General features: G+C 43.7%; 6 protein-coding genes and 1 long non-coding RNA gene across 12 annotated transcripts in view; 3 read left to right on the top strand and 4 right to left on the bottom strand.

Annotated features, from left to right (window-relative positions):
• The first annotated feature begins 9,867 nt into the window (after nt 1–9,867).
• Nucleotides 9,868–25,644, top strand: LOC139568750 (aftiphilin-like). Of its 2 annotated transcripts, XM_071390801.1 has the most exons (10): nt 9,868–10,034; nt 12,010–13,879; nt 14,606–14,769; nt 15,250–15,379; nt 15,713–15,769; nt 16,091–16,222; nt 19,765–19,825; nt 20,651–20,734; nt 21,490–21,613; nt 23,848–25,644. In XM_071390801.1, exons 2-10 carry the CDS (start codon nt 12,047–12,049, stop codon nt 23,999–24,001), a joined length of 2,739 nt encoding a protein of 912 aa, XP_071246902.1. In that variant the 5' UTR covers nt 9,868–10,034; nt 12,010–12,046; the 3' UTR covers nt 24,002–25,644. The 2 variants fall into 2 exon arrangements, with proteins under 2 accessions (XP_071246902.1, XP_071246903.1); XM_071390802.1 differs by lacking the exon at nt 20,651–20,734.
• A 1,342-nt stretch (nt 25,645–26,986) lies between these two features.
• Nucleotides 26,987–36,788, bottom strand: LOC139568751 (SERTA domain-containing protein 2-like). 2 transcript variants are annotated; one of them, XR_011673655.1, is made up of 3 exons: nt 36,167–36,729; nt 28,379–29,508; nt 26,987–27,426 (listed from the first exon to the last, which is right to left on the bottom strand). XR_011673655.1 is itself a non-coding variant. In XM_071390803.1 (2 exons), the coding sequence occupies exon 2, from the start codon at nt 29,502–29,504 to the stop codon at nt 28,434–28,436; it is 1,071 nt and encodes a 356-aa protein (XP_071246904.1). In that variant the 5' UTR covers nt 29,505–29,508; nt 36,167–36,788; the 3' UTR covers nt 26,987–28,433. The 2 variants fall into 2 exon arrangements, 1 of the variants encoding a protein (XP_071246904.1); XM_071390803.1 differs by having other exon boundaries at nt 26,987–29,508; nt 36,167–36,788.
• A 9,015-nt stretch (nt 36,789–45,803) lies between these two features.
• LOC139568752 (ras-related protein ORAB-1-like) lies at nt 45,804–49,159 on the bottom strand. Its single transcript, XM_071390804.1, has 6 exons — nt 48,934–49,159; nt 48,169–48,241; nt 47,939–48,034; nt 47,733–47,828; nt 47,406–47,537; nt 45,804–47,208 (listed from the first exon to the last, which is right to left on the bottom strand). The coding sequence occupies exons 1-6, from the start codon at nt 48,945–48,947 to the stop codon at nt 47,011–47,013; spliced, it is 609 nt and encodes a 202-aa protein (XP_071246905.1). The 5' UTR covers nt 48,948–49,159; the 3' UTR covers nt 45,804–47,010.
• Nucleotides 49,160–54,456: 5,297 nt separating this feature from the next.
• Nucleotides 54,457–71,894, top strand: LOC139568753 (actin-related protein 2-A-like). Its single transcript, XM_071390806.1, has 9 exons — nt 54,457–54,615; nt 56,737–56,847; nt 61,217–61,432; nt 62,250–62,322; nt 63,098–63,234; nt 63,700–63,849; nt 65,234–65,379; nt 69,441–69,573; nt 70,188–71,894. The coding sequence occupies exons 1-9, from the start codon at nt 54,568–54,570 to the stop codon at nt 70,356–70,358; spliced, it is 1,185 nt and encodes a 394-aa protein (XP_071246907.1). The 5' UTR covers nt 54,457–54,567; the 3' UTR covers nt 70,359–71,894.
• Nucleotides 71,895–84,372: 12,478 nt separating this feature from the next.
• On the bottom strand, nt 84,373–115,068 carry LOC139568754 (sprouty-related, EVH1 domain-containing protein 2-like). 2 transcript variants are annotated; one of them, XM_071390808.1, is made up of 6 exons: nt 114,625–115,068; nt 96,854–97,031; nt 96,331–96,499; nt 96,025–96,089; nt 89,599–89,763; nt 84,373–89,298 (listed from the first exon to the last, which is right to left on the bottom strand). In XM_071390808.1, exons 1-6 carry the CDS (start codon nt 114,690–114,692, stop codon nt 88,582–88,584), a joined length of 1,362 nt encoding a protein of 453 aa, XP_071246909.1. In that variant the 5' UTR covers nt 114,693–115,068; the 3' UTR covers nt 84,373–88,581. The 2 variants fall into 2 exon arrangements, with proteins under 2 accessions (XP_071246909.1, XP_071246908.1); XM_071390807.1 differs by having other exon boundaries at nt 96,277–96,499.
• Nucleotides 115,069–119,572: 4,504 nt separating this feature from the next.
• On the bottom strand, nt 119,573–121,094 carry LOC139551722 (uncharacterized). Its single transcript, XR_011670309.1, has 2 exons — nt 121,009–121,094; nt 119,573–120,617 (listed from the first exon to the last, which is right to left on the bottom strand). It is a non-coding gene; the product is annotated as an uncharacterized lncRNA (long non-coding RNA).
• A 10,247-nt stretch (nt 121,095–131,341) lies between these two features.
• Nucleotides 131,342–144,179, top strand: part of LOC139568755 (homeobox protein Meis1-like) — a 37,492-nt gene continuing 24,654 nt past the window's right edge. For 2 of the 3 annotated variants that reach the window (XM_071390810.1, XM_071390811.1), the window contains exons 1-8: nt 131,664–131,812; nt 133,163–133,383; nt 134,281–134,422; nt 134,637–134,687; nt 135,049–135,099; nt 135,653–135,799; nt 138,033–138,144; nt 142,533–142,684. In XM_071390810.1, coding sequence (XP_071246911.1) covers nt 131,801–131,812; nt 133,163–133,383; nt 134,281–134,422; nt 134,637–134,687; nt 135,049–135,099; nt 135,653–135,799; nt 138,033–138,144; nt 142,533–142,684 — 888 coding nt within the window. In that variant the 5' untranslated portion in view covers nt 131,664–131,800. Of the gene's footprint in view, nt 131,813–133,162; nt 133,384–134,280; nt 134,423–134,636; nt 134,688–135,048; nt 135,100–135,652; nt 135,800–138,032; nt 138,145–142,532; nt 142,685–144,179 lie in introns of all 3 variants that reach the window. The other variant, XM_071390809.1, reaches the window with a different exon arrangement.

Below are 144,179 nucleotides of genomic sequence, written 5' to 3' on the forward strand. Positions count from 1 at the left end.
GGGTGGTTTATGTTCTCCGTTTTGTGCATTAAATAGCACTACCACTGAACTCTCTGCTTCCTGCGCCTGACTTCGCACCCACTACACTCAGATCGTTACAGTGAGTCCCAAAATGTCTTGTATGCTGCTGCATAAATGATGTAACATGCAAGGGAGATATGTATACTGTAGCTAAGAAAGTAATACTAAGTGTATGTTGTGTAGTAAGCTGTTAGTAGCCCATGTGCCTCACCCTAATAATTTGGTCTATTTTCACCAACGCAGTATTGTAAACACATCGTTCGTAGCCTGGTGTGTGCTTGTTTGACAACTTTGACAGTGCTACTGATAGTAGTGGTGGTGCTTGGCTTGCACATGCAAATTCAGCACACACAACATTCTATAATAGAATTGTATTATTTGACGTGTCAAATTAAAAGCTTATATAACGCGTCAAATAGTGTTATTTGACGTGTATCTTTTCTGACACGCAAAGACCCAAACGGCCTTCAATGTGCCTCAACCTAATAATTTTGTCAATTTTCACCTCTTATTTACACCTATTGTGCTAACTTGATGGTGCACATGTTGCCTATAACCTGTTTTAGAGAAATGTAATCATCAACTATTGTAAGAGCTTTCATTGTCTGTTTATATGCCCCCTTTATTTATTCTACAGTTCTGACTTGTTGTATAGGGAGTACACTGTTAGAACAGCCCATGTTCTGAATTCTGTCACTGTATATTTGAAAGTACTGATAGTTACAAATAGTTATATTGACCTGGTCCGTCGTCGCTCGTTCATTAATGTCTTAATCGAAATTACGGATTGCCTCTTTTCCGCTTGTCTTTCCTTTATTCCATAGTTTGTACATCTCAATTGTCAGTAGAAACCACATTTGTTTAAGCAAGTCAGCCATATCAGCTACAGTGCCTTGCAAAAGTATTCATCCCTCTTGACGTTTTTCCTATTTTGTTGCATTACAACCTGTAATTTAAATAGATTTTTATTTGAATTTCATGTAATGGACATACACAAAATAGTCCAAATTGGTGAAGTGAAATGAAAAAAAAAACATGGAAAAGTGGTGTGTCACGTTCTGACCATAGTTCTTGTGTGTTTTGCTTGTTTTAGTGTTGGTCAGGACGTGAGCTGGGTGGGCATTCTATGTTGTGTGTCTAGTTTGTCTGTTTCTATGTTTGGCCTAATATGGTTCTCAATCAGAGGCAGGTGTTTTGTGTTGTCTCTGATTGGGAATCATATATAGGTGGCTTGTTTTGTGTTGGTGTTTGTGGGTGGTTGTTTCCTGTCTTTGTGTTTTCTCTGCACCAGCTAGGACTGTATCGGTTTGCCACATTTGTTATTTTGTATTTGTTAAGTGTTCACTGTTTATCGTTTTATTAAACATGTTGAGCACTGGCTACGCTGCGTGTTGGTCTGATCCCTGTTCCACCCTCTCTTCTCGTGAAGAGAGGGAAGGCTGCCGTTACAGAACCACCCACCAATCTCGGACCAAGCAGCGTAGCAGCGGGCAGCAGCGGCAGCAGCAGCAGCGGTACCAGGAGGAATGGACTTGGGAAGAGGTGTTGGACAGAAAGGGTTGCTACACATGGGAGGAGATCCTGGCTGGTAAGGATCGCCTTCCATGGGAACAGGTGGAGGCAGCTAGGAGAGCGGAAGCAGCCGCGAAGGGGAACCAGTGTTATGAGGGAACACGGCTGGCAAGGAAGCCCGAGAAGAAACCCCAAAAATGTCTTGGGGGGGGCTAAAGGGGAGTGTGGCAAAGTCAGGTAGGAGACCTGCGCCAACTTCCCGGGCTTGCCGTGGAGAGCGAGAGTACGGAGAGACACCGTGTTGTGCTGAAAGGCGCACGGTGTCTCCTGTACGTGTGTATAGCCCGGTGCGGTACATCCCAGCTCCACGTTTCGGCCGGGCTAGAGTGGGCATCGAGCCAGGTGCCATGAAGCCGGCTCAACATATCTGGTCTCCAGTACGTCTCCTCGGGCCGGTGTACATGGCACCAGCCTTACGCATGGTGTCCCCGGTTTGCCAGCACAGCCCAGTGCGGGCTATTCCACCTCGCCCCACTGGCCTGGCTACGGGGAGCATTAAACCAGGTAAGGTTGGGCAGGCTCTGTGCTTAAGAGCTCCTGTACGCCTTCACGGTCCGGTATATCCGGCGCCACCTCCTCGCCCCAGCCCAGTAACACCAGTGCCTACACCACGCACCAGGCTTCCTGTGCGTCTCCAGAACTCTGTTCCTCCTCCACGCACTCTCCCTGTGGTGCGTGTCTCCAGCCCGGTACCACCAGTTCCGGCACCACGCACCAAGCTTACTGTGCGTATCCAGAGCCCTGTACGCACTGTTCCTTCTCCCCGCACTCGCCCTGAGGTGCGTGCCCTCAGCCCGGTACCACCAGTGCCGGTACCACGCACCAGGTGTATAGTGCGCCTCAAGAGTCCAGTGTGCCCTGTTCCTGCTCCCCCCACTAGCCTTGAGGTGCGTGTCTACAAACCGGTACCACCAGTTCCGGCAACACACACCAGGCCTACTGTGCGCCTCGGCAGGTCTGAGCTGCCTGCCTGCCCAGCGCCATCTGAGCTGCCTGCCTGCCCAGCGCCATCTGAGCTGTCTGCCTGCCCAGCGCCATCTGAGCCATCCGTCTGCCCAGCGCCATCTGAGCCATCCGTCTGCCCAGCGCCTTCTGAGCCGCCCGTCTGTCCCGAGCCGTTAGAGCCGCCCGTCTGTCCCGAGCCGTTAGAGCCGCCCGTCAGTCAGGAGCCGCTAGAGCCGTCCGTCAGTCAGGAGCCGCTAGAGCCGTCCGTCAGTCAGGAGCTGCCAGAGCCGCCAGCCAGTCAGGAGCCGCCAGAGTCGCCAGCCAGTCAGGAGCCGCCAGAGTCGCCAGCCAGTCAGGAGCCGCCAGAGCTGCCAGCCAGTCAGGAGCCGCCAGAGCCGCCAGCCAGTCAGGAGCCGCCAGAGCCGCCAGCCAGTCATGAGCTGCACTCCAGTCATGAGCTGCCCTCCAGTCATGAGCTGCCACTCAGTCCGGAGCTGCCACTCAGTCCGGAGCTGCCACTCAGTCCGGAGCTGCCACTCAGTCCGGAGCTGCCATTCGTCCGGAGCTACCTCTCTGTCCTGAGCTACCTCTCTGTCCTGAGCTACCTCTCTGTCCTAAGCTACCTCTCGGTTCGGAGCTGTCTCCTCAGTCTGATGGCGCCCTTTGTGAGGGTTCCTAGGTCGGCGGCGAGGGTCGCCACTCAAAGGACGCTAAGGAGGGGGACAAAGACAATGGTGGAGTGGTGTCCTCGTCCAGCGCCGGAGCCGCCACCGCGGACAGATGCCCACCCAGACCCTCCCTTAGAGTTTTAGGGGGTGCGTTCGGAGTCCGCACCTCAGGAGGGGGGTACTGTCACGTTCTGACCATAGTTCTTGTGTGTTTTGCTTGTTTTAGTGTTGGTCAGGACGTGAGCTGGGTGGGCATTCTATGTTGTGTGTCTAGTTTGTCTGTTTCTATGTTTGGCCTAATATGGTTCTCAATCAGAGGCAGGTGTTTTGTGTTGTCTCTGATTGGGAATCATATATAGGTGGCTTGTTTTGTGTTGGGGTTTGTGGGTGGTTGTTTCCTGTCTTTGTGTTTTCTCTGCACCAGCTAGGACTGTATCGGTTTGCCACATTTGTTATTTTGTATTTGTTAAGTGTTCACTGTTTATCGTTTTATTTATTATATATTTATGTTGAGCACTGGCTACGCTGCGTGTTGGTCTGATCCCTGTTCCACCCTCTCTTCTCGTGAAGAGAGGGAAGGCTGCCGTTACAGAACCACCCACCAATCTCGGACCAAGCAGCGTAGCAGCGGGCAGCAGCGGCAGCAGCAGCAGCGGTACCAGGAGGAATGGACTTGGGAAGAGGTGTTGGACAGAAAGGGTTGCTACACATGGGAGGAGATCCTGGCTGGTAAGGATCGCCTTCCATGGGAACAGGTGGAGGCAGCTAGGAGAGCGGAAGCAGCCGCGAAGGGGAACCAGTGTTATGAGGGAACACGGCTGGCAAGGAAGCCCGAGAAGAAACCCCAAAAATGTCTTGGGGGGGGGCTAAAGGGGAGTGTGGCGAAGTCAGGTAGGAGACCTGCGCCAACTTCCCGGGCTTGCCGTGGAGAGCGAGAGTACGGAGAGACACCGTGTTGTGCTGAAAGGCGCACGGTGTCTCCTGTACGTGTGTATAGCCCGGTGCGGTACATCCCAGCTCCACGTTTCGGCCGGGCTAGAGTGGGCATCGAGCCAGGTGCCATGAAGCCGGCTCAACATATCTGGTCTCCAGTACGTCTCCTCGGGCCGGTGTACATGGCACCAGCCTTACGCATGGTGTCCCCGGTTTGCCAGCACAGCCCAGTGCGGGCTATTCCACCTCGCCCCACTGGCCTGGCTACGGGGAGCATTAAACCAGGTAAGGTTGGGCAGGCTCTGTGCTTAAGAGCTCCTGTACGCCTTCACGGTCCGGTATATCCGGCGCCACCTCCTCGCCCCAGCCCAGTAACACCAGTGCCTACACCACGCACCAGGCTTCCTGTGCGTCTCCAGAACTCTGTTCCTCCTCCACGCACTCTCCCTGTGGTGCGTGTCTCCAGCCCGGTACCACCAGTTCCGGCACCACGCACCAAGCTTACTGTGCGTATCCAGAGCCCTGTACGCACTGTTCCTTCTCCCCGCACTCGCCCTGAGGTGCGTGCCCTCAGCCCGGTACCACCAGTGCCGGTACCACGCACCAGGTGTATAGTGCGCCTCAAGAGTCCAGTGTGCCCTGTTCCTGCTCCCCCCACTAGCCTTGAGGTGCGTGTCTACAAACCGGTACCACCAGTTCCGGCAACACGCACCAGGCCTACTGTGCGCCTCGGCAGGTCTGAGCTGCCTGCCTGCCCAGCGCCATCTGAGCTGCCTGCCTGCCCAGCGCCATCTGAGCTGTCTGCCTGCCCAGCGCCATCTGAGCCATCCGTCTGCCCAGCGCCATCTGAGCCATCCGTCTGCCCAGCGCCTTCTGAGCCGCCCGTCTGTCCCGAGCCGTTAGAGCCGCCCGTCTGTCCCGAGCCGTTAGAGCCGCCCGTCAGTCAGGAGCCGCTAGAGCCGTCCGTCAGTCAGGAGCCGCTAGAGCCGTCCGTCAGTCAGGAGCCGCCAGAGCCGCCAGCCAGTCAGGAGCCGCCAGAGTCGCCAGCCAGTCAGGAGCCGCCAGAGTCGCCAGCCAGTCAGGAGCCGCCAGAGCTGCCAGCCAGTCAGGAGCCGCCAGAGCCGCCAGCCAGTCAGGAGCCGCCAGAGCCGCCAGCCAGTCATGAGCTGCCCTCCAGTCATGAGCTGCCCTCCAGTCATGAGCTGCCACTCAGTCCGGAGCTGCCACTCAGTCCGGAGCTGCCACTCAGTCCGGAGCTGCCACTCAGTCCGGAGCTGCCATTCGTCCGGAGCTACCTCTCTGTCCTGAGCTACCTCTCTGTCCTGAGCTACCTCTCTGTCCTAAGCTACCTCTCGGTTCGGAGCTGTCTCCTCAGTCTGATGGCGCCCTTTGTGAGGGTTCCTAGGTCGGCGGCGAGGGTCGCCACTCAAAGGACGCTAAGGAGGGGGACAAAGACAATGGTGGAGTGGTGTCCTCGTCCAGCGCCGGAGCCGCCACCGCGGACAGATGCCCACCCAGACCCTCCCTTAGAGTTTTAGGGGGTGCGTTCGGAGTCCGCACCTCAGGAGGGGGGTACTGTCACGTTCTGACCATAGTTCTTGTGTGTTTTGCTTGTTTTAGTGTTGGTCAGGACGTGAGCTGGGTGGGCATTCTATGTTGTGTGTCTAGTTTGTCTGTTTCTATGTTTGGCCTAATATGGTTCTCAATCAGAGGCAGGTGTTTTGTGTTGTCTCTGATTGGGAATCATATATAGGTGGCTTGTTTTGTGTTGGGGTTTGTGGGTGGTTGTTTCCTGTCTTTGTGTTTTCTCTGCACCAGCTAGGACTGTATCGGTTTGCCACATTTGTTATTTTGTATTTGTTAAGTGTTCACTGTTTATCGTTTTATTTATTATATATTTATGTTGAGCACTGGCTACGCTGCGTGTTGGTCTGATCCCTGTTCCACCCTCTCTTCTCGTGAAGAGAGGGAAGGCTGCCGTTCCATGGTGAGTGCATATTTATCCACCCCCTTTTCTATGAAGCCCCTAAATAAGATCTGGTGCAACCAATTACCTTCAGAAGTGACATAATTAGTTAAATAAAGTCCACCTGTGTGTAATCTAAGTGTCACATGATCTGTCACATGATCTCAGTATATATACACCTGTTCTGAAAGGCCCCATAGTCTGCAACGCCACTAAGCAAGGGGCACCACCAAGCAAGCGGCACCATGAAGTCCAAGGAGCTCTCCAAACAGGTCAGGGACAAAGTTGTGGAGGAGTACAGATAAGGGTTGGGTTATAAAAAAATATAAAAAACTTTGAACATCCCACAGAGCACCATTAAATCCATTATTAAAAAATTGAAAGAATATGGCACCACAACAAACCTGCCAAGAGAGGGCCGCCCACCAAAACTCACGGACCAGGCAAGGAGGGCATTAATCAGAGGGGCAACAAAGAGACCAAAGATAACCCTGAAGGGGCTGCAAAGCGTCACAGCGGAGATTGGAGTATCTGTCCATAGGACCACTTTAAGCCATACACTCCACAGAGCTGGGCTTTACGGAAGAGTGGCCAGAAAAAAAGCCATTGTTTAAAGAAAAAAATAAGCAAACATGTTTGGTGTACGCCAAAAGGCATGTGGGAGACTCCCCAAACATATGGAAGAAGGTACTCATGTCAGATGAGACTCAAATTGAGCTTTTTGGCCATCAAGGAAAACGCTATGTCTGGAGCAAACCCAGCACCTCTCATTACCCCGAGAACACCATCCCCACAGTGAAGTATGGTGGTGGCAGCATCATGCTGTGGGGATGTTTTCCATCGGCAGAGACTGGGAAACTGGTCAGAATTGAAGGAATGATGGATGGTGCAAAATACAGGGAAATTCTCGAGGGAAACCTGTTTCAGTCTTCCAGAGATTTGAGACTTGGACAGAGGTTCACCTTCCAGCAGGACAATGACCCTAAGCATAATGCTAAAGCAACACTCGAGTGGTTTAAGGGGAAACATTTAAATGTCTTGGAATGGCCTAGTCAAAGCCCATACCTCAATCCAATTGAGAATCTGTGGTATGACTTAAAGATTGCTGTACACCGGTGGAACCCATCCAACTTGAAGGAGCTGGAGCAGTTTTGCCTTGAAGAATGGGCAAAAATCCCAGTGGCTAGATGTGCCAAGCTTATAGAGACATATCCCAAGAGGCTTGCAGCTGTAATTGCTGCAAAAGGTGGCTCTACAAAGTATTGACTTTGGGGGGGTGAATAGTTATGCACGCTCAAGTTCTGTTTTTTTGTCTTCTTGTTTGTTTCACAATAAAAAATATTTTGCATCTTCAAAGTGGTAGGCATGTTGTGTAAATCAAATGATACAAACCACCAAAAAATCTATTTTAATTCAAGGTTGTAAGGCAACAAAATTGGAAAAATGACAAGGGGGTGAATACTTTCACAAGCCACTGTATGTTTTTTTTTAAAGGCAGCAAATGAGGCTGAATGAACTGTTTGGCTGCCAGACAAGGCTCTGCTGAACGCCAGGTGTAGCAGTGGTAATGTGTTGGGACAGCTTTATGTGGGCACCGTTTGTCACCGTTATAGTGCAATTAGTGTATCATTTAGTGTTGTGTTCTGTTCTGTTGTTATGGCTTTGCTGCTATGCATCCCAGATTTTGGGGGGTTTTCCCCACCAAGATTTACATGCTAAAATCGGCACTGCTTATCAGATACAAGTTAGCTCAGCTACAAATAATATTTATTATCTTGATGTACCTTAGAAAAAACCTGCTCTAGGTTGTATTGGAATTCCATTGCCATGTGGAGTGGGAAAATGCCACCGAAGTTGGGAGGATGGAAGTGTCAATGTCCACTTTGTACAATGTTAGTAAGTATCGTAGATGTAAACAATTAAACAAATTAAATAAGACTTAGACTACCTTTTCTAAGACACTTACCTTGGCTACCCAGCTTTGACATCAGTCTGGCCTGTGGGTGTGGCACAGTGGAGGAGGCTCCTCCCACTGACGTGGCACTGGAGCTCTGTGCCAAGTTCGAGGACTGCCAGTTCCTACGCAAGGCCTGTGTTTCAGGCACCTGGGGCGACGCTGAGAAGCCTATCCCTACTTCCCCTTCATCGAGGATCAACCTTTCCAGGTATGTGGAGGATCTTCATTTCTTTTCAGTGGCTCATCTTTGTACTCCACCCTCTAGTAGTGCCACTGAATCCTGCAATTTATAGCAGAGGGTTATGATTATAATATACAGTAGGTTCTAATGTGGTTATAGCATAAAGTTAGGTTTACATAAGAATAAACAGAAACATTTAATATTGTTTCATAGGATTAAGCACGTTTTGAGAACACTGAAATCAAGTGTCAGGTGTCGTTCAGGTTCAAGAAGGTAACACATTATTTAATACTCACAATACAACAATATGGCTGAACTTCCTCCCCTCTCGTTGTTTCTTCCCCAGATCGAGATCCATTGTGAACTACTGCGTTTCTTAGCCTCTTTGAGCCTTAGCTGACAAAATTGATTGCACAGCAATGTTCTGTCTTCTGATTTTCTATACATTTTTTCCTACCTATTTCTGTTAGTTGTGATTTATTTTTTGTTTCATGGTATTGAGTGCTGTTGGTTTGAGATGGTCATGAAAAATAAAAGGCTTCCAGTATCATGTTTTAGGGAAGACCTAGATGCAGACAGTGTTGAAGTAACACAAGTTTATTACTAGAACAGGGGGCAGGCAAAACGAAAGGTCAACCAGAGGTCAGTAATCCAGATTAGAGTCCAAAAGGTACCGAATGGCAGGCAGTCTCAGGGTAGGCAGAGGTCAAATAATCCAGTGTGGTAGGACAAGGAACAGGATGGCAGGACAAGGAACAGGGCAGGCAGAATGGTCAAAACCATGATCCAGACAGGCACAAGGGGAAACCACTGGATGGGAATGGCATTTAAATAAAGGACATAGTGTGACCTTTATTTGATAACATTTTGATTATATATTGGTTAATTAATATTGATTAATTTATAACTACAACAGACTACATATTTCAGTATGATTGGAAATTAATAATTGAATGGTTATGAAGTAGTTAATAATTATGTGGAGTATTATGTTTACACGGTGACCTTTCAGTTCTGCAATAATTAAATTAAGTTTCTTTTGAATCATGGCATATTACAATAAATTCATGAACTATGCTAGTAGATTATATTGCAGGGGCACAGGTTATTATTAAAGAGTAGAATGGTGATTTTCTATTCCCTCGCCTTGATGCTTGACAATGTCTGTGTATGTTGAGAAGCTCTTTCAGTGGCCTATACATTTTCAATTAAAATATTTGAATCAGGAGTCATGTGTCATAGATTAATCAGTTGACTTGGGAAATTTGGATTGTGGATTGTTTCAAATTAAAATGATTGAGGATTATTATAGACCTAAAGAGAACTATGCAGTACAGTATCTTTTCGTTGCTCAGTTGACCAGCTGCTTGAATGGGAGACCAAGTGATGGCTCACTCTTCTAACTGACCTAAAATAAGCCCCCAATTTACTTGAGTCATTTTCTATTAAGGTAACTTTACGTTTACTCGAGTATGGCAATTGGGTACTTTTTCCACCATTAACTACTACTCAGTATTACTAGAGCCAGTGCAGATGGATTTTGGATGCAGACTATTCTCCGCTTGTTCATGTACTCTAGTATGCTCTGCTTCCGAAGCAGTGGAAAAACCAAAAGCTCTTGTTGCATGCTGGGTAATATTCGGAGAGAGAAGGGGCCAAAGTAGGATCATCATAACCGGCTGACTCAACGTAGTTTTCTTAGTCAGAGCGAAACCACTTTGCTGTCTTGTTTTAAGTCTGACAAGTGTCCACTTCATCTGAACCATGGGAATGAATGGTCAAGATCTTAAGGTATGCCGAAATGTTTATTGGTACACTGCCAACCAACCCGGATACGATGAGACTAGCTAAAGCAAGCAAGCTAGCGAGAGACGGGAGGACAACTTGATAGATAGCTAGCTAACAGTTAACGTTAGCTACAAATGTCAGTGTATTAGCAAACTAGCTAGCATCATAACTACCTACCTACCTAGTTAGTTACTTTGTCACTTCTGTCCTCATATCGAATCAATGTAGAAAACATATTTTCATAATAATTTAGCCTATTGCTAGTTAGCTATCCATTCGCATAGGCTACCAGGTTGTTGTTATTAGCTTGCTAGCTACGCCATTTGTGCTGGCAAGTGGTAGCTAACTACACAGGCTACGTATCTTGGCCAACTAGCTAACAGTCAGCTAGCTAGCTATCCCCCTGCCCTCCCCAGCTGATCGAGAGTACGGTGTATGCCAGCCATGGCCTGTTTTCCGTTCTAGCCTAAGCCTGGATGGCACGTATGGTAATTTAGCTGTTAGTATAATCAAAATGATTTATTCAGCTAGCTAGTTAACTATCTGGTTAACGTGAGCTATTTGGCTAGCAACTACGTTAACTTGCTTCCAGTTGCTAGCTAGTTACCTATCTTTGCTCGGCTACAATTGAGCTAAATAGCTAGGTTGTGGGTAGTCGGCAACAAATTATCATAGGAAGGGTTTCGTGTTTTCTTTGTTTTGGTTACCCAGAGGTTTCTAGATAGTGGTCTGTCATCACCTGTCAGTTTTAGGTTTGTTGACAGTCTAATTTGGTGAGTGAATAACTAGCTGGACAAGACATGGGGTTGGAGGACACCTGTTTCTGATGTGTCAATTAGTTAACAATGTTGTATTATAAACAGATTCATGTTGCATTATGAATGTTTATGATACAACATATTATAACACATACCATATCATGCAATCATAGAGCCCATAATAAAGCAATAGGCAGTGTTATTTGTTGTGAATAGCTATCATATCAGATAATTTGTCTTTAATGCCATCTTGCTTTCATACACAGTATCAGAAGCCACTTCAAGTAGCCTAGAGATTTAACAATGTTTCAAATACCTTCCAAGGTTTCATGTCAAGGCTTACTAGGCCTAAGATATCTAGTCAAGGCCTCATGGGCATGAATTCTCTATTCTGAAACGTGTCCAAATTTGTGTCAGGTTTTGACTCAGAACTGTACTTTCGGCGCTCTAGTCTGGATGTGAGTAAAGCACAATGTAGGCTTAAGAGTGCATTGTGCAAGTTCAGCCTTGAGCATCCAAAAATAACATCAATATTTCTATGCCCTATGTCTGGTTTAGTGATGAATTCAAAAATGTCAAGGAAATGGATCACAGCTGGACAAAGAAATGGATCACACCTGGAGGCACAAAATGCCTAGGCCTATGCTCTAAATCTAATTTTTCAAAAGGAGGCATTCTACATATCTTGACGGGCCTATGTCAATATACAAATACTACACACACAAAACCCTTAGGTCAATGCAAACACAAATTGGGTACAACGTTCATTGGTTGAAGTAATTAGGCCAGTTTAGATAAACACAACAAATATTTGTACTGATAAAATAAATTGTAGCTCATTTTCAGTTCTCATTTGCTACTATTTAGGTAGGTCATAAGAAATGAGTGCTCAACATTGCCTTTCGGCCCTTTTCTACATCACAACACCACTTCGCCATTATCACTTAATTACTGTCAATTTGAAAACAATCTGTCCACTTTTAGCCTGGAGAGCTTTGGTAATTTAATTTGGGTTTAAGGCTGAAGCAACACACCAGACAAAGAAAACAGCCTAGACTCCCCCAGAGACCGTTTCTAGGTCTGTAGGCTAACACTGTCGTTTTGTAAATTCTGACCTTTTAGCCTTCAGAAATGTGTTTTTAAGGGGGAAATAGTGTAATTTCTAGCATTTATATGCCCTTTATTGTTTGGTCACACTGACTAGTGTCTTTACCCTCTAGGTGTAACCTCGAGGCGTAGTGTGACTGCTTTAGGACCATGGAGCCGGACGTGATCCGCATGTACTCCTCCTCCCCACCCCCAATGGAGGACGGAGCTGAGGAAGAGGATGACGAGTTTGGGGACTTTGGGGGCTTCTCTGGAGTTCCGACCAGCACCAGCTTCAATGAGTTTGACACCCCAGCGACCTTCAACCAGACCCCAGCCTTGGCTGCCACTTCACCACCTGGACTCCTCAACAATGGAGGGGTGGTTGGGTTGTCAAACCTCAGTTCAGGTCCCGTGGGAAGGGGTCCCGTGGTCAAGCGCTCCAACTCCAAGTCAAATGGTGTTGTGCCAGGAGGCTGCCAGTACGACAGTCCTTTGGAGAGAACTGTGAATGTGGAGGAGTTAAAAAAGCTTGCTGACCACACTCGAGCCAATAATTATTCTACCTCCCTGGACATATCTGGGAGGGGTCAGACTGACAACATAGACAAGCCTGTCGACTGCAATGGTGGGGTCCCGGAAGTTCTGACCAACGGTTTTGCGACTTTTGAAATAGAGGGAATCCCATCTTTGCAGAATTCGATCTGCTCTAAAAAGAAAGGAACCACCACAGAGTGTGCAGACGACTGCCCTCCCAGCAGCCCCGAGGACGACTTTGCGGATTTCTCTGCTTTTCCTAATGCAGATGTTGAAGGACACTCCAGCGAGGTGACAAACCGCACCAGCGAGAACTTGGACAATCACAACCGGGATGAACGGCTGGCAGAGGAACCCTGTCAGCAGCAGAAGCACTCTAATGTAGAGCAGGGAATCAGGTCAGGGGACGTCGTCAGGGACACTCCCATTACAACTGGATCCAACGACATCGCTGGCTCTGATTCTCTATCGCAACTTGCTGAGGCTCGGGACACTGACGAAGGCTTGAGCAATGGGGACGGGGGCTTTCAAAGAGACACTGCTAACTCTGAGCAAAGGAACGTAGAGCCGGACTTTGCACACAAGCACTCTGCTACTGAGGTGGTTGTTAGTGAGGATTCTGCCCCAGAGTTGGTTTGTGGCGAGGATTCTGCCTCCAAGGCACTTTATGTTGACAAACCGGTTGCCCAGAACGGTGTGTATTTGGAGCAGTCGGAAGAGGAGGCGGAAGAAGAGAAAGCAGGTGTCAGTGAAAACAGGGTTTTGCCCGATACAGACGATGAAGATGGGAATGGCGAGCAAGCAGACGAGAAGCCTGGGTCCGGAAACGAAACAGAAACGGAGACTGAAACGTCTTTCGGCCGACCGCTGTCCACGGATGCCCTTGAGGAGTACGGCGACATCAGCACGACGAGCTCTGTGCCCTCGCCGCTGCTCCAAGAGGAGACGGCCACACCTGCCGACCACAGCCAACTGCTGGAGGACGATGACGGGGAAGACTTTGATGACTTTGGAGACTTCGGGGACGTGGGCTCTTTTAGCGGACAGGGCTTTGCTGACTTTGACCAGCCAGAGTTGCAACGAGAGGAACAACCTGCACCTCTCACACAGGAACTAGTGGACGACGTCAAAGACTTTGGTGAATTTGACGCCCCCAACAGCCACATTGGTGGTGGGAAGGCAATTGAGAATGAAGATGGGGGGAAGTTTGCGGATTTTCCCGGCAGCAACAGTTTTGCTGACTTTAGCTCAGCTCCTGTTGGTGCGGACCCTGATGCAGATGCTGGTTGGAATGCCTTTGATGAGCCTGTACAGGGTCAAGGGGAGGGCAATTCCTGGGCTGCGTTTGGAGAGGAGCCGACCGTCAATGCTCCTTTGGAAACGGCTGAAGACGAGTGGCAGGAGAGTGAACCTGTAGCAGCCCGTCCATCCAGCAGCCATCAGATCAGTAGAAGAGACAGTCAGCCTGTAAGTTTTTCTGTGCGAGTTTGACCACTTAGGGTTTGAACTCGGTTCTCCTGCGCACCACAATAACATATTACGCCTCTGAGCTAAAGGCAAGAGAACTCATCACGCAAGTTTGTTTCTGAACCACCTCTGTAGCATTCAGAAATGTAGCATACTTGACAGGAAAGTAGTGGTGTTTTAAAAACCCCTCTTACAGTAATCGAAGGTGCCCAATTGAATGTAGTTGTATTGTACTATCCAGGAAAAGTATGCTCAATGACACTTTTAGGGAAATTCTGACACTCTCATGACGTTTATCACTAGAGTAGTAGAGAGCCGTACACCTGCCCTCCCTTAGGAATGTGACCAGGCAGGGAATTCCACCTTTTCAAGTACATACCATTTATCAATGCCCCTCCTTGTCCTTGCTATTGGAGTCAAGCGCTACAATTTATTAAAGATTTGAAATGTGTTGATTGAATCACTTCAGTGTCAGTCATTGTTGGACATAATAGAATATAGCTTTATTGTCTATCGAAACAGATATTAATATCTGAGCTGTCTATTGTATTGTGCATCCCCTGTCCAGCAATGCAGGCTAACTGCCAGCTGCCACACGTGAAAACAGAAGACTTATTCAACCCGTGTCTTATTCAACAATATTGATTGTTATTACTTGTTTGTTATATCACTGGACCAGTGTCTTATTCAACAATGTTGGTCGTTATCATGTGTTTGTTATACCAGGCGGCGCTGTGCAGTCGGCTGGAGAAGCTTTTTCTGGACATTTTCCCCGACGCACCTGCTCTGCAGGTGAGGGTGGAGGTGGTCCCCCTCAAAACCCTGCTGGAGCCTCCTGTGAGGTTACAGCAGGAAGAGCATGAAATGATGAGCGGTATGCCAGACAATGGGTGAGAGAAACACCCCCCTTTTTAATATGGGCTGGGACGATACCAGTATTGCAATATGTTTTCCGTGGCAAAAATTAAAACACGAAGCAGGCCAAACTCCTTGATCCATAACCTGCTGTATGTAAAATATTTTGTGGTATATTTTGGAAAATAAACAAATGTGACTGGATGACGACATAATGACGTTTGTTTCCAGCATTAGGGCTGTTTTCCTAAAGCAATTAAACCGCCTCGTGTTTTGTTTCCTTGCCATGATACTAACGAGTATCGGGATGCTAGTATCGTCTCGACCCTAATATCCCATAACTACACACAATCTCATCAATACACAGAAAGACTCTGGTCTGCTCTATCTTTTTTTATACAACAGAAATATACTGTTACTGTGTCTGTATACTATGCAGTCAAGAATATTTGCGTACTACTATGGCGTATTTCTTTTGAACGTTCCTGCTTTGTCATCGGTGTCCGTTGCTACAGGGCCGAGGGGGACGTGTTGTGGAGGCAACTGCTGGACATCCACGAGGCGTTTGGCCTGCGGCACCAGTGGGGCGGCTCGCACAGCAACAAGACATTACTCTGTTTCCTGGGCATCGACATTAGGAACATTGTGAGTTCTGCCGCCAGTCAGCAGTCATCACATTGTCCGTATCCCAAATGGCACCCTATTCCCTATATAGTGCACTACTTTTGACCAGAGCACATAGTGATATAGGGAATAGGGTGCCATTTGGGACATGTCATTCCCCCCCTTTCTGTGACCTTGTCCTTTTTTATTAATGGCTCTGTGGGGGGGGAAAAACACGAACCGTGATTGTATTTCAGATGTATTGCGAGAATGTTTTAACTTTTCGTCTGTCAAATGGAAAAAGGTTGTTTGTAAGACTATTTGCATCAGAGAGAGGAGGAATGATTGTGAAATGTGTTCTGTGTTTCCCCATAGCTTTTCACAGGTCAGAAGAAGCAGCCAGTGATAGTTCCCATGTATGCTGCCAGCCTGGTGAGTTAACTATACGCTGCAAGGATGTATTCATCTCCCCCTTCAAACCACCCACTCGCTCCCTCAATTGTTTTTGCCCTTCTCGAGGAAACGGACCAAGAGACAAATTAACTCAGTGATTATAAAAATCAAAATAATTCTGGTGACATTTTTGTCAACTGGTTGCAAAATGTTTTTTACTGACACGTCCTACAAATGTATGGTTACAACATTCCGGGAACCTTCCCAAAATTCCCAGGTTTTAACCAGAATTGTTCAACCCTATACACATACCAGTATTTTAGTACGTTTAGGATGTAACCCTGCCTCTCTGTTACCTAGGGCATGCTGGAACCCACCAAAGAGCCAGTAAAACCCATATCAGCGGCAGAGATGATCACGTCCATAGCACAACAAGCACCTCCAGTGGCCCCAGCAGAGATCATAAGCACTAGTCCACCAGACACAGCCCAGGTTGGACTCCTACATTGAATCACTATGGTCCTTTTGGGGCACAATGTTTGTAATTTAGTTATTTTATGTTTTGTGATTTTTTTTCTTCTTCTCAGGCCTTAGGTGCATTTCTTCTCATCAGTAGTCGTATGAGTATATACCAGGGCTCTCCAACCCTGATCATGGAGAGCTACCATCCTGTAGGTTTTCAACCCTAATCTAGCACACCTGATTCTAAATAATTAGTTGGTTGATCAGCAGAACCAGGTTAGTTACAACGGGGGTTGGAGCGAAAACCTAGAGGAGGGTTGCTCTCCAGGAACAGGGTTGGAGACCCCTGGTGGTATATACTGTATTGCAGAGGAGGCTGGTGGGAGGAGCTATATGAGAACGGGCTCATTGTAATGACTGGAATGGCATAAATGGATCAGTGTCAATCCACATGTTTGACTCTGTTCCCTTTATTCCATTCCAGCCTTTACAATGAGCCCGTCCTCCTATAGCTCCTCCCACTAGCCTCCACTGCTGTATTGGCTGTAAGGCCAATTGTCACAACTGTATACAATGAATATATAGAGTTTATATGTGTTCTACAGTAATTGGTCTAATGTAGAACCTGAGGTGCTTTTCAAACAAGTTGGATAAATTATTTGGCTCGATCAGGTATTCCCAAACTTGGGTACGTGCAATGCCGTCGGGGGTACGCCAAATAAAAATGTGATACATTTTTTTTAATTTTTATTCTTCACATTTTCAAACAGTACATTTATATTTTCCAACGGAGCTATACATTTGGGTGAGTTTTTTTCTTCTTCGCCCGAGTAGCCTCGTTTCACTGCCAAAAATAAAATTAAACCATCTAGTGTTCAGCGAAATAACAACACAATGTCAAATACAGGTAGCCTAGTCAAATAATTAACATCCAATCACATTAATCGTTACTCTCTCACGAGAAACCTTCACTCTTGCACAGACATTTAGAAACTGAACATGAGAATTTGAAAAATAAGCCACGGGAGTTTTTTGAGTGAGAATAAAGACGACTTTCGAGTAGTAAGACATGTATTAAAGCAACAGATATCATTAATAAGAAGGGGCTAGAAGCATCTTATATGGTGAGCTACCGAGTGGCTAGGACAGGCAAGCCCTATTGTGGAGGACTTCATTCTTCCTGCTGCCGCGGATATGGTTGGGACAATAGGCCAAAAAAACTATACAGCCAATGCCTTCAAATGACACTGTTTCACGACGCATCAGTTACATGGCAGGAGATATTTTGAAACAATTACTGCGTCACATACAAGCCAGTGAATTAAATGCGTTACAGCTGGATGAGTCAAAAGACGTGGCGGGCCTGGCACAGCTCCTGGTATATGTCCGTTACGTTTATGGGGGGGTCAATTAAGGAAGACAGCCTCTTCTGGAAACCAGGACAACATGAGAGGATATTTTTTAAGTACTGGACAGCTTTGTGACATCAAATGGACTTCGGTGGTCAAGATGTGTTGGTATCTGTACTGATGGTGCAAAAGCCATGACAGGGAGACATAGTGGAGTGGTAACGCGCATGCAAGCAGTTGCTCCCGACACCACTTGGGTACACTGCAGCATCCACCGAGAGGCTCTTGCTGCAAAAGGAATGCCTGACAGCTTGAAAGACGTTTTGGACAGTACAGTGAAAATGGTTAACTTTGTTAAAGCAAGGCCCCTGAACTTGTGTATTTTCTACATTTTGCAATGATATGGGCAGCGACCATGTAACGCTTTTATAACGTACAGAAGTGCGCTGGTTATCAAGGGGCAAAGTATAGACTCGTTTTTAAAAATTGAGAGACGAGCTTAAAGTTTTATCGACTGACCATAATTTTCACTTGTCTGACCGCTTGCATGATGACAAGTTTCTCACACGACTGGCCTATCTGGGTGATGTTTTTTCTCACCTGAATGGTCTGAATCTAGGATTACAGGGACCCTCCGCAACTATATTCAATATGCGGGACAAAATTGAGGCTATGATTAAGAAGTTGGAGCTCTTTTCTGTCTGCATTAACAAGGACAACACACAGGTCTTTCCATGATTGTTTGTGTGCAAATGAACTCAAGCTTACGGACAATGTCAAATGTGATATAGTGCACCTGAGTGCGCAATTACGCAGGTACTTTCCCCGAAACGGACGACACAAACAACTGGATTGGTTATCCCTTTCATGCCCTGCTTCCAGTCCACTTACCGATATCTGAACAAGAGGGCTTCATCGAAATTGCAACAAGCGGTTCTGTGAAAATTGAATTGAATCAGAAGCCACTGCCAGATTTCTGGCTTGGGCTGGGCTCAAAGTATCCTGCCTTGGCAAATTGCACTGTGATGTCCCTTGCAACCATGTACCTACGTGAGAGTGGATTCTTGGCCCTCACTTGCATGAAAACTAAATACAGGCACAGACTGTGTGTGGAAAATGATTTAAGACTGAGACTCTCTCCAATACAACATTGCAGAGTTATGTGCGTCCTTTCAAGCACACCCTTTATTTTTAACCTGTGGTGAGTTATTCACCATTTTTGATGAACAAACAAGGTTTTCTATGTAAGATGGCTAAATAAAGAGCAAAATTATTGATTATTATTATATTATTATTTGTGCCCTGGTTCTATAAGAGCTCTTTGTCACTTCCCACAAGCCGGGTTGTGACACAAAAACACTCATTCTTATGTTTAATAAATGTATCGTATAGTGTGTTTGGGGCAGGCTTACAATGATGGCAAAAAAACATTTGAGAGTGTGCTGACCCTGGTGCTAGAGGGGGTACGCAGCTGGAGGTTGAATGTTTTGAAGGGGTACGGGATTATAAAAAGTTTGGGAACCACCGGGCTAGAGAATGCTAAGGTTGAGTTCCTGCCTCACAAGATGCGCAGGCATTGCATCAACCAATGGTAGCGTGCCACGTCATCAACTGTGCAGCCGGGCATCGGATGGCTCTGTCATATGGGTTGCGTTCCCCTTCTCAGACGTTACATGCATCAGCCAATGGTTGGGAGCCACATCTTCGACTGTGTCATCGACTGACAGATTGCTATAACATATGATGTTGGTTAGCTGATACATAAAACACCTATCCAGGCAATGTAATATTTGGCAAGCGTCAGCAACGCCTTGGCAGAGAAACGTGCCCATGAAGTGGTAAGCTGATTTGTTAAATACCTATCCAGGCGTTGTAAGATATGGCATCGGTCCGCAATGTAGTCTGGTAGGAACTCGACCTTAGACTGCAGAGTTGTTGTAAGGGTAGAAGCCAGTGGAGGCTGCTGAGGGGAGGACGGCTCATAATAATGACTGGAACAGAGTGAATTTCCATTCAAGTCAAGTGTTTGATGTATTTGATACCGTTCCACTGATTCCTCGAGCCCGTCCTCCCCAATTAAGTTGCCACTAACCTCCTGGGATAGAAGCAGACCATTAGCAGGCTTCCTGACCACCTGCATAGGCGAATCACCTGTTGGCAAAGCTGTTCACTTTTACTGAGTGTCACCACCCTCTTCTGAGCTTGTTTGTTCCTCCTCACCAGGAAGTGCTCCCGCCCGTCCAGTTTGACTGGAGCAGCAGTGGCCTTACTAACCCCCTGGACGGTAGGTCCCTCCCCCAAACCACCTGCTAAGATAATGAACCATTGTCCCCATTGGCTCAATCCAGAGCTAGCCTATTCCTTTTTTCCCACCACTCCATCTGTTTTGTCCAAACACACAAGCAGCCTAGACCTGTTTTTGCCTGCTGTCTTCCATTGGACAACATCATTTTATGTTTACCTCATCAACCATTGGTCATTACATGTTATAGTTCTACACAGAGTTACGTGAATTTTGTTTTAAAGACTATAATATGAGATTACAGACAATTCTTATCTACATGCTCCCAAGTTTTTGTGTATTTCATTGCCATATTGGACCATTTCTGATTTCAGTTGTCATATCCAGATGCATAAAATATATTTATCTCATCAAATCTTCTCCTTATGCCTTTTGTTGTTAGCAACAAATCATTAAGCTAAATGGCTAAATAATTTGTTCTGCACGGTTCATGCTACAAAGCCATGATGGCAATTCATGCTTCAAAATGTCAATGCAGATTTTTCATTAACCTGTAGATAGAATCTCACAGTATTTTCTCATTAACACAGCTATGTCAGTTAGCTTGCCTTGGTTCATGTTCATTAGGCATCAAATGGAATAAAACGGAGGGACTACCTGGATTTAAGAAACTCCTGGAGTTTCAGTTGCAAAATGTTTTCAAACCTTTCGTGCCTACTGAACACGACCCCTGTGCTCTTTCTTTGTAACTAATAATAATGACCAGCTCAGCTGCATGTCTTTTAAGTGCGTCTCTTTCCTGACTTCTTCTCTGTGTTATAACCCACTGCCGCCTCGGTCTACCTGTCCGCTATGTTGAATGTCAAGCGAGCGGAGGCTCGTCTCTGCTCAACCTCGATTTCTTTGGGCCCGTGGAGGACTCTGGCCCTAGCAGCTCCACCTCCATCCCAGGTCAGCACAGGAAACTCCAACCCCCTGACTGCCAGATTCTTTTTTTTCATGAATTTGTCTGAATCCCAAATTGACCGTTTGCCTCTACACCCTATGCAGAGACCGGAGAGGATTGGATAGGGGTAAAACAATACAGTGATAATTCCACCTATCTGATCGTAAGGCAAGGTTGACCTACTATCATATATGGCTTACACCGATTTAATCCTCATGGATCTTCAAAGGTACACAGGGTGTAGAGGTCTAGGAGTCCATTTGGGATAAGGCCTTATTCTTTCCCCGATTCCTCGTGTCCTCTTACCTCTCTGTCAAAATGCACTGGGGGAGGTCAGAGAGGAGGAAGCTTGGATCTTCTCCAATGAGTTTTGGGAAAGAGGCGAGAACTGAAGGATGATTATTAAAGAGCCTCTGCCATACTCACAGTTTTCTCTTCTACTATTTGTTTTAGATTTCTTCTGGTCTTTGCTTAGACACTGACCTCACTAAATCAAGGTCTTATTTTTCCTGTGTGTTAATATTACCAACTGAATCAAACCTTGAATCAGAATATCTACCAAAATATTTGGGAATTGGCTACACTGAAGTTTAATAAAGTGCACTCCTCCCTTGTTCTGAGTGGAATAGTAGACTGTGTATGTGTCTCAACTAGCTCCCTATTCCCTATATAGTGTACTACTTTTGACCAAAGTAGGGCACTATATAGGGGATAAGCTGCCATTTGGGACATATCCAATATAATGTGTTTGTGTGGTTAGGTGTGGACCCGGAGCTGTATGAGCTAACCACCGCTAAACTGGACCCCAGTGGCTCTGGGACCCGTGTGGCTGATGCCTTTGCCCGCCTTATGTCTACTATGGAGAAGACCAGCACCTCTACCAGGTTGGTCTATTACTGCACCTCAAAAATCTTTCAGGGGGAAGGTTCTTGAAAGGAACCCCCCCCCCCCCCCTAAAAAAGAAAGAATCTACTTTCATAAATCATATCTTGAAATTCATAACATACTAACTGCCTCTGTGGCGCACATTTTTAAGCAAGCTACTTACAGTGCCTCCTAAAGACATGATTGACATAGGGAAAAGAGTGTGGGCTATCAGCTGATCGTTGATGATTGGTGTAAATCTGCTAGTTAGGTAGCTCAATTATTATTGTACTCATTGTGATTTAACTTCATTACTCTTAATAACTTCATAATAAAGCCTAATATTCATAATCTTCTAACTCATGATAAATGGCTGGCTGGCTAGTGGCTTGTGTGGATATTTTAGTATATGGTGCTTAGTTAGAATCTAGACTACCTGTGTTCATTGCTTAAAGTGAGTGTGGGGGGGGTGGTACCAGAGCACATTATATATTTTTTTTAACCTTTTTTATGTTAAAGTATTGCCTGCGCATCATTGCATTTACGTAGTGGCATAGAGCAGAGGCGCTTACAGAAGTTGCACACATGGGGACCATTTTTAGTAGACTAGGGTCTGGGAGATGTTGTGCCTTTTTTTATAAACACATTTCATGCAATTCTACATCATTTTACATGGCTGGTGGCAAAATCTTTTTTAATACCGCACAAATTATTGAATTGACAGGCTACTAAACTAGACATCAGAGATCAATAAAAATGACCTTGTCTTGAATCCATCAATAGCTTAGGCCTAGGTGAGTGGAGACACATTTGTACAATATGAGGAGGAAATTATAGTCCTAAAACGGGGTGACGAACTTGACGACGTCACGACGACTTGGGGCGGTGGGTTCAAAAACTACAAAACTAAATAAAAGGGCAATTGGCGAGTGGGGAGTGAAAAGGGGGGCAGGTGCTCAGGCACACAGGTAGACCGCTATCTGCGCACATGCCTGGGTGCATGACTAAGTCGCTTTGGATCAAAACGTCTGCTAAATAGCATATATTATAAATGGCACCCTCTTCCCTTTATAGTGCACTACCTTTGACCAAAAGTAGTGCATTATAAAGGGAATAGGGTGCCATTTGGGATGTGGTCAGAGTCAATTGCACCTCTTGGAGATGAGAATAGCAAAACAATACAAATCTAACACAACCAACATCTCAGTCCCAAACATTAAATCAAGTTTTATTTGTCACATGCGCCGAATACAACTGGTGTAGACTACAGTGAAATGCTTGCTCACGAGCCATTCCCAACAATGCAGAGTTAAAAAACTGAAGTAGTAAAATGCACAGTAGATTGGATATGTATACAGGGAGTACCAGATCAGTGTGCAGTAATTGGGTAAGCAATGATGCTATAAAGAGGATAACGTTCATATATTTGCCGTAAGTCAGAGCTAATATTTTTAAGTCAAAAGTTAGTTAAATGGTGAACAGACACAAACAACCCTATTTTTTTATAGACATGCAGGGCTGGAATGACTTTATTTGAACCACATTTTAGTGGGGACCCTTTTGAAATTGTGGTCTACTAGATGGAGACATTACATTTAATTTAAATGTACCCTTTTATTTAACTAGGCAAGTCAGTTGAGAACAAATTCTTATTTACAATGCCGGCCAAACCCGGACGACCCTGGGTCAATTGTGCACCGCCCAATCACGGCCGGATGTGATACAGCCTGGATTCGAACCAGGGACTGTAGTGACGCCTCTTGCACTGAGATGCAGTGCCTTAGACCGCTGCGCCACTCGGGAGCCCTAAAAATAGTCCACCCCAGATGGGACTCGAAACCACAATCCCTGGCTTAGGAGGCCAGTGCCTTATCCATTAGGCCACTGGGACACGTGCATAAGCATGCAGACAGGATGCATACGAGGGCGAGACAAACACATCTGTATTAGCAGCCAGAGAGAGCTTGCTACATCTTGGCTTTGTCAATTCTCTTTCCTTGATTCCTCGTGTCCCCCTTTTCTCCCCTCTGACCTTCTCCAATGCGTCTTGAGAAGGTGAGGAAAGACACATGAGAAAGAGGCGAAGCCCATTAGAATCTGACTGTGGCTCATTCATTTGGTGAAGGGGGAAGGATGAGGGAATGCACCTTGGTCAAACGTAATGCACCACAAAGGGAATATGGTGCTATTTGGGATACATTGTGTGTGTTCTCCAATAAAAATGGTGTCTCCCTCCTTCTCTCTGATTCTGCAGAAAGCCCCGGAAAGAGGAGAACCTAAGTGAGGAGACGTTGAAGGTGATTGCAGGGCTACCAGACCTGTCTTTCATGCAGGCCAAGGTGCTGATGTTCCCCACCACGCTGACGCCCTTGCGCTGCTCCTCTGACCCTGACCCCACACTCGACTGATCCACCCCAACTCCATCAATGCCCTCCTCTTCTCCTCCTTATCACCGTCTGTCATTCTATCACTATATCATGAAGTTATCCTTTTTGCTTCCATGCCATCATCCCTTTTTGTCATCTTCTCCCTTTTTATTTGTTATTTTCAGTTTTAATCTTTTTAATCAAGTGAAGCATTTACCGATTTGTCCTTGTGAATGGAGAATGTTTAGTCAGACCTGGACTAGGCTAAGCCTGTAAAGCGAAGCTTTGTCAATAGCAGAGCAAGAGAACATATTAAAGCAGTTTAACTTCTAGATCAAGGTCCTTGAAGAGAGGCCGCTTGTTTATGATAGGAGAATCAATGTGTACATAATCAGGGACGAATTGTGTTGGTTTCCGAAGGTGGCTTTTTACGTTTCTCATTGTGGCGGGCGTGTGTCAATGTTTGTCTTTGTGAGGAAATGAAACACTGGTTGAACCTCTTCAAAGCGAGGCTTGAATAAAGTGAAGTGGGATATACACTGAGTGTAGAAACCATTAGGAACACTTTCCTAATATTGAGTTGCACCTCCTTTTGCCCTCAGAACAGCCTCAATTCGTCGGGGTATGGACTCTACAAGGTGTCGAAAGCGTTCCACAGGGATGCTGGCCCATGTTGACTCCAATGCATCCCACAGTTGTCAAGTTGACTGGCACCCATATCCACAATCCATGTCTCAATTGTCTCCAGGCTTAAAAATCCTTCTTTAACATTTCATCTACACTGATGGAAGTGGATTTAACAAGTGACATCAATAAGGAATCATAGCTTTCACCTGGTCAGTCTGTCATCGAAAGAGCAGGCAGTCCTAATGTTTTGTTCACTCAGTGTATGACTACGTATGTGTGTGTGTGTGACTTGAAACCACACTGCCTGCAAAATCCAGCTGAATGTTTTTTCCCCTGTTGTGTTAATGGCCTTAGTATTTTTGTTTTGTCCTTTACATAAGGCCTAGATTTGATTAACTTGATTTCTTAACCCATGGCTAAAAATGCGCTGTTAATGTATGCTCATTCGTTAAGCGATTTAACTGGAGCCAGTTTTTCTTATGTCTCCCATTGATGCCGTCAAACAGCCATGAAAATGGCAGTATGTCACAGACGACTGCGTTTTGTGTTGAATTCTATTCTTAGAACTGTATTCTGTTTTGGGGACGGGTGGTAAAAAGAGGGGGAATCATGGTTTAAACCACTGACAGTTAGTCATTCATATAATTTCAATCGTTATATCAGTATAGCTGGTCTGAGTGAAGGTCAGCCTACATTACAAGGGAATAAGGGACCAATTTCTGCTTCCATGTGTCTGGTTATACACTATTATGAAGTTATTTTTCTTTTGTTTAGTTTTGCTGACATTCTCTACCAATTTTTTGTTGTTATACCACTGTCAACCTGTTCCCAGGAGGATTTTGCACATTGTAAAGATAAAATGGATGTAATCATAGTTCACTGTGGCTTTAGACTGTGTACTATGGACTGTAAAATGTATGGGGGAAATTCCTATGGAAAAAATAACTTGAAGAGCCTGTGAAATGGTTAACATGCATGTCCGGGTTCTTTTCAGACTTTAAGTGTGTAAATTTACTTTTAGTGTACACAAGAAATTAAAATAATTTAAGAGAAAAGTGCTCAGTGGTCCTTCATGTGCCATTACTTCTCCCAACAAGGAATGAATGAATTCATATTCATACAAACTTGTCTTGTGCATTTTATATTTATTAATTCCCTAAAACTAATCTATTAAGTGGGCCTCATTTAAAACCAGGCCTAGAGAAACAATTTTCATATACTGTTTTAATTCATAGCCATTGGGCTTGGTCACAGTAGTTCTGAAAGGGAAAGTATGGGTAGCAGTGTGGTCTTACAACGAGGACACGACACACTGGACTTGGGGCCAGGACTCCAGCCAGCTTGTTTTCGACGTAGTTAGCCAGACTACTGAAAATCCAATGCTTGGTATGTCTAGGTGTCCAAGGACTGCCCAAAATAGTCAACCTGTGTACAGAAGATGTAAGAGTAAGCATAGACAGGTGTATAGGTATGTACCTTGAGGCAGGCAGCTTAGTTTCTGAACTTTGACCGGCAATGCTGACCACCTGGGGTGATGGCAAGTATATTAAAGAAATCAAAAAGGTCTGTCAAAAGGGACTTGGGTCCCACATCGGTTCAATCCGGTTTGATGTGCAGGAGCAGACCAAACGACCAGGTCCAACCCTCTCACCTCCTCAAATGGGTTTTGAAAAGGACAGGAGTCAAGGGCCTTTGCTCAATTCCTGTTTCTTCTCTCTCCTCCTTTTGACCTTTTTCAAAAGTAATGAGGTAGCGAGGAGAGGGAATGTCGACAGAAATGTGCTTGTTTGAAATGAGATGGTCCTTCACTCACGTGTCATTATATTGATAAAACAATAGCATAGTTTTTAAACGTGCATGATTTTCTACTCCAACAATCAACAGCTGATTCAAAGGGGTTGTGGGATACACTGAAATCACACTCATCGAACCACTACACCACATCGGTTTCCGGGTCACAGAGGACAGACTTTTGCCCAAATGAGAAAACCCTAAAGGAAATGCAATTGAGATTCTCCCATGGCAACCAGAAGTCTTGAACCAGAGTGCAGACTAGCCAGGCCCTTTATCAACTCCAAAACAGGAAATTACCTCAGAGTACCTTTGATTGTCAGGTTATACTAAAGGGAAACCAGACTGTGGCATACCAGCACAGGCCACTAGTAGTCATGGGCACATTTTAGAGCAAAGGTATTCAACTCTTATCTTACGAGGTCAGGAGCCTGCTGGTTCTGTTCTACCTGATAATTAATTATACACACCTGGTGTCCCAGATCTAAGTCAGTCCCTAATTAGAGGGGAACAATGAAAAAAAAACAGCGGAACTGGATATGAGGTCCATTGTTGAGTTTGAGGGTTATAGAGAGTATTAGTTCAAATGGAACACATGAACAGGCTGAGCATTGTTGACATTTCATTTATTGTATAAAATAAATCTACAAAAGTATAACTGCATTAAAGTCATATGCACATTTATACATAAAAATAATCAGATATTTCAGACCAATTAATACATATTGCATAGAACAAGGCACAAGATTCAAGGTCAGTGTTAAAATACAGCCGTTCTTGAAAACAGGTCAACTTAAAAATCGGCGAGATGACTGGAAATGACCACATTTGCTTCCATTTAAAAAAAAATAAGAATAATAAACAATAATGCAAAGAATAGTAAGCAGCATAAAAAAAATTGCCACTGACTGACGAGAAATGCTTTGTTTTAAAGGCTTTGGATTACTAAAGTCATCACTGACAAAGTTGTTGGCTAACTGCTTCCCGACTGATCGATTGCCAAACACCAGAGACATAGCCCACCACACTGACTACCGGCATTCACTTCCCTGAAAAACAAAACAAAGGGTAAAATATATTACACAGCATTTCACACATTACTAGCAGAATTTGACTGCATGTTCTGTACAACCCAAATGTTAGTGTCATGTTTGAATAAATATGTGTACACCAGAAATTAATAATAAATAACTTCATAATCACTTAGTACAAATGATTTTCAAAATGTCTTGATGTCTGCAATTGTGTTTGAACTGTGAACTAAAGACCTTGCAAGGTTACCCTTGTATATTTCACTTGATATCCTTTTGAGTCAGATCAGTTGAGAAAATTCAAAAAACATGCCATACAGGAAAAGGAAACGTAGTCCATCTACAAATAGCGAGTTGAAAGCTCACACACAGCAGTATGATAAATTCAACTAACAAATTATGAATAATACATTAAAATATAGAAGGAAAAAAAAGAAACTTGGATGAGAGCTATGAAAAATTCGATAACATTGATAAGCTGTCCATATACAAAATATTGTTAAAGTACCCTCAATTTGGACGCATCAGTGTATACCCATGGTGCTGTATGCAAAAGATATATAATCTTTGCATTCGGAGAAGAGAAAAAAAATGTATGGCTGTGTTGACAAAAAAATAAAAAGCTATATTTGTAAGTCGCTCTGGATAAGAGCGTCTGCTAAATGACTTAAATGTAAAATGTAAATGTCTATAGAAATCAAGGAACAGAGTAATAGTACAGACAAAGGCACTCAAATAAATGCATTCCATACAGTATATTCAACATTTTGTTTCCATTTTGGAAAGGCGAGCACAACGCATGCACAGTGTAGTTAAAATGTCTCTGGTGAAGTCTCTCTTACAATTTCCGGACATTGAAAAATATACATATTTTTAACATTTCGCCGCCTACGGCACTTTTTATCCGGTTTGTCGTGTTCATTAGGGCGCACCGTAGCAAAACGCATTTCTTATTGGACAAGCAACTTGCCGTTTCATTCAGTTTTCTTCCTTTTTGTGCCTATTGAACACGACCCCGATGTCAGTCAAGACCCCACCAGGACTTCCATAATGTGGTCGAGCTCAGCCAGGTCCATTTTGAAGGGCTGGTTTTGGGCCAGAGGGGGAGAGCCCACCCCTCCCCCGCTGTAACTGGACAGAGTCTTAACCAGGTCGTCCGCAGTGACCACGGGGGTCGTTTTGGACACCCCCAAGTTCGGCGGTATTGAAGAGGCGCCGCAGGGGAGGTTAAAGTCATACATGGACGTGTCGATGTCTGTGAATAGAATGTCGTCCAGGGCAAAGTCAGTGAGGAAGCCCCCGGAGGGCGGCGATATGTCTGCGGGGGCGCTGGGAGGGTCTGCCAACACAGTTTTTGCAGCCTGGCTATCGTCCAGCAAGAGCGACTCCTTGTCCTTCGGGCTATATGTCCTCCCTTCCTCTTTCATGTCCATCCCTGCTGGTAGAGAGGGTGGGGGCTGGGGTGAAGGTGGAGGAGACAAAGGTAGGGAGGAGGTAGTAGAGGTTGTCACTGCGATGGGGCACAGCTCCTCGATCTCCTCCAAAGCTGAGGAGAAGCTGTCCTTGGCAGGAGGTGGGGGAGGCTCTGACAGTCTCAGCGAGACAGGGTGGTGACCCAGGGGGTGGGGTGAGGACGGCGGCAAGGCGAAGAACAGTGGCGGGTCGTCGTCCAGGAGCAAGGCCGGGGTCAAACCAGAGTCCAGCGACGACAGTGGCGAGAGGGGCGGGGAGAGGACGCCGCCGAACGCAGATGTCGGAGCTTCGTGGTAGCCCTCGTCCTCGGTGATGTGCGGTGCCGGCGGCGGGACGGCGAAGAAGTGTGCGCGCAGACCCGCACCGCCTTCCTCTTTGAACTCGTGGTGGATGCGGCGGATGACGTTGTTGATGAGCACGCGGCGCTGCAGGGCTGGCTCGGTGGCGGGCGTCCGCGGCGGCCCATACAGCTTCATCAGGGAGATGTTTAGCACCGTCTGGCGCTGCAGCGTGTAGTTAACCCTTGAGTGGCTGCCCGCGGCTCCGGCCGCTGATGTGAGGAGCGCCTTTCCCTCCTCCAGGCCGTCCTCATCCAGTTTGCGCTTCACGCCGTTACCCAACATATATCTGTGGGAGAGACCAGAAACAAGGTGTCAGGAGAAAAATATATATGGTTGCTTTTACTTCATGTGTGAAAGAGTGAGTAGTAGTCAGTGAGACACAGCTATGTGAAAGAATGACTGCTGGGAGACATACCACATCAAAACGAAGTGAGATGTCAGTTACAGTCACACTTGTATGTGTATGCGATATGAGTGTTTAAAATTAACAAACATCTGTTAGATGGAAAACCCCTCGTTCACAGTTTTATCAGCAATATAACAAGTGGAAAAACATCAGCTTCTCACTCAAACTACAATACGAGCTTCCTGGAAGCAGAGGGGCTTCCTCGCAAACAGTGACAAGAAATGAAACGAGCAAGCAGCGAACACACGCTCAGCGTCAGTGTATGGGGGGGGCAGGAGTTTTTTTTTGTGTCAGCTGACCAGCTAGCATGTGAGGCAGCGTCAGCTGACTAGGTGGGTGGCAGCAAGCTCTGACAAAGTGGAAGATTCACAAATGGCACCCCATTCCTTTTATAGTGCACTACTTTTGACCAGCTCTATGGGCCCTAGTCAAAAGTACTACACTAAATAGGGAGCCATTTGGAAACACAAGCAAGTTCCCAACTGAACCACCTGACTCAATCAGAATACGGTGCTAACAGACGTGTCAGCACAGGAAACTGACTTCCTGCCCGGACACAGCATAGAAAACAGTCAGAGATGGACCTGCTGTTTTATCGATTTACGCTCAAAATGGTCACATTTGGGCTTTAAAAAATAAATAAATATATATATATATATAAAAAGAAAATAGTATATATATATATATACTGAGTTTAAATCCATTTGGCTGAGGTGTATGTAAACTTCCGACTTCAACTGTGTGTGTGTGTATATATATATATACACAGTGGGGAGAACAAGTATTTGATACACTGCCGATTTTGCAGGTTTTCCTACTTACAAAGCATGTAGAGGTTTGTAATTTTTATCATAGGTACACTACAACTGTGAGACGGAATCTAAAACAAAAATCCAGAAAATCACATTGTATGATTTTTAAGTAATTAATATGATAAATATGATCTTTGTCCCCTTGTGCTGATTTATTTAGATTTTCCCATGATGTCAAGCAGAGGCACTGAGTTCGAAGGTAGGCCTTTAACAAGAAATTTGTGGAGTGGTTGAAAAACTAGTTTTAATGACTCCAACCTAAGTGTATGTAAACTTCTGACTTCAATTGTATATACATACACAGATTCTTGGCAAAGGAGAAATGGTCAGGGATATTTTTATTTCCGCTCATGAAACATGGGACCAAGACTTTACATGTTGCTTGCGTTTTATATTTTTGTTGTATGTAAGTAAGAGGGAGATCTATATATATATACATGCATACTGAACAAAAATATAAAACACAACATGTAAAAAGTATTGGTCATATCCAATGTTTACTTTTTTATTTTATTTGGGGCTATGGCAGTCAATTGATAATTTGTCTGACAATGAATCTTCTCCCCACCACCTCATCTCCGCTGTCACATCCAACCTGGACCGACATTTGATTTTCATCCAGACGAGAGCGCTGATGGTGCTTTCAAGACAACTGGGAACTCTTAGAAATATGGAGGCAAAATCATGACATCAGTGATCTTCAGGTCGGACAGTCGGAGCTCTAGAAAGAGGCCCGAGTTCCCGAGCTGGTATTCTGAGACGGATGACCGTTTTTTTTTGTTCCCCCTCGCTCTCCAATAATAATAGTTCTCTCTGAATCCGCTGATCTGTAGAATGTTTTTGTATTTCCCCAGCATGCTTGTGTTCAGTTTCCCAAATATGTCTGTTACAAAAGGCAAGGAGACACTCTTTTCATTACACAGAAAGTCAACCAAGTCTGTTTTCTTTTACATCCATTGTGAATGACAACAGTTCCCCTCTCAATGCGAAAAAAAATCTTTCCAACACTCCCCCTCAATAGTCCCAAGCCTCAATGTGAAATAGAACGTGGTCATACTCTGAACTCATATCTCCACAGTTTTGTGAACAGGCGTGTGCGCAGTGAATGTGGTTTGATGTACTTTACAATTAACCTGCTGCAGTACATCTCTGAGTTCTGTGCTCAGCTCTTCTGCCCGCCAGTTGCTCTCGATGTATCATACAATGCGTCCATATGGCAGAGGCCTGCCCGCCATAGATGGAGCCCCCATCTGTGCAACAGCATATCATTCAATCCCACGGAACCTGTTTTTCGTCAATATAGCCACGCAGCACACTTAACACGCCCTGTGACGTTTCATGCTCGGGAATCATGAGACAGAACAATATGTCCTTATGAATGACATCCCACTACATGTATAGCGAACAAAAAAGTAAATGCATGGTCATCTCAGCCCTCACACACCGTTTTCACCATATCAATTGCGGCCGGTAATATCAAAGTCTGCAGTAGTGTGTGGTTTCATAGCGTAGCGTGCAACGACTAAGTGCGGCGCTCTCTGGTTGAATTTGAACTTTTTAAATTTAAATAATTTTCCCATTTAGATTTTTAAAAGGTAAACTACATTACAATGATTGAGATAAAGACAACATATTTTTTATTTTTTTTAGAATGATGATTTCTTTTCAGGATTTGGGAAATTCTCCCACGGCCCCATTTTCATACCAGGGACCCCTAGTTTGGGAACCGGCGCACTAGAATGCCCCCCAAACTGTCACCTAAGATGGAGCACACCTCTCCTGCAGTGCATTGTCTCACCGGTACGTGTAATACTACCCCGCTACATAAACTACTGCACACAGCCTGCGAGAGACTCGCCCCTTTCAGTCCGTTGTGTAACGTGTGCTACCTTGATGAAAGCCAGAGGAAAAGAGATTCACTATCCCATTTCCAAACCGTGTTCTTGTAGAGAACATTGCTGTGTGTGAGTGAGTGAATGAGTGAGAGAGAGAGAGAGAGTGAATGAGTGAGAGAGAGGGTTTGTGTGTGAGAAAGAGAGAGGGTTTGTGTGTGTCAGCTTTGCTTAGAGCCACACACGCCAACTTGGACTCTGAACACTGAGCACACCAAACCCCCCCCAAGGGCCCACACAAGGAGGGAAGTGCATGCGCGTGGCTGGGGATAGCTCCACACTCGCCTGTTACCATGACGAATACAGTCAGCAGGGAATCCAGGGAGAGAGAGGGAGGAGGTATGGATGAGGTAGGGAGGAGTGACAAGCAAGGGAGGAAAGAAAGAACCAAAATGTTTCTCCACTCAGGCTGCCATCACTATTGCAGCTGGTGCTGCTGCTTGGATATGAAGTGGAGGTGAGAGAGCAACTTGTGTGTGTGTGCAGTGCACACATGGGGTGCATCCAAAATGGCCCCTTATTCACTAGTGCACTACTTTGATGTAGCTAGGCTACATTTTGTAGTTGTTCCCTCGCTGCAAATACTATGCCTCCACATACCTCCCCCACTCAGTAAAATTATTCATCAGCCCCCTATTCCACCCCTGCTCCGCTCACTTATTCCTTTCACACGTGGGGCCCTTCGACGCTGCCATCTGCTGACACTGTCTGAAGACGGTTGAGAGATGCAGAGAGAGAGAGAGAGACAGAGAATAGAGAAGATTTCGGGGATTTCGGCTGACCGGGAAAAAGAGGGGTGACAAAGAAAAAGACAGAGGAAAAGGAAGGTGAAAGGGAGAGTTGAGAGAGAAGGAAAAAAAAGAGCAGCAATATAGAAATAGGAACACACCTTCCGTTGACAAAAACAACACAAAAGTGTCCAATTACAACAGCATTCCAGCCACACAGAAGGCTTTCTTTCACTCCATACTCGCAGCAGGCTTACAGCGATGGCACTCAGATTACACTCAGATTGGGACGAGGCAATGTCCACCCCTCGAGCACATGACCACTTCAAACTCATGTCCCAACATGAACTTCTTGGTTCTCCCAAGAGCTCTGTGTTCCGATACACCATGGTCGTATTCATTAGTGCACACCGTAGCACAACGTGCTTTAACTGGAGAGAAAAAATATATATTAAAAACAGCAGTTTCTTATTGGACAAGTTCAAGCAGTCCCTCCCCGTTTGCTTCCGAGTGAATACGACCCAGAATCCGTCCACATGTTATTGATAATTATTCAGTAATGTTATTTCAGTGTGTAGTTCCACAAAGTGCCAGGGATTTGTAGAGCCCCATCTGAGACACGGTCAAAATGTCATTGGATTTTACTTTTTTTTTTTTAGGGTGGTAGCAGGCAGCTGCATGCCTCACATACTCAGCAGGCATCGTCATCTTGAGGAGGGTCTCGGTTGTACACCGATTTCTAATACAAAGTCTGCTGTGCACACTTAGGCTGGAAGAGCAATTCCAGATCCTGCACCTTTCTCAATGGCACACAGTGCAGCCTGCACCGGAGATTGCAACCCTCATTCATCAACAAGCCTAATCATTCTATTTCCCACACTATTTCTTTAGAAAGTTCTGTCAGACTTCCAAGTCCTTCAAGAATGCAGTAGAAGTTAAACATTCGTATTTGGAATGCAAGCATTTTCGGCATTTTCAAATTTGCCCAAAACGTTCCTGGAAGATAATAATTTTATGCCAGGTTGAAAGACAAGGTTCACTATTGGGCTCTGGTCATGCGAGAAACCACACTCAGAAGCCAGGCTGGCCTGGCATTAGGATTGTTTGCCTAGGTTTCTCCAGCAGGCAAGTGGATGCTTGTAGCACTGCTTTACTGGGCTTGTTTGGAAGAGACTCCAACTGCGTCTGAAACGGCACCCTATATAGTGCACTACTCTAGACTAGAGCCTTGGTCAAAATAATCTGACTATACAGGGGATAGGGTGCCATTTTGGACGGACCTAAGCTTGTTTGGAAGAGACGCAAAGTTACGGAGAGTTATTTTGATTGATCACCAAGAGGGGGATTTCAGAGCCAATTTGCTGAAATATTTAGGTGAACTTCAGCCCTCCTGCTCGCACAGCAGAAGAAAAAGAAAAAGAGGAACGAATAGTGTTTACTGGAAACCAGAGCAGACAGAGTCAAGGAAGCAAAGGTGGACTTTAGTCACGGAGATGGAATGCAGAGTCTAGTAGTAGTGTGGACTGTGTGCCTACTGCAAATCTGTGCAGATTCCTTGTGGTTGATCGTTGCATGTTCGTAGCCCTTTGGTGGATTTCTTACTATTCTTTTCCCTATTTTATTAATGCCTCACTCCAATTCTTTGGTGTTTCTATGGGCAATTCATGCACATGTTGTTAAAATCTTTATCATTATTAAATCAAATTGAGGAAATGTTGCATTCGGCCTCAGAGTTGAACTACGCCACAATCATTTACAATGCATGCAACGGAACTCTACACAAAAGAGAAAACATCCATATTTCCCTGTGCAAATATGAATGTCACTCTGCCCTGCAGTTGAAATGCAAATAACACTTTGCACTGTTAGGTTCCTACAAGGCAGCAGTCAGAACTAGCCCTTTTTGCCACCCACATCTCTGAACCAGCGCTAAACTATTTGGAAATCTGAACAGCAGTAGTTAAAAGCTTTACAAAACAGTCAAACAAAAGCAGAGGGCTGTATCAGATTAATTCAGAGGCCCCATTCCCCCAGTCAAGTCTGTAAGTATGGCGTACTCATTAACTTTTAGCCTAAACAGTTTGAAAAGGCATGTAATGCCTTCTATTTTCTAAACTACTCGTTTCCAGGAACTATGGTTCATCATATTCCTGTAAAAGGTGACAATGAGTCACTCAAACAACAACTACAATGTGATGACCAAATCAATATCTGATGAGTCACAACAAAGCTACGGGCAAGTCTCAAATGTAAAAATATGCAACACTACATAACGCTCCTGTACTTACAAAGTAGCAATTGTACTGGGACCCACATGAACCGCAACGTTTTCAGTGAACAAAATTATATTGGTGTGAAGTTCCTCCTCCCACTCCCTCAACGAGTTACATGCCACCAAAAAGTGGTTTTGTAGCCAAGGCCCTATGATCACTGTTGGTATGACATGGCTCTAGCATTTGAAACGAAACTAAGTGGGTGTCACTTGCTCTTTCAAATGTCAGAAAAACATTATTCAGACATTCCCACTACTGGAGCACTAAGACTGCGGGAAATCGTACGGATGACTAGTCTACTAACAACGATTTTATTTATTGATACATCTTATAAATTGAATGGTTTTGGTTCTCTGTAATGCCAAAACGCATGTTTGATCAATTCACTGTATGAACTGTCACTGACGTATTACTGTAGCTGTCACAACAGCTGACCTTGACCTCCAAAGGCATACGCCACAGATAGCCTATGGCTGTGATGGGGGCGCCATAGCCTACTCACCGCCACCTGCCACAAAGTACTCAGTCGGCTCTTCACTGACCTGGCGACTTAAAAACAATATTACGTTCTGGTTTCAAACATTAGGGCCTCTTTCCACATGCAACATAACAGACAAGAAGCTAAATGTATCAAAAAAGCCACTCAGATCGAGGTGTTTTCTCTCTCGACTCAAAACACAGCGACAAAATGCTTTAAAAAAAAAGAAGAGAATGACAACAGGTAAATAACGGCTAATAATTCATTTATACGTAAATTAACGCGTAATTATTCCATGTTGAAGCGTGTTTAAATAATCCTAACATTGGTGAAAGCAACGCAGTCATAAACTTACCACATGTAGTTCCAGCAAGGGTTTCAAATCCTGCATCGGGGTCAAATTGAAGCCAAGAACAGAGGATCTACAACGAGGAACACCAGACATCGAACTCTTCGCGGTCTATACTTTCATTTCCCCGCCGCGGTTCTCCAAAATAGCCGTGGAGCTCCACACAATGGCGAGCAGTCGAGGAGACTGATGAGTCTAGTCACAGACAACTATCGTTCACTGAACAGCAGGACAGGCACTGCCGGAGCTCTCTTTTTTTCTGCCGATAGACCGACAACTACACTGGCTAGGAATGACGTAAAATGAAATTACGCTCTGAACTGACAGTGTTGACTGGTACGGTGGCACACGCCTCACCCCCATGTAGCTTGGGAAGCCACTAGTGGGCGCTATAGATCTCCACTATCGTCTGGGCTTAATGTGCCCAGCCGGTAATACACTAGTGTCCCCCGGCGAACGGTTTGTACTTAAAACATTCGCTATTCAGGCTGCAAAGGCTTCGATTTCCTCCTTAACTCGATTTAATGTCAAGGCTACAAAAACGGGGAAAATATGCGTACTTTCTTTTTGAAACACCATTTCCCACCACCATGCTAAAGTGGCTAAATCACGTTCAGCCAATCAGGTTGAAGCAGTCTGTTTTTTCCACCCCTAACCTAACATAGCAGCGTAAAAGAAACAAGGATAGTTTCAAAATAAAAGTTGTGCTTAATGAACATAGTTTTAAATGACGTATTAGATTTGTTGGCATGAACTCGTTTACAGAACATTATTCCGTTTATGAAGTGAAATTATAAAGTTACAATTTGATTGAGTAGAATGTATTTTTATACACAGATGCAATGTGCAATTAACGTAATGATAGTTTTGTTTACAGGTTTATTAAATGATATGTTCATAAATGTGTGCAATCTGAAAAAGTGAAATTAAAAATGAAAAAATAAAACATTGGATCCGAATGCTCTTACGAATCACTATATAATATGTTCATAAATTTGTGCAATTTGAAAAGTGTAATTAATAATGAAAAAATTAAACAAATTGGACCCGAATGCTCTCTCTATGCCTGAGGACACCCTGGCCTGATGATTCCTCCTGGCTTTGCCTGGCGTGCCCTGGACTGATCCCTGACTACTATGACACTTACCACCACACCCACATACCTAACTAACTAACTTAATTGCATATTGCATCGGTGGTAAAACATATGTATTCTACTCTAAATCTCGTTTTAACTTTATAATTTCACTTCAAAAATGTTTAACATTTTGTATTAAAACTGTGAACAATTCTGTAAACGAGTTCATGCCAAGAAATCCAATACATGTAATTTAAAACTGTTTGTTCAGTGGGTACAACTTTTATTTCAAAACTATCAGACCAGGGCTGCAGTCCAAACACTATATTTTTACCCCCTCAGCCATCGCGGTAGCCACTTCCCTTGGGGAATCCACGTCGAAACCGGATGCAGGTCCAATTCACTAACGACGTTGCCCACTCGGCCATCGATTTAGCTCGACGTAGCAAGTGAAGAACTTTGATCACTTGAAAAAAAAACTGACTGCTGCAACCTGATTAGTTGAATGCGATATCCAGTGTTGCCAACTCCTCAGTAAGGAAAGTAGCTATTGGCTGTCCTAAAAGTCGCTAAATGGCGTCATCACCGAATTTGCATAATTGGCCATGTGCATGTAATTGTGATGTACACTTTAGGAGAGAGGAATAACGTCGTGGGAGTGACAAAAAGTGAGTGAAAAACACGATAAATATGTTTAGAACTACAAATTAACTTTCTTCTGTCGATTCTTTTTTTTTTTTTTTATATGTCACAATTCCAACCCTCCTCCTTTATCCGGGCTTGGGACCAGCAAAAGAGACACTCTGGCAGAGTTACTTAGTTTAAAAAATATATATATATATTTTTTTTCTTAATTTGGTTTGGTTTTTAACCTTATGGCCCACTTAGGAGCCTACAACAAGTCACAGTAAAACATGAACATTTTTAACCATAACATTTATTTAAAAAAAATTGTATACAATCAACATTAACAATCTAAATTGACCAAAAAGAGACAATAGAAAAAACTGTCAATGGCAAAGTGAGAAAATTATGGTAACTAGTCTGGCCCTAATTCAGGTTAATTTATTTTTATGTAAGCCAGGGCGGGATCAGCCAGTGGCGGCTTCCCGCATGCGCGATTCATTTGCAGTCTGGATGCGGAGGGGTGAACATCTCCTGCTCTGACTGCAGCGAGTACTGGGCCACCTGTGAGTGCTTTGGTACCGGGGTGGGGCCCACAACAGCACCCGCTGCTCATTAAGAGTAAGAACGATACGTGCTTTCACGTCAGTCTCAAAGTCTCCAATAACACCAGAAAAAGTTGCTAGATTTGTCGCTAGTCGCTTTTTTGAAAATGTGTCGCTAGAGGGGTCTGCATAAATCAAATCAAATGTATTTATATAGCCCTTCTTACATCAGCTGATATGTCAAAGTGCTGTACAGAAACCCAGCCTAAAACCCCAAACAGCAAGCAATGCAGGTGTAGAAGCACGAAAACTCCCTAGAAAGGCCAAAACCTAGGAAGAAACCTAGAGAGGAACCAGGCTATGAGGGGTGGCCAGTCCTCTTCTGGCTGTGCCGGGTGGAGATTATAACAGAACATGGCCAAGATGTTCATAAATGACCAGCATGGTCAAATAATAATCACAGTAGTTGTCGAGGGTGCAGCAAGTCAGCACCTCAGGAGTAAATGTCAGTTGGCTTTTCGTAGCCGATCATTGAGAGTATCTCTACCGCTCCTGCTGTCTCTAGAGAGTTGAAAACAGCAGGTCTGGGACAGGTAGCACGTCCGGTGAACAGGTCAGGTTTCCATAGCCGCAGGCAGAACAGTTGAAACTGGAGCAGCAGCACGGCCAGGTGGACTGGGGACAGCAAGGAGTCATCATGCCAGGTAGTCCTGAGGCATGGTCCTAGGGCTCAGGTCCTCTGAGAGAAAGAGAGAATTAGAGAGAGCATACTTAAATTCACACAGGACACCGGATAAGACAGGAGAAATACTCCAGATATAACAGACTGACCCTAGCCCCCCGACACATAAACTACTGCAGCATAAATACTGGAGGCTGAGACAGGAGGGGTCTGCATAAAGTCGCTTTTTTGAAAATGTGTCGCTAGAGGGGTCTGCATAAATCAAATCAAATGTATTTATATAGCTCTTCTTACATCAGCTGATATGTCAAAGTGCTGTACAGAAACACAGCCTAAAACCCCAAACAGCAAGCAATGCAGGTGTAGAAGCACGAAAACTCCCTAGAAAGGCCAAAACCTAGGAAGAAACCTAGAGAGGAACCAGGCTATGAGGGGTGGCTAATCCTCTTCTAGCTGTGCCGGGTGGAGATTATAACAGAACATGGCCAAGATGTTCATAAATGACCAGCATGGTCAAATAATAATCACAGTAGTTGTCGAGGGTGCAGCAAGTCAGCACCTCAGGAGTAAATGTCAGTTGGCTTTTCGTAGCCGATCATTGAGAGTATCTCTACCGCTCCTGCTGTCTCTAGAGAGTTGAAAACAGCAGGTCTGGGACAGGTAGCACGTCCGGTGAACAGGTCAGGTTTCCATAGCCGCAGGCAGAACAGTTGAAACTGGAGCAGCAGCACGGCCAGGTGGACTGGTGACAGCAAGGAGTCATCATGCCAGGTAGTCCTGAGGCATGGTCCTAGGGCTCAGGTCCTCTGAGAGAAAGAGAGAATTAGAGAGAGCATACTTAAATTCACACAGGACACCGGATAAGACAGGAGAAATACTCCAGATATAACAGACTGACCCTAGCCCCCCGACACATAAACTACTGCAGCATAAATACTGGAGGCTGAGACAGGAGGGGTCAGGAGACACTGTGGCCCCATCCGATGATACCCCCGGACAGGGCCAAACAGGCAGGATATAACCCCACCCACTTTGCCAAAGCACAGCCCCCACACCACTAGAGGGATATCTTCAACCACCAACTTACCATCCTGAGACAAGGCCGAGTATAGCCCACAAAGATCTCCGCCACGGCACAACCCAAGGGGGGGCGCCAACCCAGACAGGAAGACCACGAATACTCGATAAATATAGAGACAAAGTCGCTAAGTTGGCAACACTGGCATTTAGCCACTCTTGCATGGTTGTGGAAAATTGAAGAAAGTATGCACATTTTCAAAAATGTTCCCGCCTTCTAGCCATTAAATCAAGTTAAGGAGGAAATCGAAGCTTTTGCAGCCAGAATGGAGAAGGTTTTTAGTACGAATCTGTCACGAGGGGACACGAGTGTATTACCGGCTTGGCACATTAAGCCCAGACTATAACAGAGATCCATAGCGCCAACTAGCATCTGCCCAGGCTACCCCATGCACAGACCAGACATACATAATAGCCTAAAATAAAACAAACATCTATAATGTTGGATTTTGCTACGCTAGTGTAAATATCCTAAGCTAGCCTATAGAACAAAACCCATTTTGTGTGTAGGCTGCTTTCAGGCAGAATAATAATGATAACATGTAATTGAGAGAAATAGTCATAGCTTATTCTTGGGAGCATTCTCTTCTCAAGTAGTCTTGCTGTGAGTGAGCAACCACAACTATGTAAGGCATCCAAGCTATTCAACGTTAGACATCTTGGAATTAGCCAGTGATATATTGTAATGCATTATTTTTATGTTTGCTGGGGAAATTAAATGTGTTGACAATGATCACTCGTACATCGTAGATCTAACGTACATCACAAAGTGTGTTACTTTTACGTCAAAGTGTAATTTGTTCCATTATAATGCTTAGAAATCAAACCAGCAACTTTTTCTGAAACTCTCAAAATTGTTTTTAGCCAATTGCCATCTGTCACTCTGGCAACAGCTTCTCCATTGACAACTGGAGACACATTTCAACTAGTCAAACAGGTTAGAACTATGCTGCAGCAGAGAGCTTCAAAGACAAACCCATGGCCACACACGTCCAAAACACTTAGTCAGATAATAGAGCATAAGCAAACTGCAGAAATAATCATTTTTCTCAAGGGATTTATCAAATGCTCATATGCCCAAAATGGACGTGGGTCGTTATGCGGCTATGCACACACCTGTGTATCTGTTTGTGTGCAGACACTCATTTAGGAAAGAATGATGTGAGCGCCATACTACTCCATTCTCTGGCATCTGTTCAATAATGTGGTGGTTATCCCCGAGTTAGGCAGAGCATGACATAATTGCAACCAGATGGCAAGAATAAAAACCGGAGGACTCTCCAACACAAGCAGCTGATTCTCTTCAAATTAATGCAGGAGCTGAAGATATGGCATTCCCATCTGTGACCAGTGGAACCCGTTATGAACTTTGGACTGGTTAAAAGTTACATTTAACACCTCAGTGTAAATCAGCACAAAAGCCAAGGTTAAAAGTTAAGGCCAGAAACACAGTACATGAGTACTAACTAAGGGAAGTCAAGTGAATGTAGTACAATTTAAATAAAGAAAATGACAATGGCCATTAGGGCCCTGAAAGCGATGGCAATGCCACAGCTGGTAAACAGTCGTGACAGAAGGGCAGCAGTAGTCCGGGCTAGGGGTATTTCTGTCCCTACTAGGGGCAAGAGAGGGGGGCCTGGGTTGCCAGTTGTGAGCGGAACGAGCGCTGCTCTCCTATTTTGGGCTTGGCACCAGTTGAGACAGGGCTGCAGGGCTCCTGCGGTCATCATGGTTTCTCTCCCCTCTCACGTTTCACCCGACCGTCCACCCACAGACAGATGGACCTGAGACTGTACAGAGAACTGCCTTATAACTTCAACCCCAACCCCAATCATAGCCCATGCAGGAAAATAACATATCGTTACACATCACTCGTAATTACACGTGGAAACGAAATGAAGCTGAATGAAAGACGCAGCCCTGAGGGATGCCTACCTTTTGACACGCCAATAGATTAGCAGTGGTCTAATCACAACAACCGTGATGGTACTGGAGCAGAGTGGAGAGGCATGGTGAGAGACTGAGACCTCTACTCTGAGAATTATGTTTCTTGTAAGCAACTGGAAGCAATTTTAGGACAGGTTAGAGAACGGAAGAGGGTTGAGAAGTTGCTACATCTGTCAAACAAGACACCCATATTTCATGGAACTGCCAAAGAAATACACCAAAGGTGGTGTCAATTAAGGCTCCTATTTTCTGCATTCATCCTCCAGATTTAGTTTTGCGTCAACGTTTGGCAGATCCTGGGTCAGTTCTTTTGGGCCTCTTACTTACAACATAGACTCTCTGGAGCCGGTTCCGCCACATAGAAAAGCGTACGACTGGCACCCGGGCACTATTTTCAAACAGACCCCCCTCCATAAACGAACTGCCAAGGTTGCCAATTAGCTCCCGAAACCTCATCCCACCCATCTCTTCCTGCTCCTGCTCTGAGAGAGAACACTGAGGGAGGGCCGTCAGGCTGGGATCAGGAAATTAACGGCTGCAGTTTATTTAAGGTTGGCTCCTCTGCCGCAGGCATCCATCCATCACTGTATTTTTCTTTCTGTTTTTTTGTCTTGCCTGGCAAGGAACTACTAGGAGCTACTTCAGAGTGATACAGTATCGCCATTGGCTTTATTGAGAGTAGCTAAGAGAGAGGGGGGGTAGGTCTCGCATGAAAGGATTAAAAGCCAAAGAAAGTCTAGCGTAACGGAGGCCTTCAATTTAAAGTGTGGCCTGGCTGGAATGAGCGTGTAGATGTTGAGGGGGAAAAGAGAGACATGTCTTTGATTATTTAGCACTCACTGTGAGGTAAATGAAATGGTGAGGTAGTTGACATATTTGATGAATCACACCCCCAAATGCTTTCACTGGAGCTCACTGTACATGCATGCATGAACAAGAGGGTCGGGCACTGACATACTGTAACTAAAGCTAATAGGCAGCTCAAGTCATACACTCATTTCATCACTGCTGCAAATTGCAAGATGCCCTTGTGGCAACTCACTTCCTGGAGATATGCTTCTGACCAAAGCAGCTTTAAACTCCATGAAAAGAGACATGTATGGTTAAGTCAGATAGTGTCGCTTGAATAGTCAGGAATGAGTCCTCTTCGCTTATGGGCTGTGTAAATACTCAAGGGGAGTGTATACATATGTAGGTTATGTAAAAACTCAAGTCAACAGAATTTTTGTTAATCCTATAGCCGGTGACTAGAAACCAGGCATCTTTTGTTTGCTCATCTTGCCCTGGCTCCCTCAAAAAATAGTGTCAATGAAGTTTAAAATAGGCTGCCTTGTAAAATAAACACGCACCACTTACGTTTAGTCTACAGTGAATACAAGGAGGCTGAGTAGCAATAAAAGAATGAGTGTTAGAGGCAAAATCCTTCAAAGGCATGTAGTTGTACTGTTTACTCACAGCACTATAGCAGTGACCAAAAGTCAACCGCTTGAGAACAGAATGCAAAACAACTTAGTTCCAATTCTAACAGACAGAAACAGTCACTACCGGTAGTCTAATTCACTGAGCTGTCCATGCAGACTTGTATTGTATGTCAGTCGTTTCAGGCTGCTGCTAACTCTGATTCATCCGAAGAGAATCAACTCTGTGCTCTGCTGCACACTTAGCCATTGTTCAGAAGGGCGCCAGGCATACAAATGAGACTCGTCTGGCCAGTAGGGCAGCATGCTGTTCAGTGCTAACTGGCTAGCTGACACACAGTCCACAACACCTCTCACTCCATTTGATGATGTTACACTACAGTGTGGCCAAAGCCTGTCTCAAGTGCACACCTGCCGTCTAGGCATGAGGGAAAGAACCAAGATTGACATAATGGAGGCTTGATTCTCCATATCCTATCCACAAATCTAGCTCCCACCTTTTTGCTGTGGGTATTGTCTTGAGTGAACTTCACACATGGGCTAACTAGCTCCCTCCCTATCCTCCCCCACCCCCCTTTCTCTCCCTCTGTATTTTACCTACAGGGCTTCTTCTGTAGATCGGGGGAAAGGCTGCGGCCCCTCTACAGCTGTCACAGATGCTTTCCCCCTTCCATTGCCCGGCAACCAAGAACAAATAAAGCCGGCAAACAGCCCACCCCTCCTCCCTCTTGCGCCATCAACTCTAAACCCCTCCTCGGCGCCGTTGCTGCTGCTCCCCATCCCAACCCCCACTCACTCCCTCTGAACCTCACAGCAAAACATCTAGCCCTTTGTCCACGCTGACCGGCTGAATGTAGGTTTTGTTTTCACTTAAAAGCAAATTGGGGTTATGCCTAGGAAAAATAGAAGACTCCAGTTCAACAGCTAAACAAGAGGCTGGCTTCACACTGCCTTTTACTATACTCCGTTGACATAATTACAGGGGTCCGCTAGAGAGGAGGAGGGGGGAAGGGAGCATGCCAAGCAGTTAAGAGTGTGCCCTTTCTTCTGCCTGGGGCCTGTGTGTGAGAGAGGCCGGCCAGGGCACATTTACAGCGGCGGGCACCATGCCACCGCAACGCTGATGAGAGGGTCAGATGTTAATCAAGTGGGCACACAATGGGTACCAATCACGGGATGATCTGGTGGGTGCTCTACCTTGGGTATGATACCAATTCTATGACAAGGTTTGTGTGAAAGAATAGATTAAGGGTATCGATCACAGCCACAAAACAATGCCTTTGTCATGGACGTCAACATCAACTCAGGTAACCGTTCAACATAGAACGCCATGGAAAAGCCAATGTAATTCACGACAGCTGTTGGGGATGTGTAATCTAATTACTATTCGAATGAGGCCCCATTCAAAGTCATTGATTTGAAATTGCCCTTAACTCAGATTTCAAGAAGTTCCAACTACTGGGAGACAGACAGTACAGCTGCAGAGATGAACTAAGCCACCTAATGCTGCCCTCCACTGGTACAGACCTGTACCAGATTCAGTGTTTCAGTTGTCTTACTGGGTCCCTATGCATCTACGAACAGGATTATTGTCTTAACTCAATTAGCCACGAAATCCCTAGTTTGTTTTTCTGGAAGCTGTACATTCCGTACATTTTCCCCCACGTGGGCCAGCCCCCTAGCATTCGCATTCAACCAATGAGCTTCAACCCCTCACCATTTGAGTGACAGCTAGCAAGAGACATCATGAACACACAGCAGAGCGAGAGTAACGACGTGGTGCACAGATCTGCACATATGTTACGTAGTACACAATTTTAACGGAACACTTTTGGCCTGTGAGCGCTACTTTCAAAACTACTGGCTAAAAAGTATTTAAAAGTACCAGAGAATCCCATTTACTGTAATGTACACTTGTTGCTGGACAGACTCAAAAGTAAAAAGTGTTTTGGCCCCGGCGGGCACAAAAAGGTGGTTGAGCCGGGTAAGAGAGGAAAAGTCTAAACGTGATCCTTGGGTTGTCCAACTGACATCACCCCATTGAAGGTGAATTTTAAAGGTGAAGTTTAGGTGAGGGTTATGGTAGGGGTTAGGGTATGGACGTCTCAAGTTCAGCACTACAGCACCCTTTACTGGAGACAATGGAAGCTGGGCCAAAGATCATACCGTTCAGCTTATGAAACAAGAGCACAAAAAGTCTGCCGCATTTCAGTGTGAAATGTACATGCTGAACAGGTGTAACTATCAGGAAATAATTCCAACAAGACAAAGGTTTATTAAAGAATCTCCTTCATTGTTTAATAGTAGACATTGTGCCACAAAAATGTCAAGTCCTCAGCCACAAATCACATGCCAAAATTAAAATGTTCAGCTACTTTTCATGATGTCCTATATATTGCACTTGCTTCTCTACAGGTTTAGCTAATCGGTTCTTACATATATGTATAAATATATACAGTTGGTAGAATTAGTTCAGCGTTTGGTGAAACTTTGTTGTGCTGTCGGTTGAGAGACTGGCGGAGGAAAAACAATGACACTTTCAATGTAGCACGTGTCCATGTGGCATTATGTATGTCAGCAGAACAATTACTCTCTGTACAGGAATGTTAACTAATGCTAGTATCATACAAAATACATTAGACTAAACCCAAATAAGAGATAAGCGCTTGGGCATTCAACCATTATGGGCATACAAAAGGTCTCTAGGGCTGGAAGGACATGCCAACAACGCAGTGTGCCAAAAGCATATCATATATACATCCTGCCATAAAGACGCAGGCACATTATTTGAGGCAACATTATGAAGTTGGACCACGTGACACTGAATGATATTTCCTCTAAATAATTTGGGTTGATTACAGTGAGCAGACGTGCTAAGTCATGAGTGCATTCCAGATGCATTGTGGGTAAAGTAATTAGTTCTGCCAACATGTATAATGCTCTTTAAAACATGTGCTTCATTGGGAGTGCTTCCTAAATCATTTCTGAGGAGATCAGGCCAAAGTCATGCTGATATCCACAGTAAAATAAGGAGAACATAACCATCGTAGAAAAATGTATTATTAACTAGCAGACCTGGAGTAAAGAGTTGGGCAAGGTTTATTCATATTCCTCTCATTCATAATTATCACCTTGCGCCTTGTTTAAAAATGTCTGGATAAGTTGCCACATCTTATTTTGTATAGGTATGTTTTGGTAATACGTAAAAATATCCCACATTATGTTAGTGTGTTCCTGTGGGTGTGGATGGGCTTACCATCCTATTGCGGACCTTGTCAGGGGTGGGGGGGGACATATTTCTGGTATTGCAACTGCACACACAATCCATGCCACTCAGCCTTCCCCCTCTGTCACTCTCGCCCTCTCTCTCCCCCTGTTTCTCTTTCTTTCTCTCCTTTATCTATCCCTGTGGAGCATGGTAACTTTTGAGATTGGTAGGTAGGGGTCTGGGTGGATGGCGTTTGGGGGGCTGATGGGCCTCAGCAGCAGCCTCCAGAGGAGGTCTTGACTGGCGTGCTCTGGATCTTGACGTTGGACTTGTCCGAACCTCCGGCTGTGGCCCCAGGGCCCATTCTCTTCTTGATTTCAGCTGCCATGGTCATGAAGGCCTGCTCCACGTTGGTGGCACTCTTGGCGCTGGCTTCCAAGAAGGGGATCCCTAAATTGTCAGCAAACTCCTGAGGGAGGAAGAGAAAAAGACAGGGGACATAAGAGAGAGAGAGGCAACAGTAAGGTGGGAGTAGGGGAGAGGCATATACACACAAGAAAGAAGCAAAGAGACGAGAAAAGAGTGGGACACAGAACAGGAGAGAGAGAAGATTAAACATAAAAATATTTTTTTAAATTCCCATTCTGTAACCAGGTAGAGCGTTACCTTGGCCGTTGTGTAGTCCACCAGTTTCTTTGTCGTCAGGTCACATTTGTTGCCTACTAACAGCTTGTTCACGTTTTCACTGGCATAACGGTCAATCTCCTGTAGCCACTGTTTCACGTTATTGAAGGATTCCTGGGGTGTGACAGGAGAGGAGACAACTGTTGATAACTCAACAACCGATGCAATAGACAGCATAACCAGATACACTGAAACTTTGTTAACTTACACAGGCTTGAGAACAAGGCTATCTGCTATGTAAACTTGTTATAAAGAGAGTGAAAAATAGAAAGTGAAAAAATTGAAAAAGCGAATGAGGGATGGATTTACCTGGTCTGTGACGTCGTACACTACAATAATGCCATGCGCTCCTCTGTAGTAACTGGATGTAATTGTCCGGAACCGTTCCTGTCCAGCTGTGTCCCACTGGGGCCCAAATGAGAGCAAAGTCAGACCCAACATCATATACAAATCACAATGTTCCACTTCTGCCATTCTTGTGACTCAATCAAGTCATGTCAGCCATAGGTACTCACAATCTGAAGTTTTATGGTCTTTCCATCTAATTCTATGGTCCTAATTTTGAAGTCCACTCCAATAGTGCTAATATAGCTCTCTGTGTATGTGTCGTCCTGAAGAGAAAATAAGAAAAACAGAAAATCTCTATGGGTGTTCAAAGTACAGTAAAGTTCCTGGGACATCAAACTATTATCTCTCAAAATATCAACATGGCAAAAACACACCTAGACAGAGGAAAGTTACTTACTGCAAATCGGAGGAGGAGGCAAGACTTTCCAACGCCAGAGTCGCCAATCAGAAGCAGCTTGAATAAATAATCACTGAAAGGAGAGTAGACATTTCACAGGATAAATAAATGTCAATTAATTCAATTTGTGATGGAGATATTACTATATACTATTCATTATTTGTTGAAAGTCAAAAACAACAAGGCAACAAAATTGTCACAGTAGCTAGTTCTGGCTACTTTCGTGACAAGAGCCAGTCAATCAATAAATGCATTTGTATCACACAGCAATCAAAGTAGCCTTGAATAGAATTAAACACATAACTAACTAGACATAACTATATTATTGGGCAATTATGGTTAAATTGGTCAGCTGACTTTTTACACATGTTCATATTTGAAAAAGTCAACAAAGTAGATCACGTTTTAACTAGTTAATGTAACTAACGACGTTACTTAACTGGCCAGCTGTGATGGTAGCTAGCTAAATTAGCTACCAGCTGATATTAGCTAGCCTATGTATGGGTAGTTAGCTAGCATTCATGCTAGCTGGAGTTTGAACGTAACTAGGAAGATAAAAACAGGCCCTAACACGCCTATTAATAGTCAATATAAAACATGTCTAGAGTGGAGTTGATACAGAACATACCTTATGTCATCGATTTCATATTTGTAAAGAAGACAAAACAAGTATCTTAAACTAGCTAACAGTTAGCCAGGTAGCGGACGAACGTTAGCTAGCATAAAAAAAACAGGCTGTCATCATTAACCAACAGTGTTACTTACTATTCGGGATTCATCGTTGACTAAGCACGGTAACGTTAAGCAGTTATTCTTTAAAAGATTGCTATCCTTTGTCGTGGAAAATGTGTGTAATATAATCCAGCAACAATTTTTTCAGAACTGCACTGGCTAGCTAACTACTCGAAGCCGAGATAATCGAATCAAATATGGCTGCCCTCCTGACCAGGAAATGCCAACCAAACCTATGGGGCTACTGGAAGTTGTAGTCAAATCGTATTAGGCCTACATTATTTATCATCCATCATTTATTTTTTCATTATTTCCACTCCATGCATTATCATGGGATAAAGAGAGGTCCACACATCTGTCCGATTGTTAAGGGATGCAGAAGAGAGGTAGCCCAACACAGGGCCCGTATTCTTATTGGCAGACTCAACAGCCTTGGTTTCTCAAATGACTGCTTCGCCTTGTTCACCAACTACTTCTCAGATAGAGTTCAGTGTGTCAAATCAGAACGCCTGTTGTCCGGACCTCTGGCAGTTTCTATGGGGGTACCACAGGGTTAAATTCTCAGGCCGACTCTTTTCTCTTGTATATATCAATGATGTCGCTCTTGCTGCGGGTGATTCCTTGATACACCTCTACGCAGACGACATCCTTCTGTATACATCTGGCCCTTCTTTGGACACTGTTAAAAAAAACTCCAAACGAGCTTCAATGCCATACAACACTCCTTCTGTGGCCTCCAACTGCTCTTAAACACTAGTAAAACTAAATGCATGCTTTTCAACCGATCGCTGCCCGCACCCGCCCGCCCGACTAGCATCACTACTCTGGACGGTTCTGACTTAGAATATGTGGACGACTACAAATACCTAGGTGTCTGGCTAGACTGTAAACTCTCCTTCCAGACTCATATTAAACATCTCCAATCCAAAATTAAATCTAGAATCGGCCTCCTATTTCGCAACAGAACCTCCTTCACTCACGCTGCCAAACATACCCTCGTAAAACTGACCATCCTGCCGATCCTCGACCTCGCGATGTCATTTACAAAATAGCCTCCAACACTCTACTCAGAAAATTGGATGCAGTCTATCAGAGTGCCATCCGTTTTGTCACCAAAGCCCCATATACTACCCATCACTGCGACCTGTACGCTCTCGTCGTCTGGTCCTCGCTACATATTCGTCGTCAGACCCACTTGCTCCAGGTCATCTATAAGTCTTTGCTAGGTAAAGCCCCACCTTATCTCAGCTCCCTGGTCACCATAACAACACCCACCCGTAGCACACACTCCAGCAGGTATATCTCACTGGTCATCTTTGAGGATGACCAGTGAGCTATACCAATGACTGGAACGAATTGCAAAAATCGCTGAGGTTGGAGACTTATATCTCCCTCACTAACATTAAGCATCAGCTATCTGAGCAGATTACCGATCGCTGCAGCTGTACACAGCCCATCTGTACATAGCCCATCCAACTACCTACCTCATCCCCATATTGTTTTTATTTACTTTTTTGCTCTTTTGCTCACACCAATATTTCTACTTGCACATCGTCATCTGCGCATCTATCACTCCAGTGTTAATTTGCTAAATTGTAATTACTTCGCTACTATGGCCTATTTATCGCCTTACCTCCCTTACACTATTTGCCCACACTGTATATAGACTTTTTCTATTGTGTTATTGACTGTACGTTTGTTTATTCCATGTGTAACTCTGTGTTGTTGTTTGTGTCGCTTTGCTTTATCTTGGCCAGGTCGCAGTTGTAAATGAGAACTTGTTCTCAACTGGCCTACCTGGTTAAATAAAGGTGGGGGGAAAAATACTGAATCATGAGAGGAATATACAGTTGACGGAACTCACTGACGGATGGCTGTATCACACAGGAGGTTGGTATCACCTTAATTGGGGAGGACGGGCATGTGGTAATGGCTGGAGCGGAATTGGTGGAATGGTATCAAATACATGGTTTGCTGCCATTCCATTCGCTCCGTTCCAGCCATTATTATGAGCCGTCCTCCCCTCAGCAGCCTCACCTGATGTACTGTACCATGCATTTTGTTCTTCATGCTGGTGGTACCTTATTGGCTCAGCCAGTTTCTTCTTGATTGCTGTAAGGTCTAAGGTCAAGGATAAAGAGCATCTGTACAGTGCATCAGTGATGGTTTAATTCCCATGCTTCAAAGCACAGCCAGTGGTGCTAGGAAAAGTAAACACAGGGATAGCTTCAGATTAACAGCCAGGTAGAACTATAACTTTTATTTCGCCTATTGTGTGGCTGGGTGCATTCTGTAAAGGAATTGTCTAACATGCATCTATGTGGTTGCTACATCAGTTTAACTTCCTCTCTTATGTGTGCTATTGATGGATCTGAGGAATTGATTAGCCATTAGTCACGGAAATCATAGACCTAGGGCAGCAACAGCACTAGATCTGTGATTAATGACAGATTATTTTGGTCATTTTGAAAATGAAAAAATAATAATGTTCAGGGGAGGGTCCTCTTCAGACAGACAACTCTCCCAACAAATCATGAGGTAGACATAGAATGTTTGCAGGAAAAACCTTTGCAGTGTTTTTAGAGAAGGTAATTGATGCAACCTAGCCAATTGCGAAATGCAGTATTCAAAAATAACCCCTTGCTAGCCAGTATTTTGTGTCCGGGAGATGTTTATGCGAGGGCAATAAGCGGGTAAAGCAGTGAAAGCCGGATGTCCCAACTCCGCCCTTTCCTCTATGCTGGCTAGGCTACTCAACTGTAACTTTGGTTAGCTTTCAATAAATTGGCTAAATGGTCAACGGAGTTACCTCTTCATATGAACAAGACCATTTGTATTGCATGCTGCATATTTCAAGTGAACTCGAAAACTGATATTTATCTTATATTAGTCTTTGGGGGCTAATGTTAGTTATTCTTAACACACTAGCTAAGAGTTTAAGATGGGGGGATAAAAAATATATATAAATATTATTTGACGAAACATTGAATTTGGCCTGCTCATACATGGAAAAACAGAAAAAAATAAAATAAATATAAAGGAAGTTTGACTGTGTTGGTGTGTGTGGACCATGATAGATCCTTAGTGATGTGGACACAGAGGAACGTGAAGCTCTCGACCCGCTCCACTACAGCCCGTCGGTGAATGGGGGCGTGCTCAGTCCCAGAGTCCTTAGCTTAGTGATGAGCTTGGAGGGCACTATGGTGTTGAACGCTGAGCTGTAGTCAATGAACAGCATTCTCACATAGGTGTTCCACTTGTCCAGGTCGGAGAGGGTAGTGTGGAGTGCAATAGAGATTGCGTCATCTGTGGATCTGTCGAGGCGGTATGCCATTTGGAGTGGGTCGAGAGTTTCTGGGATGATGGTGTTGATGTGAGCCATGACCAGCCTTTCAAAGCATTTCATGGCTACAGATGCGAGTGCTACGGGGCGATAGTCATTTAGACAGTTTACCTTCGCGTTCTTTGGCATAGGGACTATGGTGGTCTGCTTGACACATGTAGGTATTACAGACTGGGTCAGGGAAAGGTTGAAAATGGTCAGCGCATGGTCTGAGTACGCGTCCTGGTAATCCATCTGGCCCTGTGGCCTTGTGAATGTTAACCTGTTTAAAGGTCTTACTCACATCGGCTATGGAGAGCGTGATCACACAGTCGTGCGGAACAGCTGGTGCTCTCATGCTTGGTTAAGTGTTGCTTGCCTCGCAGAAAGCATAGAAAGCATTTAACTCATCTGGTAGGCTTGCATCCCTGGGCAGCTCACGGCTGGGTCTCCCTTTGTAATCCGTGATAGTTTGCAAGCCCTGCCACATCTGACAAGTGTCAGAGCCGGCTTAGTAGGATTCAATCTTTTTCCTGTATTGACACTTTGCTTGTTTCATGGTTCATCTAAGATTTCTTACTTCTTATAAGTGTCCGGATTAGTGTCCAGCTCCTTGAAAGCAGCAGCTCTAGCCTTTAGCTCAGTCCAAATGTTGCCTGTAATCCATGGCTCCTGGTTTGGATATGTACGTCGTATTGTCATTGTGGGGACGACGTTGGTTGATGCACTTATTAATGAAGCCGGTGACCGATGTAGTAAACTCCTCAATGCCATCGGATGAATTCCGAACATATTCCAGTCTGTGCTAGCAAAACAGTCCTGTTCCATAGCATACGCTTCATCAGAACCCTTCCGTATTGAGCAAGTCACTGGTACTTTCTGTTTCAGGAGGATAGAGTTATGGTTAGATTGGCCAAATGGAGGGTGAGAGAGAGCTTTGTATGCATTTCTGTGTGGAGTAAAGGTGATCTAGAGTTTTTTTGCCTCTAGCTGCGCAGGTGACATGGTGAAATTAGGTAAAAACGGATTTCAGTTTTCCTGCATTCAAATCACCTGCCTCTGGATGGGCATTTTCTTGTTTGCTTATTGCCCTATACAGCTCGTCCAGTGCAGTCTTAGTGCCAGCATCGGTTTGTGGTGGTAAATAGACAGCCATGAAAAATATGGATAAACTCTCTTGGTAAATAGTATGGTCTACAGCTTATCATGAGGTATTCTAACTCTTTAATATAAGAGATTGCGCACCAGCTGTAGTTAACAAAGAGACACACACCTTCCCCTTGGGTTTACCAGATGCTACCGTTCTGTCCTGCTGATGCGTAGAAGAACCAGCCAGATATATATTGTCCTTGTTTTGCCACGACCCCCGAGAAACAGGATATTACAGTTCTTCAGGTCCCATTGATAGGTTAGTCTCGAACGGAGCTCGTCCAGTTTGTTCTCCAGTGATTGTGCATTCGCCAATATAATGGAGGGTAGAGGCGGTTTATGTACTCGCTGACAGATTTTTGTCAGGGTGCCTGCACGTTGGTCTCTCTTGCTCTGTTTTTTTCTTTTACAAGTCTCTGGGATTAGTGCCTGGTTCGGTTGAGCAGTATGTCCTGCGTCTCTGACTCGTTGAAGTAGAAATCTTCATCCAAATCGAGGTTAGTGATTGCTGTTCTGATGTCCAGAAGCTCGTTTCAGTCATAAGAAACGATGGCGGAAACATTATGATCAATGAAAAAACAACAACACTAAATAGCAGAATTGGTCAGGAGCCCATAAAACGGCAGCTATCCATTGCAGCGCCATTCTCGGGTCCCTCATGACCCGGTTGGACATGACTCCAACAGTGTCACCAGGACGGATCAGCTAATGAAGTTGGCCACTAGAGGCCTCTATCATTTTCTATGGTTGAAATATACTTATTCTGAGAAAATGTGCAAGAATTGAAGGTGCCAACAAATTTTACAGTAATCATTAGAATATTTCATTGTCATATAAAAAAACAAACAGATGCTCTTCCCTCGACTTAGATCGATCAACTTCACTGTTTTCGGCGTTGGCCCACCAGGCCACCACCTAAATGCATTGATAAAGCTTGCATTATGGATATTTCGAAATTCTGATTGACACAACACCGTCAATCAGGGGGATTGTCGAATAGAAACGTATATGGAAAGGCGTTGCCATACGTAATTGGCTGAATTTCTTAGCTATCTCTACCCTGATAGGTGTGTGTGTAATATGGGCATGTGTCACACATTCCGGAAAAAGCCCTTTGCTAGAGCCGGGGTGGTGTTTTCCGCCTTGCCGAAGAAAGTTGTGCCAGGGAGGGTTGCTGGTTTCTGTATTCCGAAAAAATGGACAGCCAGGGAAGGAAAGTGGTGGTTTGCGACAATGGGACCGGGGTAAGTTTACAAACAGACCGTGTTCTATCGTCAAATTATGAGGGTTCCGGCTTTTGTGCTGTGCAATTTGGCAGAGGAGATGAGATGGGGAGGAACAGGAAGTAGCTCGCTTCATTGCTAGCTTGTGTAGCCACGGTCTGTCAGTTTGTCAATTAGTTATGCATTCATTGAGGTTGGTGCATCTGTCAATTAGAGGTGGCAAGGTTCACACCGGTCGGTGGAATGTTTAGAGTACCGATTGTTGACTAGAATTCGTGAATCAGTGGGAGTAGCCATAAATAGTGTTATCGCTGCTGTCGGCTGCTCGTGCTGACATTGCGAACTCGAATCGTCTAGAGCTAGTTAGGTTGCTGGCCAGCAAACTCAATAGCTAGCCTTCAAATGTACAAATCGCAGTTTTATTGTTTTATAGCATGCTCCAGAGATCACTTAAATCTCGTGTTCTGCCACATTTAACTATATCAAATATGTATTCATCAGACATCATTACCCTACATTTCCACCCCTTGCTTCAATTTGATAACTCAAACTAACGAGAGCTCTCTGTAAGAACTTGCCAGCGTCATTGTTAATTGCAACGAATTGGGCAAGGAAAATACGTGATCTATTGCGTTTTATTCAGTAACTCCACATTTTTAGATACTGTTTGGTGTTCACAAAGAATGAAGATCCAGCATCTGTAGCCCAGCCCTCACCGAAACCTCTTTGAACTTGTAGCAAGTATTTTACACTGCTACATTGTTGCGTAATTGGATGAGGATTTGCGCATATGGTTTTACTAAACCAGGCACCAACAAACAAGTATCACAATCAAAGTATTGTTACCAACTGTTGAACAAGTTAACCAACTTAACTTGTCTCGAGCAGTAGATAATGCGCATGCCTCATTCTTGTACAGTGAGGAAGTCAGAAACCATTCTTCCATGTAAGGCGTTATCAGATCAATTGCAACTCTCTTGTAAAATATGTTTTGTAAACACCAGTCATCTGGTTGAAATTGACAAATTACAATTAATTTATGCTGTTTTCACTATTTTACCTTAGTATTTATCCAGACTATTCTTTCATCTGTCTTTTTAAAATATTTTTTTGGGCCGTGTTCCATTCAGTGGTTAGCTGACTTGTCTCTCTCCAGCTACCTACCGCAAAGAAACTATGCTGCTTACAGCGTTTGTTCACACTGCGAATAAAACAGCCTGATAGCTATTCATAGCTTGGAGAGTGTAAATGGGACACGCTGTACACTGTAGCCTACCGTCTGTCTTTATTCTTGTCTTTGAGTTACCCCTTCCTGTCTGAGCTGATGATGTCATGTCTACTTGAATATGCATGTCATACACTTATTTTATTCTTCTTACCGGAAGGTTGAGAATGAGGTCATTTATGTAATGTAACGTAGGTGAAAGAAGGAAGATTATGTCATTAATCATTATGTAGGCCTAAAGAAAGCCCAAAGGATTTTTAAACATACATGGAGAAGTGCTTGTATTGATTCACGCGCTAGGCTATTCCTTGAAGCAAACGCCTAGTACAACCTAACAGGTTTGAATGAAATTCCCTGCGTAGGTTCCCTACGTAACTTCCTAAGTATGCTGCAGGTCAGGCAAGTCAGGTAGTGATTGTGGGAGGATAACACTACCAATACTGTAACTTTCTCTGTAACCCCTCTGAGAGTGTTCACAAACAAAGCAGGGTGGAGTTGCTGGTGCTGGTCTTTTGTCAGTTTTGCATTTCCCTCACTAATGGTTAGGATTTGGGGAGGGCAAGCTGATCCTGAATCTGTACCTAGGGGCAACTCAAACGGCACCATGTGACTCAGAGAAAGTAGAGAAGGCTCTAACTTCTGGCTAATGGACAAGACAAGTGAAGTGCATTACTGCATTATCGATTGGGCTAAGTTATGTCAGCGTTATTGGACTAAAAGGTTTTATTTTAATGTAGTCTGTGCTAAATGCTTTGATCTGATTTCTAGTATTTGGCTATAGGCTTATTATTGATCTCGATTAATTTTTTTGTCATTCTGTGTGCTATGAAAATGTATTTATGTCCTATGTTATTTACCAACTTGCAAAAAATGATGTTTGTCACTGACCCTGCCTTTGTCTCTCCCTTTAATCCTAGTTTGTGAAGTGCGGCTATGCAGGCTCCAACTTCCCAGAGCACATTTTCCCTGCGTTGGTTGGCAGGCCAATCATTCGCTCCACAGCTAAAGTGGGAAACATTGAGATCAAGGTAACCTCACTCGTTTACTCCACAGAAGTGTTTAAATGATATCTAGACAAAAATATGTATTCATTAGTATTTACTCAAGAAAGTAGTAATAACCTGTTTTTGAAGGGGGTCATATAAACATTGCATTATTTTTTTAACAGGTAACATACTGTGAATTCTGTTTGAAATTGGTTTTAGAATGTGTGTTGAGTGTAATACAGAATTCATTGTAAAATGGGTCCTGTTTTGTCACACATACAGTCACTGATAAATCCACTATAATTGAGAATTTCAATAAGCATTTTTCTACGGCTGGCCATGCTTTCCACCTGGCTACCCCTACCCCGATCAACAGTCCTCCACCCCCCACAGCAACTTGCCCAAGCCTCCCCCTTTTTTCCTTCACCCAAATCCAGATAGCTGATGTTCTGAAAGAGCTGCAAAATCTGGACTCCTACAAATCAGCCGGGCTAGACAATCTGGACCCTCTCTTTCTAAAATTATCTGCCAAAATTGTTGCAACCCCAATTACTAGCATGTTCAACCTCTCTTTCGTATCGTCTGAGATTCCCACAGATTGGAAAGCTGCCGAGACACTCTAGACCCAAACTGCTACAGACCTATATCTATTCTAACCTGCCTTTCTAAGGTCTTCGAAAGCCAAGTTAACAAACAGATTACCGACCATTTCGAATCCCGCTGTACCTTCTCCGCTATGCAATCTGGTTTCAGAGCTGGTCATGGGTGCACCTCAGCCACGCTCAAGGTCCTAAACGATATAATAACCGCCATCGATAAGAGACATTTACTGTGCAGCCGTATTCATTGACAGAGTCGAAAGCCTTAGCCAGGTCGATCACAACATTCTTATTGGCAGACTCAACAGCTTTGGTTTCTCAAATGATTGCCTCGTCTGGTTCACCAACTACTTTTCTGATAGAGTTCAGTGTGTCAAATTGGAGGGCCTGTTGTCCGGACCTCTGGCAGTCTCTATGGGGGTGCCACAGGGTTCAATTCTCGGCCCGACTCTCTTCTCTGTATACATCAATGATGTTGCTCTTGCTGCTGGCGATTCATTCAATGCACCTACGCAGACGACACCATTCTGTATACCTCTGGCCCTTCTTTGGACACTGTGTTAACTACCCTCCAGACGAGCTTCAATGCCATACAACTCTCCTTCCGTGGCCTCCAACTGCTCTTAAATGCAAGTAAAACTAAATGCATGCTCTTCAACCGATCACTGCCCGCACGTCCAGCATCACTACTCTGGACGGTTCTGACTTAGAATATGTGGACAACTACAAATACCTAGGTGTCTGGTTAGACTGTAAACTCTCCTTCCAGACTCACATTAAACATCTTCAATCCAAAATTAAATCTAGAATCAGCTTCCTATTTCGCAACAAAGCATCCTTCACTCATGCTGCCAAACATACCCTCGTAAAACTGACCATCCTACCGATCCTCGACTTCGGAGATGTCATTTACAAAATACACTCTATTCAACAAATTGGATGCAGTCTATCACAGTGCCATCCGTTTTGTCACCAAAGCCCTATATACCACCCACCACTGCGACCTGTATGCTCTCGTTGGCTGGCCCTCGCTTCATACTCGTTGCCAAACCCACTGGCTCCAGGTCATCTACAAGTCTCTGCTAGGTAAAGCACCACCTTATCTCAGCTCCCTGGTCACCATAGCAGCACCCACCCGTAGCACGCGCTCCAGCAGGTATATTTCACTGGTCACCCCCAAAGCCAGTTCTTCCTTTCCTTCCAGTTCACTGCTGCCAATGACTGGATTGAATTTCAAAAATCATTGAAGCTGGAGACTCATATCTCCCTCACTAGGTTTAAGCACCAGCTGTCAGAGCAGCTCACAGATCACTGCACCTGCACATAGCCCATCTGTAAATAGCCCATCTATCTACCTACCTCATCCCCATACTGTATTTATTTATTTATCTTGCTCCTTTGCACCCCAGTATCTCTACTTGCACATTCATCTTCTGCACATTCTACCATTCCAGTGTTTAATTGCTACATTGTAATTACTTCGCCACCATGGCCTATTTATTGCCTTACCTCCCTTATCCTACCTCATTTGCACATGCTGTATATAGACTTTTCTACTGTATTATTGATTATTGATTGTATGTTTGTTTATTCCATGTGTAACTCTGTTGTATGTGTCGAATTGCTTTATCTTGGCCAGGACGCAGTTGCAAATGAGAACTTGTTCTCAGCTAGCCTACCTGGTTAAGTAAAGGTGAAATAACAAAAATGTGTACCTGTCATCTGGGGAAAGGGGATACCTAGTCAGTTGCACAATTTGAAGAGGTGTGGGGGGCTGCCTTAATCGACGTCATCGGTGAGGTTAACTGCCTTGCTCAAGGGCCGAACTGCAGTTTTATTTTTTTATACCTCAGGGATTCGAACCAGCGACCTTTTTGTTACTGGCCCAACACTCTTAACCGCTAGGCTAACTACTTCGTAGCCCACATGACTGACATTTGTCTTTTTTGTGGAGATTTGGGGAAGTTCTGAAATGGCTGCAATGCCTTGTGGAGCAGACTATGGTTCTAAGTTTTTCAGAACATGTAGACCTACCTGGAGAATGGTGCACATTTCTTGATTTACACTACTTTATGTTAGGTTACATTTTGCTTATTCCCTCCACTGTGAACCTGTTGCCGCAATTTTCCTGACACACATCCTGGACAAGGAAGCTATTTCAATGGAGATTCTTAATTGACCATGCTTTAGTCCAGGACTAGCCTTAATCTGTGTTTGGGGAATCCAGCCCTTTGAGTTTAGTTTCTCACAGTATTTGTGAGTTTAAAAAAAAGTATTTCCTCCATTTAGTGTCCTCCGGATATCCAACACACTGGTCCCCGATATTTACCATGGCTGGTTAAGTCCCAAATAGCACCCTATTCCCCTACATTGTACACTACTTTTAACCCTATGGGCCCTGATCAAAAGTGGTGCACTGCATAGGGAATATGGTGTCATTTGGGACGCTGGCCATGATTTGTTGATTTGGCCTAGATGTCGCACCTTGTCTTGCTATCAGGGCGTTACACATGAACATTTCCTCTTGATAACATTGCAGCGTTATGAGAGGATGGGTGGGCGTAGGCCACGGTTTTTGTAGGACACGCACTGATTCACCTCTGACCTTGGCTCCTCTGACCTCTCTCTCTTCTCTCGATCTTCTGACCCTCTGCTTCATCCCTCTCTTCCTCCCACCTCTCCTCCTTCTCTCCTGTTGAGGTAGGATAACAGAAAGATGGTAAGTGTGTATGTTTGCAGTTTCATGGGTCCCTGCAATCTGCTCGGACAGTGAAATGGCTGCGCTCGTCATCTCTCCGACAAGAGTGGTCCTTTTTTCTATCTGTCAGTTGTTTGGCATCGCTTCCTCATTCCCCCCTTACTACTCCTTCCCTGGTTTTCTGTGATGAAATGGATGTTTCGGCTAACCTTACAAACTGTATTACCCCTTGTTTAATTATTTTTTTGTAAAAATGTTAAATACAGTGGTCTGAACACACTGACAGACATTGCAGAAGGAAACTGTGATATCAATAGTAGAGATATCATCAGATACGTTTTGGAGGGGAAATCATGAGAAGGGGAACATGTCTGCTCTAGCGTCTCGTGTTAAAATAAACTTGCAAGCCGCCTCCTCATAGCATAAAAAAAAAAAAAAAGACCACATTGAGCATTAGTTTGCCCGTGCAGTTCTCTGCCAATATGAGTGACCTGTTTGTTTGGCGGTAGACAGTCAGGCCTATTCTGAGTTTGCCTATACTATAGGTTCTAGACATTTTCAATAGGATCTGCATGCCAATTAACCAGATGGTTTCCCGCTCTACTAACAGTGTGCTCTGACTGTATGGCTGGAATCTCTATCTAATGTTGCCTTCTCTACCGCCTGCTCTCTGGAGCAGGGCTGAACGTATCGTCAGCTCACTAAAAGCAGCGTGCCCGCAGAATGACTAGATGTTGACTACAACTACAATAAGTGATGTTTGACTTGTTTATTGTGGCATGCAAATGTCCTTTTTTTGGGGAAGTTCTTTACGTTTGTGCTGTAGAGTGTTTTACGATGGTGGATGTCCTTTTGTGACATTGTTACCTTCGTACCCAGAGCTATCCAGCATTATTTTTGTTGTTTTATAACTGTGGTCAGTCGGCACTGACGGTCGGTTTGTTGCTGTGGTACGTCAATGTCTTGGGTGGAGGTCACTGCATCGTTTCTATGCAGTGATATTCAGTGGCTACTGCACTATTGGGGTTCCTGAAAGGGCGGGTTCACTTTAAAAAGTCACGCCCTGGTTTTAGCACAAGTCTGAAACTCTGCTCTTTATCCCCTCCCTCCCTAGGACCTGATGGTGGGGGATGAGGCGAGCGAGCTGCGCTCCATGCTGGAGGTGAACTACCCCATGGAGAACGGCATCGTGAGGAACTGGGACGACATGAAGCACCTGTGGGACTACACCTTTGGTCCCGAGAAGCTCAACGTCGACTCGCGCAACTGCAAGATCCTGCTCACCGAGCCGCCCATGAACCCAACCAAGAACCGCGAGAAGATCATTGAGGTGCGTATACATTTTTTTTTTTTTAAGTGTTTATTTTTGTTAACCCACGACTACTAAATCCGTTGTCAGAGGACGATTTCATTAACATGCTTTAGTTTTTGAAAGTGTGTATTCTGGAGTGTACCCGGGAACGGCTGGAGGAGATTTCCTGTAAGGCCTTTTATACGGTTCCATTGTAGATCTTAAATGAATCATCAGTCATAACAGTGATGCTCTGTGCTGAGGAGGCAGTAGCACTCCCGCTACGGAGGTTCATCTTGGAGTTGCAACTTGCCAGTCATTGTGACTAAGGCAGCAGCGCTGCCTGGCAGACCTGGGTTCGGCAAGTATTTGAACTCTTTCAAACACTTTTATAGTTTGATTGAGCCTGTCTGGAGTTTCACATGGGTGGACATTGCACTTTTGGTACTAATCCATTGTTTCCATTGTGCCAGGCAAGGTCAATCAACCACGGCTAAAGTATCTGAAAGATTTGAAATGGTATTTGAACCTAGGTCTGCTGCCTGGCGACAGCTCCTCAGTGGGAGTCTGTCAGAGCCACTGTTATTGAGTCAGGCTGTCCTCTGTGGGGTGGCCAGTCATGCATAAGTGCTTTGAGGGTAAGTTCTTTTCACCCTTTCCAAATGGAGGTTTATGAACATGGAGGTCTATTCCTTGTGAGTGGAAGTTGAGGTTAGATTTGTTGTGGTTTTCCTAGCAGTGCAAAATGCAAAAACAAAGATAATTTGTATTAGCAAGATGCTAAGTTGCTGTTGAACTTTATGCAGTAACTACATATTCCAGTGACATACTCTCGCACTCCCTACCTCTTTCCTAGGTGATGTTTGAGACGTACCAGTTCTCTGGGGTTTACATAGCCATCCAAGCTGTGCTCACACTCTATGCTCAAGGTAGGTTCTTTAAAGCAAAATGAGGCAACTAGAAGGAAGGTAGGACACCCAAAACCAGTGAAGAGCACTGGGTACCTGAGATTTCACTCCAACGAATTGCAAGTTGAAGTACCTTTCAGAACACATGGAGGAATGTAGGAGGTTATACCCGGTAATTAGCTTTTGCTACGTTTCTACCATGGTAGCAACAATTATTTGGGGCTTAAACTTTATTTTCCGGTACAGAAAGTACCAGATATTTACTTTATATTTTAAAATGTTTATTAGTTAGTAGTTACACAAACCCATTGATGCCCCATCATTTTTCTACAGTAGTAAATACCTAGTTTCATAAAATAAAGTGCTTCCATTTGTGCTGTACTGCTTGTTTGTAACATCGGTCTTTCTCTGGAAAAAATAAACACAGCTGTGGAATGAGGGATGAAACACAGGCTGTGCTAATGTGTGACCCTTTCAGTAGCAGGACGAGAGTTGAATATGCAGTAGCGCGCCACGTTGAGTATGTAGCTGTGTACTTTGTTCTATACTAGACTGTCATTTGTAGGACGTAGGCCTTTCATTGGCCCGTGCATTTTTTTTTATATTGAACCAATGTAATTCTGACGGAAAACTCGTTGACACCAAGAAATCGGTAATAACAATTAATAAAAAGCTTTCCGTTTCAAACGAGTAATGACAGAAATGGTCTATAATGTTGATATGGGCTTTGGGAAACGGTGGATGTGTTTTCTCACTGGCCCTAATCTGTTGGCACTGCTGTGTTTTTTTTTTTTAGGTCTCCTGACTGGCGTGGTGGTGGACTCTGGTGATGGCGTCACCCACATCTGCCCCGTGTACGAAGGCTTCTCCCTGCCCCACCTGACCCGACGCCTGGACATTGCAGGACGGGACATCACGCGCTACCTCATCAAGGTACACCCTCGTTCCCCACGCGTGACTCGGGCCGTCTTAGAATGTCCTGTCCAGAAACAACTCCTAGCCCCTAGGCATGTGTACATGTGAGAAGACTGAATAAGGCATTATGATGGATATTGCACCTTGCCCATTAGTGCTTCCACCATATATATTTATAACTATCTAGCCTAATTCTATGAAATCTACACGAGCCTAGGGGGAACTAACTAGGGGTTGATTGCTGGACAGGGCCTTGGATAACCTTATTTCCTTCATGAGTATGTCTGACTTGCTAGTGGAAAGCAGTCGACTCTAAACCACACCTGTTCATTATTTCGTGTTAAGATTTGTGATTAGGAAAGGTGACTATTTTAAAGAGTATTTGGAGTCTTTTTCAATTAGTTTCGCAGTCCTTTACAACTATGAGATCTCTGCAAACCAACCAAACGCATGCCTTACCTCTGACCTTTATCCATCATCCAGTTGCTGTTGCTGAGGGGCTACGCCTTCAACCACTCGGCGGACTTTGAGACGGTGCGCATGATGAAGGAGAAGCTGTGCTACGTGGGCTACAACATCGAGCAGGAGCAGAAGCTGGCGCTGGAGACCACCGTGCTGGTTGAGTCCTACACGGTCAGTAACATAGTCCTACACGGTCATCATCCTGGTCGAGTCCTACACTTTCATTTCTTATTGTACAACTGTTTCGAAGTATTTTCTGTTTTTGGCCATTCTGAGCCCAACCCTGATTTGTCATCTAAACAGCACACCAGATCAGCGTTGGGACTAGTTACTTAAAGTCATATTACTAGTTACATTTAACAAAAGTAATGCTTTATGTTATAATATTACCGCCAGTACATAGAGATGTATAGAAGGCACATTTGTCACTAGACAGAAAAGCCTAGAGGCTTCCCCATCACAGAAGTGATCAATGGAAAATATCAGAGTTGCACCCTCTATATATTTCTATGGACAGCAGCTGCCATGACATTTCTCCAAACAGCCTTTCTCTGCTCGCTCGAGAATTAAATGAAACAATTTGAGATCGGATCATGGGAAACGCGCCCGGTAGAGGGATGATTCTGAAAGTAACGCACACGTTGTGTGACAGTGTAACTGTAATAATATTACCCAATTTGAAAAAGCTACTAGTTACTTATAAAAGTAATCTGATTATGTAATGCATTACTTTTTTAATAACGCATTTCCCCCAACACTGCACCAAATTGTACTTATTAAAGTCTTGCATGGTAAGGGTAACACCATCCTACACCAAGAATAATAGGATTCATCTGTATTTGAGGCCTGGCTATATGGTAACACTGCCTCCTTGTGGACATAATGTATCATGCAGATGATCAGGTTATAATTTTTGAGCATTAGAAGCCATATTTAGTGTGGGAGGAGTTCTTGAACCAAGCTCTGGATACCCCCAGGTTACTTAGTCAAGTCAACCACGTGCCGAAAACCACGTGCCGCGAGTCCCTGTGATGTAAAGAGGGAGTGGATGGAATTTTTTATGTGTGGCGGGCGGCGGCGCACCTCCTTGTTTCCCTGCCCAAATCCTGGAGAGAGAAGGAGAGGCGGAGGACAGAGGATGGAACAAAAGCACTACTGTAGTGTTGAAGAAATGACCCCCCCCCCCATCCATGGGCGTGACATCATTTCCTGTACGACCCAGACTCCCACGCCACGTGCTGACCTGGTGTCTGTTTCCTCCTCTGGACTCCAGACTGGAGCCGTCAATGGGCCCTTTATGCTCCCTCCCACATAATGTTCCACCACGCTCTGTAAAAGGCCTACTGTATGTCAGCCGGCTCCATCTGACCAGAGGGAGAGCGACTCTTACTTAAACGTTGCCAGTTCCAAACATTGTCTATTGTCCATCTCTAGCCTAGCATTGCCTTCAGATTTCCCTAGCGGTGTTCTAGCAGAAGAAAGCCATCAGTCCTGTCTTAATGTCAATGAAATGCTTTCCGATGTGTGAATGTTGTTCCCCTTTCTGTGTCCCCAGCTCCCCGACGGCAGGATGATCAAGGTGGGAGGGGAGCGGTTCGAAGCCCCTGAGGCTCTGTTCCAGCCCCACCTCATCAACGTGGAGGGAGTCGGGGTGGCAGAGCTCCTCTTCAACACCATCAATGCAGCAGACATCGACACCAGGTAACTCCACGACCGACTCCCCCCTACTTACTAGTGACCTAGTAATTTCCAACCCTCGTTCACTTTGCCATTTCATTAGTTAACATTCTAGTCATTGAGTGGATTTTATAGAAACAACAAATGTCGGTACATATAAATGTCTTATATCGGCTGAAAGCTTGAATTCTTGTTAAAATAACTGCACTGTCCAATTTACAGTAGCTTTCGAAAAAATGCCATGCTATTGTTTGAGAGCTCCTAACAACAATTTTTTTTCCCCACCGCGATAGGTTTGATAAATTCACCTCTGAAGGTGAAATGTGTACTTACATTCTGAAATCTTGCTCTGATTTATCATCCAACATGAAGTGTCGTTTTGTTTGATAAAATCCTTTTTCATATCCTAAAAAGGTCCATATAGTATGCACAATCGATTTTGTATTTCCACTTGTTGAATTTGCAAAGAAAGGAATCTGTGAAAATGTCACCCTAAACGTTGTTTCAACAAGTCAAATCACATTTGTATCTATTCCTCAGAGATCCTAGAAGGTAACAAGACTTCACTATTTCATTAGGGGTGTAGTATATCCTATAGGACACCATATTTGGTCAGAGAGTGACGCCTTCATGGCGCGCCGATGACGCGGGTGGCCATCATTTGAACGACTATCTTTGTCAAATAAGCACCAATCGGAGTCAAACATAGCTAGCTAGAAACCCCCGTAAAGCCCAGCTCATTGGTTATCTGGAAACCATGTATATGTCGTAAAATGTAGCTACTAACCTTGTACGACAGCATGCCTTTTTATTTTGGACAAAAATTATAAGGATATTCAGAGTTATGAAAACTGTTTTTTGCAAATGTTGAACTTATAATCTGGCTATTAGTACTTGGTAAGCTAAATCAAAGTCCAAGTATACAGATTTGACGATATTCTTGCAGAAAAATGGAATATGAATGCAAATGTCTCCTTCACGATTTGCCCAAATGGGCCTGGGGACTTCACACTAAAAGTCTTGTAGGTCAGTCATTCTTCAAGTAATCCATCTGAAACTTTGCACGTACACTCCTGCCATCTTGTGGACACTATCGGAATTACAACCAGAGTGATGGCTAGAACTATGACCTTTCTCTTGCATTTCAAAGATGGTGGTAGAAAAATACAGTTTTTTTCCCTCTTTAGTATTTTCTTATACCAGATCTATTGTGTTATTCTCCTACATTCAATTCACATTTCCACAAACTTCAAAGTGTTTCCTTTCAAATGGTACCAAGAATATGCATATCCTTGCATCAGGGCCTGAGCTACAGGCAGTTAGATTTGTCATGTAGGTGAAAATTGAAAATAAAAAGGATATCCCTAAGAAGAATAAAAAATAAAAAAACGACAGCGAGTGACTAGCACCCATTGCTAAAAATTCCCTATTCCCTCAACCCTTGCTCTCGTTACGTGACACATGTATGCGTCTCATGCACGTGACCAATAAGGCCTGCCCTATAGCATATCATAATCGCATCAATAAATTGGTTCTAACAAACTCTGAAACGTGACAGCAAAATGGATGCAGAGGACATGACAAATAAACTCGAAACAGTGGAATGTTTGCTGGTTGCTCAGGAGGTAAAGGGGAAGTTGGATATGTGGAATAAATTTGACTAGTTGTGGAAAATACTGGAGATCAAGAAAAATAAGTTAAGGAGGAAGTGCTGGGTGCATATGATGTGTGCCAAACAGGTACTGTTAGGTTATAATTGTTCTAACCGTTTGGAACAATATAAACAACACTAAATAAATTATAAGCGGACCAGAGATGCTGTTGTAACATTTTTAATTGTAAAGCCTTTATTACAGCAAAGACTAAACAGTAGCATTCATTCATTAATGCAATTCCCAAATGGAACGGTTTAGGCCTATTTATCTTTATGCTAATTATTCAATATTCGCTTTATTGTATTTTAACTAAAATGCTTGATTGCTTTTCAAATCCTGAATGACTTGTATGCTGTGTGATGACATGAACTAATAAATGATTGATTGATACGGTAGCCTATATAAGTATTGAAATATAAACCTAAGTAAGTTATGGTATTAAGACGAAACAGGATGTGCTCTTTGGCCTACAGCTCGATGATGGCTATACAAGTCTGCTATAGTAAGCCTACTTATGATAATGACATATTATTATGATGTTCATAATAAAAAAGAACAATAAGGGGATCAAGGAAAATGGAGGGTTATAAATCTACTATTTTCTGACAATTTGGGAAGGTGTAAACGACACTAAATTTAAAAAGTGTAAGGCCTTTACAGCATAGCAAAGATTTGAAATTGTTTATTAACATGGTTGTGTGAGGCTTGGTACTCACGGAATCAGTAGGCTATTAAACAAACACTCAAACAGGCAACAGAAGTAGAATCTGTGTTTCTGTAGATATACAGTTCCAGTCAAAAGTTTGGAAACACCTACTCATTCAAGGGTTTTTCTTTATTTTGACTATTTTCTACATTGTAGAATAATAGTGAAGACATCAAAACAATGAAATAACACATATGGAACCAAAAAAGTGTTAAACAAATCCAAATATATTTTAGGTTCTTCAAAGTAGCCACCATCATTACTTTTAGACATGAAGGTCAGTCAATCCCGGAAAATGTCAAGAACTTTGAACATTTCTTCAAGTGCAGTCGCAAAAACCATCAAGCGCTATGATGAAACTGGCTCTCATGAGGACCACCACAGGAAAGGAAGACCCAGAGTTACCTCTGCTGCAGAGGATAAGTTCATTAGAGTTACCAGTCTTTGAAGCATTTATTTGGGCTGCAATTTCTGAGTTCAAGTAACAGACACATTTCAACAAACGGTTCAGAGGAGACTTTGTGAATCAGACCTTCATGGTCGAATTGCTGCAAAGAAACCACTACGAAGAAGAGACTTGCTTGGGCCAAAACACCAGCAATGGACATTAGACCAGTGGAAATCTGTCCTGATGTGATGGAGTGCTGCATCAGATGACCTGGTCTCCACAATCACCCGACCTCAACCCAATTGAGATGGTTTGGAATGAGTTGGACTGCAGAGTGAAGGAAAAGCAGCCAAAAAGTGCTCAGCATATGTGGGAACTCTTTCAAGACTGTTGGAAAAGCATTCCTCGTGAAGCTTGAGAGAATGCAAGGAGTGTGCAAAGCTGTCATCAAGGCAAAGGGTGGCTACTTTGAAGAATATCAAAAATATATTTTGATTTGATTAACACTTTTATTTATTTTTTTGGTTACTACATGATTCCATATGTGTTATTTCATAGTTTTGATGTCTTCTCTATTATTCTACAACATAGAAAATAGTCACACACAAAAAAAAACCTTTGAGTAGGTGTCCAAACTTTTGACTGGTACTGTATATGGATGATGTATAAAGCCAGACACATTTAACAGTTAGGTTGTTGATCATAGACCAAATTAAGTTGGTTTCCTCTCTCCTCACTTTTCTTAGACAATTAATGCAAGGGCTGTTTTCTTGTCTCCTAACTCCGCTGCTGCCTCCACCGCATTGTTCTAAACACCAATATGCTGGTCAACTTTGCTTTGACACACATAGCATCATGGTCTAGGAAAAGGCGTCAATTCAACAGCGCACTGATGTTTCAGAACAGCAGACAGTGACCACTATCCAACGAGAGAGCGCATTTGTTATAAAATTGTATTTTTATTAGTGTTGCACCATTGTTCTTATGTAATACACAATTTCAGTAATGCATGTCTAAGACAGTTTTTTTTGCTACTGCTCAACTAAAGAAATCTCAGTTGACTGGTCGATTGGCTGTTGGTCGACTAAATGGGGTCAGTCCTAGATTATCAATGTTTCTCCATATTGTCATTTTTTTTGTCTAATATTCTATACATCCCCTTTTTCTCTTCTGTAAACATCCTCACTTTCTCTCTTCAGGGCTGAATTCTACAAACACATTGTGGCAAAATGTTATCTTTTTCCTCCATGTCGCCATTTGTATTCACCTTAAGTTATTCCTCTTCCTTCGTCCAGGTCTTCACTCCTCCCTAAACGTCTTCTCCTTCTCTCCACAGGTCTGAGTTCTACAAACACATAGTGCTGTCAGGGGGCTCCACCATGTACCCCGGCCTTCCCTCTCGACTGGAGCGTGAGCTCAAGCAGCTCTACCTGGAGCGCGTGCTGAAGGGAGACGTGGATAAGCTCTCGGTGAGGGCACACACACAACGCCATTTATATCTTCGAAGTAGCATGCTTTAAGTACATGTCATATTTTATTGTTGCTGTTTTTTAAGTGCGGGTTTTACTGTCCAATGTTTGACTTTTAACAGATGGACAACTACTAACAGACATTTAACGATCCATTTTCTCACTGCAGTCATTTGATCAGCCACCAGGAGGCGGTGTTGCCCTAAATTGAATTAGTGTACACAACACAAGCAATGTGCTTCTTCAACACAGAGTGAACTATCTTTGTCATGGGACCATGTTTAAATCATGCGCTCGACAACTAAATTAAAATATAATGTCTCATTGTTCCTCACTCATTCCTTTACACACTGATTGCTCAATTTGGCAACAATATCCGTTTCAGCATTTTCAATGCCAGGCCTGCTGGTTCAGTTCATGTAATTATTAGACGATTTCACACCTATTTTTAGTTAAGGTTGTTAAGACAGACATTTTCCCTCCCACTCTTCTCTCTCTCTGCCCCTTTCCCTTTCCTTATTTCTCCTCTTCCCCCTATTCTTATGCTTTCCCTTCTCACACTCTTCCCTTCTCCTTATCTTCTATTCTGTCTCTCCTTTCCTGCTCGTGTGCAGAAATTCAAGATCCGGATCGAGGACCCCCCTCGGCGCAAGCACATGGTGTTCCTGGGCGGGGCCGTGCTGGCCGACATCATGAAGGACAAGGACAACTTCTGGCTGACGAGGGAGGAGTACCAGGAGAAGGGGATACGTGTCCTGGAGAAGCTGGGGGTCACCGTCAGATAAACCCCCCCCCCCCAAGATGCACATGTCTGGGCTAAGTCTGAAATGGCACCCTATTCCCTTAATGCACTACTTTTGACCACACCCCATAGGGTAGTGCACTATCTAGGGAATAGGGTGCCATTTGGGATGTAGCCTTGGTCTTGTCTCACGTCCTCCACTTGATATCCATCTACAGCTCACTTCTTCTCGACCCGATCATCTGTTTTTTACCACCCCCTGTCCCAGATTCGCTCGCTCACTCTCCAAGGGCATGTTGTGACAGACGGTTGGGGAGGTGGGAGGAGATGGAAGAGGTGCTGACAACACGTCTCCTGGGAATAGTTTCAATCATGTTGCCCAACTTATTCGTTCAAAACACGATCCCAATGATCATCAAGATGAAGTCAATTATTATTATTATTAGGGATTCATTTATAGAGGCGGTGTCGGATTCTCCTGTGTTGTGGGCACAGGGTACACAAGGGGTCTCCATCAAAGGCAAGCTTCTTTTTTTAAATCCACCCTTCTGCCCATCTTTGTCTTTTGTCCAGTCTTAATCAGCAGGTGATTTCTTGCTCCTCTTGAGGAGGTTGTGTTAACGTTGGGGGGAGGTCAGGGGGTGATGGAGGATTAGAGTGCAGGTGGTTTTTGGGGCATGTTTCTCCTTCTCACAGGGTCCACCTGCCCACTTGTCTGAATCCCATATGTAGTCTGTTGCCATTGTGTCGTAAGAGGGATGTGATGATGACAAAAAGAAAAGGTTGGCCTTCCCTCACGATAAAAAAAAAAAGAAGGCATTTCATTCCACTGATGGCTAAATATTTGCCATGTATTCAATTCCACTGAGGACAGCTCAGCCTTTTCTTTGAAGTCGTGTTTTGTGTTCACATTCATTTTGCTGATGCGCTTTCTTTTTGGAGGAGAAGAGGTTTTGCCTTTCGTTTTGTCAGACGGACAAATAACGTCTTTATTTTTTTGCAGTGCATTACTCCCGTGTTTTTTTTCGTAACGAGTGAGGATGTGTCATCCTCATCATGGCTGTTGGACACACGAGTCATTCGGTTTTTAAGGTCTGGGTTACATTTTGCCCTCAACAGCAGGTCTAGGATCTCTATCCTTAGCCATTGTGAGCTAAACAATGCATCAGACCTAGGACCAGTTGTTAAGGGCATACTGAACCGTAACCTGCGTAGAGGGGCAGTCATTCTGAGACCAGTAGGAGCTCTCCCTAGTCTCCGCTCCAGTGAAGATTCATTTTTTTTTTTTAGGTCAGGGGTTATTGGGGGTGGGGATTTGTTAGGGGTGTTGAACATTTGTAATATTAATAAGAATTTGGGTGTCAGTAGACATGGAGACCACATAAAAGCTGGTATTTAAGGTTTTCCTTTTTTGGTTTTCATATGTATTGGAGGCACTTACACAATATATGTGTATCATTTTCTTTTTTATCCAAACAGTCATCCAGTGCCAAGTGCAGTTATTGTATCTGTTTTTCTTTTCTTCATAGCATAACTGCCTACCGCTGATTTTTAAATAAAGCAAAGTGATTTATAAATACCTGGTGGTGCTCTGTCTTTGAGATGTACCAAGTGGCTCACCATAAATACTTGTGACATTATCGTCGTTGTCGGCAGTGATCCTAAATAAGACCGACTTGGAAGGCAGATGAATTCATCTGCCTCAAAAGAATGAGTTGCTACATTCACGTGTACGGATGCATGGGCATGCTGTGTAACTAAGTGGTCATATTTAGAATGAAGGCTGCAGAGAACAAGAATGCGAGTGGCTTCTTTGTGAGTCTATGTCAATGTTATTTGTCACATGCTTCGTAAACAACCGGTGTAGGCTAACAGTGACATGGTTACAGGTCCTTCCCACCAATGAAGAGAAAGAAAATAGTAAAACAAGTCATAATAAATACACATGAGTAACAACGTGGCTATATGTGCTGGGGCACGAGGTAATTCAGGTAGATATGTACATATAACTTGGAATAAAGTGACAGATAAACAGTAGCAACAGCATATGTGATGAGACAAAGTTCAAAAAGGGTCAATGCAGATAGTCTGGATAATTATTTGGTCAACTATTTAGCAGTCTTATGGCTTGGAGGTAGAAGCTGTTCAGGGTCCTGTTGGTTCCAGTTTTTAGAGCCTTCTGACACTGCCTGGTATAGAGGTCCTGGATGGCAGGGAGCTCGTCCCTAGTGATGTACTGGGCTGTACGCACTACCCTCTAGTGCCTTGTGGTCAGATGCCAAGCAGTTGCCATACCAAGCGGTGATGCAGCCAGTCAAGATGTTCTCAATGGTGCAGCTGTATAACGTTTTGAGGATCTGAGGGCTCAAATCTTTTCAGCCTCCTGAGTGGGAAGAGGTGTTGTCGTGCCCTCTTCACGACTGTGTTGGTGTGTGTGTGGACCACGACAAGCCTTTCAAATCATTTCATGGCTACAGATGAGACTGCTACGGGGCGATAGTCGTTTAGACAGGTTACCTTGGTGTTCTTGGGCACAGGGACTATGGTGGTCTACTTGAAACATGTTGGTATTACAGACAGTCAGGGAGAGGTTGAAAATGTGCAGTGAAGCCACTTGCCAGCTGGTCAGCGCATGCTCTTGAGTACGCGTCATGGCAATCCGTCTGGCCTTGTGAATGTTAACCTGTTTTAAGGTCTTACTCACATCCACTATGGAGAGTGTGATCACGCAGTCGTCCAGGAAAGCTGGGGCTCTTATGCATGGTTCAGTGTTGCTTGCCTCGACGCGAGCATATAAGGCATTTAGCTCATCGGGTAGGCTCGCGTCACTGGGCAGATCGCTGAGTTTCCCTTTGTCATCCGTGATAGTTTGCAAGCCCTGCCATGTAGGATTCGAGTAGGATTCGATCTTAGTCATATATTGATGCTTTGCCTGTTTGCTGGTTCGTCGGAGGGTGTAGCAGGATTTCTCATAAGCTTGCGGACTAGTCTCCAGGTCCAGCCTTTAGCTCAGTGCGGATGTTGTCCATAATACATGGCTTCTGGTTGGGATATTTGCGTACGATCACTGGGTACGACGTCGTCGATGCACCTATTAATGAAGCTGGTGACTGATGTGGTAAACTCCTCAATGCCATCTGATGAACACCTGAACACATTCCAATCTGTGCTAGCAAAACTGTCCTGAATCAGGAGGATAGAGTTATGGTCAGATTTGCCAAATCAAGGGCGAGGGAGAGCTTTGTATGCGTTTCTATGTGTGGAGTAAAGGTGGTCTAGAGGGTTTTCTTTCCCTCTAGTTGCACATGACATGCTGGTAGAAAGTACAGTGCCTTCAGAAAGTATTCATACCCCTTATTCCACATTTTCTTGTTACAGCCTGAATTCAAAAATGGATTAAACAGATGTTTTTCACCAATCTACACACAATACACCATAATGCCAAAGAATTATTATTAGAAAAGAAATCTTTGTGCAAATGTATTAAATGAAAAGCATAAATATTAATTTACATAAGTATTCACACCTCTGAGTCAATACATTAGAATCACCCTTAGCAGCGATTACAGCTGTGAGTCTTTCTGGGTAAGTATCTAAGAGCTTTGCACACTTGGATTGTACAAAATGTGACCATTATTCTTTAAAAAATTCTTCAAGCATTGTGAAGTTGGTTGTTGATCATTGTTAGACAGCCATTTTAAAGTCTTGCCATAGATTTTCAGTCCAATTTAAGTCAAAATGGTAACTAGGCCGCTCAAGAACAGTTAATGTTGTTTTGGCAAGCAACTCGTGTATACACTGTGTACAAAACATTAGGAACACCTCTCCATGACAGACTGACCAGTTGAAAGCGATGATCCCTTATTGATGTCACCTGTTAAATCCACTTCAATCAGCATAGATGGATGGGAGGAGACAGGCTAAAGAAGGATTTTTAAACCTTGAGACATGGATTGTGTGTGTGCCATTCAGAGGGTAAATGGGCAAGACCAAAGATTTTCGTGCCGCTGAAAGGGTATGGTAGTAGGTGCCAGGCGCACCGGTTTGAGTGTGTCAAGAACTGCAACGCTGCTGGATTTTTCACACTCAAAGAGTTTCCCGTGTGTATCAAGAATGGTGCACCACCCAAAGGACATCCAGCCAACTTGACGCAACTGTGGGAAGTGTTGGAGTCAACATGGGCCAGCATCCCTGTGGAACGCTTTCAACATCTTGTAGTCCATGCCCCGACGAATTGAGGCTGTTCTGAGGGCAAAAGGGGGTGTAACTCAATATTAGGAAGGTTTTCCTAATGTTTTGTACATGTTGTATTTGGCCTTGTTTTAGGTTATCCTTCTGAAAGATAAGGTTGTCTCCCAGTATCTGTTGGAGAGCAGAGTGAACCAGGTTTTCCTCTAGAATTTTGCCTGTTGAGCTCTATTCCACCTCAAGCATACCAATAACATGATGCAGCCACCCCCATGCTTGAAAATATGAAGTGGTACTCAATGATGTTGTGTTGGATTTGCTGCAAACGTAACGTATTCAGGAAATGAAGTTAATTTCTTTGCCACATTTTTTGCAGTTTTACTTGTGCCTTTTTGCAAACAGGATACATGTTTTGGAATATTTTTTGTTCCTTTTTACTGTCATTTAGGTTAATATTGAGGAGTAACTATGTTGTTGATCCATCCTCAGTTTTCTATCACAGCCATTAAACTCTGTAACTGTTTTAAAGTCACCATTGGCCTCATGGTGAAATCCCTGAGCGGTTTCCTTCATCTGCGGCAACTGAGTTAGGAAGGACGCCTGTATCTTAGTAGTGACTGGCTGTATTGATACACCATCCAAAGTGTAATAACTTCACTATGCTCAAAGGGATAATCAATGTCTGTTTAAAAAAATATGTTTAATCTACCAATAGGTGCCCTTCTTTGCAAGGCATTGGAAAACCCTGGTCTATGTGTTTGTAATTCACTGCTCGACTGAGGGACCTTACAAATAATTGCATGTGTGGGGAACAGTGACGAGGTAGTCATTCAAAAATCATGTTAAACACTTATCGCACACAGTGAGTCCATGCAACTTATGTGACTTATTAAGCACATTTTTACTGCTGAACTTATTTAGGCTTGCCATAACAAAGGGGTTGAGTACTTATTGACTCGAGACATTTCAGCTTTTTATTTGTAAATATTTCTAAAAACATAATTCCACTTTGACATTATGGGGTATTGTGTGTAGGCCAGTAACACAAAATCTCAATTTAGTCAAGGGGTGTACTTTCTGAAGGCAATCGAGGTAATACGTATGTATGAAAGTGAAAGTATATAGGATGAAAGTATATAGGAGAGGGAGATTCTGCTAAGATATTTGGGGGTGTGTCGGGGTCTGTAGGTTGAGGAAAACAGTCCTTTGGAGGGGCACTGTTGCAGAACCAAACCGTTCTGCCGCTCTCTTTTGATGTGGCACTGTTGCCGTGGCACTACACAAGGAATTCCCACCCAAGGTCTCCAAGACGATGGCCTTCGCAAACAAGACTGACTCCACTGGCAGTTCGGCATGGAACCGTCCCACCTCACCTCAGATCCTTTCTCATGGTTGGTGGCAATAGCATCACGCTAAAACCCACAGGACGTTTACCTGTCGGTTTGGACAAGAGAGTGGTTCTTATCTCCAAATCAGAGAGATGATAAGAGCACCAAAGAGAAAAGACAGCCAGGACAAGCTGAAGCCAAGGGGTGTGGCACAGGGTTAGCGGAGGACCCTTTGAACTCTGTGAGGGTCTCTGGAAACCGCAGGGAGGTTAGAAGGGGGAGGCTTGGGGGGGCTGACTGTTCTCAGAAGCTGGATGGAAGGACATGCATGGCATCACTCTTAATCTACCAGCCCCTTTTTATTTATTTTGCATGGCATCACATTTGAAAGGGTGAGGCTCATTTAATTATTTTCAGGAGGGAGAATTTGCTAAATTCCTCTGGAGGGGGTGATCATGCCCCCCGCACCCAAAACACACCTTTCCCACCATGCTCCACTACTTGAATTCCACTTAGGGAACACTTTGTCAGGGATTAACAGAGGCCCAAAAATCCCCTCTGAACCCAAAATGATTCTTTAATCCTTAGAGCATTTGCCTCATGGGCTCAAGCCAACCAACCAGGCTTGAAAATGGCACTTAGTAAGAAAACCACATACTAAATCCCACAACAAAGATTATTTGGATAATTGTAATTCTGAGAAAAACCAGATTGCCTGACTTCTCATATATGCCTCTTGGTACAGATTGTTGTTTTCTAACACAAAGGGGAGAAACTAAAAAAGGGTTTGCATGCCTTTTAAACAATGTAGCAAGTAAGCAACAAGTTCAGTGAGTATAAGGGGGTTTGGACCAAGATGTAGCATGTCCAAAAGAAGGAGGAGCAGTTAAGATTGCAACTGCAGTTATACTGAAACAAAATATAAACACAACATGCAACAATTTCAAAGAGTTTACTGAGTTACAGTTCATATAAGGAAATCAGACAATTTAAATAAATTCATTAGGCCCTAATCTATGGATTTCACATGACTGGTAATACAGATATGCATCTGTTGGCCACAGATACTTATATTTTTTTTAAGTAGGGGCGTGGATCAGAATTTGCCTCATGCAGCACAACAAATCTACTTCACATTGAGTTGATCAGGCTGTTGATTGCGGCCTGTGGAATGTTGTCCCACTCCTCTTCAATGGCTGTGCAAAGATGCTGGATATCGGCAGGAACTGGAACATGCTGTCGTACACTTCAATCCAGAGCATCCCAAACATGCTCAATGGGTGACATGTCTAGTGAGTATGCAGGACATGGAATGCCTGGGCCATTTTCAGCTTCCAGGAATTGTGTTCAGAGGCTTGTGACATGGGGCCGTGCCTTATCATGCTGAAACATAAGGTGATGGCGGATGATGAATGGCACGACAATGGGCCTCAAGATCTCGTCACAGTGTCCCTATGCATTCAAATTGCCATTGATAAAATGCAATTGTATTCCTTGTCGGTAGCTTATGCCTGCCCATATCATAACCCCACCACCACCATGGGGAACTCTGTTCACAACGTTGACATCAGCAAACCACTCGCCCACACGATGCCATATACGCGGTCTGCCTTCTGCCCCCTACAGTTGAGGGATTCATCCGTGAAGCGCTCACTTCTCCAGCGTGCCAGTAGCCATCGAAGGTGAGCATTTGCCCACAAGTCGGTTATGACGCCAAACTGCAGTCAGATCAAGACTTTGGTGAAGATGACGAGCATGCAGATGAGCTTCCCTGAGATGTTTTTTCCCCCCTGACAATTTGTTCAGAAATTATTTGGTTGTGCAAACCCACAATTTCATCAGCTGTCCGGGTGGCTGGTCTCAGACGATCCCACAGGTGAAGAAGCCGGATGTGGAGGTCCTTGGCTGGTGGTGTTTACGGTTGTGACGCTGGTTGGACGTAATGCCAAATTCTCTAAAATGACGTTGGAGGCGGCTTATGGTAGGAAAATGTACATGACATTCTCTGGCAACAGCTCTGGTGGACATTCCTGCAGTCAGCATACCAATTGCACGCTCCCTCAAAACTTGAGACAGCTGTGGCATTGTGTTGTGTGACAAAACGTTTTAGTGGCCTTTTATTGTCCCCAGCACAAGGTTCACCTGTGTAATGATCATGCTGTTTAATCAGCTTCTTGATATGCCACACCTGTCAGGTGGATGGATTATCTTAGCAAAGCAGAATTTTCACTAACAGGGATATAAACAAATTTGTGCAAAAAAAATGTGAACTAAGGTTTTTGCGCTTATTGAAATTTTCTGGGATATTTTATTTCAGCTCAAGCAACATGGAACCAACCCATTACATTCATATTTTTGTTCAGTGTAGTTACAGTAGCTCTCTTCCAGGATAGGAGAGGATGGAGAGAGCCATCTTCCTCCTCTCGCTTTCCTGAGCAAACAACTAATGGCCACTAATACCAGAAATCATAGAGGTGAATAGGCAATTAGCAAAAAAAGGAAGCTTATAAAAAGTTAATGCTGTAAGGAGCCTGATGGGGAGTTAACCAGGAACCCACTGTGTGTTAATTTCGGTCCAAGAAAATCTACACATGGCTCCGTTTGAGATACGAGGGAGGCAGCTCGAGGGGAGGGTTGGGGGACAAGAGGGGTATCGTGTTCACATTTGTTTCAGATTTCATCCATGTAAACAAAGGGAGGCAGGCAGACACGCTGGGGCCTATTTAAATTAGGCCCAGACTAACATCCCGTCAGAAGCTGCTGCCTCACGCCCCGCGCATGCTAGGCCATCAGCATATTCTGCCTCGCTATGGCTTTGATGAGATCACTCAGTGCTCTTGTGGCGGGGGTAAAACTAGTTCTTTAGTTTTTTGTTGTAATTTTCCCCCTGTTTATTACAGTGGATGAGAGGCTTCTTGGTGTGTGTGTGTGTGTGTGTGTGTGTGTGTGTGTGTGTGTGTGTGTGTGTGTGTGTGTGTGTGTGTGTGTGTGTGTGTGTGTGTGTGTGTGTGTGTGTGTGTGTGTGTGTGTGTGTGTGTGTGTGTGTGTGTGTGTGTGTGTGTGTGTGTGTGTGTGCAATGCTCTCTCTTTTGCTTTTGTTTCAGCCCTGTTGGAGTCTACACAGTTCATGTACAGCACTGACGGAGAATAAGTAGACCAGTACAATCTCTCAAAAAGGCCCGGGGGGCTTGTTGGCAGATTTGACGACAATTTGGTAAGCATTTGGGTTTATCTAGATCCAGACTACAGCTTCCCCCATTGGCTGTTGGTGTAGTGTGCATACACAGCCTGTACAACTCAACTAGCTCCAGCTGTATGAAAATGACCACCAAGGCCATTCTGGCAGTGGAACATTAATTTGTAACTAGGGTGGAACATTCAAGTAACTGAGGTGAGTGGGGGCAGGGTTCAGATGGAATAAAGTTAACAGTTAAAGTCCACTTCCTTCCTCCTACCGGCCCAAAGCGAAGCAGTGGGAACTGAAGCCTTTCTGTGCCTCTGAGTAACCCCAAATGTGGCCGGAACGGCAGACAAACTCTCGATACAAGCGTCCACAAAAATAAACACTGGTCGTATTATTTTCACTCCACTTTTCCTGTTGGTTTGATTCAGCACTAGCTACACCCAGTCGCGCCAACAGACACACACCAGGGTTTGGTCTTTTCGGAAATAACGCTGTGTCCATGTTGGCCACATGAGTTGAACTGGCATGGGGCACGTATATAGAAAACACAGGTTTAGACTGGGAGATCGGCAGCTTGTACAAAAAACAGGCATCCAATTCCGCCTGATTTGTGTGTGTTGGCCTTGCTTGGACTGGCCAATGCAAATAGCCTCGATCCTATATTTTGTGTCCACTGCACACATGTTGTTACTTGGTTTGTGGAGCATGTATGGGTATTGTTGAACAAATTGGGGAACGACTACTATGTGTGGAAGTGACTACATTTTCTGAATACTAAACTCAGTAAAAAACGTCCCTTTTTCAGGACCCTGTCTTTCAAAGATAATTCGTAAAAATCCAAATAACTTCACAGATCTTCATTGTAAAGGGTTTAAACATTGTTTCCCATGCTTGTTCAATGAACCATAAACAATTAATGAACATGCACCTGTGGAACGGTCGTTAAGACACTAACAGCTTACAGACGGTAGGCAATTAAGGTCACAGTTATCAAAACTCAAGACACTAAAGAGGCCTTTCTACTGACTCTGAAAAACACCAAAAGAAAGATGCCCAGGGTCCCTGCTCATCTGCGTTAACGTGCCTTAGACATGCTGCAAGGAGGCATGAGGACTGCCGATGTGGCCAGGGAAATAAATTGCAATGTCCGTACTGTGAGATGCCTAAGACAGCGCTACAAGGAGACAGGACGGACAGCTGATCGTCCTCGCAGTGGCAGACCACGTGTAACAAACACCTGCACAGGATTGGTACATCCGAACATCACACCTGCGGGACAGGTACAGGATGGCAACAACAACTGCCCGAGTTACACCAGGAATGCACAATCCCTCCATCAGTGCTCAGACTGTCCGCAATAGACAGAGAGTCTGGACTGAGGGCTTGTAGGCCTGTTGTAAGGCAGGTCCTCACCAGACATCACCGGCAACAACGTCGCCTATGGGCACAAAACCCAATGTCGCTGGACCAGACAGGACTGGCAAAAAGTGCTCTTCACTGACGGGTGGCGGTTTTGTCTCACCAGGGGTGTTGGTCTGATTCGCGTTTATTGTTAAAGGAATTACACCGAGGCCTGTTCTCTGGAGCGGGATCGATTTGGAGGTGGAGGATCCATCATGGTCTGGAGCGGTGTGTCACAGCATCATCGGACTGAGCTTGTTGTCATTGCAGGAAATCTCAACGCTGTGCATTACAGGGAAGACATCCTCCTCCATCATGTGGTACCCTTCCTGCAGGCTCATCTTGACATGACCCTCCAGCATGACAATGCCACCATCCATACTGCTCATTCTGTACGTGATTTCCTGCAAGACAGGAATGTCAGTGTTCTGCTGTGGCCAGCGAAGAGCCCGGAACTTTATCCCATTGAGCACGTCTGGGACCTGTTGGATCGGAGGGTGAGGGCTGGGCCATTCCCCCCAGAAATGTCCAGGAACTTGCAGGTGCCTTGGTGGAAGAGTGGGGTAACATCTCACAGCAAGAACTGGCAAATCTGGTGCAGTCCATGAGGAGATGATGCACTGCAGTACTTAATGCAGCTGGTGGCCACACCAGACACTGACTGTTACTTTTGATTTTGACCCCCACTTTGTTCAGGGACACATTATTCCGTTTCTGTTAGTCACATGTCTGTGGAACTTGTTCAGTTTATGTCTCAGTTGTTAAATCTTGTTATGTTCATACAAATATTTACACATGTTAAGTTTGCTGAAAATAAACACCGTTTTTTTTTGCTGAGTTTACTAGGCTCACCTGAGAATAATTTTCATTGAATCCTTTCAGATCCTAATCAAGCACCCTGAAACCTCCTGCTTGCACACAATGATTGAACTAACTCATCATAGATCAGTCTTCATAACTGGGAGAAGCCATTTATACAGGTATAGCGATATGCACGGTATAGGCTTTATTGTTCAGAGAGAAGCCAAATGTCAATAACAAGCGCTCCTGAAAGGACTAAATAGAGAACCACTTCTTTTGGAGTTCACTCTCCCTGGCTGTCAATGACTTTTACTGCCAGATAGCTGGAGATGATAAACAAAAAAGGCGCTTGTGGAGACAATGCCACCGCGCCCGTCGCTTTCCTCCGACTCTACCCCACCCCATGGCCCCTGAGCAGTGTGGGAAAGCACCTCCCTCTACTCTGTCCATCGGAGGATGGAGAGGCTGCCTCTCTCTCTGTTGTGATATGTGCACAATAACATCCTGATAAATGTCCTGCAATGTTCCCACCGGTGAGGAAATGGTACACAAACAAAGCCCTGAAGTTCTCTGGCTAAGCACGGGATGGGACTGGAGCCAGGGGTGCGGCGACAAGCACACTACTGTTGGGAGGATGGGTCAGTGGGAAATGGACAGCGAGTTTCTATCCCTAATCCTGCAGCAGTAGGTAGTCCTGTATAGATGTTCTAGAACATTGCTACGAGGGGGTGCACGGCTAAAGCATGCATCGTCCATGTAAAAGTAGGCCAACTGGACAGATGCGGACTGCCAAGAGGGTGTCCAACTGTACCGTGATGGTAAACAGGAGCATCACTTTAACGACGGATGCCACAGTTTAACCATGTTTTATAAAGGTTGTGGGGGGGGGGGGTTATCATGGAGGGAGCTGGTGGTGGATGGTGTACGCAGCGCTTAGTGTTGACCTAAGACCCCATGGATTCTTGGCCATCGGTCGCAGGCTGAGGCTTTACACACATTCACACAGAACAGGTTCAATGGCTATGGTTCAATCGGCTATGAAAAGGCCAACTGACATTTACTCCTGAGGTGCTGACCTGTTGCACCCTCTACAACCACTGTGATTATTATTATTTGACCCTGCTGGTCATCTATGTACATTTTAACATCTTGGCAATGTTCTGTTATAATCTCCACCCGGTACAGCCAGAAGAGGACTGGCCACCCCTCATAGCCTGGTTCCTCTCTAGGTTTCTTCCTAGTTCCGGCCTTTCTAGGGAGTTTTTCCTAGCCACCGTGCTTCTATACCTGCAGTGTTTATTTGAGGTTTTAGGCTCGGTTTCTGTACATCAGCTTATGTAAGAAGGGCTTTATAAATACATTTGATTGATTGATGGCGATTGGAGACACACTATATGACATACCGTGCCACGGTTGAGGTCTTGTGTCCAGTTTCACATGGCGAGCGCTGGTCAACATGCAGGAGACACTGGTCTGTTTACCAAGGCCTAGCAGGACAGAATTAGAGCCTGACACCACTCGTCTGGGGTCATATGATGGACGACATCGTTGGTTCTCACCTGTCTCTGTTGTGAACTCCTAGGCTCAGGTCAGGGTGGTAAAAATGTGTGTGGTGTATTGTATCGTGGCGCCCATCTTGGACTGGGTTATTTAGAAATGTTTGAGTGACACTAATGCATTTGCAATAATTATTAGGCATATCTAGTGCTATGATACTTAGAGCAACAACCAGGTAGTGGACTACAATAAGTTCCGTGATAAGTCTCACTCTCAACCCTATGAAATAGCCTACTATTCCTCAGAAAAAGCTAGCCTAACTTGACTTTTCAAAATGTCTCCTGTTTTCCCCTCTAAAATAAAAAACTATTTTTTTTTGACTGAATGGCTATAGCTGATGTGTGCCGAGCTAGCTAGCTACCAATGCGCAGCACACATTTTGCCAAATGTGTGCTGTTATTCTTGACGCCCACTCAAAGCTAGCTTGCTAGTCAACTTGTTAGCAGTCACACCGACAAACCTTCATGACACTCACCTCAAAGAATAATGGTGATGTTGTCCAGTTGAGTCAGAGACCGCTTACAGTGTTGTTAATTGGCAGACATTTTAGTGTTTGTGTTATAAACCATTTATTTTAAGCCTATATTAATTGCTAGTCATCTAAGCTTACCGGTATACTTGCTTGCATGGGCTTGCGCACACCTTGACAAAAAAAACAAACAGAAACAACCATATGCTCAAGTGCTGAAAACCTCTCTGCGGGGAACCAAGTTAAAGGCCTACTCCTTCCCATTCCATCATCATACTGTAACATGTTGTATTTCAAAACACGTTAATCTGTGTTTTAGGATGAGGTTAACATAAATCTATAAAACTATTTTAAGGGGGCAGGCTATGACATCACAGTGCACAAGCCTTAAATATGAAAGGCGAAGATGGCAACAGCATTTTAAGTGTTGTTTTTTCTCTCTTTCAAACCCTGATTCAAAAGAGGGGAAGAAAAAAAGTGACCTCATTAGAATAAAGTATGCCTTAAATGGTTTGCACATGTTGAAGTTTGATACTATTTGCAGTCGCCGAGTTCCGTAGCCGGCCAGGGCCTTCAGGGACCTTTTTCCCCTCTCGCTCTCTGACTGTCTTCCATATGCATTTCCAGAGACCCACAGAGCAAAACATTGTGTACTCTAGATTCTTTTAGAGACTTGCGGAGCATGGTACAGCTCTGTGAATCTGTCTAGCGCCCAACGCGTATATTTCCGTCTTGACAGACAAGAGGGAAAAGAATACTCTGGAGCAAAGACAGGATCTGACTGCTGCAGTCATTCCTTCCTTTATGATACACACACATACGATAGAGATGTGTGTTTTAATCGAGAACATGCGTATACTCAAACAAACACTCACACACCCCCTCAGGCCATGTATGGATTACCGTGTTGCATCAGGATGGGACAGTGCCGAGTAGCATGAGGTCGATCAGCAGCCCCCCTCAGCAATGCTCCTAAAAGACCGATGCAACACAGGGAAGTGCTGGGCTACAAGCTATGTATGTGGGATAAATGTACAGGCTGTATGAGTTGCCACTAACATGGTTAAATCTCTCGAAACCACATCTCTGTAAAATACAGTGGAAATGAACACACGCACACACGGAAAAGTACTTACTATCCAGGCCATGCTTCTGTTAGTTTCCATATGATGTATTGGCATTTATACAGATGTTAATTTCTCTTTTCTCATTTTTTCTTTTTAAAAGCAAAGAGTCGTGATGATCATATTGGAAACAATACAAAAATAGAACTTAAAATGTACATCATACACTTGATATATATATATATATATATCTATATATATCATATATATTTTAGCTTTTTTTTTTACAGAGGTAAAAACTTAGATTGTAAAAAAAAAACAGAAAACAATCGATTTAACTGTTTCTTTAAACATAAACAAATACTAAGTATACATGAGATAGATGAAGAGGATGCTTCAGGCACTTTCCTTTAATAGTTAAATGTGTGCAGGAATTAGACACCGCACCAAAACAGACAAACTGCTTTTGGTTAACTTTTCTTTTACCACAGATAGAAAAATAAAACTAGGATCTTCTCTACAATGAATTGCAACAGTATTGCAAAGCTGACAAACAGGGACACACAGCAGAAAAAGGGAAGGAAGAAAGGCGGCGAGAGAAAAAGAGAAAGACATGGACACAACGACAGCTTTCGTACAGAACCCGCAACGCCATGATGCCATCGCCCATTTAACTCCAGACATTGCTCGGAACTCGAATGGTTATGACGATTAGTTAATGTATGATTGCGATAGATAGCATAAGATGTATTTTCTGCCACGTTGATGCGACTCGAGACCGGGTACTTCACAGCAATTTGCGCATATTGTTCATAAGGTTTTTCTGATTAGTGTTGTGCTTTCTACAGGGAAAAATCAAACAATGTTTCTCCCACGAGGTGAGGTTACAGGGTGGTTTGAATTTCTTGTTAACAAACTATAGTTTTGGCAAGTTGGTTAGAACATCTACCTTGTGCATGACACAAGTCATTTTCCCAACAATTGTTTACAAACAGATTTCACTTATAATTCACTATCACAATTCCAGTGGGTCAGAAGTTTACATACACTCAATTAGTATTTGGTAGCATTGTCTTTAAATTGTTTAACTTGGGTCAAACGTTTTGGGTAGCCTTCCACAAGGTTCCCACAATAAGTTGGGTGATTCCTCCTGAATTTTCTATAGGCTTGAGGTCTGGGCTTTGTGATGGCCCCTCTAATACCTTGACTTTGTTGTCCTTAAGCCATTTTGCCACAACTTTGGGAGTATGCTTGGGGTCATTGTTCATTTGGAAGACCCATTTGCGACCAAGCTTTAACTTCCTGACTGATGTCTTGAGATGTTGCTTCGATATATCCACACTTTTCCTCCCTCATGATGCCATCTATTTTGTGAAGTGCACCAGTCCCTCCTGCAGCAAAGCACCCCCACAACATGATGCTGCCACCCTGTGCTTCACGGTTGGGATGGTGCTCTTTGGCCTGCAAGCATCCCCCTTTTTCCTCCAAACATAACGATGGTCATTATGGCCAAACAGTTCTATTTTGTTTCATCAGACCAGAGGACATTTCTCCAAAAAGTACGATCTTTGTCCCCATGTGCAGTTGCAAACCGTAGTCTTGCATTTTTATGGCGGTTTTGGAGTAGTGGCTTCTTCCTTGCTGAGCGGCCTTTCAGATGTCGTCGATATAGAACTTGTTTTACTGTGGATATAGATACTTTTGTACCTGTTTCCTCCAGCATCTTCACAAGGTCCTTTGCTGTTGTTTTGGGATTGATTTGCACTTTTCGCACGTTCATCTCTAGGAGACAGAACGTGTCTCCTTCCTGAGTGGTATGACGGCTGCGTGGTCCCATGGTGTTTATAGTTGCGTACTATTGTTTGTACAGATGAATGTGGTACCTTCAGGCGTTTGGAAATTGCTCCCAAGGATGAACCAGACTTGTGGTCTACAATATTTTTTTTCCTGAGGTCTTGGCTGATTTCTTTTGATTTTCCCATGATGTCAAGCAAAGAGGCACTGAGTTTGAAGTTAGGCCTTGAAATACATCCACAGGTACACCTCCAATTGACTCAAATGATGTCAATTAGCCCATCAGAATTTTCTAAAGCCATGACATAATTTTCTGGAATTTTCCAAGCTGTTTAAAGGCACAGTCAACTTAGTGTATGTAAACTTCTGACCCACTGGAATTGTGATACAGTGAATAAGTGAAATAATCTGTCTGTAAACAATTGTTGGGAAATTACTTGTGTCATGCACAAAGTAGATGTCCTAACCGACTTGCCAAAACTATAGTTGTTAACAAGAAATTAGTGGAGTGGTTGAAAAACGAGTTTTAATGACTCCAACATAAGTGTATGTAAACTTCCGACTTCAACTGTACATATGTTGATGTATATGCATGCTGTAGCGTCCATTTTATTTGTGTATATATTTTGACACCATCTGCCTGACTGATGTGATTGGCTGACAGACAGCCTCCTCCCTTGCCCTTGGCTGTAATGTAATACTGAGTAAAAGACCAGGGAGAGGGAGTTATTGGACTACAGAAGAATAGATTAAACACGTCTCCAACTCTGGTCTTGGACAGCTACTGGGTGTGCAGCCTTTCGTTCCAGCCCTGCAGTAACGCACCTGTATCAGCTAATCATGGTATAGACTGAAGAACACGATTAGGTGATTAGTTGAATGAGGTGTGCTAGCAGGTCCCTTCATTGGAGAACCCACAATCTTATACCCTTGTGGGGAAAGATGAACGACCAGATCAAAACTGTGTGTCTTTCTCTCGAGCTAAAGTTTAGCAAAACTCTATAGATAGCGATTCCCTGACAGTTAGCCTCGTTGAGTATCCTTTTGAAAGGCAAAAGAAAGCACCAATGACACTAGTGTGGACAACGACATCATCCATCTCAAAAGGTGACAAAAAACCCTCCTCTTCCCCTCTTGGCTGTGTTTAGTTTACAAATGGGACCGTTCCTTTCCTCTTAACCCCCTAGGCTGGTGTCTAAATTTAGCAAGGCAAATAAATAACTATATCAAAAGATTATCATCAAACATCAACTGAATAAAAAGTCACCTAAGGCTCGAGTTCTCCTCCACAGTAATAAACAGTTGATTGAGGATTATTACCTTTAAAAAAAAGGACTAATTTAGATACTCTATATAAATGCTGCAGCTTATTTTGTCATTTTGGCTTTTAGTTGAAGTCACAACAATAGCAATCTGGGATACATTGTTACCCATTCCATTTTCCAGACTTTTGCACATAGGAAGTCACACAGACACACAACAACAACCCTACAGATTAAGTGTCTAAAGCAGAGTTTCCCCATCCAATAGTCAAGTACCCCTGACCCATTTTAGATTTTGTTCTGGGTCGAATCCACAATACATTTAGTCTAATTTGACTAAGCAGTAGAATGGTACTTTCAGTTTTTTTCCCCTGGTGTGTCTCCACTGACATTCATTGATATTAGGTTTAATTTGATTTAAAAAAAATCTTTATAGTCAGGGGTAGCCTGGCCCCAGGTCTAATTGATCTGGGAACAGGCTAGGTCAGGAGTAGTCAAGGTGCAGAATGAGGAAACACTGGTTAAACGTTTGCCTTTTGTTTCATTGGCTGGGAGGGGCAGACATGATCACAGTTGGGCTGCATCCCACATGGCACTGTATTACCTATATATTGCACTACATTAGACAAGGGCCCATGGGGCTATGATCAAAAGTAGTGCACTTTATAAGGAATAAGGTACCATTTAGGACACACCCTTGATTTAAGTGCCTCTGCTTTACAGGCGGGAACCAGCTTGATCTGTGATTGGTGGTGAGCCATGCGAGGGGAACACAAAGTGAGAGCCCCCCTCAAAAAACAACGCTCACACTGACCTCACACAAAACACTGATAAAAATAAAAATATTCAAGCCTTTAAAACACATGAGTGTAAAAATATAAAGTACCTGTTTATATATATTTATATATGAATATTAATTGTTTTAGTCTTTGTAATGCAAGGACGTGGAAGCCGTAGGCAGGGTACCCCTATAAAAAATAAAATAAAAAATAAAAAACATTAGGAAACTTATTTTTTCTCTTTCTTTCCACCGAGAGAAATTTCCATTTAGAAAAGAATCGGGACAAGCCAATTGTTTTCCCATCTGGAATTTGGCCGAGAGACACAACAGCGAAAACAAAAACTCAAAACAAAAGAATAGCGGGGCCACCCTCTTCCGGTCCAGTCCCTTCCATGGTTCTCTGTTCTACTCTCCACTCTCTCTCTCCCTCCTGGCCCTCAGCCCACGGCTTTGTGCTTGCCCCCGCAGCAGTGGCAGGCCACCCCGCAGCGGTAGCAGGCGCGCAGGGGGGCATAGCAGCACATGCAGGGGGCCAGCAGCGACAGCCCAACCAGGGCCAGCCAGCGCAGGCAGAAGCGCTCGTCGCTGGTGTCGCACGAGCACGGGTCCGAGTAGTCGCCCTCCGGGTCCGACATGCAGTGGTAGAGCAGGCTGTCCGCGCACCACATGAAGCTGACCCGGTGGATGCACGTCTGGATTGGGTCCGGCGCCTCCTGGCACCGCCCGCGCCTGTTCTCCTCGTGGTTGAACATGTCCCGGCAGTAGACGCAGCGCGAGCGCTCGCCGTCTTCCTTCCGCCGCTTGCCCTTGAGCTGGAGGGTGCGAGGCTGGGCTGTGACCACCGCCCTGTGTCCCCCGATAAGGCCGCCCCCACCAAGTCGGTCCACGCAGCCTATCTTGGGGTCTCTTGCATGCTGGTGGGGATCAAGGCCCAGGGGGTAAGGGTAGGTGTAGTCGTGCTTGGGCGGCTCGCTCTTGGCGAAGTGCACGTAGGCGTCGGCGTCCTCGGGGTGCTGGATGAGCTTGTCGCGCGTGGCGGTGGCGTGCCGGTAGTCCTCGTACCCAGTCAGCCAGGTCCGCTCGCGAGGGTTGATGCGCACGATCTCCTCCTCCTCCACCTGGAAGCTGACGTGGCGTGGGAACATGGGAACCGACTGCAGAGATGAAGGAGAGCAAAAAAAGATGAGAACTACACAGACCAGTCTATAAAACTAACATGGGGCATCTAAACATGTCTTCCAACAAGCAGGTAACTTCCAGGACCAACTTGAAATACATCATCACACTAGCAAAATAGTTTATGCTTCAAGAACACTCATTCCCTCTATCCCTCCCACCTACCCATTGTAGTAAAGAATATAGCCGCAACCCCCTAGCTCCAACACATATAATTTTTTTTAACGATCAAAGTTTTGGTGACCCACATTCGCCACTGTCATCCCCCAGCCACCCACCTGATCCAGGAAGTAGTGGTCCGAGGGTCGGTGCTGGTCGTAGAAGTGGCCCAGGATGCAGTGGTGGCGGCGCGGCTCGCAGAAGCTGGGCGGGGCCAGGGTCTGCAGCTGCAGGGGCTCCTTCTTCTGGGAGTGGGAGGAGTTGGACGAGCTGTCGGTGGCATTCTGAGACAAGACCAAAGCAAACACGAGTCAGGGCAGGGTCCTGTTCATTAGGGCACGCAACAGACGTTTTGCATTTCTGATTGGACAGCTTTAGATAGCCCCTCCCATTTGCCCATGTTCTTCCGCTTGATGTCTAATGAACACGACCCACGACTACACAAGGAATATCCGACCAAGCTTCACAATAGAAAACATCACTGCTTTCTGGAACATTGTGTTTGGCTACGCTTAGCGATGTAATGAACGATACCACAAATTTTGGAGATGGTGAGATAACGACACCCTCGATTGGGCACGAGAACCCGTGCGGGAAGCAGACTCCCATCGGCCCTTTACACAGAGACCAACAAACCGATCTGCACATGGCACGTGCTCAGTTGCTAAGGTAAAAGTGTGCCATGGCTCAGTCTAAATCTCTCTACTTCTGTATGCAATTAAACAACAACCCCCCCACGCCTCCCCCAAAAAATGATGCCTTCAAGAACAAAAGAGTGGTAAAAATTGTTCTGAAGACTCCCTTTTTTTATATTGAGGGTAGGTTAAATTAATTCCAGCTAGGAGATTACAGCCCCTTTAGCATCGAGTAAGACCAGAAGTGTGGTCGATTGCGTCACCAGTTGAGGCCGGCGCGGGGCACCTCTCATGTGGGGGGCGTGCTTTTGAGCTAACTCGGTTCCCTCGTTCGCCTCACCGCAACACTGCGTGCCAGAGGACCACTCGGCTGCGGTAATCAGACGAGAGGGAATCCGAGAGGTAATCAGGCCACGGCATATGATCTCAAAATGAGAGCGCCACCTCTCTCGTCCACTCTCATTCACTTTGGACGGTTTCTGGTTTCTTAATCCCAGGTTTATAGGACAGACAGACTCTCTTGCTTATAGAGGGCTTCGGCGAGCCCGGCCAAAGCTAAAAAGTGGTATCCCTTCCTCGGGCGATGCCAAGAGCTTGGTTAAGGTTGAGAAAAGTTCTTTAGGAGGCGAACCGGGGCCCGTCTGATGGAGATGATTACAAACACAGACCCTGTTCAGATATTTACTCCGACAGCGGGGCTTTCTCGAGGGGAAAAAAATAATAGAGGGAGAAAGAAATGCTCTAGAGCACTAATAGCGCAAGACCTTTGGAATGTAAAAGGGCTAAATTGCCCATGTTCATCACAAAAGCCACGGAAGTCCACCAGGCGTGTTGCTTGGGGGGGGGGGGGATGTGAGAGGTGTGTGGCGCAGCGTCTGATTTCAAAGGCATACCTCTGCCTTGTTTGAAGATTTTCATCATCTCTTGGTTTGGGCGTGAATGGAGGTGAATAAAGACTGGAGATTAAGGCAAGGGGCTGCATCTGGTGGGGGGCAGGAGCCCTTTGATGTAATTACAGAGTAACAAACGCACAAGCCAGCTTCTAGCCACTGTGCCCTAGAGCACAGGAAAAGCCAAATGGTAGGAGCTGTGTGTTGTGCTAAGTGTGATTACTGTGGGGCCGGTTGGGGGATGTGTGCGACAGGGTCTAATTGTGAGTGTGTTTGTGTGTGTGCGCATATGTAAGGGATATATTTGTAAGTGTGTGTGCATGTGTGTTCCTGTGCTTGGAATGATTTTTGTGGTTGGGGAGGGGTGTATTTGTGGCTGAGCTAATTATCAATTTAGCCTCCAGACCAGACACAGGAATGGAACTCGCGGCAGCTGGCGATTCTAAAACTACCCTCGGCCTCATCGACACTACAGAGTGGACAGTCTACTCACCAGCAGCCCATTCAAAAAGACCCTGATGTCCAAAAGGGTAGGACTACACACACACACACACACACAGTGTGAGGCGTTTGAGCCTCCTGCACCCTTGTTAAACATCCCCCCACAAGCCCCAAAGGGAGACATTCCAACAGTCTGTCCAAATCTCACCAGTCACACCAGACCTTCCAAAAAGAGGAGGAAGTATTGCATCATCCCAGGGAGTGTCTTATTTACTCTTGACTAATATTGTTCTAGCGCCTGGGGGGGGGGGGTAAAGGTCATTTGTCATTGTCCTCTCTCCTCCATCTGTGCCCGGACTTCAGTTCCCTCAGGCTTTTCAAAAAAGACAGATCCTATCTAATACAATGTGACCTTCCCCCTCCTTCAGGCTAGCTCTCTGGGCCACAGGGGAATGAGGCTAGATTCCAAGATAAAATAAAATAAACAGGGGGGGGGGGGGGGGGGCCTGCAACCGAGGCGGATTGAAGCGTTCCCTTGCGCGGACCTGCTTTTTCTAAGTAGGGCCAGCTATGTAAACAGGGAGGCAGTGACGGATTACTGACGGGCCCTCTTCCCTCCGACTGGACATCCTGTGGAAACGACACGCTAGGCCCTTTTCCGCTTTGATGCCATCGGAAGGGAGAAGGAGGCAAAAAAGGAAGAGAAAGAGGGGAAGCGAGTGTAAGGACCTGGACTTCCCATCACTATCAGATTTAGCACAAAGGTTAGGTACACCAGACAAGAGGAAAGCAAATGAGTTACAATGGACGGATTCATTAGCCCAGTATCATCAGGCTGCTATTATTAATGTTGAGTGGATAAAGTTGTGTAGTAGTGAAGGCCCATCTCAGTTTATTTTAGTAGTAGTGTAGTACTTAACCATTTCTTAGTTGTGTTCTTTAGTAGCGGCTTTTCTCTTGAGCTTGGTAGTCTTGTCAGCATCATGTTTAGTTATGTGTTAGCATGTCTGCTAGCGTAAAGGGACACTGCGAGATTTCTAGATTTAGGTCATTTTTCTAAAGCAGGGAAATAGATCTTCCAACTGCTCCAACACGTATAGTCTTACAAAGCTAAACATAGTAAATGTGTTCCTTTGACTGATCTTCTATCCACGTCGTTCTCTTTCCCGTTGTCACAAAGATCTATAGCGATCGCAAAGTTGTATCGGTCTCAATGGCGCTCACAGACACCACAATGGTAATCATACAATGTTCTGATATCTATACATCTCTATGTGACAACGGGACAGAGAAGTGGATAGAATCACGTTTCTTATGATTATCAGTAAAATAACCAAATGTATAAAATATTGTTTACAGCTTTTTGTAAGACTAAATGACCAACCACCCAGCTTTGGTTCAGTTCTAAAGTCTATTTCCATGCTTTTGAGAGGAGCTGGCTACTGTAATGGGACACTTCCAGGAATGGCGAAGGTGTATAAAAGATCCATGCACTTACCACAAATGCCTTGTTTACCAAGTTTGCTCTGTGTTAGGCCTACTCTTTTTTTGTATCGTCATAAGCACAGTATACATGATCCCAATTTAAGCTCCAAGACACTGGCAATATCAAAAACTTGAAAAAGTTCCGTGCTGATATATTGACACATTGAACCATGTTGCGCACCGTAGTTTAAAAGCTCCGTGGACAGTGTTAAAACCATGACGTCATATCTGAATTCCGACATCTTTATGCACCTTCGACTTTGCCCTAAACTAGCGATATGCTTACGTCAATCATCTCCAAACTGCACGCAGCGACTTTGGGTAAGTAGAAAAACCTAAATCTCAAAATGTCAGTGTCCCTTTAAGTGTTAGTGTGTCTGCTTGATAAATAAGTAACATATTAGCATGTCCGCTAGGCTAGCTAACAGTGTGTAGTCAGAGTACAGTGGTAGTAAAGGGTTAGCATGTCTGCTAGGATAGCTAACTGTGTGTAGGTTGGGTACATTACAGTGGGTCAGGCAGCAGCAGCGGTTGGGATGGAGGCTGCCAGGCAGAGGCCTCCACTGCAGATGCAACACTATGACTCATGTACAATCTCCCTCGCTCTCTCCTCCCTGGAAATTAGGCCTATTCAAAACCCTGTGATATAACAGCAACACACACTGCAGTTATAGCTGTGCAGAAATGTATGCCTTACTGGACTGATGCTACTGATGCCTTGTGTGAGGTTTTCATGTTATCCATGCCAGGAACGGAACTGGCATTCAGGGCAATGATCTGATGAACTATCAGAGGTGGCCAGATTCTAGCTAGCTCTGGGTAGGGATGGGTATTTGAAATGTTTTGACTGTTCGAGTATTCGCATGATTTATTTTCGAGTACTTGTATGGAAACAAAAATCTATTTTTAAGAACACAATGCACGGGGAAAACTGTTTTGTGCATTTATCTACAGTGCATTCGGAAAGTATTCAGACCCCTTCACTTTTTCTACATTTTGTTACGCTACAGCCTTATTCTAAAATTGATTCAATTACTTTTTCTCCCCTCATCAATCTACAATAACCCATAATGACAAAGCAAGACAACGCAGGAGTGGCTTCGGGACAAGTCTCCGAATGTCCTTGAGTGGCCCAGCCAGAGCCTGGACTTGAACCCGATCGAACATCTCTGGAGAGACCTGAAAATAGCTGTGCAGAGACGCTTCCCATCCAACCTGACAGAGCTTGAGAGGATCTGCAGAGAAGAATGGGACAAACTCCCCAAATACAGGTGTGCCATGCTTGTAGCGTCATACCCAAGACTCAAGGCTGTAATTGCTGCCAAAAGGTGCTTCAACAAAGTACTGAGTAAAAGGACTGAATTACTTATGTAAATTATCAGTTTTTTTATTTTTAATAAATTAGCAAAAGTGTCTAAAAACCAGTTTTTGCTTTGTCATTATGGGGTATTGTGTGTAGATTGATAAGGGGGAAAAAAACATTTTAATCCATTTTAGAATAAGGCTGTAACGTAACAAAATGTGGAAAAACTCAAGGGGTCTGAATACTTTCTGAACGCACTGTGTTATTAGATTCTGTAAGTACTTTATGTGCCCATCTCACTGATATCAAAGTGTTAGAGATACACAAGTTGTTTTTGAAATAGGTCACTGAAATTATTTCTACGGCCACCACGCGTCTTGCGCGTAATGGACATACGGGCGGGTATTCCAACAATCTTTTTTATAGACAAGTCCGTTAAGAACAAATTGTTATTTACAACGACGGCCTACCCCGGACAAACCCTAACGATGATGGTCCAATTGTGCGCCACCCTGGGACTCCCAATCACAGTCGGTTGTGATACAGCCTGGAATCGAACCAGGGTCTGTAGGTGACGCCTCTAGCACTGATATGCAGTGCCTTAGACCACTGCGCCACTCGGGAGCCCTTAAAGAGATCTTAAATAGATGGAAGTGGCCCATCTTGTCTAATGTGTCAAAGCTGGTAGCTTGGGAACCTGAACTATGCTAGCCACATGCCGTTTCACAGCTTCTGCACTCGAGTAAATTAGCATGTTTAATCATCTCGAGCATTCGCAACGAAGTTATTTAGATGTTTGCTTCGGTGCACAATTGCTGGCTAACAAAAACATCCATCTGCAGAAATCCACAACGGAGGCAAGTCAAAACACAGCTGAAGGAAGCATCAGTGTGCACACATGCACAGTAACTCCCTCTTCCAAGAGGGCTGGCCAAAAACCCCCAGCTCTCTCCAGACTGTTCAACATATGAGTGAGTGAGAGAGAGAGAGAGAGAGAGAGAGAGAGAGAGAGAGAGAGAGAGAGAGAGAGAGAGAGAGAGAGAGAGAGAGAGAGAGAGAGAGAGAGAGAGAGAGAGAGAGAGAGAGAGAGAGAGAGAGAGAGAGGGAGAGAGAGAGAGAGAGAGAGAGAGAGAGAGAGAGAGAGAGGAACACAAGGCGTTCCCTTCTCTCAGTCCTCCCCTTCTTCCCCCCTCCCCTCCCATGGTGTTAAATCACAGAGGCAGTTTGCTAGGAAGCAGCTGCTAATGACAGTTTTAGAGGAGGGGGGGTGGGGGGCAGGAAGAGACCTCGCGACCCCCGCCTGCTGCACCTCATCTCCTGTGACGGCGACAAACCAAAATGTCAAGCGGCAGAGGAGTCTGGTCAAAACACTACAGGACACCTACCCCCCCCCCCACCAGCCGCCTGTTACTATCACACTAGCCATCTCCTGCTTAAAAACAAAGGGCCATCTCTTCCCGAAATGGGCCAAACAAAAATAACTGCCTTCCCCGCTTTTGGGGGAAATCTTCACACGTACTTCAAAAAAGAAAAAAGACTATAAGTGAAGGCGAGAGAGAAGTCTGACCAAGCACAGACTAGGGGTGATCTTGCAGACGGAAACAATACGGAGTCCAACATGCAAGTGGACAGCCATGACCATAGATGGGAAACATACCATCTAGTCTCCGTTGAGTTTTGGGTGGGACTAAAATCCTGACCCTAACCAAAAAAAGACAAACTTGGATTCTCTCAAGTGTTCATAATGTCCCTGAACGTGCTGGTGTTTAAAACTACAAGAGAGGAACTCACAGTGAAAACATCATCGTCGCCCAACTCGGCCTCGTTCTGGATGGTCGAAGAGGAGGTGGTAGATCCTGGAAAACAAAGATGGCAGAACGAGCCAAGAGTGAGTAACCTGCAAAGCTTCAGCTGGACTTCCACATCCCCGTATAGCATCAAACATCTTCCTTTTCTTACTATGATGATCTGAACGCATTTGATAAGTTAAACCAACACGGTGGTTACCAATCCACCTATCAGTGGCTATAAAAGGACGTATACCGTTCAAGAGCATTGAGATACAGCCCTCATAGTCTTCGCCTTCCCCTCCCGTACCTTCCGTCAGGTCCTCCATGGCTTTCCTGACCCCACGGTCGAAGGCGCGTGCGTCGGCCGGGCTCTGGAACGTCAAACCACACTTCTTGTTGTCCACTTTCCAGTGGTGAAATGTGGGCGTGGCCTTGGTGTACACCAGATCCTTCTTCAGGAAGCATTCCAGAATCACCTGGGAGGAGGCACACGTTTGAATGGACTATAAACCAAACCATGCTCCGAACAAAGTATGATCTACCTGAATTATCTATAAAAGGAACAGAAAGAGCAACAGAGAAAAAAAGCTGAGGACCGATATCTGACAAACACATTTGGGTGACATGAACGTTCCCGAAAAACGTTAATTGGTGACAATTAAGGATTTGTGAATGCATTCTAAATGTGTGCGACAGAATCGGCCCTCGTCTGCCCTGGACGGGATTCGATCCCACGTTACCAACGGCACTTCTTTTACTTCGGAAGCTAGTGAGCTAATTGTTACTGTAACAATTCAGGATTTGGGTCTGAGTGCTAGCTGGGTCTTCACCTGTTTGTCTTTGAGGCGCTCGCCGTGGATGAGGAAGCTGCTTCGGTCCAGCAGCTCGGCCGACAGCACCTTGCACACGCCCACACGGCTGAGGCACCCACCGTCCTGGGCCAGCCAGCCGCCACTCGAGTCGTCCCGGGTCATGACCACCGCTTTGACGCGCACAATGTAGCTGTCGCTGTATGGTTGCGAGAGGGAGAAAGTTTGGGGTCGGTCAGTTAAGCATGGGAAAGAGGGACAGTGGAATTGTAGAGCAGGTGCTCACACATACACACGCAACCGTTCAAAAGTTTGGGGTCACTTAGAAATGTCCTTGTTTATGAAAGAAAAGCAACGAAAAAAAGTGGCCAGTAAAATAACATCAAATTGATCTGAAATACAGTGTAGACATTGTTAATGTTGTAAATGACTATTGTAGCTGGAAACGGCTGATTTTTTTATGGACTATCTACATAGGCGTACGGAGGCCCATTATCAGCAACCATCACTCCTGTGTTCCAGTGGCACGCTGTGTTAGCTAATCCAAGTTTATCATTTTAAAAAGGCTAATTGATCATTTGAAAAACCTTTTGCAATTATGTTAGCACAGCTGAAAACTGTTGTTCTGATTAAAGAAGCAATAAAACTGGCCTGTAGATATTGTAGATATTCCATTAAAAAATAATCTGCCTTTTCCAGCTAGTCATTTACAACATTAACAATGTTGACACTGTATTTCTGATCAATTTGATGTTATTTTACTGGCCACTTTTTTCCGTTGCTTTTCTTTCAAAACAAGGACATTTCTAAGTGACCCCAAACTTTTGAACAGTAGTGTGTGTACACACACACAGTTGAAGTTGTAAGTTTACATACACTTAGGTTGGAGTCATTAAAACTTGTTTTTCAACCACTCCACTAATTTCTTGTTAACAAACTATAGTTTTGGCAAGTCGGTTAGGACATCTACTTTGTACATGACACACGTCATTGTTTACAGACAGATTATTTCACTTCTAATTCACTGTATCACAATTCCAGATGGCCAGAAGTTTACATACACTAAGTTGACTGTGCCTTTTTAAACAGCTTGGAAAATTCCAGAAAATTATGTCATGGCTTTAGAAGCTTCTGATGGGCTAATTGACATCATTTGAGTCAATTGGAGGTGTACCTGTGGATGTATTTCAAGGCCTACCTTCAAACTCAGTGCCTCTCTACTTGACATCATGGGAAAATCAAAAGAAATCAGCCAAGACCTTAGAAAGAAAATGGTAGACTTCCACAAGTCTGGTTCATCCTTGGGAGCAATTTCCAAATGCCTGAAGGTACCACATTCATCTGTACAAACAATAGTACGCAAGTATAAACACCATGGGACCATGCAACTGTCATACCGCTCAGGAAGGAGACGCGTTCTGTCTCCTAGAGATGAATGTACTTTGGTGCGAAAAGTGCAAATCAATCCCAGAACAGCAGCAAAGGACCTTGTGAAGATGCTGGAGGAAACAGGTACAAAAGTATCTATATCCACAGTAAAACGGCAGGTAGCCTAGTGGTTGGAGCATTGGACTTGGAACCGAAAGGTTGCAAGATCGAATCCCCAAGCTGACAAGGTAAAAATATGTTGTTCTGCCCCTAAACAAGGCAGTTAACCCACTAGGCCGTCATTGAAAATAAGAATTTGTTCTTAACTGACTTGCCTAGTCAAAGGTAAATAAATAAATAAATAAAAAACGAGTCCTATATCGACATAACCGGAAAGGCCGCTCAGCAAGAAGTCACTGCTCCAAAACCGCCATAAAAAAAGCCAGACTACGGTGTGCAACTGCACATGGGGACAAAGATCGGACTTTTTGGAGAAATGTTCTCTGGTCTGATGAAACCCTTTGGCCATTATGTTAGGAGGAAAAAGGGGGAGACTTGCAAGCCGGAGAACACCATCCCAACCGTGAAGCATGGGGGTGGCAGCATCATGTTGTGGGGGTGCTTTGCTGCAGGAGGGACTGGTGCACTTCACAAAATAGATGGCTTCATGATGAGTAAAATTATGTGGATATATTGAAGCAACATCTCAAGACATCAGTCAGGAAGTTAAAGCTTGGTCACAAATGGTTCTTCCAAATGGACAATGACCCCAAGCATACTTCCAAAGTTGTGGCAAAATGACTTAAGGACAACAAAGTCAAGGTATTGGAGTGGCCATTACAAAGTCCTGAATCCTCAATCCTATAGAAAATTTGTGGGCTGAACTGAAAAAGCGTGTGCGAGCAAGGAGGACTACAAACCTGACTCAGTTACACCAGTTCTGCCGGGAGGAATGGGTCAGAATTCACCCAACTTATAGTGGGAAGCTTGTGGAAGGCTACCCAAAACATTTGACCGAAGTTAAACAATTTAAAGACAATGCTACCAAATACTAATTGAGTGTATGTAAACTTCTGACCCACTGGGAATGTGATGAAAGAAATAAAAGCTTAAATCATTCTCTCTACTATTATTCTGACATTTCACATTCTTAAAATAAAGTGGTAATCCTAACTGACCTAAAACAGGGAATTTTTTTAGAGGATTAAATGTCAGGAATTGTGAAAAACTGAGTTTAAATGTATTTGGCTAAGGTGTATGTAAACTTCCGACTTCAACTATACATACATACACACAGTACCAGTCAAAGGTTTGGACACACCTACACATTCAAGGGTTTTTCTTTATTTTGACTATTTTCTACATCAAAAATATGAAATAACACATATGGAATCATGCAGTAACCCCCCCAAAAAGTGTTATACAAATCTAAATATATTTTAGATTCTTTAAAGTAGCCACCCTTTGCCTTGATGACAGCTTTGCACACTCTTGGTATTCTCTCAACCAGCTTCATGAGAAATGCTTTTCCTTCACTCTGCGGTCCAACTCATCCCAAACCATCTCAATTGGGTTGAGGTCGGGTGATTGTGGAGGCCAGGTCATCTGATGCAGCACTCCATCACTCTCCTTCTTGGTCAAATAGCCCGTACGCAGCCTGGAGATGTGTTATACACTGAATATACTACACTGAAAAAAAATATAAACGCAACATGTAAAGTGTTGGTCCCATGTTTCATGAGCTGAAATAAAAGATGCTAGAAATGTTTGTTACGCACAAAAAGCTTATTTCTCTCAAATGTTGTGCACAAATGGGTTTACATCCCTGTTAGTGAGCATTATCCTTTGCCAAGATAATCCATCCACCTGACAAGTGTGGCATATGAAGTTGATTAAACAGCATGATCATTACACAGGTGGACCTTGTGCTGGGGGAAATAAAATACCACTAAAATGTGCAGTTTTGTCACACAACAATACCACAGATGTCTCAAGCTGAGAGAGCGTGCAATTGGCAGGAATGTCCACCAAAGCTGGTAGAGAATTGAATATTAATTTCCCTACCATAAGCCAACGTTGTTTTAGAAAATTTGGCAGTACGTCCAACCGGCCTCACAACCACAGACCATGTGTAACCAAGCCAGCCCAGGACCTCCACACTCGGCTTCTTCCCCTGCGGGATCATTTGTGTCCAGCCACCCGGACAGCTGATGAAACTGAGGAGTATTTATGTCTGTAATAAAGCCCTTTGTGGGGAAAAAACTAATTCTGACAGGCCTGGTGCCCAAGTGGGTGGGCCTATGCCCTCCCATGGCTGTGCCCCTGCCCATTAATGTGAAATCCATAGATTAGGGCCTAATTTATTTATTTCAATTCACTAATTTCCTTATATGAACTGTAACTCACTAAAACCGTTGCAATTGTTGCATGTTGCATTTATATTTTTGAACAAAAATATAAATACAACAATTTCAAAGAATTTACTGAGTTGCAGTTCATATAAAGAAATCAGTCAACTGAAATAAATTCATTAGGCCCTAATCTATGGATTTCACATGACTGGGAATACAGATATGCATCTGTTGGACAACAGATACTGTACCTTAGAAAAAAGCAGGGGTGTGGATCAGAAAACCAGTTAGTATTTGGTGTGACCACTATTTGCCTCACGCAGCGCGACACATCTCCTTCGCACAGAGTTGATCAGGCTGTTGTGGCCTGTGGAATGTGGTCCCGCTCCTCTTCAATGGCTGTGTGAAGTTGCTGAATATTGGCGGGAACTGGAACACGCTGTCGTACGCGTCGATCCAGAGCATCCCAAACATGCTCAATGGGTGACATGTCTGGTGACTATGCAGGACATGGAATAACTGGGACATTTTTAGCTTCCAGGACTTGTGTACAGATCCTTGCAACATGGGGCCGTGGATTATCACCCTGAAACATGAGGTGACGAGGTCACAATCGTGGACCTGCTTTGCAGTGCAAACACAACAAAACAAAACTACTGATACAAATGAAACCTACATATTTGCATACGGCCATAGGACGAAACCCCTTTTTGTGAACAAAAACCCCCCCCGAGAATTATGAGTCACGCGTACATCTGCGCTGTGAAATTAGTCCGCGAACGTACTCTGCATCACCCCCTCACCTTCTGCCATATTTGAACAGACACAAACCGGCACCAATTAAAACACAGCTATTAAGAAGAACTTCCATTAGCAGTGGTATGGCTTTCCATGCCATAGTATTTCAAATGATATCGTCAAGCTGCTGAAAAAGGGTACCAAATATCAGCTATTCAAGCAGCTGCCCCCGAAACCAGATATGAAGAATGCAGATTTACAAAAAGGTAATGACCGTCTAAATCTCCATTGTTCTTCAACCTGTCACTTCCCTAATCTCACCCTCACACTACTCCTCATGCACATTTACATGTGTCTTTCTAGTCATCAGGGCCTCTCAAAGGGATACTGAGGCAAGTCTAGTCCTGTAAGAATCAGCGTTGCTATACCACGGGTACAGCACAATTGTGTGCATCACACTACCTCAGATCAAACTATTTGACGATATATTAGGCAGGAATTGTACGTCCATAGCAGTTGAAAGATGTCTATGTGCCCGTGGGTTTTAATATGGTGAACTAACTGTCCATCTGGCATTTGAAGAGAGCATGGGTGCTGGTACACCTCCACTAACACTCCCACACATACACCCTCAGACAAGCTAGGCCCAACTCACAGACATGTACCTACCATGCCAAGAAGCATGAGAAATGCACACCAGAGAAATAAGGACACCTAACTAGAAGCGAAAATGCATATATATGGATTGCTGCTGATTAATCCATTTGTAACCCTTATATATATATATATCATCCCAGACAAATACACCAGTGCTTATGAATTGGGTGTATGTGTCACTAGACATGGTAAATTCTTTGTCAAATACTGAGGGACAGGCAGTTTTGATATCATATGAGGGATGATGACTCCACAGCCCACCCACCACCAGAGCACGATAAGCTCGGCTTTTGTTGACACCCCTGGAATGCAGCGGCCATAATAGTACATACTAAAGAGGGGGAGTAATTCCTCTCCCTCTGCAGAGGTCACCCCTCTCTCCCACATCTTTTCTCTGTCACACACACACACACCATATGATTATCCCAGATACCCTGGCAGCACTTCCAAACACAATGAATATCCATTGAGTTTTGACCAATAACCCGGGTAAAAGGAAGAAAAATGTCTGACTGAAGCCCGTCTTTGCAAACAAGGCTGACGATCCGTCTCCCTGAGATCCATGAACATGGAGCCCACATGGACGATTCAGAACAATCTCGCAGAGTGCCAGCGAATGTACTCACCTATGATTACACATCTAAAGCCCTGAGAGCACGAGCCAGAGAGAGCCCCCGGCGTTACGGAAACACTAAATCTCCCCTGTAAAAGGTGGCAGCATTGCTTCGCTCATCCGACCTGTTCTGCCACAGCCAAAACAAAACCGTATCCTAACCAAGCAGTAGTCACGAGCAGCAGCCCCTCCAGCAACAGCCACCCAGCAGAATATGAGCGAGGAGGAGAACACCGCAGAGTAGACACAGAAAGACATGGCTAGCAGAAACCAGGGAAGCAGCAGAAATACAAAAACCGGACGGCTTGCCTTTTATAATCGGACATCTCTCCTACACCCCGCGGCCACGGTCACAAATTCCTCATGGTCTCCATCGGTAGACGGTCGGCGTGTGCGAAACGACGCAACATCCCAATCACCAGTCTGACCATGGTGGAAGCAGCAGCAGCCGTGCCTAATTTCCAGGCTGTTTCCTCAAAAGTGCTTCCCCACGTACCGTATGATTCAGTCTCCTTGACAAGCAGATGGCGCTTGTGTGTGTGTGCGAGAGACAGAGGGAGCGAGAGAGTGGAGAGTGTGTGTGTGTGTGTGTGTGTTGAGCATGAGTCATCGCCCGGCAGCCATTCCGCATTTGCCGGCAGTGGCACACAGCACACTCCATCCTCATCCGTCAAGGAGGGGAGAAACGGGGGAACATGGCCTAAGAAGTCCACCACTACCTAAACACACAGGAGGGGTGGGCTTATTCTCACACACAGGATCCTCACTGAGCACGAAAGGAATTTGAAGCAACTGAAACAACCTGCCAATCAGTAAAGGTTTGTGCACATTGTATAAAGCAGAGAGCAAAGAACATGTACATTCCATGGCTCTCGCTAGCAAGCAGGTCAGAAGAATTTGTGGGTTGAATATTATTCAGCTCTGACTGGACTTCTTATCAGGAGTGTTTGCCCAGTGTCCTAACTTTGTCAGGATCATAAAAGGAGGTTAAAAGGTTTACAATGTACAAACCCAACCCACAGGTAGGTGTGAAAGACCTGGGGTGATGTCATCCACGGCTCAGAATAGAGGAACATAGGTGATCGATAGTCCTTTTTCTTTCCTCTCCCTATCCTTTTTCCTCTCTGGCAGCTCCCATCCAGGACAGGTCATCAGTTTCCCCTCCAAGCTCTTGTTTCTCTATCACAGGCCATCATAAACGGCCCAAGCATATCTAGTGATGAGGATTTTGTACAAGTTGCCGGCCGGTAACTAAGTTAACGTCATGGGATACTTTCCTTGAGTTTGAGGTGTGGAGAAGAGGCTGTTCTGTTACTTGATGAACCAGACAAAGCAAAGCAGCGCAGCAATGGGTCCATCAGGGTCAGAGGTTCATAGACAACTGTACATGAAATAGAATCATTTATCCCAATCAAAAATCGACCTAACAAACAAGTAGGGTTAAGTCCTACATATTCATATTCAAGCCCAAAATAGGCCAGTCCCACCAGAACTGAAACCAATGGAGTTATTGTATGCTAATGGTGGGGTCTTCTCTTGGGTTTCCCCCCCCCCCTTGGGTTGTGCCGTGGCGGAGATCTTTGTGGGCTATACTCGGCCTTGTCTCAGGATGGTAAGTTGGTGGTTGAAGATATCCCTCTAGTGGTGTGGGGGCTGTGCTTTGGCAAAGTGGGTGGGGTTATATCCTTCCCGTTTGGCCCTGTCCGGGGGTATCATCGGATGGGGCCACAGTGTCTCCTGACCCCTCCAGTCTCAGCCTCCAGTATTTATGCTGCAGTAGTTTATGTGTCAGGGGGCTAGGGTCAGTTTGTTATATCTGGAGTACTTCTCCTGTCTTATCCGGTGTCCTGTGTGAATTTAAGTATGCTCTCTCTAATTCTCTCTCTCTGAGGACCTGAGCCCTAGGACCATGCCCCAGGACTACCTGGCATGATGACTCCTTGCTGTCCCCAGTCCACCTGGCCGTGCTGCTGCTCCAGTTTCAACTGTTCTGCCGACGGCTATGGAACCCTGGCCTGTTCGCCGGACGTGCTACCTGTCCCAGATCTGCTAACTGTCCCAGACCTACAGCAGGAGCGGTAGAGATACTCTTAATGATCGGCTATGAAAAACCAACTAAAAGCCAACTGACATTTACTCCGGAGGTGCTGACTTGCTGCACCCTCGACAACTACTGTGATTATTATTATTTGACCATGCTGGTCATTTATGAACATTTGAACATCTTGGCCATGTTCTGTTATAATCTCCACCCGGCACAGCCAGAAGAGGACTGGCCACTCCTCATAGCCTGGTTCCTCTCTAGGTTTCTTTTTAGGTTTTGGCCTTTCTAGGGAGTTCTTCCTAGCCACCGTGCTTCTACACCGGCATTGCTTGCTGTTTGGGGTTTTAGGTAGGGTTTCTGTACAGCACTTTGAGATATCAGCTGATGTAAGAAGGGCTTTATAAATACATTTGATTTGATTCTCTTTACTCTCCATTCCATAGGCGAAATTGCCATATGAGGTTGGGGGAGACATGCCGCCCCCCAATATTCAGAACAGGTTGATTCATCCCTTGGAGGTCGGGGGCCCCCCAGATTGCTTATGACGCGTTCATATGCTATGGAAAAATGTGTAAAGTTGCAGAAAATATGCATTTAAATGCACATTTCTCTCTGCCACATGACAAAATGTGTTAAAATGCATGAAGTTAGCCCCCCCCCCAAAAAAATCCCTAAAAAAGTATTATTTTTGGCTGAGTGTAGGTGCCCCAAATGCGTTAGTCTGGCACTATTCGGAGGCACTGCGTCTCCTCCGCTTAGCCGGGCTGTCTATTCACGCCCCTCCCCCATTCATTTCATTCAGGGGCGGTACAGGGAGGGGGGCATTAGCCCCACCTGAAATACATCTCATTCCGAAATCCTGGGCATTAATATGGAGTTGGTCCCCCCTTTGCTGCTATAACAGCCTCCACTCTTCTTGAAAGGCATTCCCCAAACTGTTGCCACAAAGTTGGAAGCACAGAATCGTCTAAAATGTCATTGTATGCTGTAGTGTTAAGATTTCCCTTCATGGAACTAAAAGGCCTAGCCCGAACCATGAAAAACAGCCCCATAACATTACTCCTTCTCCACCAAACTTTACAATTGGCACTATGCATTGGAGCAGGTGGCGTTCTCCTGGAATCCGCCAAACCCAGATTCGTCCGTCGGACTGCTGGTTGGTGAAGCGTGATTCATCACTCCAGAGAACACGTTTCCAATGTTGGCAAGATTTACACCACTCCAGCCGACGCTTGGAATTGCGTATGGTATTTCATGCCGAATAGTTATTGTGCCGACGTTGCTTACAGAGAGACAGTTTGGAACTCGGTAGTGAGTGTTGCAACTGAGGACAGATGATTTTTACGCGCTGCGCACTTCACCACTCGGCGGTCCCGGTCTGTGAGATTGTGTGGCTTACCACTTCGCGGCTGAGCTGTTGTTGCTCCTAGACCACTTCACAATAACAACAATTACAGAATGCCAAGAGTGTCACCTGGAATGCATTTCAATTAACAGGTGTGCCTTGTTAAAATAATTTGTGCCATTTATTTCATTTTTAATGTGTTAGAGCCAATCAGTTGTGTATTCACAAGATGGTCTTTCACCGAATATGGAAAAGTCCATAATATGGTAAGAACTGTTCAAATAAGCAAAGAGAAATGACAGTCCATCATTACTTTAAGACATGAAGGTCAGTCAATCTGGAAAATGTTTCAAAAACGTTGAAAGTTTCTTCAAGTACAGTCGCAAAAATCATCAAGCGCTATGATGAAACTGACTCGTGAGGACCGCCACAGGAAAGGAAGACCCAGAGTTGAACATTGCAGGTGAAGCTGGTTGAGAGAACGCCAAGAGTGTGGATGGCTACTACATGATTCCATGTATGTTATTTAGTTTTGATGTCGTCACTATTATTCTACAATGTAGAAAATTGTAAAAAATAAAGAAAAACCCTTGAATGAGTAGGTGTGTCCAAACTTTTAGCTGGTACTATATACAGTTGAAGTCAGAAGTTAACATACACCTTAGCTAAATACATTTAAACTCAGTTTTTCACAATTCCTGACATTTAATCCTAGTAAAAATTCCCTGTTTTAGGTCAGTTACGATTACCACTTTATTTTAAGAATGTGAAATGTCAGAATAATAGCAGAGAGAATGATTTATTTCAGCTTTTATTTCTTTCATCACATTCCCAGTGGGTCAGAAGTTTACATACACTCAATTCGTGTTTGTTAGCATTGCCTTTCAATTGTTTAACTTGGGTCAAACGTTTTGGGTAGCCTTCCACAAGCTTCCCACAATAAGTTGGGTGAATTTTGGCCCATTCCTCCTGACAGAGCTGGTGTAACTGAGTCAGATTTGTAATCCTCCTTGCTCGCACACGCTTTTTCAGTTCTGCCACAACTTTGGAGGTATGCTTGGGGTCAGTGTCCATTTGGAAGACCCATTTGTGACCACTTTAACTTCCTGACTGATATCTTGAGATGTTGCTTCGATATATCCACATAATTTTACTCATCATGAAGCCATCTATTTTGTGAAGTGCACCAGTCCCTCCTGCAGCAAAGCACCCCCACAACATGATACTGCCACCCCCGTGCTTCACGGTTGGGATGGTGTTCTTCGGCTTGCAAGCCTCCCCCTTTTTCCTCCAAACATAACGATGGTCATTATGGCCAAACAGTTCTAATTTTGTTTCATCAGACCAGAGGACATTTCTCCAAAAAGTACGATCTTTGTCCCCATGTGCAGTTGCAAATTGTAGTCTGGAGCAGTGGCTTCTTCCTTGCTGAGCGGCCTTTCAGGTTGTCGTTATAGGACTCGTTTTGCTGTGGATATAGATACTTTTGTACCTGTTTCCTCCAGCATCTTCACAAGGTCCTTTGCGGTTGTTCTGAGATTGATTTGCACTTTTCGCATCAAAGTACGCTCATCTCTAGGAGACAGAACGCGTCTCCTTCCTGAGCAGTATGACGGCTGCGTGGTCCCATGGAGTTTATACTTGCGTACTATTGTTTGTACAGATGAACATGGTACCTTCAGGCATTTGGAAATTGCTCCCAAGGATGAACCAGACTTGTGGAGGTCTACAAATTTGTTTCTGAGGCCTTGGATGATTTCTTTTGATTTTCCCATGATGTCAAGCAAAGAGGTACTGAGTTTGAAGGTGGGCCTTGAAATACATCCACAGGTACTCAAATGATGTCAATTAGCCTATCAGAAGCTTCTAAAGCCATGACTTCATTTTCTGGAATTTTCCAGAAAATTCTGTTTAAAGGCACTGTCAACTTAGTGTATGTAAACTTCTGACCACTGGAATTGTGATACAGTGAATTAGAAGTGAAATAATCTGTCTGTAAACAATGACTTGTGTCATGCACAAAGTAGATGTCCTAACCGACTTGCCAAAACTATAGTTTGTTAACAAGAAATTAGTGGAGTGGTTGAAAAACGAGTTTTAATGACTCCAACCTAAGTGTATGTAAACTTCTGACTGACTATATATATATATATATATGTGTATAAAAAAATGTGGATTGGGCATAAGGTAGGTGAACTCTTAACTATAATAAAACTCAGTGTTCATCTTTCTTCTTCTTAATATAAATACATATGCATGTGACTCCCCGTCTACTCTTCTCCCCCTCCAATATCTACACCACAGTTTCGCCCCTTCACTATACGACATTCCTCTCCCTAGACATCTCCAATTAGTATAGTACGCTCTAGTATTTACGGGACCTTGATATGGAAGGTATACTAAATTCAGAATGAAGATGTCATAGTATGGCTGGCAGCTGAAATTGGATAGAAAATGAGAGGCATGTAATCTGTGGCTACAGACCACATGCCTAGTGGTTGCACTACAGACTGAGTGCAGCCACACACTTTATTAATATACTCCAGACACACAACACCACTACTACTATTACTATAGGAAAGGAGATACTTCTTTACTAGATGATTCCATATGTGTTATTTCAGTTTTGATGTCTTCACTATTATTCTATAAATGTAGAAAATAGTCCAAATAAGTGTCCAAACTAGTGACTGGTACTGTAGTTCAACAGCACTTTTCATTTTGCGTCCCGAAAGATATTTACGTACAGAAATGTAATTGTTAACTAAACAGCCGTTCCATGACCACATTGTCAAACCTACTGCCAAAATAAACAAATAAAATAAAACAAACTGACACACCAGGGATAAAAAAAAATATAGAAGAATCTCTAATTGTTCCAACCTCTACATCCTTTCGCTGATAAGAAAAGGATGTGATAAGGCTTCCGTAATCTTACCTCATCTGCCTATAACCCCCAAAACACACACAACACGCACACAATCACATCAAATCCAATCATCTATTAGAAAAGAAGACAGTTGGTAGTGTTGATTGGTCCTCAATGGGGCATCAAGACTGAGTATGTTAGTGAGAAAATTGTCCATCTACTGGATAAGGTATTGTCTTAAAGTTGTAGACTACACATCTAAAAGAAGCTTCGGAGTTTTTTGGGGTGTGATTTTTTTGGGACAGTATTTTCAAACCTCTATTGGGGCAAATGTACTGTACATTGGGATGGGAATAACTAGGAATAGAACTACTTCTTTGCTACAGTAAACTGAACTGCCTTTTACCTGCCCAAATCTAATATCTGCTAAACTAGTCATGTCAAACCGTTCACGTGGGGCCTTGCCATTGACGCTGCTAAAGCGAACTTTGCGCCAAAAGTTCGCTTTAGACGTACAGGTTCCGCCATTCGAGCACACTGTTGCCTCAGGTGGTCCACTGACACCGGAGGAAACGAATGCAAACTCCAAACATGCTTATGACATCACCCCCCATACAAAATGGTCCGATCTCAGTTCCCCTATCAGCGGAGAGATGGAGCAGATGGTGTTTTCACTTGGTCACTGTCAAACATTGAGAACGAGTTCCCTCGCCATCACAAAGAGAGTGACTATGCTCTTTAACCAAGTCAACCAAACCGGGGGGAAAGGGAAAAGGGCCCTCTGTGCTTTCACATGAACTCCCCCCGTCAACAGATATCCAAAAACGGGAGCAGGTCGACAGAGGCAGAATGTGGACCTGTGCGATCCCACTATTGAACTGAAGTAAAGGAAATCCATCTTCCATTAGTCATGGCACATGGCCTGTAGCCCAAATGGCAAACATAGCGAATGACTTCCTAATCACCAGGCAAAAAAGCCACAACGGTTTTTGTAGTGTACAGGTTGGCCACCTTTGAGCCCCTCAAAGTTTGGGACAGTTTAAGTCAGGATCAAGACCTTAGAATGAAAGACACAGTCTTATAAGCAAAGCACATGAATGAAGTGCAGTATTATTCATGTGATGACAAGCTTTGTATCATTGGTGATAGACAATAAGCCTATGGCAATGAGGCATCTCTTTGTTGACGTTCAAACAACCTTTCGGCAGGGGGAAAAAATGACAACAGCAACAATTTGGCTCCAATAGTTTCATCTCTGCCGTTGTTGATCTGAACCCTGCCGGCCCAGCTCATGGAAGGGGAGAGTTGATATGAAATCGATCCAGGGCAGTAATGGGGCTGGGAAGCTGGGGACAGTTGTGTTGACCTTTCCTCAATGTCATTTTCTCCCCTCGGTGGCATTATTGACAGCTCAGAGTTTGCTGGTTCTGGGGCGTCAATAGCCAACCAAACCTCCCGGAAACAGGGGGGGGGGGGGGGGGGGCGTGCACATGCACAATTGGGGGAATTATTGTCTAGAATAGTACCGCTGAGTTTTATTGCACTTAGACCAATAAAACAGTCTTTAACAGTTGTGTACTGTACGTAGCTGGAATTTGCAGGAACACTGTTGTGTAACTACTTCGGTCTGTTGCTCGAGGGCACTAAAACCTGTGATATCATTCGAGAACATGAGCATCCCACGTATCCTTTTGTGCACACACGAAACGTTGCCAAGGCGACTTTGTTCCAACATTCCCACCATTCGATCATGTTCAATTGCTTAAGAAATGTCAACGCCAACGGTTATGGATTGAAGTAACCTGCTTCTTTTAGCACTTTCACTTCGGGTAAATATTTCCCTTTACATTACCATCTGAGTCATGTGTTGACCTATAGGTGTGTGTGTGTGTGAGCGTACCATAAATCATTGTAAGAAAAGATAGCCTACTCCTTCAGGTCATGGGTTATTGCCAAATCTCTACACGCAGGCCAAGGAACATAGAGCTATGAGCAACATCACCTTTATTGCCAAACCTCCAAGGTGTACTCCACACCCAGAAACATATGCCTTAAAGAACGTGTAGGCCAGTGGTGGTGAGTGCCATGTAATACTAGGGATGACCATTGTATCGTATCATTTATTTGGCTAACATGTTGGCTAGACATCAAAAGAGGTTACAGAAGACAGAAATGCAAGAAAATGTCCCACTTTTTCGTAATTCACCCTGGCCTACAGCATGGATGACTGTCATTCTGACTGTCATATTCCATTCACCCAGCTCAGTGTAACATCAATAGGTTTTGGCTACTACATGATAATCGAATTCGCCCTATACCCGTCATGAGGTTGCTACAACCTAGCAAATGAACGTTTATATCGTAGGCGCACCGGTCGAGAGACAAATGGGAGCAATCAAAGTGACACATTCAATACCGCCTTTTGCACATGCTTGCCTGCAACTAGCTGATCTAATCACCCACAGTTCACTTTCATAGCAGCCACATACAGAATCATCACTTAATTCCCTTCTATCTACGCTACTCCTCGCACCTTTTCCCTTCGCTTGTGGAATTCAGTGCACAGCAGAACAGATGCCTGTGACCAGGCACAAAAAAAACCTCAGAGCCAAACCTTCATATCATAACTGCTAACCGCTACACAGCCTACATCGCTGTCACCATATTAACATTATAGTCAACAAACCATGTGTACAATCACACAGTAGTGTATAGCAAGCAGTTGGTGGGCCACAGTGGAAATAAATGAATGAAACCAAAAGCTTATCTTGACTTGGAAGAGTTGAAGTGTTGGAAAGCTTAAGCCAGCCACTCTCTGAGTCAGGTTGTTGAGTAGGCTAAATTTGCTACATTAGCTAAGTAAGTGAAAGGTAAACTAAGAAGAGGAAAAATTACAACAAATATACCTATGGTTAGGGTTACTGTATAAGTCTAGGGAAGAGTGAGAACCATGAGCCTCCTATGTTTTGTATTGAAGTCAATGTACTCAGAGGTGGACAGAAAATAGCTGTCCTCTGGCTACCCCAAGGTGCTGCCCTAGAGGGTGCTGTTGAGGCTACTGCAGACCATAACAAACAGTGCGTTTTAATCAGTTATTTGGTAGGGATGGGTGTGAGTAATTGAGTACTCGAACAGACCTCAAAACTATCTTTAACCAGAGATCACGTTTTTCAAATACTGTAAAAACATTTGGTCGAAACTCTGTCGTCTTTGAAGACAACGTTAATTTCCTTCGACTCGTGTTCCATTTGTGCATATGCATTTGCGGGGCAAACAAAAACGAAACCAAGTGGGTCCCGTGTGGTTCAGTTGGTAGAGCATGGCGCTTGCAATGCTAGGGTTATCGGTTCGATTCCCAAAGGGGACCAGTATGAAAAATGATGTAGGCCTACTAACTACTGTAAGTCGCTCTGGATAAGAGCATCTGCTAAATGACTATAATGTCAAATGTATGTATCAAACCGTTCTTCTCCCCAATTCCCTTTCCCACCGTGTCTCTATCACTCACTCAATTGGGTTCCGACCGCTCCCTCTACACATGCATGAGTGCCACACACAACCTGCCTATAAAAATGTATCTAACTGATGGGATACACAAGCTACATTCCTTGCCAAATAACAACAGTTTTATCACAAATTCAAAATGGACTGGTTGACTGAAGTAAAGAAATGTGTGTTCCAACAACAAGCTGTAGTTTTGGAATAATTGCGCCCAATCTAATTTCCACTCAGGCTACTTTGCTGTTGTCACTAGTTACCACAGCCACAAAGTCAAAATTGGCTATATTGTAAAAATGTATGGAAAAAAACGTTTGTCTTAATTTAAGGTTAGGCATAAGGTTAACGTTAGGGTTAAAGGTTAGGTTTAAATCTGATATTAAGGAGAGATTGTACAAATAGGCAGGGTTTATGACTGTGGCAACACTACTTTTCAAACTGCTAGTGCCGTTTAGAATTGGTTAGCCTATGCTATAATTGGTTAGCCTATGCCCTAAGCATAGACAAGTTGCACACTGAAAATATGCAAAACATTCGTTTGATAAATAGAAATTGCATATTTTCTTCAGAATCATTAAGCCTAGGCCAACTACATTAAATGCACGTATATCGAAAAGACAGATTTTGGTTTGTAACAAAAAACATGGTCACTCAACTCACCAAATTGAGCCTGGCAAAAAACATTTTTTTTTTTAAATCACTCAGAATAATTGTTCCAGACATGAGATGTACATCACTTCGCGCTATTCTTTTCTATTTTATTCTGTTCTATTAAATCATGTTGTTTTTTTTACTATAAAATAGGTGTGTCTTGACTGTGGTAACGGCTTGGGAAATAAGAGTCCTGGGTGCAAATTTTTTTTTTAAACAATGCTATGGCATTGTACAGCCATAGGATTCTACAAGCAAATGCCACTGCTGAGGTTACTACCTTTTTGAAGATTGTGTTCCACGATATAATATAACCAGGTGAAATTACCGTTTCAATGAATTCATCTTAAAACTGCACCTTTTTTTAAATTGACGACTGGGGCATTTTAGCTATTAGGATTTGTTATTTGTAATGGTTATGATAAATGATGTATCGTTGGCATATAGATAAATGTGCACATATATTTTTCCAGTGTGGACCTTATGTTTTTCTTAATTTGAGTACTTGAAAAACAATCATACAAGTACTCAAAGTCAAAAAATGGCAGTTGTCCATCCCTATTATTTGGTGAAATGTGAATATATTTAGTACCTATAGTTTTATCTAAAAATTATAACTTTAAGTGTTTCACTACTTTTATGAAATTCAATGAAGAGGATGGTCCTCTACCTTCCTTCTCTGAGGAGGCTACAATAGGACATCTATTTTAAAAAGCAAAAGTGTGTAGGCCTATAAGTAAGATGGAATGGACTTTACATGAGAAAATGGCTTGTGTGAAAATGGGTTTACCAGTAGAAATAGAGGGAGAAAAAAATTAAACAATCTGTGCATTAAAAAGAATTTCCAGTGAATGCCTATATATTATTATTGCAGCAGAATCCATGAATAACCTATTAATAGCCTAACGTAATGTACAAGGTCATTATAATAAAATAAAAAAACTTTCGGGCGGAAATGTGGTAACTGCAGTAAAATGCGATGTAATCATTAGACTGAATCAACAGGATTAACTTTCCAACTAGACATTCATATTTGATTCTACTTAGAAAATGATTAAATATTCGCGTAGACTCTGCCAACGCAGCGCGCACCCCCTCGGCCTTTGCGGTTGGTATTTTTATGAATGAAGGACAGTATGCAAATTAGAGCGATTCCGAAAAGAAATGGCGGATATGGCATATCAGTCCTCCACAAAGAAATACTTTCTAGCCAACAGCGTCACAATGCAAACGAAAGTTACTTTTCCGTGACCGTGCACCCAGATCATTTTACATAGTGGTCAACATACAAACATACAAAGTTGTTATACGTCTGCCGTGTTATTTGCATGGTAAATGGTGACATGAAGTGCAGTTGAAACTTTTCACTGTAAACCCTTTACAAAATGTTTCCGATCCAACCCTTCCCCCTCGTCCCCCCTCGTCCCCCCTCTTCTCCCTCGTTCAAGACTGAAGTCGTTCAGGAGGGCGAGTGGGGCCTAACCATCCCGCTCCTCTGTCCACTAACGTTACATTGTAACAAAGCATTTTCAACTTTGGGGAAAAACTTCAGGTCCACTCTCATCATGCATAACATGGGTATAATTAGAGAACTTATCACATGCAAAATAAGAATTAAGGCTACTTTTGTTTAGTAGCTAATGTTATGGGCTACTCACTCGTCTGGGTGTGTTTCCTCGGTCATTTTTTTCGTTTCACCTACAATAATATCCCACCGAGGGTACATTGTGTGGTGTCTTCATTTTGTCTTGCCCTTCTCGTCCAACACCTCGATCACACACCGTAACAGTATCAGCCTAGTTTTCCGAGTGTTTTTTTTCTATGTTTGTTTGTTTGCGTTATTTCTTGCTTCTCTTCTTCGTCTCTCAGCGCTTCACTACAATTATTCGAGTGCATCCACGAGAGTGTAAATCCCTTTGGAATACCTCCACCGATTTAATCCCGTCGCGCCCCATGCTGAAATGCGGTAATTGAAATCGTGCGTTGATGTCGGTGAGGATGGCCCCGTACGAGCCCCATCTCTGGTTACTCCATGTTGGATTCTGTCGGTAGAAGCCAACGCCGCCAACACTGGAATGGAGGGAGGGGGGGCTTGCGGAAGTGATGACGTCAGACGCGAAGGACTGCAGACCGTATAGGATTTTTAGGGATGTCCAAAAGCCAGCAGTGGACTATTTGGCTATACCAAACTATGATGTATGTGTTTCCCTATTTCTACTGTTCCACACAATAAGGTGACTCTCAGGACATTTCATTTACATCACAGTTTGGACTGTACTTTATCATAGGTGCCTCCTAGTTACATTTATAAATAGTGCTGGTTGGTATGTTATGAAGATGTGGATACAAGGTTAATGATACCTAATGTAGCCTATTTATGAACTAATGAGTAACCTGAATACTCCAATCGTGATTATCATGCATTCGTAACAGCTGAAGTTACTGGAATACGACATCTTTTTGATTGCACCATCATCAATTATTTGCCAAACACATCTGCCATTCACTGACACAATAGGTGATGAGAAAAAAGAAAGAAAACATATATTTGAGGGGTCTTGAGTGTAGAGCAGCTGTAGATAGTTTTCAATTAAGGTCATTGTATCACGTTACCGCTGTTTCAGCCTTAGTGACAATGAAAATATATATATTTTTATATTGTCAATAAACTATTGTTCAATTTCTCACACATAGAAGTCTCAACGAACCATGGTCCAAACTACAATAGTTGTCTTTTACTACCACCTAGTGGTCAACATATGCGTTACAATCATTTGCCGTTCACAACTGTCCAGATGACATTTTTGCAGTGGTGAATATATAAATATTGTCAAACTGAATAAAAGTGAATATACCTTAATAAAAAATGACTCAAGAAAAAGTGAAAGTCACCCAGTAATATACTATTCGGTTTTAAATGTAGCCTACTTAAGTACAGTGGTGGAAAAAGTACTCAATAGTCATATATTTTAATTTTTTTCCCCCTCACCTTTATTTAACCAGGTAGGCTAGTTGAGAACAAGTTCTCATTTACAACTGCGACCTGGCCAAGATAAAGCAAAGCAGTGCGACACAAACAACAACACAGAGTTACACATGGAATAAACAAACATACAGTCAATAATACAATAGAAAAAGTCTATATACATTGTGTGCAAATGAGGTAGGATAAGGGAGGTAAGGCAATAAAAATGCCATAGTGCCGAAATAATTACAAATATAGCAATTAAATACTGGAGTGATAGATGTGCAGAAGATGAGTGTGCAAGTAGACATACTGGGGTTCAAAGGAGCAAAAAAATTAAATAACAGTATGGGATGAGGTAGTTGGATGGGCTATTTACAGATGAGCTATGTACAGGTGCAGTGATCTGTGAGCTGCTCTGACAGCTGGTGCTTAAAGCTAGTGAGGGAGATATGAGTCTCCAGCTTCAGTGATTTTTGCAGTTCGTTCCAGTCATTGGCAGCAGAGAACTGGAAGGAAAGTCGGCTGAAGAAGGAATTGTCTTTGGGGGTGACCAGTGAAATATACCTGCTGGAGTGCGTGCTACGGGTGGGTGCTGCTATGGTGACCAGTGAGCTGAGATAAGGTGGGGCTTTACCTAGCAAAGACTTATAGATGACCTGGAGCCAGGGGGTTTGGCGACGAATATGAAGCGAGGGCCAGCCAACGAGAACATACAGGTTGCAGTGTTGGGTAGTATATGGGGCTTTGGTGACAAAACGGATGGCACTGTGATAGACTGCATCCAATTTGCTGAGTAGAGTGTTGGAGGCTATTTTGTAAATGACATCGCCGAAGTCAAGGATCGGTAGGATAGTCAGTTTTACGAGGGTAAAAGTAAAAAGTAAATGTAATTGCTATACATCAAATTCCTTATATTAATCAAACCAGACGGCAGGTTTTCCTTTTTATGTACGGACAGACAGTGGCACACTCCAACACTCAGACATAATTTACAAATGCAGTATTTGTGTTTAGTGAGTCCGCTAGATCAAAGGCAGTAAGGATGACATTGTGCCATATTAATAGATGCGTTGGACCATAATTCTGTCCTGCCTGAGCATTCGAAGAAAAATAAGTACATATTTTCTGTAGGAATGTAGTGAAGTAAAAGTAAAAGTTGTCAAAAAATGTAAACAGTCAAGTACAGATACCCCCAAAAACGACTTAAGTAGTACTTTAAAGTATTTGTACTTAAGTACTTTACACCACTGCAATTTAGATCCGATATATTACATTCTGGTGTAAAATGACCTAGCATGACCTGACATGACATTGCATGGTATATGCTACTCTTGCGTTGTACTTTAACATTATTGCCTTGTGTCACATCATGTTATTAGTAATACTTTTAGTTTGACGTCAACGTAGCTAGAACATATGTTTTGTTATACACCACTTTGCTTTATACATTTCTGTAAATTATATTATTCGTTTTTTAAACAGATAACACAAACAAAGTGAGGGCTATAAAAATGATTACAATACCACAGCAATTGCGTGTTGTGGCAACATTCAGTAGAGGGAGCCAGTCTGTTGGATGCTTCATTCAATGGTTAGTGCTGGCAACATTCAGTAGAGGGAGCCAGTCTTTTGGATGCTTCATTCAATGGTTAGTGCTGGCAACATTCAGTAGAGGGAGCCAGTCTGTTGGATGCTTCATTCAATGGTTAGTGCTGGCAACATTCAGTAGAGGGAGCCAGTCTGTTGGATGCTTCATTCAATGGTTAGTGCTGGCAACATTCCGATTCTCTACCCTTCTCCCGAACATACTACAGTGTAGTATAGAATACTACGGTACTTACTATAGAATTCTGTAGTAAACTGTAGTATACTATACTACACACTGTAGTATCCCTCAATCATGTGTAGTACTTACTATAGAATTTTGTAGTATACTGTAGAATACTATAGTAAATACTACAGTATACTACATACTGCAAAAACAGTACAGTAAATTCCAAAGTAATGTCCGCAAAAACAATGGAGTCTGCAAATACTACAGTATTTAATGTGCATATACCAGTTATAGGAGGACCGTCTCATTGTAATGGCTGGAATGGAATAAATGGAACGGTATCAAACACATGAAACATATGGAAACCACGTTTGACTCCGTTCCTTTTATTCCATTCCAGCCATTACCATGAGCCTGTCCTCCTTCAACTCCTCCCACCAGCCTCCACCGGCGTATACCCTGTCCCATATCCCAATTTCTGCCACCCATAAGCAAGAAACCTACATGCCAAGTATAGACCATATATTGTGTTCCCTACAGGTTATAGAAAACAGCAGAAGCTCTGAACTATCCGTTCAGACCTCAATCCTACCTACGTACAGGTTATGTTAAATGTGCTCTTTGAGTATGTTGTCCAGTAGTTTTTCTCAAGGAGAAAGCCCCCACTGCTATGCCAACGATAATAAAACAAAAAACCATAGTAAATAATACAGTAATGTCCGCAAAAATATTACAGTAAATACTACAGTCTTCAAAAACACTACATTAATTACAATATATATACATACACTACAGTTTTTTTTACTACATTATTTATTTTATATTATAAACCAGGTGGTTCGAGCCCTGAATGCTGATTGGCTGAAAGCCTTGGTATATCAGACCGTATACCATGGGTATACAATTATAATTTAAAAAATTAACTGGTCTAATTATGTTGGTAACCAGTTTATAATAGCAATAAGGCCCCTCAGGGTTTTGGGGTATATGGCAAATATACTACGGCTAAGGGCGGTATCCAGGCACTCCACGTTGCGTAGTGCTTTAGAACAGCCCTTAGCCATGGTATATTGGCCATATACCACACCTCCTTGGGCCTTATTGCATAAGTAAACTGTAAATACTACAGTGTACTACAATCGTGTCCGCAACACTACAGTCAATACTACAGTACAGTCAATACTACAATACTAGTATTTATACCATAGTATACTATAATATTTTTTCATGTGGGCACTCTCATAGATTTAAACTATAATGGACTGCTGTGAGGAGTATGTTGGAAACACTCTCCAGTCACGCTTGCACCAATCCAATGCTTTTAAATGTATGAGGGGGAGTGAACGAGTGCACGAGCAGTGATTCGGAATGTAGCCATACTCTTCTGAATCCCGAAACAACCCCTAGCCCCTACACCCTAGGCACTCAAGGAAGTAAATCTGAGACGATTAGATAGACTTTTGCATTATGGTAATACATTTTGCATTTCCCGAGGTATGTTAAACCAAATCAAACCATCTGAATAATTGACCCCAGTGCCCTACTCCCTTGTCACTATTGTTGATCTCAGAGGACTAGATAAATGGAAGCAATATGGCAAGTATGTGTGTGTGTGTGTGTGTGTGTGTGTGTGTGTGTGTCTGTCTGTCTGTCTGTCTGTCTGTCTGTCTGTCTGTCTGTGTGTCTGTGTGTCTGTCTGTCTGTCTCTATGTGTGTGTGTGTGTGTGTGTGTGTCAGTTTGCATGTGTCTACGTACAGTGCCTTCAGAAAGTATTGTCACCCCTTGACCGGGCTCTACGTTCTTTACTGGTTTGTGATTCACTGACGCTGCCTCTGGTTAAAGGGGAATAAAGCAGCCCAAGAGTTAACACATACAGGAACTTTATTTAAACACACTGAGGAAGGTGAACATGGGGATGAAAAGTGGGAGAGGTAGTGGAATACTAGTGGTTCTGTAGAAGGAATTGAAAGGCAATGGAAATGTTGTACATACGATCTCACAAGAGAGGTAGTAACAGTCATTAAGGACTGTATAAATGACATATAATCCCTGAACATGTTTGCAGGTTACAAGAGATACAGAGGCAGCATAGCGGGCCGAGGACATGACGTGTCGCTGTCCCGACAAAGGTGCTCAGGCTGGAGAGGCAATATAGTCACATTCGACGGTCACAGTCACACCTGGCAACAGTGCCAGGGCCGAAGAGACAACTTCTTGCCGCTGTCCACCATGACTGTCCCATGTTCTCCACTGCAACCTGTTGGAGAGGGCTCCCCTAATAGGAGGAAGCCTGGGATCTGGTCTTCTGTTGCATAATGTGAAAAATACTGTATATTCTGCTCAATTCGGGCAAAACGAGCTTCCTGTACTCATGACATATGCAGCGATGTTCGCAACGCTGCAGCTCCCTGGTACTCCAATGTAGAAGAACAATCCAGGCGTTGGGTTTCTGGGGATGTGGCCCCATCTGGTTCTGAGTAGTATCCCGTAGGTGGAGGAGAAGGGCCATAGGGTCCATGCTGCACCGTCAGCAGGCTCTCCAACAGGCTCTCATAGGCTCCAGAGAGGGGGTATAATCCACATGGTAGTAATCCACTGGATACCCTGGGGCCATACCCCACTGGACCGCAGGTGGGCAGTGTGGAAAGTACCCCGTGTGGTCTCTGTGGGCCGCCGTGCTGTAGTGGTGTCAGCAAAATGACAAATCCTGCGAGACAAAGGACCTTGAAAGAGAGCGACCCGGGTCTATGTATTTAACTGGATTGTGACTGATGCCGCTCCCGGTTAAAGGGAAATAAAGCAGCCCAAGAGTTAACACATACCGGAACTTTATTTAAACACGCTGAGGAAGATGAACATGGGGATGTACATGTAGATGAAAAGCAGAAGTAGTGGAATAGCAGGGGTTCTGTAGAAGGAAATGAAAGTTAATGAATTGACTGTACATACAATCTCACAAGAGCAGTAATAACAGGAATTAAGGACTGTATAAATGGCAGCAAGTAGCCTAGTGGTTAGTGCTTTGGACTAGTAACCAAAAGGTTGCTCGATCAAATCCCCGAGCTGACAGGGTAAAAATCAGTCGTTCTGCCCCTGAACAAGGCAGTTCCTAGCCCGTCATTATAAATAAGAATTTGTTCTTAACTGACTTGCCTAGTTAAATAAAGGTTAAATAAATACAAAATAAATATATATATATAATCCCTGAACATGTTTACAGGTTACAAGATATACCGAGGCAGCATACATAATGCAACAACGACAACTAACTATGAAGAACAATATGTTACACAACTCACCATCCCACCAGTCCAGAGACACAGTATGACTGAGTCCAGTTGTTGAGGGGCAGAGACAGAGTTGTTGCTCTCTGCCACTGCTTGAGGGGGACTGATAGTATTGTGTGCCCTGTCTAGTCAAGAGGACGGGCAGATGTCCGGCCCCCTAGTAACTACCCTAGCAACCTATCAGGGCACAGGTCACACAGGTCAAGGAGAGTTTGGGAGGCAGGTTTATGGTAACCCCTAGACTCTCAGGCTCGGGTCATGAGGGATGGAGAGTGGAGTCTTATTCTAAAATCAATTCACTAAAACAAATTCCTCATCAATCTACACACAATACCCCATAATGGCAAAGTGAAAACAGGTTTTTAGACATTTTTGCACATTTATTACAAATCAAAAAAACAGAAATACCTTATTTACATAAGTATTCAGACCCTTCACAATGAGACTCGAAATTGAGCTCAGGTGCATCGTGTTTCCATTGATCATCCTTGAGATGTTTCTACAACTTGATTGGAGTCCACCTGTGGTAAGTTCAACTGATTGGACATGATTTGGAAAGGCACACACCTGTTTATATACACAGTTGACAGTGCATGTCAGAGCAAAAATCAAGACATGAGGTCGAAGGAATTGTCTGTAGAGGTCCGAGACAGGATTGTGTCGAGGCACAGATCTGGGGTAGGGTAACAAAAAATGTCTGCAGCATTGAAGGTCAGCAAGAACACAGTGGACTCCATCATTCTTAAATGGAAGAAATTTGGAACCACCAAGACTCTTCCTAGAGCTGGCCGCCCAGCAAAACTGAGCAATCGGGGGAGAATGGCCTTGGTTTAGAGAGGTGACTAAGAACCCGATGGTAACTCTAACAGAGCTTGAGTTTCTCTGTGGATATGGGAGAACCTTCCAGAAGGACAACCATCTCTGCAGCACTCCATCAATCAAGTCTTTATGGTAGAGTGGCCAGACAGAAGCCTCTCCTCAGTAAAAGGCACATGACAGCCCTCTTGGAGTTTGCCAAAAGGCACCTAAAGGACTCTCAGACCATGAGAAACAAGATTCTCTGGTCTGATGAAACCAAGATTGAACTCTTTGGCCTGAATGCCAAGCGTCGCGCCTGGATGAAACCTGGCACCATGCCTACGGTGAAGCATGGTGGTGGCAGCATCATGCTGTGGGGATATTTTTCAGTGGCAGTGACTGGAAGACTAGTCAGGATCGAGGGAAAGATGAACGGAGCAAAGTACAGAGAGATCCTTGATGAAAACCTGCTCCAGAGTGCTTAGGACCTCAGACTGGGGCATAGGTTCACCTTCCAACAGGACAACGACCCTAAGCACACAGCCAAGACAATACAGGAGTGGCTTTGGGCCATGTCTCTGAATGTCCATGAGTGGCTCAGCCAGAGCCCGGAGTTGAACCCGATCGAACATCTCTGGAGAGACCTGAAAATAGCTGTGCAGCGACGCTCTCCATCCAACCTGACAGAGCTTGAGAGGATCTGCAGAGAAGAATGGGAGAAACACCCCAAATACAGGTGTGCCAAGCTTGTAGCGTCATACTCAAGAAGACTCGAGGCTGTAATCGCTGCCAAAGGTGCTTCAACAAAGTATTGAGTAAAGGATCTGAGTACTTATGTAAATGTGATATTTCAGTTTTTTGTATTATTTATGTTTTGCAAAAATTTCTAAAAACCTGTTTTTGCTTTGTCATTATGGGATATTTTGTGTTGATTGATGAGGGGGGGATTTTAAAAAAAATACATTTTAGAATAAGGCCGTAACGTAACAAAATGTGGGGTCTGAATAAATCTGCTTGAAAATCTATGACAAGACCTGAAAATGGTTGTCTAGCAATGATCAACAAACAATTTGACAGAGCTTGAAGAATTTTGAAAAGAATAATAGGCAAATGTTGCACAATCCAGGTGTCGAAAGCTCCTAGAGATTTACCCAGAAACACTCACAGCTTTAATCACTGCCTAAGGTGATTCTAACCTGTATTGACTCAGGGTGTTGAATACTAATCTAATCAAGATATACACTGAGTGCACAAAACATTAGGAACACCTTCCTAATATTTAGTTGCACCACCTTTGGTCCGTAGAACAGCCTCTACAAGGAGTCGAAAGCGTTCCACCGGGATGCTGGCCCATGTTGACTCCAATGCTTCCCACAGTTGTGCCAAGTTGGCTGGATGTCCTTTGGTTGGTGGACCATTCCTGATACACACGGGAAACTGTTAAGCGTGAAAACCCCAGCAGCGTTGCAGTTCTTGATACACTCAAACCGGTGCGCCTGACATCTACTACCCTACCCTGTTCACAGGCACTTAAATATTCTGTCTTGCCCATTCACCTTCTGAATGGCACACATACATATTCTGTGTCTCAATTGTCTCAATACTTAAAATCCATCTTTAACCTGTCTCCTCCCCTTCATCTACACCGATTGAAGTGGATTTAACAGGTGATCATAGCTTTCACCTAGATTCACCTGGTCATTCTATGTCATGGAATGAGCAGGTATCCTTAATGTTTTGCTAACTCAGTGTTTTATTTTTTCTAATATATTTCTTTCAAATGTTAGAATATTCTTCCACTTTGACATTACAGAGTATTTTGTGTAGATTGTTGACACAATGACAATTCAATCCATTTTAATCCCACTTTGCAACACAACAAAATATGGAAAAAGTCATGGGGTGTGAATACTTTCTGAAGGCACTGTATGTATGTGTGTATTTGTCTGTGTGTGCACGCTATGTTTCATAATAACATATGCACAAACTGGCCCCATTCATGTTTATCCTCAGCAGAAGCCCTTTCTGGGTAGCCTATTTGTATCTTTACACATTTTTGTGATTCTTTAAAAGTACGAGAATAGCTACCAAGTCGGCCCATGGGGGTAAAGAAACATTGTCCATTTAGCCCCCAAAACAGCAACAGCAAACGACAACAGGAAGAATACCAGGCCTGCTCAGCTGTCTCTGTCAGGCCAAGGCCAGAGATAATTGCGGCCGTGACCTTTTTCTGTGGCCCTTAACTCACTCTTTTCACATTCCAGGGCAATCGGAATTGTCCCATGGTTTGCGTCCAAAAATGGCACCCTATTCCCTATGTAGTGCACTACGTTTGACCATAGGGATTTGGTAAAAAGTAGTGCACTACATAGACAATAGGGTGCCATTTGGGACGCATGCCCATGTTGTAATAATAACAATAACAACACTGCAAACTCCCCCACCTTGTCACCAGAATATCCCAACTGTCATTATCCATCCCTTGAGGCTCATTTTTGGGTGGTGGTGGGGGGTTGGAGGATGTAAAGTCAAGGACATGAATAACACTGCATGAGTACAAGGCAAATTGTATCTGTCTGTGGATTGTGACTGATGTACATTTTGAGGATTGTGTATTCTGATCATTTATGTACATGATATTGGCACTTACAGTGGGGAGAACAAGTATTTGATACACTGCCGATTTTGCAGGTTTTCCTACTTACAAAGCATGTAGAGGTCTGTCATTTTTATCATAGGTACACTTCAACTGTGAGAGACGGAATCTAAAACAAAAATCCAGAAAATCACATTGTATGATTTTTAAGTAATTAATTTGCATTTTATTGCATGACATAAGTATTTGATCACCTACCAACCAGTAAGAATTCCGGCTCTCACAGACCTGTTAGTTTTTCTTTAAGAAGCCCTCCTGTTCTCCACTCATTACCTGTATTAACTGCACCTGTTTGAACTCGTTACCTGTATAAAAGACACCTGTCCACACACTCAATCAAACAGACTCCAACCTCTCCACAATGGCCAAGACCAGAGAGCTGTGTAAGGACATCAGGGATAAATTGTAGACCTGTACAAGGCTGGGATGGGCTACAGGACAATAGGCAAGCAGCTTGGTGAGAAGGCAACAACTGTTGGCACAATTATTAGAAAATGGAAGAAGTTCAAGATGACGGTCAATCACCCTCGGTCTGGGGCTCCATGCAAGATCTCACCTCGTGGGGCATCAATGATCATGAGGAATGTGAGGGATCAGCCCAGAACTACATGGCAGGACCTGGTCAATGACCTGAAGAGAGCTGGGACCACAGTCTCAAAGAAAACCATTAGTAACACACTACGCCGTCATGGATTAAAATCCTGCAGCGCACGCAAGGTCCCCCTGCTCAAGCCAGCGCATGTCCAGGCCCGTCTGAAGTTTGCCAATGACCATCTGGATGATCCAGAGGAGGAATGGGAGAAGGTCATGTGGTCTGATGAGACAAAAATAGAGCTTTTTGCTCTAAACTCCACTCGCCGTGTTTGGAGGAATAGAAGGATGAGTACAACCCCAAGAACACCATCCCAACCGTGAAGCATGGAGGTGGAAACATCATTCTTTGGGGATGCTTTTCTGCAAAGGGGACAGGACGACTGCACCGTATTGAGGGGAGGATGGATGGGGCCATGTATCGCGAGATCTTGACCAACAACCTCCTTCCCTCAGTAAGAGCATTGAAGATGGGTCGTGGCTGGGTCTTCCAGCATGACAACGACCCGAAACACACAGCCAGGGCAACTAAGGAGTGGCTCCGTAAGAAGCATCTCAAGGTCCTGGAGTGGCCTAGCCAGTCTCCAGACCTGAACCCAATAGAAAATCTTTGGAGGGAGCCGAAAGTCCGTATTGCCCAGCGACAGCCCCGAAACCTGAAGGATCTGGAGAAGGTCTGTATGGAGGAGTGGGCCAAAATCCCTGCTGCAGTGTGTGCAAACCTGGTCAAGAACTACAGGAAACGTATGATCTCTGTAATTACAAACTAAGGTTTCTGTACCAAATATTATGTTCTGCTTTTCTGATGTATCAAATACTTATGTCATGCAATAAAATGCAAATTAATTACTTAAAAATCATACAATGTGATTTTCTGGATTTTTGTTTTAGATTCCTTCTCTCACAGTTGAAGTGTACCTATGATAAAAATTACAGACCTCTACATGCTTTGTAAGTAGGAAAACCTGCAAAATCGTCAGTGTATCAAATACTTGTTCTCCCCACTGTATCTGTCTGCCTAAATGAATAATAGTGTGACATATTGCAGAATGAAACAGATATGACGCGTTGCTTGAGGCCACCTGCATTTAGCTCTGATGATGCAGTTTTGTTCACTATAACAACTTGGATCAGAGAACAGTCCATGTGAAAATCATTCAGTTTAGGTCTTGACTATGTATGACGAAATAATATTTTTATTTGAAATGTTCAGAGACAAGGAAATACCTACCATTAGTTGAAATTATTATTTTGGACCCGAGATAGGATATGCTGTGGTAAAATGGAATTCATGCATGTATAAAATGCATAGCTCATAATACTTAGGACATCTACCTTGTGCATGACACAAGTAATTTTTACAACAATTGTTTACAAACAGATTATTTCACTTAGAATTCACTGTATCACAATTCCAGTGGGTCAGAAGTCTACAGTGCCTTTAAACAGCATGACAAATTCCAGAAAATGATGTCATGGCTTTAGAAGCTTTTGATAGGCTAATTGACATCCTTTGAGTCAATTGGAGGTGTACCTGTGGATGTATTTCAAGGCTTACCTTCAAAATCAGTGCCTCTTTGCTTGACATCATAGGAAAAATCAAAAGAAATCAGCCAAGACCTCAGAAAACAAAATTTGTAGACCTCTACAAGTCTGGTTCATCCTTAGGAGAAATGTCCATACTCCTGAAGGTACCACGTTCATCTGTACAAACAATAGTACCCAAGTTCATACACCATGGGACCACGCAGCCGTCATACCGCTCATGAAGGAGACATGTTCTGTCTCCTAGAGATGAATGTACTTTGGTGCAAAAAGTGCAAATCAATCCCAGAACAACAGCAAAGGACCCTGTGAAGATGCTGGAGGAAACAGGTACAAAAGTATCTATATCCACAGCAAAACGAGTCCTATATCGACATAACCTGAAAGGCCGCTCAACAAGGAAGAAGCCACTGCTCCAAAACTGCCATAAAAATGCCAGACTACGGTTTGCAACTGCACATGAGGACAAAGATTGTCATTTTTCGAGAAATGTCCTCTGGTCTGATGAAACAAAAATAGAAGTGTTTGGCCATAATGACCATCGTTATGTTTGGAGGAAAAAGGGGGAGGCTTGCAAGCCGAAGAACACTATCCCAACCGTGAAGCACGGGGTGGCAGTATCATGTTGTGTGGATGCTTTGCTGCAGGAGGGATTGGTGCATTTCACAAAATAGATGGCATCATGAGGATGGAAAATTATGTGGCTATATTGAAGCAACATCTCATGACATAAGTCAGGACGTTAAAGCTTTGTCGCAAATGGGTCTTCCAAATGGACAATGACCCCAAGCATACTTCCAAAGTTGTGGCAAAATGGCTTAAGGACAACAAAATCAAGGTATTGGAGTGGCCATCACAAAGCCCTGACCTCAATCCTATAGAAAATGTGTGGGCAGAACTGAAAAAGCGTTTGCGAGCAAGGAGGGCTACAAACCTGACTCAGTTACACCAGCTCTGTCAGTAGGAATGGGCCACAATTCACCCAACTTATTGTGGGAAGCTTGTGGAATGCTACCCAAAACATTTGACCCAAGTTAAACAATTTAAAGGCAATGCTACCAAATACTAATTGAGTGTATGTAAACTTCTGACCCACTGGGAATGTGATGAAAGAAATAAAAGCTGAAATAAATAATTCTCTCAACTATTATTCTGACATTTCACATTCTTAAAATAAAGTGGTGATCCTAACTGACCTAAGACAGGGAATTTTAACAAGGATTAAATGTCAGGAATTCTGAAAAACTGAGTTTAAATGTATTTGGCTAAGGTGTATGTGTCACGTTCTGACCATAGTTCTTGTGTGTTTTCCTTGTTTTGTGTTGGTCAGGACGTGATCAGGACGTGAGCTGGGTGGGCATTCTATGTTTTGTCTATGTTTTGTGTTTCTATGTGGGGATTGTCAATTGGCCTGATGTGGTTCTCAATCAGAGGCAGGTGTTTGTCATTTGTTAATTTTGTATTTGTATAGTGTTCACGTTATTCGTCTCTTTATTAAAATCATGTTGAACATGGAATACGCTGCGTCTTGGTCCGATCCCTGCTACACCTCCTCTTCAGACGAAGAGGAGGAAGGCTGTCGTTACAGTATGTAAACTTCCGACTTCAACTGTATATAAAAAAGAATGTAATTGTTTTGAAAGGGAACTTGCCAAATTCTGTTTCAAATGTGAACTAATTCAGTTACATACCATCACATCAAGATGTTACAATTCCACAGTGGTGTAAAGTACTTATGTAAAAGTACTTTAAAGTACTACTTAAGTCGTTTTTTGAGGTATCTGTACTTTACTTTACTATTTATATTTTTGACAACTTTTACTTTTACTTCACTACATTCCTAAAGAAAATGATGTACTTTTTCCTCCATACATTTTCCCTGACATCTAAAAGTACTCGTCACATTTTGAATGCTTAGCAGGACAGAAATTGACCAATTTACATAGTTGTCAAGAGAGCATCCCTGGTCATCTCTACTGAGTGTTGGAGTGTGCCCCTGGCTATCCATAAATAAATAAAAACATTAACAATTATGCCATTTGGTTTGCTTAATTTGACGAATTTGAAATTATTTATACTTTTACTTTTGATACTTAAGTACATTTTTGCAATTACATTTAGTTTTGATACTTAAGTATATTTAAAACCAAATACTTTTAGACTTTTACTCAAGTAGTATTTTACTGGGTGTCTTTCACTTTTACTTGAGTCATTTCCTATTAAAGGTATCTTTACTTTTACTCAAGTATGATATTTGGGTACTTTTTCCACCATTGCAATTCCATGTAGGCATAACTGTCTGTGGACCTCAGGTGTAACACGTGTATTTTGCTATACGTTTTGTCTGCATAAAATACGTTTCTATAAATTGAAATGTTTATTTTCCCGTCGCAAAGTGACTACAACAACTCTATAACAAACATATTACAATAAATGCCACAACTCAACACACATCTTAGTTGAACTTGCACTTGCCTAAGACTAGATGGCGCAAATGGTCCAGTAAACGACCAAACAAACCGATACCCAAACAGCATCAGTGGAAAAACAGTGAGAACTTGTTAACCCATCTTTTGGTCGCAGAAGATATTTCATGGTAGGTTATGCATGCCTAAATCAGCTAGACCTGTGATGTAACAGATTGCTTAATTTGATTACGGTAACATTTTCTATAACATTATTAAGAATGGAGTCATGTAAATGGGGGAGATACCAGTTCCTGTTTAATATTTCTTCCCGTACTTACTTTCAGCTGTGAAAGGCTCTTTCATAAGCTACGTTTGCGTTTTCTGTGAAATGTAAGTTCATTTTGGCCTGTGTGTAAAAACATTCGAATGGTTTTCAAAATAAAATCTGGTCACTCAAACAGAAAATTTGAGTTTGTTCAAACAAACATTTGATGAGCTATTCCCGAGATATAGATTCTTAAACAAACGGTCAAATGTGGGGTACTGTAAATGATGTGAACTTACAGTGTATCTACAGCTATGTTTTTTCTTGACCACAATACAAATGTGGGTCTTCCAAATGAGCCAATTCACGTTTTGGTTAGCCTAGACTTAAATTATTATATATATATTTTTATCTAACCTTTATTTAACTAGACATGAATAACTCTGCCGATTGTGGTCTGAGTAAATCTTATATCAGAACATGTTAGGAGTGTTAATAAAGGCTGTAAAAGTAGCCTACAGACACAGATAAACGTTAATTACCTTTCTTACACTTTTGGTTTAGGCTCCTTCAAGTCCTTCCATAACTTCCAGAGTTTAGTCTAAGATTGGCAGAAAAATACATGAATAATAGTACCTTCAAGAAATAGATGTCATTATAAGGACATAATTGGATAGCTTCTTCATGCAACCAATTACAGAATAAATCAAAAGTTGGGTTTCAAAGCGCTTTTGCCAGCCTGCACGTCCTACAGCTATGCTTCACTTCATCAAATATATGTTATAATCTGAAAACAGCGTTAATAGCCTACCACCGAGGTTTACATTATTTAAAATGAATTAGATATGTTCTTAACCTCACATATTCCAAGTATTTAAGAGGTTGGTAAGATTCCATCTACTCGTAGGTATATCCTCGAGAGAGATAAGGCCAAATTAATTTCTATGGACAAGGTAGCCACTCTCTCTGGGTAAAGCTACCGTATTTTGAAGGCAACCACCGACCAGCCTCCCAGTTTGAATCTTGGCAAGGCTATACGTCTTTGGATAACACCTTGGACAAACTCTATACGGCTTTCATGCCATATTTAAATCACTGCTCCTCCAATCTTCAGTTGAACTGATAACATTAATACTCTGTTGGTTCCCTACTCAAAAGTCAAAGAGTTTACTAGACTACAACGTACAGTGAATAAAGAAATTCGTAATTTTATGCACGGTCGGCGAGGGAGCTTTAGTTATTGAACTTGATAGGCTGTAGTTCCGTGGCTGTCTTTTGACACTTACATGTACAGTCATCTATTTGTAAGCTCTCATTACACAATGCTGACCATGTCCCCAATGCACCAAACCATCAATGTTTGTATTAGAGAACAGAGGCCTGTGGCTTGATGTACGCTTAATTGCGCCCATTCGCTTCCCACTTCTACTGCCATATTGGACAGAAGGTCTGTCAATCAATTATGCGAAGGTGTTTCAAATTCTGACACACAACCTCCAATAAAATAAATGTTTTAGAGTGATATTATAAACCTGAGAAAAAAATAAGTGAATAGCTTATTTGTTAGACTACTTTTATTTTTCGGGAAAATGGACAGCTGTTTCTATTCATGGTCAGTTATTTGCTTATTTATAGCCTATCTTTTGTTAATATTTATATGTATTCTTTAAATGACCTAAGGCATGCTCGTTATTGCCACAGCAAAACTTCCAGTTGAGCACCAGATAATGCAACCCCTATCTGCGATTGAATATCTGCTATTTTTACAGTTCTCAAACGCCCCCACCTGGTTCTCCACTTGATGTGGCCCATTCCAATACGTGACCAGTTATGGCCACCACTACTTCCGGGTTTGCACAAATTGGTCAAAGCTACCCTCTCTGCGTTATGCGCCCTGCAACAACACACACACACACGCGCGCATTTGGAGACCCAAGCACGGCATTCGCACTGCACATCGGGATCCACCAACACACCGACGGACAGTCGACGGCTCCTTTAAGAAAAACGAAGTCAGAAAATATCACCCCTCCTTCTTCAGATCTCCACTTGGATGGTATTGCATCAAAGAAAACCTTCACTGGAGTTGCAAGTGATCGAGGACACGATGGGGACTGTTTTTGAACATCTTTACATGAATATCTGAAGCATTCCAAGTGAGGGAAGAGCGCGACGAGTCATCATTAATTAAGCTACTTGACAACCTCGATATTGATTGACAGCTTGCTTGTTGAGCGAGACTAGAGTATCAATGTTTTTCTTCTGTACGGGGCATTTTACACCAGTCTCAAGCGTGAAGTCGTAGCCTAGTGCCGCTTGTCTATGAACGGTCTCCAGGAGAAAGAGAAGGAGCTCTGTACTGGATTGTGGTGTTTTTATCTATCGCTGGACTTACGCTGGCAGTCTAACAACCACCCTCTCTGGAGAGACGAGCACAATATTCTTAATCTTGCATTTGGAGTTAGGTGTTTATTTTCCCTCAGCCCTGGCCTCGTAGAAGACGTTTAGAGTCCGATTGGAATCGGCTAGAGTGACAGGCCGATGGCGCAACGGGTGTGTATTGACAGAACTTTTAGCAATGGCAATAAAGCTACAATTGAGACGTGGCTTATTACTGTGCGCAATTCTCCGTTTGTATGGCACAACAAGCAGGCACCTAGGCAATAAGAGGTTGTTTCAGCCCTTTGGTAGAGCTATAAACGGTCAAATATACTTCTGCTACGTGCTAGCCTATACTAGTCAGCATTTGAACGTGTGTGAGTAGAATCAACAATTGCATTTTCATATTGTCCAAAGAGCTATAGACTGCAGACTGCAAACTTCATCACATAATTCATTTTTACTATTATGACATGTGTTTTGATATTCTGCGTTTCATAAACGCAGCGTCCGTCTTTTGGGGGGTCAGTGTTTAATGTGGGCTATAACCAAGTTGTTACACATCAACTTAAAAGATTTACAAAAAAACATTATGTAGGTTTGGTAATAAGAACGTGGACGACAATTCACAAATGTTTTGTGTGCATGCAATTTCAGTCTTTACAGATATGAGAATTATGTAGAGAGTTTGTTGCTATCTGTCTTTTTCAACATTTCATAATATTTATACATTTTTATCTGATATATGACATACAAATAAATCAATTCAACATTTAGAATAAAAAATATTTGATTACTTCAAAGCGTTCTCTAAATATACTCGAAATAGTTTAGATAGGCCACGTATAGCCATGCATGAACAATTAGCCTATCTAAAAATGCATCTGTCATTTAAAAAAAAAGTTTCTTTAAGCTATTAGTTTTGTCAAGATAAACAGAACAATATTTGATTTCTTTTAAATATCAGCAAGAATACAGACTGAAAAGTGTAGACATTTGTGATATTGTTTTGTCTAAGCAAGACCCTGTAGTGTTCTAATCGCCTGAAAGAATACCCAAAACCGTTTGAAAGTTGTAGACACATAAAAGTGAACTGCTTTTTCACAACGTTTTAACATGTTAATGGTTCAACACTAATCCACAAACAATGAACATTTTCCATTGATATTTAATTAGATGATCGACATAGGATTTTATTGCCACTAATATTATTCCTACCACTAAACATACGATAGGCTACTATTAGCATCATATACCTAACACATTAGCACTTATTTTATATACTAATTTAGGCCTTTTTGCTATTATTAGTATAGACTGCCAACAACATAATTTAAGCTATTTTACCATTGTTGTTAATAGATTTTTCTTGTTATTAGTCTTTATAATTCGTTTTTATTGTCAGTATTATTACATTTAGTATAGCTATTATCAACACAGGCCTTCATTCAACAGCAGGAGAGATAGCGCAACAGTGTCATTGGTTATTCTTTTAGAATATTCTCTATCTTTCACTTTTGACAGTATGAAGACCTTCCCCACTATGGAATGGACGGAGTAGGGCTGCCCTCGACTATGTACGGGGACCCTCATGCAGCGCGCTCCATGCAGGCGGTTCACCTGAACCACGGGCCCCAGTTCCACTCGCACCAGTACCCGCACTCAACACACGCCAGTGCCATACCGCCCAGTATGGGCTCCTCCGTCAACGACGCTATAAAAAGAGACAAAGATGCCATTTACGGGTACGTTTATTTTACTGCCAACGTAAAGTGTATAACCATTGGGGATATCATGCACCACAAATATGAGCGATGGACGTTTAAGAGAGAGGGAGGCTTTGGGAAATTCTCGCTAATTATAGCCTCTTCTGTGTTCGGTCTTTACGCATGGTGCTATATAGGCTTGTTTAAACTTTGTATATCTGTTTTGAAATGTTAAAGTATGACATTGTCCCCTGAGTTTTCGAAAAAGAGGCATAGGTTATGTTTGCATTTGGGTTTCAGTCTAAATATAATGTTATTTTCCATTCACAAAATTAACGATTTGGATGTATCCTATTGTTTAGCAGGAGTCAGTGGTCGGAGTTAGATAACCGAACTCCCTAAATGTTTGTAAATCCAACTCTCACAATAAAAAATTGTACATCAAACACATTCTCTAACTACCCTGCCTATACTTCAAAAAATGTATAGGCAGTGTTGTTTATATTTGTGTGCCATAATATAGGCCTATTTTCAGGCCAAGTTTAATAGTGTTATTAAACTCTATTGAAAAGTTCATAATGTATTTTTTTTGCCCGAGTTATTAATCTCACTGAAGAATATGGTGTTATTTCGTTGTCCTAAAATGTTGAATCGCGTTCTAAATAAAGCACTCGAGGGCTGAGGATGCCATGCGACCAGTTATGCCTGTATGACCAACTCATTTCATGCAGTAAGACTAGGCCTACTTTTATGTAATTATTGTGCTGATACATTTCTGAATGTTTAATTAGTGCAATATTCATTCAATTTACAACTGAAGACAGTAGGCAATTTGAGTGAAAGTCGATGTAACCTACTTTCTTAGTTTGGGCCTGTACCGACACGCAAACTTTCCAAAGCGGCGTACAGCGTTAATGTCCTCTCTCTTCCTTTTAGGCACCCCCTTTTCCCACTTCTAGCTCTAATTTTTGAAAAATGTGAATTAGCAACTTGCACGCCGAGAGAAACTGGGGTCGCTGGAGGCGACGTGTGTTCCTCTGAGTCTTTCAACGAGGATATAGCAGTATTTTCAAAGCAGGTTTGACATATCTATTTACTTGTTTTGTTGAAGTTCAAATTCGTTCAAATTCGTATATTTCAGGGTAAATAACAGTTGTGCATATATAGATGTTTTGTAATTGTGCATTGTGGAAACTTTGTGAGCGACAAGCTGTCCTATGCATGTGAACACCATGGTTATGAATGACGTATGACACTCAGTGAACAGTGAACTTCTAACACTTTGGTTTCAGATTCGATCAGAGAAGCCTATATTTTCATCAAATCCAGAAATTGATAATTTGGTAAGAACTCACTTGCTTAAGGCCACTCGCAAGAACAGTATCGAACAGTTGGCCCATGAATACATTCATTAATTGTTTACAGTAGCCAACACTTTAGTGTGAATTGGACTTCATCACGGTCCTTGTTATTAATGGTGTCATAACAGATACACGCTTGTGTAATCGTAATATGTCAAAACGATTTTCTTGTCATAAAGTTTGTTTGCTCTTTATGCTAATTATTTTAATCCTAATGATCACACACACACACACACACACACACACACACACACACACACACACACACACGTAATGATAAAAAAATTATGTAATGATCCAAAATGTGAATACAAATGTTTTAATGCAAACTTTTTCCTTCTAGATGATACAAGCAATTCAAGTATTACGGTTTCATCTGCTCGAGCTGGAGAAGGTATATTTACTCATACCCATCTCATGCACGGTATATTTTATCACCATCGATTGCGATGATGCATAGCATTAGGCTATAACTCCGTAGTAGATGTGTAATAGTGGTGGTAGTATATTTGGTTGCCCTAGTAAATGTTCATGTTATGCAGTTGATAATGTTGTCATTGATGGATGCGCTTGCAGAATATTAGGCGAGGGCGTTTATATAACAGTCGCCATATTGCTCATGTTAGGCCTGTATTGTATTAGTGAGGAGAATAAGTTGATGAAGTAGCCTACAGTTCTCGCTCAATTATATACAAAAAATAAGAAAAATAAAATAATCATTAGTTTTTCTACAAGTAATGTAAAATGTATGTAATGTGATGTAGTTCTGCTATTTTTGAAGCCAATGTGCTTGAATAGTATCTTAGGCCTGTCACAAGGCCAGGGATAGGCTATTCTTTATAATACCATTCATTGCCACCATCTACATTACATTTTTTAGGGCTTTCCCGTAGGGTATAGTGTTCACTCAGTTTTGATACATGTTTGGTTGTCCTCTGTGTTTGCAGGTACACGAGTTATGCGATAATTTCTGTCATCGATACATCAGCTGCTTGAAAGGAAAAATGCCGATCGATTTGGTCATAGACGACAGGGACGGTGGAAATAAATCCGACAGTGAAGATTTTACAAGATCGTCTGGGCCTCTTGATCAGGTAAGCTCTTGCCTACTACGTGCGTATTAATACAATTGTCGTCTATTACGTGCATTTGAATTGTAGGCCTATACAGAGAACACGTCGCACTCGTTTTATGCTGTCTAGATCGTTTAATCAAAATAGATAGGCCTATGGAAAAAAATATAATTTAGGAAATTGTTGGCCTCCTCTTAGTGATATAGATTAATAAGTGACTTTAAAATAAATCAAATATCAAATGTAGGCCTAACATTTGACAAAATGACCATGAGAACAAAGTTTCTATTCCATTTAATTTCAAAGCATAATAAATGGTTTCATCTTTTTTCGGGACATGACCATTAATATGTTTTGGAAAAAACTTGTTTGAAGTAAGGATCCCAGTAAACAGTTGCTTGGCTTTTATTATATAACGTCTTGAATAAGTGCTTTGGGGGACTACGGGAAACATTTTAATTGTTATTATGCTATTTTATGGTGTTTTTATGTGTTAATTATGTTCATTGTGCTGCATGTACTTGAAAAAGATGCCATTGATCAAAAAAGGGACAAGAGGTGAAGAGTCAAGTCTGCTCCTTTTTCGTGTGAATGCAACCAAGACAGTTTTCAAGTCACGTTGCACCCACTCTTTGAGCAAGGCTTTAACAATATGGAATCCCTTCCTCCGAGTGCCATGTCAGCCACACAGCAACTTGTTAACCATTTAACCCTTTATTTACCAAAGCAACGAGGATAAACTCAGGCTTCCCTAGCCTATGTTTGCCTGTTGTTGAGACGTTCTGAGTGTCCCATTCACTGTACTACAAGGCTCCAAGCTCTGTATTATAAAATAATCCTCTATCCAAGTCTATGCTGTATTCTAGTGTGAATCAAACTACTATGTATCCACTTATGAACATGTATCCCCTTCAGTCCTCTCATTTCCCTCCAGTAGTACTTCGATCACATCTTCTGATTTGCACTTTGACGGTCGTCTTTGATTGCGCTGTCACCCGCCAGAGTGTTTTTTTATTATTATCGATCAAACAACATGATCAATGATGAGCGCAGGTCCCCTGAGTCTTATAAGCACTCTTGATTTATGCTTTTGATTTAACAAAGTGTGTGGCTCAGTTGGTAAGAGTGTGGCGCCAGCAAAGCCTGTCGTGGGCTCGATTCCCTCTGGGGGTTACAGAAACTAACATGTAAGTCGCTTTGGATAAATGTGTCTGCTAAATGGCATATATTATGAACCAGCACACTAAAGTGTAGCTCCTGAATGTGGAGGTCAACCCATAACCAGTCCCACCAGGCTTCAGTCTCCTACCCATAAGTCCATACATGGTACATCACCCGCCCGCCCGATACCCACCCTACCTTACAGGCACTTTGCACCCTCTCCTCTAGCCCAATAGTGTACCATTTTCACACTTAATCCCACACGTAGTTTCTCTTCTCAAGTGGGGCTGCATAGGGAGTACCTAACACTGGTTATGGGTGAATAGTGGGAGGTGGTGGCGGTGTGTGTGAATATGCATGTGTGTGTGTTCGTGTACATGTTCGAGTGCATGTGCGTGTGTGTGTGTGTGTCTCGGTACTTGCCACCCTCGGTCTCTCAGGAGCGGTTCCATTCTGATTGAACCAATCTCTTCAGTCCTGTACGCACTCCCTCTCTTCTATCCCCCTGGCTCGTTTTGTTGGGAGCCCCTCTTGTTGGAGTTGGCCATTGCTGCTTTAACCATTTGTGTTCTGAGCATATGTTCCAGATTACCACAGCCTGACGGCATTCTCTTGGTATGCAGCGTAATACATTATATATATTTTTCATTTTTTTCCTTCCCAAAGAGGACTTATTGTTATTCATTTGCTGAATAATAGGGTTTGCATTTTGACCTGGAGTTAGCATTGAGTTAGCCACGATGCGCCGCCAACTGAGGGGAGTAGCGAGCCAGTGTGTACAGGTTTGTTTGGCTGTGTGTTTGGTATGACTACAGGCTACAGTATTTCTCCTTTCCCCCCCACATGATATGTACTGCATATGATATGGATATGATATGTAAGGAAACTAAGAATGCGCCTTTTGTGCCGACATACCTTGGGTCTCCATCCACGTCTCTTTTAATCAGTCGGCCGTGGATTATTCTTTATGACTCACTCCTCTCAAAGCCCTTGGTTTCTATATGACGCATAGACCATTGACGTGCTCTCTGTGGTAAATCATTTTCATACTGTAGTTTCTCGGCTGATTTTTGGTGTCCTGTCATCCAATCAGATCTCGTGGAGCAGAGACCACGATGACACGGCATCAGTTCGCTCGGCGGGGACTCCCGGGCCCTCCAGTGGGGGACACACGTCACACAGTGGGGACAACAACAGTGAAGAAGGTAAGGATTCACTGATAGGTAAGATACCAGGATAGGTGTCCATCACCTTTGCTTTTGTCTTTCAAGTATACTGTCATATCAGTGGGAGGAACGAGGAAGCTATTTTAGCCTTTTGGGACAGATCAGATTCACTTACAGGTAGACATACTAGAAAGGTGTCCACCATTATCGCTTTCGCCTATCAAGTACTTTCAGATTAGAGAGACAGTGTTGGGACTGATCCCATGTCAAGCCAATGAGTGAGTGTCACGTGTTGTCGAGTTTGGATTTGGATGTAACGTTGAATAGAAAGAGAGACAGCACAGAGAAAGAGAGAGTGAATGATGAGGGTTGACCGAAAAATGTGAATGCTGAGCTCAGCCTGGGACTGGATCTGGAAGAAAGGGCGCATTATGTTCTTGTCGACTGAGCGACGATTTATATACCAGCCTCTGCGCCTCTTTTATTTGGACACGGGGAAAGAGTAATAACAGAGAGCAACACACACACACACACACACACACACACACACACACACACACACACACACACACACACACACACACACACACACACACACACACACACACACACACACACACACACACACACACACACACACACACACACATTAAATGCTAGGCTAGCTCCTAATGGTTGAGGTAGAGAAGAAGACTAAAAGGGACTCTCTCTCCTCTGCTATTGGCCGTCTTTATGAGCAGGGCTCTGGGTTTGTGGACTCCCACCACACTCTCCAAATAGTTTCAGTCAGATGTGTATCACCTATTACCAGGGCCATTTGCAAAGTGCTGTTTGTGTGCCAAGTGCAACAAGCGTTCAGGGGTTTTGTTATCTCCCGAATACATTTTCAGTTTAGCACCGCCACGGGTGGACTGCTTCGGGGACATCTGTGTGTTTTAACTCCCGAACACAAATACATTCACACAGCCAGAACACTAGGTCCAGAACACAAGGCCCAGAACACAAACAACCATAATGTCCTTTTTATTCCCCATTTGGATGGTTGGGGAATTGTGGCTCCTTCAAAGGAAGTATTTGACAGAAACATATTGGTTGAGCTTCTGTTGGAAAGTGGATTCTTGGTTGATCCATATTGGGGCATGTAGTCCAGTGATACCTTAACACTGGTTCCTCGCATCTCATAGATAGTCCTAGAGGACCACAGAAGCTACCATTGGATAGTCATGGTTTTCTGACTTTTCAGGAAAAACCTGATACATACCTGAGGAGAGATTTGTTATCTCCCACTTTAACTGAAGGAAAAACTATCTCTCACCTGTAGGGGGGGGGGGGGGGGGGGTCATTGCCGGGAAAAAGAGGAGGAAGAAAGAAAACAAAGGGAAAGCTGGTAAATAATGTCCCAGAGAAGGCAAACAGTTTCAACGACTTAGTTCATCGCTATGGGGTGGGGATGTCTGCAGTTTGGTCAAACATTTAGCTTCTGTTCATTTGAACTTGCAGGTAGCCAATAGAGAAAGTCCATCCAAGACAAGTAGTCAATTAATCTCAATCTTTTCTTTGTGCATTGTCCGTGTTTTGTTGTTCATGGTTGCTTGAAGTTACCACAAGCCTAACCTGGGCAGCGAGGCCATTCTTCACAGACCCTTGGATTGGCCGACAATGGTCACATGGCTACCTTGCTTCTATAGGGAAGTGCGTCTTACAAGAAATTACCAATGGTGGAAGCCTGGTGCAAAATAAAAGGTCCTCTCTCCTCCCAGGCCCCTTGCACCAGACCATGGCCAATAACATGTTGTGCAAACACTTGTGAAAAGCTCAGCAATTGAGCAGGCCAGCAGCTGCTGCGAGCGCCGAGCTTTGACAGCTTGACTTATAATGTTTGCGTGAAAAGTGCAAGTGGATTTCTATGCCTCTTAATCTTGATGCTGGAAGAGAAAGGAGCAAGCAGCGATATTGAACGGCAGAAGAAAAAAAAAGGGTGGAAATGGAATGAGGGCAAAGGGAATAAAAGAAAGAAGAGGGAGAGAGAGGGAAAGAGAGCGAGGGTGAGCAATGAATCCTTTTGGTTTGGCGTAGGCATGGTCAAGCCTGCATAACCACAGCTGAGCTGACTTCGTGTTCAGAGTTTTTTCCCGGGGCAACAAATTCCTTTGTATGGCCTCACTCCTCCACTGGATGCCAGACAGGAAAGCAAAGCGCAGCAGCGACTTCCCTTGCCACTACCACTTTCTCCGGACCTCCCCAAGTCACTGCATCGCTTTGCTACTTCCTTCGTCTTTTAACACAACCCCCCTTCACAGGTCACACATAGTTGGATGTAGAGGAGGAGGATTTGACATGTGCAGCTCTAGTCACTGTAGAGCGCGTGTGTCCCGTCCCCGTCTCCATCTCCACCCGGTACACAAGTTGTCGCTGTGAAGCTCGGCGGTGTCACAAACCATTAGCAGGTTGGGCCCAAAGTCACCCCAGCGGCGGCGTATCTCTCCTCGTGGCGTTGGGCTAGAGAACGCTGCCGCAACACGGCACAGTGCGGGAGTGTAAATCAGCCTGAGGTACCCCGCCGTCGTCCTCCTAATGAGGCCGAGAGCTTGCTTATGGACTTCAGCATCATTTTTATGATTATTTCCACCTTCTCAGACTCTTGTCGGTCCCAGTAGAATCTCACCTCTGTTTTGGCGGCGGAGGTAATGGCAGGAGAAGCCTAAGCAAAGTCAACCTCCAAGCTAGTGAAGTCACCACTGATATTATACTAATGTGGCCGGTAGTTGCTGCCATATGCCTGCTCTGCTTTAACTGACTGTCTCTAACCTTGCCTGTTGCTGTTAAAAGGGGGGAAATTAAATAAAATTAACCTCATTACATGGCACTTGACAAAAATACTGCATACGGCATGATTTGTAATTGCATTTGGTGAAGAGGTTAGCAGTTAGTGGGGGCTTTGCTAAAGATGAAATGGACTTAATGTTGGATCGAAGGAAGCCTGGTCCCAGATATGTTGTGCTGTCTTGCCTACTCCTATGATAGAGTTGGCAAGACAGTACAGAGAGATCCAGGGCCAGGCTACCTTCAATCCAGCATTTCATCTAGTTCATCTTTAGCAAAGCCCTTGGCGTTCCCCAAACAATGACCATAGGAGTTGGCAAGGCAGCAGAGACCGATCTGAGAGCAGGCTAGATCGAAGGAGCATTCACTTCCAATGAGACATCTTGGATTATGAACCCAGGGCCAGCAGTGTAGCTCTCCCAGGCCAGATGGGAGCTAAGTAAACATAAGAGGCGAACTTTAGCGGAAAAAACAGCGAGAGGAACAAACTGGGTATTAAATCATTGGCTGGTTTTGGACTGCGTCTGCGTCCCAAATGACACCCTATTCCTTACATAGTGCAGCACTATGGACCCTGGTCAAAAAGTAGTGCACTATGTAGGGACTAGGGTGCCATTTGGGACGCACACTAGGTCTGTGATATCTCGGAGATGTACTGTATGGATTTTGGGGGTGGATAGATGGTGCTCTGGGTGGGTCATATCAACCCCACAGTACAGTGAGTCAGAGAGTTCAACTCCTGGCGTAAAAGCTTTCTGAGATGTATATTCATAAATCTTTACAATATATACAGTATATATACATGTATATATGTTCTGGGGAGGTTTGGTGCATCACGTGTACAGTACATGAGAGTGTTTTGTATGCAACATTGAAGACTCAACCTATTCGTTCAGACACTCTCTTCTGATGAATATGTGAAGGTTTCTTGGATGAAGATGTTGATGAGTCAATCGTTTGAAACGTAGCGAGAAATAGATTTTTCACCAGATCCATCCATATTTCAACTTTAGAGCTTTCTCCTCGCATTCTGAAAGACTGTGTAGCAGTAACTCTATTACGGCATCCTGCAGTTTGATCAATATATTCAGAGCAGTGATAAAACTGGGTAAAAAGGGTCGAATTTCTGAAGAAAACACGATCAGTTGCTGTCTTTTGCCCAAGATGCTGTAGCAGAATTCTCTCCTTTTGGCTGAAAACATTTATCTTTTAATGCACTAACTAAACACATTCAGCTAAACAAGGCTAGGAAAGCACGATCGCTAGCTAATCATGCAAAATATAAAATGAGTCCTTCCACAACCCAGAGAAGCTATGTTGAAAGGTTAGAATTCCTGAAGCAAAATGAGCAGTTGTTGACTGTTGTCCAAGAGAAGATAGTCGGTTGCCAGGTTGGAGCAGAATGGTCCCTCTTTATTCCCTACACAACCTGGGGAAATTTGTTTAAAAAAAGACAATTTCTGAAGTTAAACTAGCAGTTGTTTTCTGTTTGTCCAAGAGGAGATAGTCAGTTGCCAGGTTGGAGCCAAAATGTCCCAAACCTCCCTCCTTAGCTCCCTAATGGAACCACTCACTCACACTAACTGTTGGCTTTGTTTGTACAGGTGACTGCATGGACAACGGGGTGGCCTCTCCCAGCACTGGGGACGACGACGACCCTGACAAGGAAAAGAGGGATCGTCACAACAAGAAGCGAGGCATCTTCCCTAAAGTGGCCACCAACATCATGAGGGCGTGGCTCTTCCAGCACTTGACGGTGAGTAGAGTGGTGGATCACCATTACACTTCTTAGAAGCCAAGCAGTGGGACCTCGATACCAGTGGCCATTTTGAGCTCCAAGTCATGCCCTTTAGCCTCAGTTATACTTTATGGGTGTTTAGGGTTGTTGTGACAAGTCTGAAATGTAGCAATGAGGGAGGGGACTTTTCCACTGCTGCCTAGCAGGCTTAGGAGGATTCGGCTGTTGAAATGACTTTTGAATTGACTCAACCGAAGTTGTCAAACTGAGCCATGCATGCGGGTGTGCACGTGTGTGTTTGTTTGACAAGGCATATCAAAGCTATAGTGAAAATGATTTTGTAGATAACTTCTCCCTAACTCTCCTGTCAGTCGCTACGAGTGAAGTGAGTTGTGATAAAATACTTTGGTTAACATTCAAATCAAATCAAACTTTATTTGTCACATGCGCCAAATACAACAAGTGTAGACCTTACCGTGAAATGCTTACTTACAAGCCCTCAACCAACAGTGCAGTTTAAGAGTCAAGAAAATATTTACCAAATAAACTAAAGTAAAAAAAATTATTAAAAAAATTATAAAAAGTAACACAATAACATAACAATAACGACGCTATATACAGGGAGTACCAATACCAAGTCAGTGTGCGGCGGTACAGGTTAGTTGAGGTAATTTGTACATGTAGGTAGGGGTGAAGTGACTATGCATAGATAATAAACAGCGAGTAGCAGCAGTGTACAAAACAAATGGGGGGGGGGGGGGGGGGGGTGTCAATGTAATAGTCCAGTGGCCATTTGATTAATTGTTCAGCAGTCTTATGGCTTGAGGGTAGAAGCTGTACCGAGCAGTTGCCATACCAGGTGGTGATGCAACTGGTCAGGATGCTCTCAGCGGTGCAGCTGTAGAACTTTTTGAGGATCTGTGGACCCTGCCAAATCTTTTCAGTCTCCTGAGGGGGACTTTTGTCGTGCCCTCTTTACGACTGTCTTGGTGTGTTTGGACCATGATAGTTCGTTGGTGATGTGGACACCAAGGAACTTGAAACTCTCGACCCGCTTCACTACAGCTCTGTCAATGTTAATGGGGGCCTGTTCGGCCCGCCTTTTCCTGTAGTTCACGATCAGCTCCTTTGTCTTGCTCACATTGAGGGAGAGGTTGTTGTCCTGGCACCACACTGCCAGTTCTCTGACCTCCTCCCTATAGGCTGTCTCATCGTTGTCGGTGATCAGGCCTACCACTGTTGTGTCATCAGCAAACTTAATGATAGTGTTGGAGTCGTGTTTGGCCACGCAGGGAGTACAGGAGGGGACTAAGTACACACCCCTGAGGGGCCCCAGTGTTGAGGATCAGCGTGGCAGACGTGTTGATGCCTACCCTTATCACCTGGGGGCGGCCCGTCAGGAAGTCCAGGATCCAGTTGCAGAGGAAGGTGTTTAGTTCCAGGGTCCTTTGCTTAGTGATGAGCTTTGAGGGCACTGTGGTGTTGAACGCTGAGCTGTAGTCAATGAATAGCA

The sequence above is a fragment of the Salvelinus alpinus genome, chromosome 2 (assembly GCF_045679555.1).
Source record: "Salvelinus alpinus chromosome 2, SLU_Salpinus.1, whole genome shotgun sequence".
In the NCBI taxonomy this organism is placed as follows: Eukaryota; Metazoa; Chordata; class Actinopteri; order Salmoniformes; family Salmonidae; genus Salvelinus; species Salvelinus alpinus.

What these genes read in the sequence shown, in the direction of transcription:
- LOC139568754 (XM_071390807.1), bottom strand. Translation starts at nt 114,692, where the DNA reads ATGTACCCTCGGTGGGATATTATTGTAGGTGAAACGAAAAAAATGACC. An exon ending in GAGGAAACACACCCAGACGA is followed by an intron (nt 97,032 to 114,624) that starts GTGAGTAGCCCA and finishes GCAACCATACAG; the next exon opens with CGACAGCTACATTGTGCGCG. An exon ending in TATCTCAATGCTCTTGAACG is followed by an intron (nt 96,090 to 96,276) that starts GTATACGTCCTT and finishes TTTGTTTTCCAG; the next exon opens with GATCTACCACCTCCTCTTCG.
- LOC139568752 (XM_071390804.1), bottom strand. An exon ending in TGTACGACGTCACAGACCAG is followed by an intron (nt 47,538 to 47,732) that starts GTAAATCCATCC and finishes GTCACACCCCAG; the next exon opens with GAATCCTTCAATAACGTGAA. An exon ending in TGGACTACACAACGGCCAAG is followed by an intron (nt 47,209 to 47,405) that starts GTAACGCTCTAC and finishes TTCCTCCCTCAG; the next exon opens with GAGTTTGCTGACAATTTAGG.
- LOC139568753 (XM_071390806.1), top strand. Translation starts at nt 54,568, where the DNA reads ATGGACAGCCAGGGAAGGAAAGTGGTGGTTTGCGACAATGGGACCGGG. An exon ending in GCTCACACTCTATGCTCAAG is followed by an intron (nt 62,323 to 63,097) that starts GTAGGTTCTTTA and finishes TTTTTTTTTTAG; the next exon opens with GTCTCCTGACTGGCGTGGTG. An exon ending in TCACGCGCTACCTCATCAAG is followed by an intron (nt 63,235 to 63,699) that starts GTACACCCTCGT and finishes TCCATCATCCAG; the next exon opens with TTGCTGTTGCTGAGGGGCTA.
- LOC139568750 (XM_071390801.1), top strand. Translation starts at nt 12,047, where the DNA reads ATGGAGCCGGACGTGATCCGCATGTACTCCTCCTCCCCACCCCCAATG. An exon ending in AGCGGTATGCCAGACAATGG is followed by an intron (nt 14,770 to 15,249) that starts GTGAGAGAAACA and finishes CCGTTGCTACAG; the next exon opens with GGCCGAGGGGGACGTGTTGT. An exon ending in GCATCGACATTAGGAACATT is followed by an intron (nt 15,380 to 15,712) that starts GTGAGTTCTGCC and finishes GTTTCCCCATAG; the next exon opens with CTTTTCACAGGTCAGAAGAA.
- LOC139568751 (XM_071390803.1), bottom strand. Translation starts at nt 29,504, where the DNA reads ATGTTGGGTAACGGCGTGAAGCGCAAACTGGATGAGGACGGCCTGGAG.